This window comes from Schistocerca piceifrons, chromosome 5, assembly GCF_021461385.2.
Source record: "Schistocerca piceifrons isolate TAMUIC-IGC-003096 chromosome 5, iqSchPice1.1, whole genome shotgun sequence".
NCBI classification, from domain to species: Eukaryota; Metazoa; Arthropoda; class Insecta; order Orthoptera; family Acrididae; genus Schistocerca; species Schistocerca piceifrons.
This window is the reverse complement of record NC_060142.1, coordinates 36,512,497-36,656,675: the sequence shown is the minus strand read 5'-3', so window position 1 is coordinate 36,656,675 and position 144,179 is coordinate 36,512,497.

Sequence of the window (144,179 nt, the reverse complement as noted above, 5' to 3'; positions counted from 1 at the left end):
AGATGACATTGTAATTCTGTCAGAGACAGCAAAGGACTTGGAAGAGCAGTTGAACGGAATGGATTCTGTCTCGAAAGGAGGATATAAGATGAACGTCAACAAAAGCAAAAAGAGGATAATGGAACGTAGTCGAGTTAAGTCAGGTGATGCTGAGGCAATCAGATTAGGAAATGAGACAATTAAAGTAGTAAAGGAGTTTTGCTATTTGGGGAGCAAAATAACTGATGATGGACGAAGTAGAGAGGATATAAAATGTAGACTAGCAATGGCAAGGAAAGTGTTTCTGAAGAAGAGAAATTTGTTAACGTCGAGTATTGATTTAAGTGTCAGGAAGACGTTTGTGAAGGTATTTGTATGGAGTGTAGCCATGTATGGAAGTGAAACGTGGACGATAACTAGTTTGGACAAGAAGAGAATAGAAGCTTTCGAAATGTGGTGCTACAGAAGAATGCTGAAGATTAGATGAGTAGATCATATAATTAATGAGGAGGTATTGAATAGGATTGGGGAGAAGAGACGTTTGTGGCACAACTTGACTAGAAGAAGGGATCGCTTGGTAGGACATGTTCTGAGGCATCAAGGGATCACAAATTTAGCATTGGAGGGCAGCATGGAGGGTAAAAATCGTAGAGGGAGACCAAGAGGAGGAGGAGGAGGAGGATATTAGTGTTTAACGTCCCGTCGACAACGAGGTCATTAGAGACGGAGCGGAAGCTAGCGTTAGGGAAGGATCGGGAAGGAAATCGGCCGTGCCCTTTCAAAGTAACCATCTCGGCATTTGCCTGAAGCGATTTTAGGGAAATCACGGAAAATCTTAATCAGGATAGCCGGAGACGGGATTGAACCGTCGTCCTCCCGAATGCGAGTCCAGTGTGCTAAGCACTGCGCCACCTCGCTCGGTGGAGACCAAGAGATGAATACACTAAACAGATTCAGAAGGATGTAGGTTGCAGTAGGTACTGGGAGATGAAGAAGCTTGCACAGGATAGAGTAGCATGGAGAGCTGCATCAAACCAGTCTCAGGACTGAAGACCACAACAACAACAGCATCAACGACAGCGGCGTGCTGGTTAACAGTCGGCCCCTGGCTGTGGTGAGGCGCACACGCCTTGTTTGCGTCTCGCCTGTTGTGCTGCTTGCGAACGAGCGCGCTTTTGTTTACTTCCGGGTAGCTCCTTTTCTCAGAATCAAACTGCATTGACCATCAAAGCGTTTTCTTACCGCCGCGCCACAGTTAAATGAACATTTCCATGAGATCACGAACGACCGAAGGCGTAAGAAGTTGAACGTTTTATACAGGATGAAACGCGCCTCGCTCCACATGACTTTCTCGGAATACATTTTCCAATCCTTAGTACTACTGTCTACATAAAGCTCGCGAATGACGAGCTGTGCGCCGACGTTGTGTAGCGCCACGTTAACGATCTCAAGTTTCGATACTCTGACGGACATATTGGGCCAACGGCCTTACCGCAGTGGTAACACCAGTTCCCGTCAGGTCACCGAAATTAAGAGCTGTCGGGCTGGTCTAGTACTTGTATGGGTGACCATCCGGTCTGCCGAGCGCTATTGGCAAGTGGCGTGCACTCAGCCCTTGTGAGGCAAACTGAGGAGCTACTTGATTGAGAAGTAGCGGCTCCGGTCTCGGAAACTGACACACGGCTGGGAGAGCAGTGTGCCGACCACATGCCCCTCCATATCCGCCTGTGGGATGAGGATGACACGACGGCGGGTCAGTATCGTTGGGCCTTCATGACCTGTTCGGGTGGAGCTCCGTTTTAGTTTTAATTTAAACGGACATATAGGGACCGCAGTGGTTGACCACGCTGGTTTTGGACTCCGAACGCTGCGGGTTTTACGAACTCCCGTTTGAAGTACCGTTGGACGCTGTGGCGGCCGCTTGTAAACCTGACGGCAACATCGCAAGTCACGTGGCTTAAACGTGGAAGACGTTCGAAACGTACCGTGTCCTCAATGGTGTCCGTCAGATAAGAACTGAACTACGGAAACACGTCCCATTCTACTTGGTTGCGGCCGCTGTGGCCGAGCGGTTCTAGGCGCTTCATTCCGGAACCGCGCGACTGCTACGGTCGCAGGTTCGAATCATGCCTCGGGCACGGATGTGTGTGATGTGCTTAGGTTAGTTAGGTTTAAGTAGTTCTAAGTTCTAGGGGACTGATGACCTCAGATGTTAAATCCCAAAGTAGTCAGAGTCATTTGAACCATTTGAACCAACTTGGCTATTGCTGCAGGGCTGTCGTCATGTAGGATGGCGAGCTGCGCAACTGTTCAGGTTATGGCCAGAAAGGCCATGGCCGTTCTGAATGCCAGCGGCGTAGACTGGTTGAGACGACGAGCAGAGTCACCGCTCTTAGTGCGGCGCCCGCTGTGTTGTTACCTCTGTCTTACCCGTCTGCGGCGGTGCTTCCCGCCACGCCCCCTCTGAATCAGTCGGTATACCCGTGTCGGCTCCTCTCGACGACGCGCTGGACGTTCCGCCTGTCTCTCCTACACACCTGCCGGAGACAACGCAAATGAATGACGACCGTCAGCAGGCACAAGCTGTCTGTTCCGACCCCACGCTCGTTGATGATGGAGCTGTCCCTACCTCCACCTTTCTGCCATCTGGGCACATGTCGGACGATAATCGCCCGCCATCCGACACGGAACAGAATGTTTGGAAGCAATGGTCGCTGAGGAAACGGAAGAGAGAACGCCGTACCCCTTCTGATGACTGCGTCCATCGGAAGTGTGCACAGGATAACGACCCTGCTACAGCTGGTGCGCTGTCCTCTGACGCCTGACGACGCGACGTCTTTCCCTGCCTCCAACTCCATTCAGCCTCTGCCTCCGGACACCGACCTCCCCCGCCTGCGTGTGATGCGGTTGCCTCCCTTTCTGTGCCTGACGCTTGCTGTGGGGGCACTGATAATGTTCCACTCAACCGCCTTGGTGACACGTCTGTATCTGAGCGATGATTTCCGCGCATTTGAGCTCCCCACAAACAAAACATCATCAACATCACTGTCGCCTGGGCGGGCGACGTCGATGCTGAGGATTGACATTCTTGAGCTGTACTGAACAATGGACCCCACTTTCTGGGGTCGACTCCCTCCCTATGACTGTGACGTGCCCTTCCATGGGGGCCTAACAGTGAGTTCCCTGTGCTTCCCCCGTGTTTGAATCGCCTGTCTTCCTGGCGATGGCAGCTTTCCAGACTTATCGCTTAGTCACGTCAATGTCATACCATTCGCGTACGCCACAAACTGGCTTTACACCATGACACGCTGTATGCCACGGACATTGATGTAGCTCTCCTTCAGGAGATGCATGATGTAATTTTCTGTGCTCCCCACGGTTTTACAGCACATGTCTCTCGTGCTTCCCCTCCTGGTAGTGGAGTGGCGATCCTCTTACGTGACGGTATCCTCGCTGATGCAGTTGCCTATCACCCTGATGCCAGAGCTATCGCTCTCACGTTTAGTGGCGTCAACATCGTCAATGTCTATGAGCCATTTGGTTTGGATCGCTGCCGTGAATGTTCCACCTTCGTCTAAAAGACAGTCACGCCTCTCATTCTGGGTCGGCAGGATGCATTGATCATGAGAGGCGATTTCAACTGCACCCAGGCACCCATAGACCAACTATCACTTCACTGTCCGTGCGAGGCGAGGCGCTACCGACAATTCTCCAGCACCTCAGCGTAGTGGATTCTTGGGAGCATGTTCATGGCGATCGGCTGGGGTTTACACATTTCACTAGCAATTCTCCCAGTCGACTCGATCATATTTACCTCTCCTTCGATATTGTCAGTGCGGTGCAGGCTGCTGAAGTCTGCCCCACTGCGTTCTCTGACCATGACGCATATATCTGCCGCCAAAGAGTGTGGCGCGGCGTGGACCATAGAAGATGATTACGATCCACCTTACTTCACCCGACTGCCGGCAGACCATTGAGACCATGTGGGCAGCTTGTCGTCGACGCCGTGATGCCTATCAGTCTGCCCAGTCATGGAGGGTGCTCTGTGCAAAGCCTGCTCTCTGCAAGGCCTTGATTGGTTACGGAAGAGAGGTTGCGGCATGGCGGCGGTGGACTCAGAAATACTATTTCACCATTCTCCGGGAACGTACTACGATGCCGTATTCACCAGAGCTGCAGGCGATGGGGAATCGTGCCAAGCACAGCCCACATCCCTCTCTCGCCACCACCTTGAAGGAGCTATGGTTGGGGCACACAGACACGATGGCTTAGTGCAGGAGCGTGCATCTATGTATCATGTCATAGCGGAACGACGCCACCGTCGGAGGAATCTGATTAATGTTCTTACGTCTGATGATGGGCAACGTTTTGATACCCAGTGGGATATCGGGTCTGCGCTCCATGCACATTATATTACGCTGTACTCTGAACAACGTCACCGCCCTGCCGACATTACGGCCGTCCCCAGATTCTCCTTCGGCTCGGTTCCCATGGATGCGACGATGGATCTGATTGCTAACGTCACGGAGGACGAAGTCCATGACGCTATCCAGGCGGGTTCTACGAACAGGTCGCCTGGCCCAGACGGCCTCCCACTGGAGTTTTATCGGACATTTCGTCCGCTTCTGGAGCCAGTGTGGACAGAAATTTATCAGGACATTATGTCACCTTTCGTGCCGATACGAGACGGTTTCCTCGAAGGTTTCCTCATTCCCATCCACAAGCCTCGGGGTACCTCACGGAAATGTGATTACCGCCCCTTGACATTACTCAACAGCGCTACAAAATCTTTACCCGACTGTTGGCTGCGCGGCTTAAACGGACAGCTCGGTACGTGGTTTCTCACGATCAAACTTCTTTGGTCGGTACCAGTAACACCTGCCCTCTGCCGCTATCAGGACATAATCGCTCTTGCTCACGCACGTCATATTCCTGGACTTTTGGCAGCTCTTGACTTCAGGCAGGCGTTCGATCGCGTCGATCACGGCTTCCTGGAAAGAGTGCTCCGCAATGTGGGCTATCTTGATGTTACCGTCGACCTCGTAATGCGTCTCCTTCGTGGAGCTACGTCTCGTTACCTCTACAATGGCCGTCTTACTCCTCCTATCTCGATCCGTCGATTAGTGCGTCAAGGCTGTCCGCTCTCTGCACTGTTGCTATGCCGCCGCCGTCAACGCCTCTCTGGAATGTCTCCCGGTGACCATATACTCAGCTACACTGCATATGCAGACGATCTCGTCATCGTACTTCGTAGCGGTGCTGAGGTCAGGAAGTCACTGGCATGGGTTACCACCTACGACGAAGCTTCTGGTAGCTGTCTTAACGTCTGAAATCGATCACCATGGCTATAGGTGCGGGACTCCCTGCGGACAGTGCTGCTCCTTTGCATGTAGCTGTTACTCTCCGATGCTTAGGACTCGATTTCGAAAGTGATATGAGACGGACAGTTGCCCACAACTGCCGATGTCTATTTTGCCAACTACAAGTTAGCTTTTAGATCACCGTTTACGAGCACTCGATCTTCTGCAACGCACAGAATACGTAAGTGCATATTTGGCGTGACGTATGGCCCACGTGGTAAAGACACTTCCTATTCCTCCACCCATGGGGCGCCGCATGCTAGCGGCATTGGGTTCGTTTGTTTACCACGGCTCTGTTCAAGATAAGGTACGAAAACCTCACACTCCCACGGTGCAGAGGCGATTTAGGTCCGTATCATGTGCCCTACAGAGCGGTAGCCCTTTTCATTGGCTCTCACTGGACGTTGTGTTGCGGTAGTCCTACATGCCTTGCCAGCCCATTGGTGGAGGTCCATGCACCACATTCTCTCGCAGCATCTATCCAACTTTCGAAAGTCCTGCCACCCATCTCTTACTTCCGCCACTTTTTTCTTGAACTGAGCTACGTCCGTACTGTGATCCCACCGGCGCAATTGACATGCACGAAAACGATCTACGGTTTCCTTCAGCACCACAGGTCACCGAAAGTGGTTGAGGGGAAGCTTCCGCACGTCGACTGGCGTGACGCCTGGCGATCGGTGTGCGCTCCTTATCTTGACACTGACGTCCAATCTGTGTGGCATGGTACCTTATTGGCAATGGGAAGCAAGTATGTCGGTCACGTCTTCACAGGATTCATCTTGCAGACATCCCGTTGTCTGTTGACTGTGCCGTTACGTACACAAACGAGCACTGCCGGTATGCTGATCGGCGAGAGGAGTCTGGTTCTTGGTGCGACACATGTTGTCCCTAACTAACCGTACGACTCCTCATCAGGTACCTACTCAACTGCTCCTCTTTCCGAACGGGGCATACTTCCCACGACCGAAGACCAACTCTGTGAAGTGGATTTGTAGACACGCAGCTCACTTGTTTGCTGATGGCGAGAAAAGCATCCTTGACTTTCGGCAGTTCCTTTACTGAACGCCATTGTGCAATTGTCCGCAATCCAAAATACAGTCAATTTTTCTCCAATTTCCTTTGCAGTGTCTTCCTTAACCCACCCAAGAGCTATGGGTTCCTGTCATGAAGATCTGATCCCCCCTCTTCCACACTTAGACCCGATATATTCACTGGTCATCAGAATGTTCTTCTCAGAAAAACTATACGTTGATAGTCTCAATTAGTCTGACGTCTTGCTGCGCCCTCCTTCTCGCGTGACGCTGGTATCTTGATATTCTCGGTGGTATTAATGACAAATAAGTAAATAAAGGTAAAACAGAATGAAAAGGAAAGTAAATAAATAAAGGATGTTGGTTGTGACTCTACTCCGCGTTCCCTCCGCTTTTCTTGGTTCCTGGAGGGTGGGAACGGGACATGGTGGCGAGGCCTCGGGTTGCGACACATGCCCACTTTGCCCCCACCCCTCCATTTGGGTGTCGGGAAAGTTCCCTAGGCAAAAAAAAAAAAAAAGGAGTGGTCATGGTGGGCTGTAAGCCGAACGAGCCGTGTTCGTAACTCCTCCGTGCCATCTATTTTTATTTATTCTTTTTTTCGCAACATCATGAACTGTCCGCCTGATCATCGAAATGTTTGTGGTCTTTCTGTAGCCTTGGCAGTTGTCATACTATACATTGGTTACAGAATACGAGTCATGTGGTAAGAATACTTTACCATCGTCAGTAAATGTGACGAATAGTGAGAGTAGGCGTGAAGCCACGTAGACGTCTCACAGAAATGAAAACAACAAATAAAATGGTGTGAACAAACGAATTCAAGAGTCAAAACTTTGAAAACAGAACGCACTTGCAAAAGCGTTAAAAGCCTATGTTTTGACAGGGCACATAGAAACTGTGTGATTGTGAAACCGTTGCGTTCATTTGTTACAGTTTATGTGACAAACTACTATGATTTCATCATTTCCTTGGGAGTGATTACGTTCACATTCGTATGAACATCTAAATCGGGCAAGGAGGCTGAAACGTCCCCTTAGAAAAATTAATAAATTACTGTGCTGATAAAATTCTTACATTACTTGATTTTCAAACAGCTGAGCAGAACTGAACGTACTCAGACATTTCGCTAGGTTCTGCAGTCTGGAACCGCGAGACCGCTACGGTCGCAGGTTCGAATCCTGCCTCGGGCATGGATGTGTGTGATGTCCTTAGGTTGGTTAGGTTTAACTAGTTCTAAGTTCTAGGGGACTAATGACCTCAGCAGTTGAGTCCCATAGTGCTCAGAGCCATTTGAACCATTTGAACCTATTCTGATCAACACTAAACTGACACACAATATTTTTAGCGCAACGCAATCTGACTTTCAATAATCCCTACAAAAGAATGGCCCTGACTAACATTAACCTATACCTTTCAGAAATCACTTATCTCACAAAAATCTTCGTTACTCGAACTACTGCAATACAGCGAGCGCCACTACTGCCAGCTAAATAAAAGATTCAAACCACGGAAAGCACTAACTACTGATAGGCATAGTTAGCAAATGAAAGATTTTGATAGAGAACAAACAATGTATTTACCTTAATAGTGTTCAAAAGTCATAATATATATAGCAGTTCATGGCATCGAGTCTTACAAATTTACTGTCTCTGATGGACACACTTCCATATCATCTACTCTCAAAACTCCGCCATTTCTCTCCCCACATCCACCACTGCTGGCGGCTCACCTCCAACTGCACAACGCTACGCGCTGTTAACAGCCAACTGCTCAACACTACAATAGCCAATATTACAACAATGCCAACCATCCACAGACTGCACACAGTACATCCAGTGATTTTCATACAGAGCGCTAGGTTACGTTACCAACATAAAAACCTAAACAGCCTACTTACAAGGCATACTGTCTCACCCACTTACCAGACGTACAAATTACGTGTGTCGGTAAGAGATTCCTAGCATATGATACACGTACTGTCACTAATGCCGTGTATGACACAACAGACGTGTTTTTCGGTGGAGGATTCGGTTGACTTGTCGCCTTGTCATCAAACGTTTGCAGTTCCCATTCCAAAGCCACTTCCTTTCAGCTGCTAATGGAGTAGTTGCGCAGAATCAACTGTCATTATAGGTCCCTACCTTACACCTCGCTGTTCCAAACGGACGTTACACCACGACAGCGAACAGCGGGAAAAAAATAAAAAAAAAAACGGCACAACGAGATTAGATCAGGGCTCGCCCGCTTGGCAATCCAACACCGTGACCACTAACCACAACGCATTTGCTCTTTTAGGCTTCACAATATTGCAGTTTTTTTTTCCTAAGGCCGTTCACTGTTTCTCTTTTGCTTTTTCCCAGTTCTGTACACCTTCTTCCTGTTCTCATGCTTGATATGTGTTCCGTTTTTGTGTCTACTGGGCCCTCTTACCACTAAATCTCAGAGGGAGTTTCCCTGTAAGTTTCACCAAGAATAATTTTGTAGTGCTTTGGGTCGTAGCTCATGACTGACAGTCAACAATCTAGTTTTAATATGCGGACCCATTTGCAAAAGTTCTACAATTCCTCACATTTGAGCGAGTTTAATGACGTTGAAGGAGCAGTGAAAAGAGCGTCCGTTGTTGCATATACCACAGTTCTAAGTTACTGGAGCATACACGCATCAACTTTCGCAATGCTTCCACTATCAGCGTTCACAAAATTACTTTCTATTGTTACTTAAAATTGTAATTGCGTTTTCCATTACTAAATAGGTAAACCGTTTCCAGTGAAAGTACGTCAAAACCTCGAAATTTCGGCTAACGCTCCTGTAACACAAGTATACTTTCGTCTTACTCCTAGACAGGTACGTGCCGAGTAAAACTGTGAGGGACGGGAAAAACCCACCGTGGTTCAACAACAAAGTTAGGAAACTACTGCGAAAGCAAAGAGAGCTTCACTGCAAGTTTAAACGCAGCCAAACCTCTCAGACAAACAGAAGCTAAACGATGTCAAAGTTAGCTTAAGGTGGGCTATGCGTGAAGCGTTCAGTGAATTCGAAAGTAAAATTCTATGTTCCGACTTGACAGAAAATCCTAGGAAGTTCTGGTCTTACGTTAAATCAGTTATTGGATCGAAACAGCATATCCAGACACTCTGGGATGATGATGCATTGAAATAGAGGATGACACGCGTGAATCTGAAATACTAAACACCGTTTTCCAAAGCTGTTTTCACAGAGGAAGACCGCACTGTAGTTCCTTCTCTAAATCACCGCACGAACGAAAAAATGGCTGACATCGAAATAAGTGTCCAAGGAATCGAAAAGCAACTGGAATCACTCAACAGAGGAAAGTCCACTAGACCTGACGGGATACCAATTCGATTCTACACAGATTACGCGAAAGAACTTTCCCCCCTTCTAACAGCCGTGTAGCGCAAGTCTCTAGAGGAACGGAAGGTTCCAAATGATTGGAAAAGAGCACAGGTAGTCCCAGTTTTCAAGAAGGGTCGTCGAGCAGATGCGCAAAACTATGGGCCTATATCTCTGACATCGATCTGTTGTAGAATTTTAGAACATGTTTTTTGCTCGCGTATCATGTCATTTCTGGAAACCCAGAATCTACTCTGTAGGAGTCAACATGGATTCTGGAAACAGCGATCGTGTGAGACCCAACTCGCAATATTTGTTCATGAGACCCAGAAAATATTAGATACAGGCTCCCAGGTAGATGCCATTTTCCATGACTTCCTGAAGGCGTTCGATACAGTTCCGCACTGTCGCCTGATAAACAAAGTAAGAGCCTACGGAATATCAGACCAGCTATGTGGCTGGATTGAAGAGATTTTAGCAAACAGAACGCAGCATGTTGTTCTCAATGGAGAGACGTCTACAGACGTTAAAGTAACCTCTGGTGTGCCATAGGGGAGTGTTATGGGACCATTGCTTTTCACAATATATATAAATGACCTAGTAGATAGTGTCGGAAGTTCCATGCGGGTTTTCGCGGATGATGCTGTAGTATACAGAGAAGTTGCAGCATTAGAAAATTGCAGCGGAATGCAGGAAGATCTGCAGCGGGTAGGCACTTGTGCAGGGAGTGGCAACTGACCCTTAACATAGACAAATGTAATGTATTGCGAATACATAGAAAGAAGGATCCTTTATTGTATGATTATATGATAGCGGAACAAACACTGGTAGCAGTTACTTCTGTAAAATATCTGGGAGTACGCGTACGGAACGATTTGAAGTGGAATGATCATATAAAATTACTTGTTGGTAAGGCGGGTGCTAGGTTGAGATTCATTGGGAGAGTCATTAGAAAATGTAGTCCATCAACAAAGGAGGTGGCTTATAAAACACTCGTTTGACCTATACTTGAGTAATTCCCATCAGTGTGGGATCCGTACCAGGTCGGGTTGACAGAGGAAATCCAAAGAACAGCGGCGCGTTTCGTCACAGGGTTATTTGGTAAGCGCGATAGCGTAACGGAGATGTTTAGCAAACTCAAGTGGCAGACTCTGCAAGAGAGGCACTCTGCATCGTGGTGTAGCTTACTGTCCAGGTTTCGAGAGGGTGCGTTTCTGGATGAGGTATCGAGCATATTGCTTCCCTCTACTTATACCTCCCGAGGAGATCACAAATGTAAAATTAGAGAGATTCGAGCGCGCACGGAGGCTTTCCGGCAGTCGTTCTTCCCGCGAACCATACGCGACTGGAACAGGAAAGGGAGGTAATGACAGTGGCACGTAAAGCGCCCTCCGCCACATGCCGTTGGGTGGCTTGCGGAGTATAAATGTAGATGTAGATGTAAATGTAGCCTGTGACGCCACCAGAACACCAGCCAATAACAGAGCCTTTTCGATCACGTGACCAGACGCTGATATTTAAAGATTTTTAAGCTTTAATTATATTAAAAAAACAGCTATTTTGTGTGAATAGTGACCATAAATGCTATGTAAATGTTATAATCAATCAGAATAACAACAATCCGAACGCCGGCCGGTGAGGCAGAGCGGCTCTAGGCGCTTCAGTCTGGAACCGCTTGACCGCTACTGTCGCAAGTTCGAATCCTGCCTCGGGCATGGATGTGTGTGATGTCCTTAGGTTAGTTAGGTTTCAGTAGTTCTAAGTTCTAGGGGACTGATGACCTCAGCTGTTAAGTCCCATAGTGCTCAGAGCCATTTGAACAATCCGAACCATATTTTTAACATAGGAAAGTAGTCTATTCAGAGAGTGTACGTTCTTAGAAGCGTCAACTAATGTATTACTTTCTCCCATGAATATCTCGCGGAAAGAACATGAACGTAAAATTGGAGAGATTCGAGCGATCACACGGAAGCTTATCAATATTCTCTCCTCTCGCAGACTATTTGTGACCGGAACAAGAAAGGGAGAAATGGCAGTGGTACACAAAGTACCCTCCGCCACACACCTTAAGGCTGCTTTCGGAGTACAGATGTATGTGTAGACATAGAACCCAACACTTGTTGAATGTATGTGTCAGGTACCGTCATACGCAGCATAGTAGTGGGGTAGTGCTCACTGTACGAAACATTTGTAAGTGCCATGCCTGACAACGGTACCACAGACAACTATGTTGGGACTGTTTTCCTAGTTTTGAGCAGTTCTGCCTCCTAAGAGAATGTGGGACGTTTTGTTTCAAATGCCCGTATTTTCGGTTATTACAATAGTGACCTCTGTCCTCATTAAAATTCTTCTGGGTGTAGGTCTGTATTTTAGCATTTAAGTGCTTTATAAGATGACGCGGCAGTACACCCAGAATGACTTTAATGGGACTGACATATTCGTCATTTGAAAGTCTAAAAGTGAGATTAATTTTCAAGTGCAGTGATCGAAGTAAGTGCAAGGTAGCATTCAGTATATCTCTTGTTCAGGACTGTTCGTTTGAATTCGATTTTTAATTGAATACTATATTGTAACAATAATGAGTAACTCTACAGATGAAAAGAATCGGCCAAATGACAATAGTGTGTACGGCTTGGAGGTCTCGTGAATGAGTATATAGAAACAAAAACAGCTGCACCTGAACGAATTTTTTTCAGCCGAGTAACTCAGATGAAAATACTGTATAAATTTCGTTTTCCTGCTTTGCTTTTCTGATCGATTCAAGTCGCTCTTTCGTATTACATCGGAGGGTACGCCGCTACTAAATTCCGTGGCAGAATAAATGTATGTTGCGGACCGGAATTCGAGCCTGGAGACTTATCTTTCGCTGTGAATGGTGTTGCCAACAGAACTACATATGGAAGCTTTTGCCGAATTTTCTGAATGGTACGCACTGTGTGAGTTCTCTGATATAGAGGTACAGGTCACACTGCCATCGGTTACTCGGCGTGCCATTCTGTTATTTCCCATTAGGAATCTCACGCTGCTGTACCGATGTGACGTTTTTATTACCTCGCAGGTGGTCCGTTATGCACTTAGTTTTTCCTTGGCGCAGGCACTAACACTCAGAGAATTAATCTTATAGATTAACAAGCAATAAGTTGGGGGAAACGTGCAACCCACTTCAACATGCACGTTCTTAGTACAGCCTTAAGTGCATGGGTCGTTTATCCGGCGAAGCTATTGCAATTCACTGGCGTGAAAGGCTTCCACAAGAAGGAGGGAAGTTTACGAGCAAACAGACGCCTGAGTCGCCGTGACTTCAAAACCTCTGCTGCGCCATGTACAGGGAAAACAGGCCAAGAAACGGGAAAAACGACTCGCGAATACAACCTCACTTCATGCTACGAGTTCCACGTCACTACATTTTCCGCTAGACTAACGTCAGAAAGAATAGTCTAGCAGTAAATTTCATGGAACAAGACGCTAGTCGTTTCAGCTCAGGGCCGCAGAAAATTTTTTTCTTCCGGGGGAGGAGAGGGGGGGGGGCGGGTGGGTTCAGCTCCGTTGACGCACAAGATGTTCATTCAGATCGGTATCCCAAAATATCAGCAGCTGAACTTTCATAAACTCTTCCAACGTTCAGAACTGGAACAGAAGTTGCATATACTGAAAATTCTGCCAAAAATTAATGGAAAATTGTGACACGTATTAACGTAAATTGCTCTGAGCACTGTAGGACTTAACATCTGAGGTCATCAGTCCCCTAGAACTTACAACTACTTAAACCTAACTAACCTAAGGACATCACACACATCCATGCCGAGGCAGGATTCGAACCAGCGGTCGTAGCGGTCGCGCGGTTCCGGAGTGAAGGGCATAGGACCGCTCGGCCACCGTGGCCGGCGAACGCTCCACAGTAAACTGCATGTTTTGCGACGGTCCGTTTCAAATGCTTTCTTTCTCGGCGTAGTTGATTTGTAAAAGTAGTACTTTTCAAAACATGGATGGCACTCATCTGAATAAAGGGGCAATCATTAGTCAGCCTGAGAGTTAGTGCTTTTGAGGAGTGTTTATTCTAGAAGTTTATACGCTACTGGCCATTAAAATTGCTACACCACGAAGTGCTACAGAGCCGAAATTTAACCGACAGGAAGAAGATGATGTCATATGCAAATGATTAGCTTTTCAGAGCATACACACAAGGTTGGCGTCGGTGGCGACACCTACACCGTGCTGACAAGAGGAAAGTTTCCAACCGATTTCTCATACACAGACAGCAGTTGACCGGCGTTGCCTAGTGAAACGTTGTTGTGATGCCTCGTGTAAGGAGGAGAAATGCGTATCATCACGTTTCTGACTTTGATAATTGTCGGATTGTAGCCTATCGCGATTGCGGTTTATCGTATCGCGACATTGCTGCTCGCGTTGGTCGAGATCCAATGACTGTTGGCAGAATATGGAATCGGTGGGTTCAGGAGGGTAATACGGAACGCCGTGCTGGATCCCAACGGCCTCGTATCACTAGCAGTCGAGATGACAGGCATCTTATCCGCATGGCTGTAACGGATCGTGCAGCCACGTCTCGATCGCTGAGTCAACAGATAGGGACGTTTGTAAGACAACAACCATCTGCACGAACAGTTCGACGACGTTAGCAGCAGCATGGACTATCAGCTCGGAGACCATGGCTGCGGTTACCCTTGACGCTGCATCACAGACAGGAATGCCTGCGATGGTGTACTCAACGACGAAGCTGGGTGCACGAATGGCAAAACGTCATTTTTTCGGATAAACCCAGGTTCTGTTTACAGCATCATGGTGGTCGCATCCGTGTTTGGCGACATCGCGGTGAACGCACATTGGAAGCGTGTATTCGTCATCGCCATACTGGCGTATCACCCGGCGTGATTGTATGGGGTGCCATTGGTTACACGTCTCGGTCACCTCTTGTTCGCATTGATGGCACTTTGAACAATGGACGTTACATTTCAGATGTGATACGAACCGTGGCTCTACCCTTCATTCGATCCCTGCGAAACCCTACATTTCAGCAGTATAATGCACGACATCATGTTGCAGGTCCTGTACGGGCCTTTCTGGATACAGAAAATGTTCGACTGCTGCCCTGACCAGCACATTCTCCATATCTCTCACCAATTGAAAACGTCTGGTCAATGGTGGCCGAGCAACTGGCTCGTCACAATACGCCAGTCACTACTATTGATGTACTGTGGTGTCGTGTTGAGGTTGCATGGGCAGCTGTACCTGTTCACGCCATCCAAGCTCTGTTTGACTCAATGCCTAGGCGTATCAAGGCCGATATTACGGCCAGAGGTGGTTGTTCTGGGTACTGATTTCTCAGGATCTATGCACCCAAATTGAGTGAAAATGTAATAACATGTCAGTTCTAGTATAATATATTTGTCCAATGAATACCCGTTTATCATCTGCATTTCTTCTTGGTGTAGCAATTTTAATGGCCAGCAGTGTATGACTAAATATAAGAATCGTTGTACGAACTACTGACGACAGCCATACCAAGTATGTTGTGCCACAGATGAATATAGATACCAATCGCGTCTTAAAATGGTTAATAAACTGGTACCAGCAAGTAATAAGCATCTTCTCTATAATGACAAATCCAATTTCCTCTTCCTTTTTCTATTACCTCCACATACGAAACGATGAATGGACAACAGGGCTAATCCACTTAGTCTCCTATGAAGGGATAAAAGAAAGTTATCAGCTTAACTGAACTGTTACACCACCATACATTATTTATTTTTAGAACTGGTAAATATCAATAACTGATAAGCTGATAAATGTTATTGACTCGTTGTGTGACAATAAACTTCAAAACTTGCCTGACCTGTTGAATTTCGCAGATATTTCTTGATTCTCTTTAAAGTGGAGAATGACATCTCTGCTGTGGCTGTAGTTTGAGGAAGTGAGGCCAATATCTTCACAAGCTTGTTGATATTTGAGTACATGTCTTTGTTGGGCAATTACGGTGCTTCCACGGTAATTGAAGGTCTGTAATCTTCTTTCACAGATTTTCTTCTCCATAGATTTAATTCAGCACGAACGTCTTCAATTCCACATTCCATGTCTTCAATGTAGAGTTCAATTAATGCCTTTAAACATTCTCATTTTTCATTATTTAAGTATACCTCACTGGTTCAAAACGGGAACAGTGAAGAAAATCCAGATGGTGCTTTCTTACGTCTGTAAACTTCAACCCTATTGTAAAACAATCTAAAAATGGGATCAAGACCGCCCCTCGTTAGTACTCTTCATTATCACGCATCAAGTAGTTCGGTCTATTCTTTTGGTTCTCAACCACACGGGGAAACAAGATTGAAATGTCTAGCTGTTGGCAAATTTCAGTTACTCTGCCAAAAACGCCCTGAAAGGTTTTGTAGCATCAGACGAGAAATTTTCCAATTCTTCTCTAATGCTGTAAGGTTTTGATATGTTTTCTATCAGTGTAAATAATTCACCTTTACTGCACAGCGACAAAGGTGAATGAGCGCGCTGGCCGAGTAGTGGGTAAGATCCTTGACTCTGTGTTTAATGTAATCTGTGGTGCCCTTGCTTGCCAGTCAGTTTACGCTGCGGCAGTCTTATTACAAGTATAGTAGCGAGCAGTTGAGGTTTAGAGAAGGAGAATCTGGGAGAATGCTTTATTATGGAGATGAAAACTTGTTTGTAAAGCTATTTTATTGATTGTACTGATGGAGAAGATTTTTGGAGGAACATTTCAAGCCAACCCAGGCACGCGAGAGAATGAAATGTTCGTTTGTCAGAACTATCAATTGAAGGAAATCTTTGTCCCATAGATAACTAATAATATTCATGATTTGTGTCAATTTGATCTCTCTCTTTTCATTATGTCATAAATTACGCAATTGGTTGAAATGGTTACAATTTTTGTAATGAGAGAATTTCATAATTGTTAGAGTTTGTTTTGGTTGTACCGTCTTTTTGACAATAATCGGAGTTTAATTTTTCAAGCACGCTTTTCTTTGAAGTAAAACCCTCCTCCATCATTCTTCGTAAAGTTTAAGATACTTTGTCGTGTGTGCCACACACAGCCACAGATTATTTCCGACATGCAAAGGAAAAGTTAGAGTAGATTTTTCTCCCTTAGCTGCTGCATTTGCTGATTTCAATTTCCTTTCGAGAACATTGGTACAACAGGCACAAAATCAACGGAGTTCTCATTTTGCATTCTTGTGAGCAAGCATTACGTCATCAGAATTGTCATCTGTTGTACTAAGTGAGCAGAATAATTTACAGTCGACAGTGAATGTAATATTAAATTATTTTCTTCCGTGTTGAGCAGTATTTTATTCTACCGCTACGTAACTTTCGTAATTTACTTTCGTGTAGAGTGAAAGTTAAACAGTTTTCACTGAGGTCATTAGTTTCTTTTGGCATTTAATTAGATTTAGTTTCATTATTTAAAATACAGAATTTCATTAAGATTTAAGTTTTGTTGTACGATACTGTTCACATGCGCAACACCGGGCCGACCAACAGTAAGTTGCTCAGTAGCTGAATACGATATCTAAAGTACACGTTACACGTGGAGAAAATTTTCGAAAAAGAGTATTCACTATTTCACACACAGAAAAATTACATACGAAGCTTACAATATCTTCAGCTACTTTCAAGTTTTCCCCCAAACACATTGTTGGTTTCTGAAGAATTTTGCTTAATGTACGACCAAATGCGAACGTTTTAGTTGTCACTGAGAGAAGGATGACAAATTGACACTGAAGAATAGAACACATTGAAGAGTTTGCCTCTGCAGCTGTATCTGGGGAATCATTTCTCCATCCCGATATAACTGTCAACTCTTGAATCAACAACTTCAGCAGCTGCAAGAAATCAGTGACAGCATCTGATCTTTCAGTCCACCGGGTTGCACAAAGCTGTTTCAGAGTTTTTGCTCCAGGTGATCTATCACAATTGTTAATGCAATATGTTTGGGTACATAAAAAATTTATAAACTTTCCTAGTAGTCCGTAAGAAGTTCCCGATTGCCCCAACTTGAGCAGTTGCAGATACTTCTAAATTCAGACGGCGAGCCGAGCAGCGGATGTAGAGTGCTGGAGGATGTGTTGCTCTGACGACAGCTTGCTCTCCTAGGAGTTTCCCTGACAGTGATGGAGTGGGTGGGAATGGTTTTAGAGTAATTTTTTGTAGTCGCTTCTGGCTGAAAAAAGCGCACAGGGGCCCACTAGCACTGGTATTACTAAATGTACATCTACATCTACGTGCTTATTCAGCACTTCACACTTAGATGTTTAGCAGAGGGTTCATGGAAGCACTTTCAGCTGAATTCTTGACCGTTTCACTCTCAGCACGTGGGAAATACAAACACGGAAATATTTCCAGGAGAGGTATGATTTCTCTTTTTTTTTTATTAGGACGGCCATTTCTTCCCATGTAGATGGGAGTCAACAAAATATTTTGGTATTTGGAAAAGAAATATGGTGATTGAAATTTCATTAAAGAATCTGTTTTTGTATGGTGACTGTCTAATCCCACTTTCACATTTTCACATAAATATGGCCTGGCAAACTCGTTTATGTGCTGCACAGTTGGTTTTTCTGTGATTTGTAGACCGTTGGGAAGAGAATTTGCGCGACAACATTTTTTTTTTACTGTCACCAGCATATTATTCTCATCCACTCATTATCCAAGAATACACTGAGGTGACAAAAGTCGTGGGATAGCAACATGCACAAATACAAATGGCAGTAGAATCGGTTACACAACGTGTAAAAGGGCAGTGGATTGGCGAAGCTGTCAATTGTACTCAGGTGATTCACATGAAAAGGTTTCCAATGTGATAATGGCCGCAAGACGGCAATTAACACACTTTTAACGTAGAATGATAGTTGGAGCTAGACGCATGGGTCATTCCATTTCGGAAATCGTTTGTGAATTCAATATTCCGTGATCCATAATGTCAAGAGTGTGCCGAGAACACCAAATTTCATTACCTCTTACCACAGACAATGCAGTGGCCGAGGGCCTTCACTTACGACTGAGAATAGCGGCGTTAGCGTAGAGTTGTCAAGCAACATTGGGTGAAATAACTGCAGAAATCAATGTGGGACGCACGACAAACGTATCCGTGCGGCGAAATGTGACTTTAATGGGCTATGGCACTGGGAGACAGACGCGAGTGCTTTTGCTAACAGCACGACATCGCGCCCTTCCTGGGCATGTGACAATATCGGTTGGACCTGAGATGACTGGGAAACATTGGTCTGATCAGATGTCCCAATTCCATTTGGTAAGAGGTGATGATAGCGTTCGTGTGGGCCAAGTTGTCAACAAGGCATTGCGCAAGCTGGTGATGGCTCCATAATGGTGTGGACTGTATTTACATGGAACAGACTAGGTCCTCCTTTCCAAGTAAACCGATCATTGACTGAAAATGTTTGTGTTCGGCTATTTGAAGACAATTTTCAGCCATTCGTGAACTTTATGTTCCCAAGGGACGATGTCATGTCACCCAGCCGCAATTATTCGCAACTGCTTTTAAGAATATTCTTGACAATTGGAGCGAATGGTCTGGCCCCCAGATCACTCGACATGAACCCCGCCGAATATTTGTGGGACATTATCGAGAGAGCAGTTCGTGTACAACACCCTGCACCGGCAATCCTTGCGGAATTATGGACGTCTTTAGAGGCAGCATAGTTCTAGATTTCCGCAGGGGACTTTAAGCGACATGCTACGACGGGCTGCCTCACTATGCCGGCAAAAAGGAGGTCATACACGATATTAGGAGGTATCCCATGACTTTTGTCACCCAGTAAGTCCTAACAAAGAGCTTATACTCGAGTCAAAGGATTGCCATTGTTTCTGTCCTACCCATTGGCAATGAGATCCACCCCCACTCTCTTAAGTAAAGACATATTTTCAGCAACCACAATTGGCTGGCCTTTTTGAATGGTTGACAATGTTGCTCCCCGAACCATTGGCTATCCATCCATCCTCCCTTAAAACACCGGGTCCTCGCAGCAACAACCCCTGGCTGACGTTTTGGGAACCTCAATCTTAGTCCTATCGCCGATGTGGTACACATGATTGTTCTTCGGAACATGTTTTATTAAATTGCGGGTTTCGGTTAGTGAGGGCAGATACTTTCCTTTTTTTAGGAAGTCGCTTCATTAATTTCACTATAAGCCTGACAGTATTTCTCATTTTCAATTGTGGAGACTTTCGAATTATTCTCGAGAGTGGTGTCTGATTCTTAGTTCTAGCTTGGTTCAAACCAACATGGACGACGTGCCGTCAGCACTGCTTCTTCTTTACTTGAGAACCATTTCGCATTTATCTAGAAGCAATACTCTCCTCAATTTTCGAGCATAATGGAATACAGATATAAACTGGTTTCTTGGAATAAGCGGATTATTGATTTCGAATGATGAGCCTCAAGCAAGTTTAAGCTTGCAGCAATTAACTCGTAGTCTTCAAGGGTGTTACATGGTTCTGATTGCGAGATTTGAAATTGTTCTCTGTTACTGGCAAAGGAATCATTGTGCACAAAGTAAAGATATTGTTTGTACAGGCTTTCCTAATTAGTGGGATAAACGATTCTACACAGAATGAACCGCAATTTGCATGATGATTTTTGGAAATAGTGGTAATTATGGATTTCTGTAATTTTGGAGGGAAGGCTTTGACTTCTACTATAGTCAGTCTGTATCATAGCCTCTTGCTCCAGTGTCATTCATTAGTGGTGGAGAATGGGCTATTCCTTTTTGTGACTATTTTGCGTGTATGTATTCGGACATTAATGCACGATTATTCTCTCCTTTTACATACACTTCCAACTTTCATATCGTTGCCTTCATTCACACTAGTGTTCCCATTTGATTTTCTTTGAGCCTGGCCATCAAGCAAATAAGGTTCAAATGGCTCTGAGCACTATGGGACTTAACATCTGAGGTCATCAGTCCCTTAAACCTAACTAACGTAAGGACATCACACACACCCATTCCCGAGGCAGGATTCGAACCTGCGACCATAGCAGCAGCGCAGTTCCGGACTGAAGCGCCTAGAATCGCTCGTCCACAGCGGACGGCAAGCAAATAAGGGACTGTATGAATATAGTATTAGTTTCGCGTTACATCATATGTGTCATGTAGGTTGTTGACCGCTGTGATAAATCACCAGTTTTAATCAGTGTTCATTTCAAATGTATCCCCTCGGCATTCACTCTCGTGTCCACTTCTTTGTTTCCCAAAAGATGGAGATATAGAGTCAATACCTTCTGAGAATTACATATGCTTAGATTTTTACGCATAATGAGTGTTTATGTGACGTGCTATTCGTCACCGTTTTGTCGACCGTATTATAGGGACCAAACCCTTGCGAAATTTAATACAACTACCTTGATAAAGTTTGAAAATAGTCTCAAACGGTCGACTTGCTTCCTACCTTCACTACTCTAGGACATCAACTTGTCCATGGTGATATGGCAGCTTTCGTTAATATTCATGCATAATAATCTCCAGTCCTGTGGAATTAATTACCTTATGTAGAGCGAGGCTATAGTTAAACAGAAGTAATAATAAACCTGCGTTTCATTTTCCTGCCGCAATACGAACAGAGCAGCAACCTTGCAATTGGAGGTCCTTACCAAGAATTAAATAGAAGTTTATTATAGGAGTAGTGACATTAAAATTTAAATGATTGTCATCCGAACTTGTTTATCATAAGCAGGTGCTTTACTTTTCTCGATGTCCTCGGTCAATTGTATCTGGTAACGATCACATACCGCGCAGCAATACTCCAGAAGAGGGCAGACAAGAGTAGTGCAAACAGCCTCTTAAGTAGATTTGTTGCTGCTTCCAAGTGTTCTGCCAATGTAACGCAGTCTACGGTACACCTCCCCACAGCATTTCGTTTCTGATGGTTCCAATTTAAGATGTTTTTAATTATAATTCCTAGGTATTGCGTTGAATCAACAAATTTTAAACATGTAGTTTATCATGTAACCGAATTTTAACAGAAATTTTAAGTACTTACATGGCGAACATCACAGTTATTATTGTTTAGAGCCAATTGTGACTTTTCGCACCAAGAGGGGAGCTTCTGATGACTTAACTAGCCGGTAAACGACAGCATCATCTAAGTTGTGGGATTGGATTCGTAATTTCCTGTGAGAAATTGGCAGGAAGCCGTATAATGAAACCGTAGTGATATCTAGGGTAGACCAGAAAAGTGTTACAGACGTTCTCCTGTTCTTCTTAGCTAAAACACGGAGTAGCCCTCTACACGTCATCTCCAATGGCTGGCACATAGCTGGCCAAGGTCGAATCCCTGTTATTGCCAATAACTTTTCAGAGGTGCAGCGGACGAGACCCATTCAGGCCAACTCTCATACTACTGATGGGGAAGTTGTGACATGGTTTGCGGACCACAAAACGGTCGGTGGACACTTATTCTTACCACATACAGCAGTCCAATCATGTCTTAGATAGCACTGCATAGTCAACAAGTCGGTGGCCTATATGGACGTTTAATCGAGCACATTGCAAATTCATTGTTGTAATGACTGACCGCCGTACTATACGAGTGACGGATCTTACCACCTCACAAATGTGAACTACTATAGTTTGCAAAATCTCGGTAACTACGTCCGTATTATACATTAGGACGCACGATAACAGCCTGCGAATTTTGTTCAGGTGGTTCTTTGTTTCACATGGTTGGCGAGTCAACGCTAAGCTTCCCTTTTTTTTATTCACATTTTCAGTTTCGCAGAAGTGGTGTTACACTAACATGTTCTCACAGCCATTGAACGATGTGGTTCAAGTTGAAGACTCAAATAGAAAATGCGACGATGTAGGTTGTCCAAAACACTTTGTGTCCAGATGTTATCAGGAAAATCTGGTGCTCAGGGAAATACAGCGTGTCTAAAAAAAACGATTCGTCTGCTTTCACAAGATTGTAGCGTTAATTGGATGAAGATGGGAACTTGGAGTGGATTTTTAACTATGCATAAGGCTACGAATGTTCATTTTCCTAATAAACATTCGATTTTCCGAGGGTATATCTTTTGCACTCATGCAGAATTGCACAGACAACATTTTGGTACTTCTTTGAATTGCGTTTAGGATCAAAGACTTTTTTTTACAAATGCGCAGTGTGTTCTCCAAAGGACACGCGTCAAACATCCAGACGATAGCAAAATCCGTCCCATACTATTGTGAGCACATCTGTAGTTACTGCAGTGGCGAATCGATGTTTTTGATCAGAGGGAAACTGCAGTTGCAGCCGATACCTTGAGATCAAGGTCACGAGACCTTAGAAACCAGAGGTGCCAATCAAAGAACCGGTTGCTCCTTGCGGTGGATTTATTGTTGAGAGATTTCATTGTTAAATCATGCCACGCAGATGTAGGGCCCACACAGGATAGGTGGCCGATGCGCACTAACTAATGTTCGTCTGAAGCGCCTGGCGAATTCATTCGTTTGTTTGAAAAGGGAGGCCGACGTTGCCTGTTTTCGGCCACAGCGATGGCATAATCAGGGTGCACTCCTGCAGTCCTTTTCAAATGATTTTACAGAACTATTCGCTAAAAAAAATCATTTTTGTTTTAATTATAGCTTTATATGTCAGCTTCATAATCAAGTGCCTGTTATTTCGTTAATGGTCACAATTATTGCTATATCTGCCTTTAAGTAAGACACTGCACGAAATTCGAAAAACCTTACAATGAAAAACAAGGATCGCTATGATTTTGCGTTTGGAGCATATTACATATTACGTTGCTGTGTATGAAATTTAGCTAACATATTGAATTTTTGCGTAGGCTTGGGTGGAGATGTCTATCTGCTATCAATCTCAAGAAAACTGATTTGATGCAGCACACTCAATTGCGATCGCGATTAAGGCAGAATGAAATGTCCATGACATTCCTCGTAACTCATAAATGGTTTGCAGTATGAAATGAGATTTTGGAAAATAATAGCACGCAAAGGGGAGAGTATTTTTCCATGTCGTTATTATGTGAGACTTCATTGTCTACCGTGTTATTCCTCTAATTAAAAACTTTTTGGATGAAAAAAAGTAATTTTTAATGGTCATCGATAGCTAGGCAAATGAGAAATGCTGTGGGCTTTGGAAGAACTAAGTAAAGACTTCACACGATTATTTTTGTACCAAGTACGCACTTTCTCATAAGCTATTGATCTTACTTATCCTCAGTACTTCACTTAACAAACCACTGTTTCAGAATTCTTTTGCAACTGTTGTGAATGCACAACATGTTACTGAGGTAACATTGTGTAAACTCCACTGTGTTTGAAAACGAAGTAAATTTTAACATGGCAACAAGTGAAACGTAGGCTTAGTTAAAATTCGCCACTCATGACGCTTCTACTTACTAATGGTTACCAAGTCAGACGAAAATAAATTGATGCTATTGTTGCGTTTTCAGCGGAATTCTTTTTGAAATACAACCAAAGCAGAGGTGACAGTAGATCTTTTTGGATACAGGTGTAGGCATGGAGATGATCCACTTAATATTTACATAAAATATGAGCGTTGGCTTCAGTATAGAACGGCTCTTCCCCTCCAGCACTCGACGTTTCCATGACAGATTGTGCCCGCAACCTGTACCACTACAGCTTAACATGTCTATCGGCTACTTTCTTCTGCTCTCAGTCTAACTACATTTAACCTGTTGATAGGAGGAACACAAAACGACTTGTTGTGTTATCCCCTTCTCGACTCAATGGAGTAGTAGTGAACGTGCGAACGAGCGAACTGTCCGTGCCAACTCATCCTACCAGCGACCACAGGAACCGGCAACCTGCAACTGGCGCCAAGGAAAACTTTCAGTTTCGACGCGTAAGTTACAGTTCAACCCAAAATCTATCTTCATTTATGAACAAGATATAGTCATTTCAAAACGACCTATACTTTAAAATCCTGGCTGTTCACATTCATTATTTCGATCCCTTTGCAAAATCTTGTGATAAGGCGTATTACCTTGCTAGAAGGGGATCTCGCATTGTCCTGCTGGAACTGCTGAAGTCTGTCGGAATGCACAATGGGCCTGAATGGATGCAGGTGATCAGACAGGATGCTTACATACGTGTCACTTCTCAGAGTCGTATCTAGACGTATCAGGGATCCCATATCACTCCAGATGCACACGCCCCACTCCATAACAGAGCCTCCACCACCTTGAACAGTCCCCTGCTGACATGCAGAGTCCATGGATTCATGATATTGTCTCCTTACCCGTACACGTGCACCCGATCGACACAATTTGAAACGAGACTCGTCCGACCAGGCAGCATGTTTCCAGTCTTCAACAGTCCAATGTCGGAGCTGAGCCGGCCGCGGTGGTCTCGCGGTTCTAGGCGCGCAGTCGGGAACCGTGCGACTGCTACGGTCGCAGGTTCGAATCCTGCCTCGGGCATGGATGTGTGTGATGTCCTTAGGTTAGTTAGGTTTAAGTAGTTCTAAGTTCTAGGGGACTGATGACCACAGCAGTTGAGTCCCATAGTGCTCAGAGCCATTTGAACCATTCGGAGCTGACGGCCCAGGCGAGGCGTAAAGCTTTGTGTCGTGCAGTCATCAAGGGTACACGAGTGGGCCTTCGGAAGCCCATATCGATTATGTTTTGTTGAATGGTTCGCATGCTGACACTTGTTGATGGCCCAGCATTCAAACCTGCAGCAATTCCCGGAAGGGTTGCGCTTCTGTCACGTTGAACGATTCTCTTCAGTCGTCGTTGGTCCCGTTCTTGTAATACCTTTTTCCGACCGCAGAGATTTCGGAGATTCGGTGTTTTACCGGATTCCTGATATTCACGGTACACTCGTGAAATGGTCGTAAGGGGAAAATTCCATCATCGCTACCTCGGAGGTGCTGTGTTCGATCGCTCTTGCGCCGGCTATATCACCCCGTTCAAACTCACATTAATCTTGATAAGCTGCCATTGTAGCAACAGTAACCGACCTAACAAGTGCGCCAGACACTTGTCTTATATGGGCATTGCCGACAGCAGCGCCGTATTCTGCCTGTTGACGTATCTCTGTATTTGAATACGCATGTCTGTACCAGTTTGTTTGGCGCTTCAGTTTATAATCAACATCTACAAATGTCCGTAAACGTCCAGAATGAATCCATAACAAAATCAGTGAAGAATGACTTCCACGGGGACTAAAACTCCCTTTCATAAGTTCGCCTTTGGTTGTTCCCTGTTTATCCTCAGACATTTACGCCAGACAAGCTTCAGGTTATCGGCCTACTGGAGCAGACAAGTTCAGTCTACGGAGAATACTGCCGGACGCCACTGAGCAGCAGCGCGGTTCCTGCACTGTCAACAAAGTTCAGAGCTCCGCCTCTGACGCGCTGTCATACGCACAGTTGCGGTTTACCCGTCCGACTGCTTCGGGGCTCGCACGCACAGCAGTGTTCGCCAGACTGATACACTGGACGGCTAAGGCACACTTCCGGTTGACCCTGGTCTATCTGGATAGTCAGGTGTACGAGCCGACTGCAGTCCCTGTGTCTGCAAGTTTTCTTTAGCTTTCTCTCACGTGCTTCTGTTAAGAAGTAGCTATGTGTGTATCTGTGCTGACTAGTGTCTCTTAATTTTTTCTATAAATACACAACCATTCATAGAGTCGTGATAAGCAGTGTAGCAGCAGTACATGTGTTGCGAGTGCTAGGTTTAGCGTTACTTTTGTTTCACACATAATGGATAGGGACTGTGCCTGTTGTGACCGTATTTACGAGAAGCTAACGCACCATCGAACGTAACGCGTACCCGAATTTTAAGAATTAAAATCGTGAAAAAGGTGCTGTTGGCACACCACTGGTAGGCTAAATTTATTATTAAACATGGTGAACAGTGTGAAGAAGATCAGAACGCAAAGTTGTGCTTATATGGCAGTAATAAAAGTGGTAGTGCGACCTCCAGACTAGTTGTGAGCAAACGCATATCAGCATATCGTAAGTAACTCCTTTTTTACAAAAAAATCGCTACGTGTACTGTTTGATAATCTAAATCTAACAAAACTGTATCTTTACAGATCCCACTGATGACGCCTTAGAACAAGATAGGGCGAAACGCGTATGGGGTAAATAAATTAAGTAGCAGCAGGTCTAGGCAGTTTTATTTACGAAACAGGTATTTCTGGCGTGTGTTGGGAGAAAGTCGCGAATATTCTACTGTTTTCTTGTACAGAGAACCTTCGATACGTAACGTTATAAATACGGACTATTCGGAGAATAGGTTCAAATGGCTCTGAGCAGTATGGGACTTAACTTCTGAGGTCATCAGTCCCCTAGAACTTAGAACTACTTAAACCTAACTAACCTAAGGACATCACACACATGCATGCCCGAGGCAGGATTCGAACCTGCGACGGTTAACGGTCGCGCGGTTTCAGACTGGAGCGCCTATAACCGCTCGTCCACTCCGGCCGGCGCAAATGGCGATGCTTTGGGGTCAGTGGAATGCACGCAACAGGGCGTCTGGCTTGTAGCTGTCCGCTGCCAGCAGTCGTATACAGTGGCTATATTCCTGCCACGTCCTCCTGAAGTGTTACAGGAGTAACATCCAGTTTCTCGTAATACTATTAGACAACGTAGTTCAAACTCAGTGAAGTGTCGATATGACGTCTTTGTCGCCTAAAAGGCATTGTTGACTAACATCAACTCGGCAGTCTAATTTCGAAGATAACTAACGCTCACGAGCGTTACAGCACGTATTTAAAGCGAACCAGATCTGCATCCTGAAAGTGGCGCTACTTATATGACTGACGCGAATTTTGAATAGATATCTTTGAGATGTAGAAACACCACCTACCAATTTTCGGTTATGTTGCACTATTCTTTTTTGATGTTTCGATTTTTTTCCGCCAGTGTAATTTTCTGCAATTTTCTACAATCTTATATATATATATATATATATATATATATATATATATATATATATATATACTGTCGTAGAAATTTCCGAAAATATTTAGTTTTAGTTGCTGTATCCTATTAAGGATCTCTCATCTTTTCAGAACTGCTTCCTTCTTCACTTCAATATGTTGCCGGCCGCTGTGGCCGAGAGGTTCTAGGCGCTTCAGTCCGGAACCGCGCGACCGCTACGGTCGCAAGTTCGAACCCTGCCTGTGGCATTGTTGTGTGTGATGTCCTTAGGTTAGTTACGTTTAAGTAGTTCTAAGTTCTACGGGACTGATGACCTCAGATGTTAAGTCCCATAGCGCTCAGAAACATCTGAATCATTTTAAATGTTTCTTCTTTAACCTGAGATTTTCTTTTCGTTTGCCTTCATCTTCATTCAGAAAACATCTTATACATTTGCTAAACAATTTCCCCTTTTGTCCACGAATCGTCATTTTCTAAGATGCTGTACTGTGTGGATTAATTAATCCACGAATTGCGATACGGTGCTCACTTATCGACTAGTAGCACGCATGAGCGGTGGTGTAGCCCAGCGGTGAGCTTGCAAGCAGTGTGCAAACGATGAGTTGTATGTATTGTATATCTAAGTGGAAAAGCGACACACGACAGTTGCGCTAAAAATAAGAGGTGCTGGGACTCGTGGTCCGTGTGACGCAACGACACTCAGAATTAAACAGTTCGGCTGTCAACGCTTGCGGCAGGGAACACTTAGGATTCGTTATCACCTCGCACGGCGGCTGATTCACGGCCATTAGCGTCGAGTTAAAGGCGGCTACCTCGACGGAGACTCCCACCTTAACCGTAATGGCAGCAACTGGGCCGGTTTATTCGGAGGGGTGGGTGAAGGTGTAGCGAACGCGTAAGGGAGGCAGCATACCTAACACTTTGTGCGTGCCATTCTTGTTAACTGCTCGAGGGTTTTGGGTAACGAGAAAGTCAGCTTAAAGTAACACATCGAAGCATTTCGGAGGCGTGCTGCAAGTTTCGTTAGCGGTCGGTTGGACTAGTTCGAGAGTGCTGCGTAATTGATCTGCGAGCTTAGGGAGGAACCCTTGAAGGATATAAGACGGTCTTTTCGCGAAACGCTGTTGAGGAAGTTTGCGACACACTGCAGAATTACTGCTTTAGCGCCACCGCCGTTCATCTCACACAACGACAAAATGGCGGAGACTGGCGCTCGTACCGGAATATGCAAATAACAATATGTTTGCTTGGAGGGCCATTTTAAGCAGCAGCTGTTCCATAATTACGATTTGTTTTTTACGTCGTAAGCATACTGCAGTTTAAGAGAGTACTCCAACAGCCGGGTTTGATTTCACGGGGGTCATTCACCAGTTAAGCACGCAAACATACACTGCCTGACAAAGAAAGTATGTAACACACGCCAGACATGTCGTCTGACTCCCGTGGAGTAGACCGTTCGCCAGACACGGTGCGATGCCAATGTAAATTGGCAGGTATATAAACGAACGGCGGAAATATGCTTCTATCAGAGCACAGAAAAGGCGAATATGCTCCTGTTTAAAAGACACTGACTCAAAAGTGGGGTAACAGTTGCCTCATTCTACCTTTCTCAGAATCTTCAAAAATTTTGTCATGGGAACATATTCGCGCCCTTTTTAAGACGCAGCTCACCTCAAACTGCCACCAGCTCCCCTAACTGTCACTCGCTCACACCCACTAGCGCATCGCTGTAAATCGTTCATACCTTTCCACTCTCATTTGCCCATTCTCATTCACTCATTCACCCTAGTCATTTTCTTTTTGCGTCTCTCTGTCACTGTCTCCTGTGTCACAGCCACTGTCTTCTCTGTTCTGTCCTACTACTACTGAATCCTCTCGCTGTCACTGTCTTCCTCTTGCTTTCTCTTAATGCTAATGTCATTCCTTCCTTCCCACTGCTGCTGTCTCTGCTCACTCTCAATATCTCTCTCTTCCTTACTACCACCTTACTATCATTTTCATAGACTCTGTCGCTCATTATCACTTCCACTTTCTCCTTCTCTTTATTCCTCTTCCACTGGCGCTATCTCCCTCACTTTTCTCCTGGCACTTTTTAGTCACTGTCAACTACGTTCCACTGTCACTATGTCCCTCTCCTTCAATCAAACTGCCATTGTCTCTTTCACCCTCTCTATACCATAATCACTGTCTACTATCTTCCAGTATTTATTACTTTTCCGTCTCTTCCCCCACTGCCGCTCTCTCTTCCTCTTTCAAAAAAAATGGTTCAAATGGCTCTGAGCACTATGGGACTTAACATCTATGGTCATCAGTCCCCTAGAACTTAGAACTACTTAAACCTAACTAACCTAAGGACATCACACAACAACCAGCCATCATGAGGCAGAGAAAATCCCTGACCCCGCCGGGAATCGAACCCGGGAACCCGGGCGTGGGAAGCGAGAACGCTACCGCACGACCACGAGATGCGGGCTCTTCCTCTTTCACCATGAAAAAGCGTGCCTATGCTGGGATGGCAAAAATTTTTTCTGGAACATTTTTAAAGGTACTGTTGCAGGGAGAACGGAGACAGCTGGTACCCCAGTTTTCAGTCAGGGTCTTTTAAACAGGACCATATCCGCCTTTTTTGTGCTCCAGCAGCAGCATTTTTCAGCTACTTTCATTCTTTTCACTGCTACAGCAGGGCATATTATTCATACGAAAAGAAATTTATATGAGCCAGTATAATTTTGGTAGTTTGCTTACGTGAAACTGAAACAATGCGAAACTAATTTTGCACCAACTTCCAGCATGATGGAGTAGCTTGGGTCTGTTAATCAGTTGAACGAAAAGCCAGTACAAGTTATAAATTTTTACTTTTTATTCGTTCGATAACTCTTATCGTGCAGAGACCCATTTTCAGATCATTGTAACAAAGTCTAAAATGGAATTTCCGAAGACGTCAAAAATGTGCGGTGGACATTTACAGTGCATACAGATAGCAGTTATCCGTATGCCCTGTAAATGTCCATCGCACAGCTGTCTAGTCGCGCTCAATCAAAATGTAACGCGGCTCCTGAACTGTACTCGGAGTATGGCTGTCGACAAAACAAACCTAAATTCTCCATTGTGCTAACACATTCTTCTGTCAAAAGACAACAGAAACGAATACAAGAAAAATAACTTTTCTTTTCTGCCTAAAAATTCAGCAGAGCGTGTAGGAGACAACGGATTTTTCTTATATATTCACTTTTAAATATGTTCTTTTACATGAAACCGTTGATAATGAAAATAAAAAAGTTGTGTTACGATCTAAAAATTGAAGCGAACGTGTCATACATTAGAAATTAAGAAGTACTTTCACAGACATGCGTTCAAAATTAAAATTTAACTGTCGTTTTACGATCTAATAACTTGAATGTGCAGCAGATAAAAAAATGTTCGGTATTAATACGTGAATCTATCAGAAAGCGTATGAAATGAAAATGAAATAGAGATTTCAGTACACGAACTAATAATTAAATACAGACGAAGAAACACGGAACTGGATTTGCTATTACATAATTTTAAAGACTACTGTGGAAAAATCAAATTTATTTTGTAATCTAATAGTTAAAGTGTAAAGAATTAGGGTCTTTGTAGCTAGATGCTGCATAATAAGTGTACACAATACCTTTAATCCATGTAAGGGCTGAACAGTTTTGTACTGCAGCTATTGCTCTCACCATAGCTCTTTCTAACGGTATTAGCAAAGCTTTTACTTATTTATGGACAGAACTGAACTACGTTATTTATTAACACTTTTTCATCTGAACGTACTCTCCGATAACGTATATTTTCGCGATAACTAGACATTCCAGCAGACGCCAATAATATGCATCAGTTATAATATACTACAGTATCATATACGGACTGTAACGTCTCTTTTCATAAAAATTTACTCATTTCGACTGGTGTATCACTAAATTCAGAAGATTTCAAAAGTTCCGCGAAATGTACACATTCACTAGCGGAGGAAGGCTCTGAATCTGTGCCATATGACGCTTGGCGTTTTGCTACACGTTCAACAATATCGTCAGGTGAACTATTCTTAAGGTTACTGAAAACTGTGAAGGAGTCCAACAGTATTCTATAGCTTTCCCTCGCTAATTCGGCGTACAAGTTTTCGAGAGCTGGGAGAAATGTCTCGTCTCTGAATTTTTCCCGTCCAGTCAGAAAAACTTCTTCAGAGTCCTCCTTTTTCGTCATCGTGAAGTTTGCGTTTTTGTTATCTTTTATAGGTGCAATCATAATCTATATCAGTCACAATCTCCATGGATTTGTTTTCATAATAGTCGAGCAAGCCACGAATAGGTGCAATAAATCCTACAAGTGATTCATATAATTCAGGTACTATTTTAGTATTAATATTTACACTTTCCAATTTCAGAATTACACTATTAAACCTCTGGAGTATGTCCTTCCAAACTCTCATCATGAATACTGTTTCTAGTCTGCTGAGTTGACTCAATAAAGCTGAAGCCTCATTTCGCACAAGCGGTTTTTCAAACGTATTATTGGCAATATGTGTGAGGGCATTGATAGCGCCCTCCCAGTTTTCATATAGACTTTCACACGCTTCCTCTCTTGCTTACCAACATGTTTTTGATAAACTTTTTACCGTTTTGCTTCATGGTTTCATGAAACAAAGAAGTTTATCCCAGCGCTGTGTAGAAGCAGAGAACAAATTATAAAAGTTTTGCACTACACTGGAAAATGAACATGCTTCCCGACAACAGCTTGCAGCACTAGTGCCGACTAAATTCAAAGAATGTGCTGCACAAGGCACATAATGTGCTTTTGGATTTCGTTCTTTAATGCGTGCCCGTAAACCAGTGTAGGTTCCTGACATATTGCTTGCGTTGTCATGTGACTGGCCTCTACACTCAGTAATATCACTGGAATTTGTAGACAGGACTATCGGTACGGCCTCCGGTAAGTTTTCGGACTTGTGTCCCGGGTTTGGTAAAAACAGAAGGAAACGTTCAACAGGTTCACCATTCTCGTTCACGTATCTTAATACGAAAGATAATTGATCAATATGTGTAATGTCCGCAGCAGAATCTACTATTATAGAGAAATATTTGGCCTGTTTTATTTCACTTATGATAATTCTTTTTATTCGTTCAGAAAGAAGCTCTATTATTTCATCACAGAATGTTGAAGAAAGATAACTTGTATGTCCCTGCCCTAGATTTCCACATCGTTCAATGAGCTATAAGTACAAGAGACACCATAAATTGACCATTATGTAATGAATGGAATCTTTCAACGTGTGTGCGTAGGAGAAGTCTACGACTTAGCTTCTTCACTACTGCAAACACCCTTTTCAACACACTGCGCCAGTACATTTTTTCTGTCTCAGCTTATGACTCGAAATGGTTATCTATTGTTCCAAGTGACTGTTTTCTTGTTAAGAGTGATAACTCAGAATTTTTGTGTTCAAGTAAATTCTCATGACGAGATAAAATATTAGAAATATTTTTCCAATATCCCATACCATTAGTAGCAATAGCGGCCTTACCTCTGATCAATTTACATGGTGCACAAAAAACAGCTCTGGTGCTACGGGAAGGAGTATACTAGAAAATCACGCAAAGTTGATTCACCATTTATAAGTTTACGGTAAAATACAATTTTGTTCAAATATCTGGTTGTATCGGCTATTGATCTTTAATTAGAAAAATCACCGTTACAATTTTGGTTAATGCCACGTTGTAAGAGAATGTCGATTGTTGATTCATTGACACACCGTTGTGCAGCATCATTACTAACGAGGTTATTTCTTTTTGTAATGTCTGACTCAACACTTAGTTTATCGTGAAACTCGAAATCAGGAACAACTTGCTTTTCTTCATTTTTAACTTTTGTTTCGTCTGTATTTACTTCCTTTACAATAGCTGCAGTGCCAGAAATATCATCCGTTCTAATTGAACTCGAAGTTGAACCAGCAACTTCTTTTTGCGAAAAATTCATCTACTCTGCCAAGTGTTTTTAAAACATTGGCTTCTCGTTCTCGCCTTTCCTTCGATAATTTCCGAAATGCCGCCCCACTTAAATTTGCACGTTTGCTTTTTTCACTGTTATTCCAGTTAAGGCACTTACAAAATTCTCAAACAGCATTCAAAACAAAACAAAAAAATGTGAAAGGAAAAAAAGAAAGACTGTATCCAGTTTCAATCATACTACACCGCACATGAGCACAAATCTTTTTACTTTAAAACGACACACGAGCACAAAGATTTTTCCTTTAAACACGGAGCGATGAACTGATCAACTCAGATTACTCGACGTAAGTGTGCTATGAAAGAACAACAATACAGAATAAATTTAATTTCATTATCGCCTGTTTCTCTGTCAGCGAAAAGTAGAAGCACACCTGCCGTCTGGAATCCGTCTCGTTAAAAAAAAAAAATCTCATTTGTGTGAACACTGCTGTTAAATGAGACAAACGAAAGTTGGTTTCTTCTTCTTTTTTTACCAAAAAAAGTGTCTAAGTAAATAAATAAATAAAATTTTTAAACTTTTGTGAAGTGTATTTCACACATTATTAGATATTCTGTTTATTTTCTTTTCGTATAAACATGTGTTTAAAAATGTAAAACATTCCCAATATCAACATGTTTTGTTAAACGGGTGTCATTAAATGAAAGCTCAGGTACTGAAGACCACAGAGCTTTCGCATTAATTACAGTTGACTTCACACTTCCCGTAATTTCTACACGAAATTTAAGTAGAGTCGGGTTTTACATACTGAGGCCCACAAATGTTACAGTATTTAAGAAACTGCTGATTAGCTTATCATAGCTTTTCAGGCGTCCCGGTATTTTCATGGGGGAAGTATGGTACGGTTAAGTAGAAGCCAACAACATTCTCGGAATAATTACATTTCAAACATTGTATTGTAGTTTGCCGTCCTGACAGACTACTTCAAAATATTTTGAACAATCATGAAGATGATACCAGACAAGCCGGCCGAAGTGGCCGTGCGGTTAAAGGCGCTGCAGTCTGGAACCGCAAGACCGCTACGGTCGCAGGTTCGAATCCTGCCTCGGGCATGGATGTTTGTGATGTCCTTAGGTTAGTTAGGTTTAACTAGTTCTAAGTTCTAGGGGACTAATGACCTCAGCAGTTGAGTCCCATAGTGCTCAGAGCCATTTGAACCATTTTTGATACCAGACAGAAACCCAAAGTTAAATTTCCATTCAGTCACTAAGTAAACTACGTACATTTCCAAGCTTGTATTGTCGAATTTCGTTCTTAAAGCTTATTTAAAGTAGCAAGTTGTTTAATAATATTAAAAATTTTGTCGTTTGTAAGCGCAGTTATGTTAAAATGTAGCTATTTTAGCACGTAGCCATTCAGATTTTAATGGCCTTGAGGCATTTGTTGATGTATTATACTCGTAGTACACTTTTCGCAACGTTTTTGAGCATTGCATCGGATTGCTGAATCACAAAAAGTGCTTAGGTAGTGCTACTTCATTCTTCCGGCAGGACGAATAGATCATTGACTGACAATAATAAGTTATAATTAAAGAAAGGCTTTGAAATTTTGGATATTTGTGGTAAGTTCCTATGGGACCAAACTGCTGAGGTCGTCGGTCCCTATACTTACACACTACTTGAACTAACTTATGCTAAGAACAAAACACACACCAATACCCGAGGGAGGACTCGAACCTCCGGCGGGAGAGGTTAAAATAATTGATATGAGGGGTGTAATCCAATTATAAAAACATGGTGTATAGAGTTTTTGTCCCCGTTTGGTTCCCATTTGGTCATTTAAATTGCGGACAATCCCTTTTCCGTCTCTAGTTGACATTTCCCTCAGTATTACGGTTCTGTTCCTCAACCGATAAAAACGGAACTTCCCACGCCCGGGTTCCCGGGTTCGATTCCCGGCGGGGTCAGGGATTTTCTTTGCCTCGTGATGGCTGGGTGTTGTGTGCTGTCCTTAGGTTCGTTAGGTTTAAGTAGTTCTAAGTTCTAGGGGACTGATGACCATAGATGTTAAGTCCCATAGTGCTCAGAGCCATTTGAACCATTTTTTGAAAAAAGGAACCGTTATAGGTTCATTTTTTGTCCGCCTGTCTGTCTTTCTGCTCGTCCGTCTGTTAAGATCCTTTTTACTTACAAGGGAACGTCCCCATCGCACCCCCCTCAGATTTAGTTATAAGTTGGCACAGTGGATAGGCCTTGAAACACTGAACACAGATCACTCGAGAAATCAGGAAGAAGTTGTGTGGAACTATGGAAAAAATAAGCAAAATATACAAACTGCGTAGTCCATGGCAACATAAGCAACATCAAGGAAAGTCTGAGCACAGGAGCGCCGTGGTCCCGTGGTTAGCGTGAGCAGCTGCGGAACGAGAGACCCTTGGTTCAAGTCCTCCCTCGACTGAAAAGTTTACTTTCTTTATTTTCGCGAAGTTATGATCTGTCCGTTTGTTCATAGATGTCTCTGTTCACTGTAACAAGTTTAGTGTCTGTGTTTTGCGACCGCACCGCAAAACCGTGCGATTAGTAAACGAAAGGACGTGCCTCTCCAATGGGAACCGAAAACATTTGATCGCAAGGTCATAGGTCAACAGATTTGTCCACAGGAAAACACGTCTGATATATTCTAAAAGACGCTGGTGACGGCATGTGCGACACATGACACGAATATGTTGTCGACCCACCTAACTTGTACACTTGGCGAATGGGTAAAAAGATTCTTCTACCTTGCCCGGTTTAGGTTTTCTTGTGGATGTGATAATCACTCCCATAAAAGTGATGAAAACATACGAGTTTGTCACATAAACTGCAACAAATGAATGCAACAGTTTCACAGTCGCACAGTTTTCCCTGTGCTCTGTCAAAACATATTGTTTTAACGTTTTCAAAATTTTCCGAGTGTGGACCGTCAAATCCTGCATATGTCCGAGCAAATCTGAACATGTCCTGGAATTTTGGAGAGCAAAGTTGATTATGTGTGTGTGTGTGCCTGAACTTTGATAATTGTCTGACAATAAAAGATTAAACGTTTCACTCGATGGAAGACTTGAACCAAGGACCTCTCATTCCGGAGCTGCTCACGCTAACCACGGGACCACGGCGCTCCTGAGCTTACATTATCCTTGATGTTGCCTATCTTGCGCATTGACTACTCAATTTGTATATTTTGCTTATTTTTTTCATAGTTCCACACAACTTCTTCCTGTTTTCTCGATTGATCTGTGTTCAGTTTTCCAAGGCCTATCCACTGCGCCAACTTATAACTAAATCTGAGGGGGGTGCGATGGGGAGGTTCTCTTGTTAGGACAGGATGGACGCATCAAGTTGAAATTTATGCCACATACACTATGTGATGAAAAGTATCCGGACACAACCAAAAACGTTCGTCTCTCATATCAGGTGAACTGTGCTGCCACCTACTGCCAGGTACTCCATATCAGCGGCCTCAGTACTCATTAGACATCGTGAGAAAACACAATGGGGCGCTCCGCGGAACTCACGGACCTCGAACGTGGTGGGGTGATTAAGTATCACTTGTGTCATACGTCTGTACGCGTGATTTCCACACTCCTCAACATCTCTAGGTCCACTCCGGTGGGATAGTGAAGTGGAAACGTGAAGGGACAGGTACAGTACAAAAGCGTACAGGCCGACCTCGTCTACTGACTGACAGAGACCGCTGACAGTTGAAGAGGGTCGTAATGGGTAATAGGCAGACATCTATCCAGACCATCCCCCAAGAATTCCAAACTGCATCAGGATCCACTGCAAGTACTATGACAGTTAGGGAGGAGGTGATACAACTTGGCCGGCCGGAGTGGCAGAGCGGTTCAAGGCGCTACAGTCTGGAACCGTGCGACCGCTTCGGTCGCAGGTTCGAATCCTGCCTCAGACATGGATGTGTGTGATGTCCTTGGGTTAGTTAGGTTTAAGTAGTTCTAAGTTCTAGGGGACTGATGACCTCAGAAGTTAAGTCCCACAGTGCTCAGAGCCATTTGAACCATTTTTGATAAAACTTGGAATTCATGATGGAGGGGCTGCTCATAAGCCACACATCAAGCCGGTAAATGCCAAAAGACGCCTCGCTTGGTGTAAGGAGTGTAAACATTGGACGATTGAACAGCGGAAAAACGTTGCGTGGATCGACGAGTCACGGTACACAATGTGGCGATCCGATGGCAGGTTGTGGGCATGGCGAATGTCCGGTGAACGTCATCTGCCAGACTTTATAGTGCCAACAGTAAAATTCGGAAGCTGTGGTGTTATGGTGTGGTCGTGTTTTTCATGAAGGGGGCTTGCACCCCTTGTTTTGCGTGGTACTATCACAGCACTGGCTTACAGTGATATTTTAAGCACTTTCTTGCTTCCCACTGTTGAAGAACAATTCGGGGATGGTGATCGCATCTTTCAACACGATCGAGGACCTGTTTATAACGCACGGCCTATGACGGAGTGGTTACAAGACAGTAACATCTCTGTAATGGACTGGCCTGCACAGTCGTGACCTGAATCCTACAGAACATATTTGGGATGTTTTGGAACCCCGACTTCGTACCAGACCTCACCGACCGACATCGATACCTCTCCTCAGTGCAGCACTCCATGAAGAATGGGCTGCAATTCCCCAAGAAAACTTCGCGCACCTGATTGAACGTATGCCTGCGACAGTTGAAGCTATCATCAAGGCTGAGGGTGGGCCAGCACTATACTGAATTCCAGCATTACCGATGGAGGGCGGCACGAACTTGTAAGTCATTTTCAGCCAGGTGTCTGGATACTTTCGATCACATAATTTACTAAGGCCTAAGGTCCCTCGGCGGATCAAAAAATTGAAGCTTGTAAGTCAATGCAGTAAAAGATACGGCTGTTTATGTCACATATTTGATACACGGATACTCACTCATCATAAACTGCAGGGTCTTCATGTTGGCCTAAAATTATGAAATTTAGCAACAAGTAAGATTTCGGAGCACAACCAAACGGAAAAATGCGGAAACAGGAAATTTGTAGTTACATCACACGAAAAAATATTTCTTTTGTCATTTGTCGTTTGCTTTCAAATATGATATCCCGACGGATGTTCGAGTCCTCCGTCGGGCTTTTGCGTGTGTGTGTTGTCCTTAGCGTAAGTTAGATTGAGTAGTGTGTAAACCTAGGGACCGATGACATGAGCGTTTTGGTCCCATAGGAATTTACCACAAATATCCAAAATTTACTTGATATTAAAGTAGTCAGTAGTTCTGCATTCAGGCTGACTGGGTCGCAGTGGCAGAATTCAAACTTCAGGCAAGGAATGACTTTATTGCTCATATAACGCTTTTCGAAATCTATCGATTATCAGATATCAAGAAGTGGTTACAGTAGTCAACGTGAAAATGCGTACCGGACCAGGATTCGAACCCGAGACCTCTTGGTTACTAGGCAGGTACGTTAACCCCTGCGCCATCCGGGACACAGTGTTGTCACATCTGCACGGATATCTCAGGTCACCTCACGGCCGATCCACACTCCCATCGAGCGCCACATACCCACAGGGTCCTGTCCATTTCCTCCATATTCGCTCTTCCAAGATTCCCACAGGAAGTCGGACGTATTTGTGCATCCGCACTGAAGAAGGTGGTTTCATTGCCCAGCTAGGCCAATCAAATTATGTGAATGCACGGAGCCTGTCTTTGGGGCCGGCCGCGGTGGCCGAACGGTTCTAGGCGCTACAGTCTGGAATCGTGCGACCGCTACGGTCGCAGGTTCGAATCATGCCTCGGGCATAGATGTGTGTGATGTCCTTAGGTTGATGTGTGCTACGTCCTTAGGTTAGTTAGGTTTAAGTAGTTCTAAGTTCTAGCGGACTGATGACCTCCGCTGTTAAGTCCCATAGTGCTCAGAGCCATTTGAGCCATTTCTTCTTTGGGACATGTCCGAAGGAACAGACACCACACATTCATTAATTACACTACTGGCCATTAAAATTGCTACACCACGAAGATGACGTGCTACAGACGCGAAATTTAACCGACAGGAAGAAGATGCTGTGATATGCAAATGATTGGCTTTCCAGAGCATTCACACAAGGTGTGTTACTACCCGTGGCTCTACCCTTCATTCGATACCTGCGAAACCCTACATTTCAGCAGGACAATACACGACCGCATGTTGCAGATCCTGTGCGGGCCTTTCTGGCGCTGGCCAGCACATTCTCCATCTCTCTCACCAATTGAAAACGTCTGGTCAATGGTGGCCGAGCAACTGGCTCGTCACAATACGCCAGTCACTACTCTTGATGAACTGTGGCATCGTGTTGAAGCTGCATGGGCAGCTGTATCTGTACACATTCAAACTCTGTTTGACTCAATGCCCAGGCGTATGAAGGCCATTATTACGGCCAGAGGTGGTACTGATTTCTCAGGATCTATGCACCCAAATTGCGTGAAAATGTAATTACATGTCAGTTCTAGTATAATATATTTGTCCAATGAATACCGGTTTATCATCTGCATTTCTTCTTGGTGTAGCAATTTTAATGGCCAGTAGTGTATAATAATCGCGACCTTCCTCCTGTATGTCTTTATTTCACATTTATCTTATTAAAATTAAAACGTTCCCGAAAGTCATGGGATCATTGGGGCAATATTTTGCCAGTGCCAATGCAGATACAGGCAAAAATGGTCGACATTCTCGATTCGTAGATTGGGTAGACTGTCTGTATGGATAAATAAGTCTGTAAGGCAGGATGAACGTGTCAGTCCTACTCGCACCTGGCCAGTTTATTTGAGGGGCCCAGCTACCGCGCTACGCCGTGGCCCGCGGCGGTCGCTACCGATGTCCGCCAGGGCATCGAACGGCGACCGCCCGCCCCGCTATTTAAGAGGCGGCGGGGCGCCCCGCTGCTATATCGGTCTGTGGCACGGCGCCTGCCGCGTTAACGCGCACGCGAGCCGCCGCCTCGCCCTGCACGGTCCGGAATCGATTCCCGCCCCCCACCGACCGTCGCACGAATCGCAGCGGCTCCTGTTACGTGGCCGGTCTGCGGTGCGCCCTTCTTACAGTTCAGGAGCTTATACGAGTAAACGAGTTGTCTGTAGTTTGAAAGAAGGAAGGTAGATTAGATTGTCATGTCGGCAACGCCGACGTTAGAGACGGAGCACGAGTTCGGATTGCGAAAGGATAGGGAAGGAAATAGACCGCAACATTTCAAGGGAAACATCCCCTAATTTGTCTGGAGCGGTTAGGGGAAATCACGGCAAACCTAGGGCGGGTATTTTAACCTTAGTCCTACTGAAACCGAGGCCAGTATGTTGATCACTGCGTCACCTCCTTCCGTCCCTTATAACGATATGTTTACGTAATGTGCATACATAAACAAATAGTTATAAATGTCCCCGTTCGTAGTCGTTAATTATAACAATAGGTTTACTTTTGGGCTGTAACATATAGCTATAATCAGCTGTGGAAATATACACTCCTGGAAATTGAAATAAGAACACCGTGAATTCATTGTCCCAGGAAGGGGACACATTCCTGGGGTCAGATACATCACATGATCACACTGACAGAACCACAGGCACATAGACACAGGCAACAGAGCATGCACAATGTCGGCACTAGTACAGTGTATATCCACCTTTCGCAGCAATGCAGGCTGCTATTCTCCCATGGAGACGATCGTAGAGATGCTGGATGTAGTCCTGTGGAACGGCTTGCCACGCCATTTCCACCTGGCGCCTCAGTTGGACCAGCGTTCGTGCTGGACGTGCAGACCGCGTGAGACGACGCTTCATCCACTCCCAAACATGCTCAATGGGGCACAGATCCGGAGATCTTGCTGGCCAGGGTAGTTGACTTACACCTTCTAGAGCACGTTGGGTGGCACGGGATACATGCGGACGTGCATTGTCCTGTTGGAACAGCAAGTTCCCTTGCCGGTCTAGGAATGGTAGAACGATGGGTTCGATGACGGTTTGGATGTACCGTGCACTATTCAGTGTCCCCTCGACGATCACCAGTGGTGTACGGCCAGTGTAGGAGATCGCTCCCCACACCATGATGCCGGGTGTTGGCCCTGTGTGCCTCGGTCGTATGCAGTCCTGATTGTGGCGCTCACCTGCACGGCGCCAAACACGCATACGACCATCATTGGCACCAAGGCAGAAGCGACTCTCATCGCTGAAGACGACACGTCTCCATTCGTCCCTCCATTCACGCCTGTCGCGACACCACTGGAGGCGGGCTGCACGATGTTGGGGCGTGAGCGGAAGACGGCCTAACGGTGTGCGGGACCGTAGCCCAGCTTCATGGAGACGGTTGCGAATGGTCCTCGCCGATACCCCAGGAGCAACAGTGTCCCTAATTTGCTGGAAAGTGGCGGTGCGGTCCCCTACGGCACTGCGTAGAATCCTACGGTCTTGGCGTGCATCCGAGCGTCGCTGCGGTCCGGTCCCAGGTCGACGGGCACGTGCACCTTCCGCCGACCACTGGCGACAACATCGATGTACTGTGGAGACCTCACGCCCCACGTGTTGAGCAATTCGGCGGTACGTCCACCCGGCCTCCCGCATGCCCACTATACGCCCTCGCTCAAAGTCCGTCAACTGCACACACGGTTCACGTCCACGCTGTCGCGGCATGCTACCAGTGTTAAAGACTGCGATGGAGCTCCGTGTGCCACGGCAAACTGGCTGACACTGACGGCGGCGGTGCACAAATGCTGCGCAGCTAGCGCCATTCGACGGCCAACACCGCGGTTCCTGGTGTGTCCGCTGTGCCGTGCGTGTGATCATTGCTTGTACAGCCCTCTCGCAGTGTCCGGAGCAAGTATGGTGGGTCTGACACACCGTTGTCAATGTGTTCTTTTTTCCATTTCCAGGAGTGTATTTGCGAACGCCGACCGTATGCGGCTGTTTCTTGTTGGATCGTCGGATCAGTCGGAAATTGCATTGCAGAGGAGAGTAAATGCCTATTCAAAATATAATTATTTTTGGATAGCTCAACATGCATTTCCTAAGGGACCGTAGTTTATCATGCATTTAGCAGTAGATTAAGGCGCGGAGAAAATATTTCGCCGTATGCAACTTCCGTCTTATTTCGACGAAAGAATTCGTGACTGTGAACTCTATTTGGCAGAAACATAAAGGAAATTAAATAACTTCATGAAGGAGTGAGACATAGATTCTATACTAAATAAATAGTCCACGCACCAGTTCCATTTAACTCTGAATTTATAACAATTAATAGATGAACTTACACAGCAATGAAGGATTTAACATGGATACCGTTTTGACTGGCACTTCTCTTCTCGTAATGAAAATAATTCCTTTGACGTTTTCACATACACGTCGCACAATAAATCTACTGCTATGCACTATTGCACTTTTAGTATTGCACTTTTACTTTACACTAAAATAATATTATTTTTAACGATAATAATACGGCGGCAAGACATGCGCTTCCGACACAAGTTACAAGAGACAAGAGAAGAAGAAAATCAGTAACTGAGTAACTGTTAATCGAGAATATCTCGTACGTCAAAAGAATGTGTAAAAGTGTTCTTCTTCTGTCCGTTTTTCGCGCCGTGGTATCCAAAGTCAGTAACTCACTGCATCTCTGACGGCGCCTCGACAATAACCAAGTTACGTCACATGTCGTTCGCCTTTTGCATTCTCGCAACGTTATTTGCTAACTGTAACTGTTGCCGAGCTACTGATCGATTAGTGAAAGATTTAAAATGATAAGGCAATTACATAATGTTACACCCTTTAGTTCGGAAACATTTTGTGTCTTGCGTTATAGTATGTAGAACACATATTTAGTGGAAAACATTTGACACATTTTCCTCAGCACAGCGAACACAAAACTAGAAGCCAATTCAGTCTCTAAACTTTGTAGTTCATAAGTAGTGAAAGGTTTTCCCATCCCTCGCCCCTCCTCCCTATTGCAATATGCGTAAAAAACACTCGTGTGCAGAACATATGGCCGAAAGTAACTTTCGCTTGATGTGCCACTGCCAAGTAACACAGCTCGATTAAACTTGGACCGTACATAGGAGGAACTGCTACATTATAGACAGATGATAACTCAAAGAAATAGACAATGAGACGAACAGAAATGACACTATTGTTCAAAGACAATAATTACACTGAAGTCACCGCCATTTATGATGGTTCTCTGGACATCACAAAAGGCGGGACATGGTACTCAACGTGATATGTGATTACCACGGACGGTAATGGATGTTCTTCATCATCGTACCATGCTGGCCACAAGGTTGACAACGATTTCTTGTGGTAGGGACCTCCATTTCTCCACCAGCGCGATTCACAACTACTCGGAGGTCCATCCCGCACGTGCTCGATGGGATATGGCTGGACATACCCTCACATAGCGGGAGGTGGGAAGACATAATGCAACCAGGAACATAGTCGAATATGATCGATTGTTGGTCCAGATGTTTTATGGGAGGTATAATGGTGCATGGGCGTCCAGATCTCCACATTTTTGATCACGGTACACTCACCAGTCAAAGTTATGGTGACAATGTACGCCGTCTTGGGCGTCTTTTCAGTGCGGCATTCGCATCTGATTTCGTTTTAATTGAGGAAAACCCTTGCCCGCATCGAATAGCGCATAGTAGGAACTCCTCGAACGAGAAGATACTCGGCCAATGGACTGGCCTGCCACTTTCCCCGGCTTACATCCCATCGCGCACGTACGTGATGCATTGGAGAGACACACTTCAACACGCCCGCATACACCTGCGACCATTCAGCAGTTGTCAGCCTCACTGGTAGAGGAACGGAAAGCCCTACCGTAAGAACCCGTTACCAACTTGTGTGACCATCATGGGAGAACGTTGCAGAGTACGCATTGTCGTCCATGCTGATCACACACTCTATTAAGAACAATGTCCCGTCACAGGGACTTCAGTGTAATTATTGTCTTTGAACGAGAGTGTCATTTCTGTTCCTCTCATTGCATATTTCTTTCCGCTACTTTCTGTACTACACGGAAACAGTTTTTTTCTATAAAACTTCCTCGCAGATTAAAACTGTGTGCCGGACCGAGAATCGATCTCGGGACCTTTGCCTTTCGCGGGCAAGTGCTCTACCAACTGAGCTACCCAAGCACGACTCACGCCTCGTCCTCACAGCTTTACTTCCACCGGTAAGTCTCGGTCCGGCACACAGTTTTAATCTGCAAGGAAGTTTCATATCAGCGCACACACCGCTGCAGAGTGAAAATCTCATTTTAGTTTTTTCTGTGTTTGCTGACAAGTTTCATCGAGCTATGTTACTTGACAGTGATACAATGATGCGAAAGTTTATTTCCTCCTTAAGTTTTGCGCAACAGTGCAGGTACAACGCACGGCTCTTACAGAAACCCTTTGCTATGTTTTCATCAGTACTGCGAATAAGCAAAACTGGGAGCCAGTTGTTTTTCACCCTAAATACAAGCGTAGCCACATCTCACAGACAAACAAAAGCTGAACTAAGCCTGAGTTAACTCAAGGAGAGCTATTCACGAAGCGTTCAACGAATTCGAAAGTAAAATTCGAATCTACCGAAAATGTTTGTGTCTTACGTGAAATCAATGACCAGATCGAAGCGATCTGTCCGGACACACTACGACCACAACGGCATCGAAACGGAGGATGGCAAATGTAAGGCTTAAACACTAAACATCTTTTTCCGAAACTGTTTCACTGAGGAACATGGCATTTTAGTTCCTCTTTTAAGTCCTCCACACGACATCGTAATAAGCGACCGGGGGACAGAAAAGCATCTGATATCGCTCAACAGAAGAAAGGCTATTGGCCTTTGTGGGATACCAATACGATTCTACGTCCGATAAGCCTAAATGCTCTCAGGTAAGGAAGGAAGAGTTGCAAACAAATACCTTTACTGGTCTTCAAAGTAATCACCATTACCTACAGCACATTTCTGGCTTCGGTTGTGCACCTTTTCGAAACTGTAAGCAAACCCTTTTTGTCAAATAGCTCGAAACACCTTGGTCACACGCTGTTGGATATTCTCATCATTAAGAGAGATGCTACCAATATGACGGAGACCAAATGACATGGCATGGTGTTCAACGTCTTCCCTACTCCCTAAAAAAAAAAGCCGACTGACAAAATTCAAGATTGAGACGATGTCGATCGCCTTTTTCGACAGCAAGGGCTTGATCCACCACGAATTTCTATCGACGGAGGCGAGAAAGGCGACGAACACCACGCAACCTGTCGCTCGGCATCTAGATCGTACTGGTAGCACCATGTCACATCTCCTGTAATCATGTGGCTATCCAGCAACGCCTCACAGCTTGCAACCATTCCGAAGGACGTGAGCATTTCCAGCAGGACAATGCGACACCCCAAACCTCCAGAATTGCTACAGAGTGGCACCAGGAACAATCTTCTGAGTTTAAACACTTCCGCTGGCCACCAAAGTCCCCAGACAAGAACATTATTGAGCATATCTGGGATGCCTTGCCATGTGCTGTTCAGGAGAGATCTTCACCCCCTCATTTATGGACAGCCTTGCAGGATTCATCGTGTCAATTACCTCCAGCACTACTTCAGACATTAGTCGAGTCCATGCCATGTGCTGCGGCACTTCTGCGAGCTCGCAGGGGCCCTACACAACAGTAGGCAGGTGTACCAGTTTCTTTGGCTCTTCAGTGTACGTAAAAATACGTAGTATAAAATCAAACCTAAGACAAAAAACAAACACGCAAAAGTTTATAATTGAATGTATAGCTCTCTTAACTAGTCCACAGATCTTGGTGTCGTGAAATGCTTTCGATTGGGTTCGCTATGAAATTGTCATAATTAACACTCTTCAACTAGATGCTGAGTAGTTTGCACAGCGACCCCATAGACGCACGTCGGGGCATCATTGAACCCCCAGTCATATAAACAGGCCCTGTACGGAATCGATTCAGAGCTATTTCAGTAACATCAAGTAATGCGAGTGTTACGTAAAACCTGTCTTCTGTTCATCTTCAGTGCTGTAATATAATCAATGTAATAAGGTGTTGCAAACTGATATTCTCTTTGATGTTCCGTGACTATAACAGCCTAACAATCATAGTATACACTACAGTGTATTTTACATATTTTGCGAGAAGTTTGTTAGTGCTTTGTTAGTGCCTTTTACATGAAAAGATGCTTAAGATTTCTTGACTTATTTCACATCCTTGAAAGCCGTTTCAATTGGGATCTGTGGAAGATACGTTAGCATACTTGTATCTTTTTGTAAATGTGTTGCGTATTCTTGTTTTCTGACATGTTCTGCTTCCTTGAAGATTTACTCACTATCGAACTATGGAACGAAAAGTACGTCTAATCTAATCTAATCTAAAATTCGGCATTGTTATAATTTGTCAATTTCAGTTAGTTTCCAGACGTTTTGCTGGACGAATTCCCAAGCTAGTGACAGGAAAAAAAAATGCTGATCTTAGGACGTCGCAGAAGTGAGCGTTGTTGATTGCAGCCTGCTGAAAATAATCAAAAATGGTTCAAATGGCTCTGAGCACTATGGGACTTAACATTTGTGGTCATCAGTCCCCTAGAACTTAGAACTACTTAAACCTAACTAACCTAAGGACATCACACACATCCATGTCCGAGGCAGGATTCGAACCTGCGACCGTAGCGGTCACGCGGTTCCAGACTGAAGCGCCTAGAACCGAACGGCCACACCGACCGGCTGAAAAGAATCACAGCTATACGTCCGTGATGTGCTGTTGACAGAATGGAGGAGAGAAAATAAGACAGCTGCTTGTGTTCTTGTAATACACTAAAACAATTTGTTGCTACTGACATGTTGGATGTATGATGCTGAGCATTGGCTTATTTACAGTCACATTCGTTCCAAATAACGCAACACCTTCTTAAACTTCACACATACACGTATGTAGTAAGCTGTTTCCGCGACCGCCTGTTTAAAATATTGATACGTATCATCATCGTATCGCGTCCGTCGCTTTGTCCTGGTCGCAATTGTTGACGCTACAGACCGTTTCCAGTATCCTGGGGAAGGGAGTTTTTGTTCATTTTGGAGTTATGTGCCAGTCTTTCCCTGATCTCACTAAATTTGCTGTGATTTGAATCACCAGAATTTTGTCGAAGGCGAGTAATTTTCACGGGACAGCATGTGATAGAAATAAACTCCAGAAGGTCCTGGCAGGAAGCGGCGGATGGAATTCGCTGCATTCCTGCTCCTGAATTTGGTTGGCTGAAAGTTATAGATGTTATATAATTTAGTAGAGAGCTTTGAAGTTTGGGAAATGGATAAAGGATATCACTGATAAGATTCACTGATGGCTTTGCTGTATTCAGTAAACGTGAAGAAGACTTACCGGACAAGTTGAATGGAATGAACAGTCTAATGAGTATGTTTTGAGATTAAAGTGAAAAAACACCAAAGTAATGAGGACTAACAGAAATGAGATTAGCGAAAAACATAACATCAAAGTTGACGACCACAAAGTTGATGAGGAGCTACTTTTCAAAACGCATTATGTCCCAAAAAGTAAATTTTTCAGGGGAAGCGGAAAACATGTTCTGCAAAAAATATTCGATTAATTTTTACGAATTTAACACCACATACTCAGGTAGGGCTGTTGATAAAAATGTGTTTAATAGTAGGAAATTGCTTTTTATAGTCTCAAGCTATGAGCACTTGGTGTACAAAATGCGTTTTGTTGGGTTCTGCTGGACAATCTGCCTTTTGATGTAAGCTATTTTGAACATAATGCGTTTTGATAAATTTTCAGTGAAATAGAACTGGTAAAAATACTTTTTATTGTCTGAAAACACGTTTTTTAGCATTCAGTAATACATTCTGACGCCAGAAGTACGAATAAAAACAAAAATGCTCTTGATTTACAATAACAAAGTTCATAATATTTTTCCCAAAATAGGCTCCTCTTCTAAACAATCACAAATAGTATCTTGGGCAATAAGTTCGTTACATGGAAGGCTGATAGTCTGAGAAATTCAAGTATCTCATTTTCTCTCTAGTTGTTTCCATATCTGAGGCTTAGTAGTTCTTCCACATCGTCTTTCTTTTCTTGTTTCAACCTCATCAGTGATGAAACTTTGGAGATATTTGATACTTTGTTGAAGCTATATCCACGTTTACCTAATGGCAAAAATCGCTTTGAAGGATCATCAGAATAGTAGGTGATGTGTGTTTTGATTTTCACATCAGTTACCCTTTTACCTATCATACATTTCTTCAAATTGATCCTTTTCAGATCAATGACCCCATCTACAGGCCTCAAAATAATACTTAGTTCCTTCAAATCAAATATTTCCCAGTCATTCCCTAAAATCCTTGTTTCGCTCACTTCTGCATAAACATCCTGGTACGTGTTTGGAGTCAAATTTCTGAAATGTTACGAAGTTTCTTTCCTACTCGTCCAAATACGCTGTCAGGAGGTAAAAAGGGATGTCCTCGAACTGGAAAGCAGAGACGTACATCAGTCACCTGCACTGGAGATTCTTTGAATAACCAGAAAGCAACTGCATGAATAATATACTGATTTTTGTTTCGGCCATCACATCCATATGCGACCAATCTGAGAAATGTGACAGATATGTCAATGGTCAGTTTCCTTAAGATATCGGTGATGGCCAAGGAAATTTGTTGTGACCTTCTGCCTGCCTCCGTTTCTTTCCAAATGTAAAATGTAGGTTCTGTACATAATAGCCAACATAGGTTAATAAAACCAAATAAGGCAACTGTTGGACTTAATGCAGTTTGATTCAATCATACTAGAGGACAAAATGCTATGTGTTGCGTCTGCTACTTTTTAGCGCTCTTTTTGAAGGTGTTAAAATGTGTTTTGACACAGTCTGATAGCAGGAGTGTGTAAAGCGGGAAATAAAATACCGGATTTCATATCAAACTCAATTTTGTCCACTAAAGGACATAATGCGTTTTGAAAAGTTTCTCCTCAGACGTAGTTAAGGAGTTCTGCTACCTTGGCAGCAAAATAACACATGACGAACGAAGAAAGGGGGACGTAAAAAGCATATAAGCAAAGTCACAGAGAGCATCCGTGGCCAGGAAATATCTGCTATCACACATCGAACTTCAACCGAGGAAGGAATTTCTGAGAATTTACGTTTGGGGCACATCATTGTGTGCTAGTTGAATCATTGACTGTGGGAAATGCGAAAAGAAAAAAATCGTATCCTTTAAAGATGTGCGGTTGTAGAAGGATGTCGAAAATTATGTGGACAGGTAAGGTAAGGAATGAAGAGGTCCTCTATAGAATCAGCAAAGAAATAAACGTACGGAGAACACTGGAGCAGAATGATAGGACATGTATTAAGACACAGGGAGTAATCTCCACGGTACTAGAGGGAGCTGTAGAGCATAAAAACTGTAGGGGAAGGCAGAAATTGGAATACATTCAACTAATAATTGAATTCGTCAGGTGCGAATGCCGCTCTGAGTTAAAAACAGGATGTCAAATCGAACATCTTTCAGCGTTCTAGTTTGAAAACTTATTTTATTTGGTCACCAGTTTCGGCGATTTACTACGCCATCTTCAGTCCCCTGACCGACGTGTAGAGGGATTTCACCTCGGTTCTGGTCAAAACTGGAGCCAGCATTTGAATACTGGTATCTGCGGATTTCTGCTTGCTATACCGATCATTTCAACCATCATCTGTCTCCTGACAGTCAGTAGATGATGGTTGAAGTGATCGGTATAGCAAGAAGAAAGGTACAGATACCAGTATTCGAATGCTGTCCCCCGTTTTGACCAGAACCGAGGTGAAATCTTCCTACACGTCGGCCAGGGACCTGAAGACGGCGTAGTAAATCGCCGAAACTGGTAGCCAAATAAAATAAGTTTGGAAACTAGGCGACTGAAAGGTGTTTGATTTGACATGCTGTATCGAACAGCCGAGTCCCACAACCACCTCTGAAAAGATGGGCATACAGAGACTTGAAGTAAAAAGGTTGGCACGAAAGAGGAATCTGTTGCGGGCCGTATCGAATCGGTCAGCACGCCGATGACTCCAAGGAAAGAAAGCAACATTATAACTGACAGAGTTCGTTCAATGAATGTAAATCCACTGGTAGAACCACAGAGAGAGAAGCCGGCCAGCAGAGTGGCTTCCGCCCTCGCGCAGAGCACCGGCCCAGCAGCTGCGGTGCGCAGCAGCCACTACGGAGATGGTTGTCTGGAGGCTCCAGCCAGCGGCCGCTCCCAGCCGCCAGCCGCCAGCTGCTCGTGGCATTTCGCCGCGCCCGCAGCCTTCACCTGGCCCCGCATCCGCGCGCACTGTTCTCCAGGAAAGTGGAACGACGCCGTTTCGCCGCCGCGACCTGTCTACTCTGTTAAGCGTCCTCACAGCTGAAGAAGACTTCGTCTGCACCGGAAACCTGAAATCCGCCGACATTTCAGAGGCTGTTCAAGATCATCTTCTGATGAGAGGAACCGGCCATAGGTCGCTCTCTGATACAGTCGAAGCTGCGCAGGGTGAAAGAAGTGTGAAAATAAAGGAACACGTACATAGGCTTAGTTGCCAACACTTGACGTTTCCGAGACAAATGACGCTCAGACTTCCGACGCGATTTCCTCAGTCCACTCGCTGATCGCAGAACTAAGTGAGCGGGGAGTGGACTGCTTAAGGACACAGTTTCAAAATTACACGCACCGTGTTCAGATCCAGTCTTGTGTTTTGCTTTTGTTCTGTTGCATGTGACATCAAAGTTTTTGTGATTACGTAAAATACAATGGAATTGTTGACGAAACAAATAAGCATTTCAACCTCATTAAAATAGATTTACGACACTGCAGTGCCTGCATTGTTCAGAAGTGCGACACAATATTCCTTGGAATATGCATGCATGTTCGAAGGAAAATTCCGTCGTACTTATGAACGACACAGGCACTGCAGCATCGTATTTATGCACCGACACCGGGGAAGCGACTTTGAAAAATGTCGCCCCTGTACGGGACTACATAATGGATGTACGAGCGCAGGGTGTAGATATGTGGTTGACGAAATGCGGAAGTTTGGGTATGCCAGTGAAGCGTGTTCGGATAGCCAAACGGTGAGGCGACCGCTGCCGACGAGCAGGAAATTCGGGTTCGAGTCCCGGTTCGGCACAAAATTCATTGTTGTCATTCCGTCATACAGCTGATGATTGTCGGTATTTGCTACTGCGAATATAATTCATGAAAAAATAGATTTCTCGTCACATATCTTACATAATTTTATATAATTAACAGTAATTGAAAATTAAAAACATAAAAATTCTAGTATTTCAATTTTTGTTTTGTATTTTACTTTTTTGCTTCGAGAGAACCAGTGCACTCACAAAAACAATCAGAGCCTAAAGATTTGGAGCACTACGAGCAACTTGCGCCGGCCGCAGTGGCCGAGGGGTTAAAGGCGCTACAGTCTGGAACCGCACGACCGCTACGATCGCAGGTTCGAATCCTGCCTCGGGCATGGATGTGTGTGATGTCCCTAGGTTAGTTAGGTTTAAGTAGTTCTGAGTTCTAGGGGACTTATGACCACAGCAGTTGAGTCCCATAGTGCTCAGAGCCATTTGAACCATTTTTTGTGCAACTTGTGAAGGCACATACACCACAGTCACATTTTTTTGTGTGAATGTCCGTAGGAAAAAACAACGCTGCGATTTGATAGTAATTTCGCGGTAAACCACGCATATCGAAGCATTTTCTCGAAACCTAGAGCCTGCAATTGATTATGGATCGGGTGTTTTTTTTTAACAATATCGTTTCTGCTTGTGATTTCCCTCTGATATGCGATGAGACTAGGGCACTTCTATATTCGGTGAATGTAATCCTTTAACTGTCAGTAAAAGTATACGTCGCGATGTCTACATAATGGCATAAACTCTGGTCGAAGAACTTTTAATGGACATGTCGTTATACTGATTACATCGACTAAACAGCCCATCGTACAAGGAAGCATCATTTAGCCGATCCCACATTTCAATAATGTACAGAAACGGCTCCATTTTTACCTAAGGTTCCAAACTTCGTCAAAAAACTGATAACAGGTTTGTTTTGTGAGCTTTTCAGATTTTGTGCTTGTTGCTTGCCCATTATGATGTCGTTCCATTAATTGATTTACATCTTGATGAACTTGAAGACCAAATGTGTCACTAACTTCTTGGAGACAAATGAAAACTGTTCGCAGCCTTTTCTGGGCAGGTGTTAATCCGTGACAGTTGTGATGATAACATCTATTTCTAATACACAGTACGGTTAGAAATCTTTATTTCTTTTGCCATTCTTTCGATTGTATTTTACGATGTCCAAAAAAATATTGGTGTCACATACATCCGAGAGAACAAAAGAAAGAAACCATAAGTTTGGATTTGAACACGGGGGGCAAAATTTGAATTCCACGCTCTTAGCTAATGCGGTACTAACAAACTTGTTTTTCACTTGCGCGAGCAGCCGGATGAAGTCGCGTCGAAACGTTTACCATCAGTTTCTCGGAAGCTCTTCTGTGTTGACATCTAGGCCAAAATGGTTTCCCTTTATTTTCATCTTTTTATCACCCTGCTAAGTATCGACTGTATCAGACAGCGACGTATGGTTGGTTCGCCTTTGATGTGTTCTCCGGTAGCTCCTTTCACAGTAGTTGCATTTCGTTTGCATTCTTGATCCCGTTTATTTAGTATCTGTGTAGCACTGAAAATATTTTACAACATAGCAATGACGAAGGTTAGCGCTACACTATGTGATCAGAAGTATCCCGGCACCAGGCTGAAAATGACATATAAGTTTGTGGCGCCCTCCATCGGCAACGCTGGAATTCAATATGGAGTTGGGCCACCCTTAGCCTTGATGACAGCTTCCGCTCTCGCAGACATACGTTCAGTCAGGTGCTGGAAGGTTTTTGGGGAACGGCGGCCCATTCTTCACGGAGTGCTGCACTGAGGAGAGGTATCGATGTCGGTCGGTGAGGCCTGGCACGAAGTCGGCGTTCCAAAACATCCCAGAGATGTTCTATAGGATTCAGGTCAGGACTCTGTGCAGGCTAGTCCATTACAGGAATGTAATCGCCATGTAACTACTCCGCTACAGACCGTGAAATATGAACAGGTGCTCGATCGTGTTTGAAAGAAGAGACCGTCATCGCCGAATGATGACGTTCACCGGGCATTCGCCATATCCAAACCCTGCCATCGGATCGCCACATTGTGTACCGTGATTCGTCACTCCACACAACGTTTTCCCACTGTTCAGTCGTACAATGTTTACGCTCGTTACACCCAGCGAGGCGTCGTATGGCATTTGCCGGCGTGATGTGTGGATTATGAGCAACCGCTCGATATGTAATCCAAGTTTTCTCACCTCCCGCCTAACTGTCACAGTACTTGCACTGGATCCTGATGCCGTTTGGAATTCCTGTGTGATGGTCTGGGTAGATGTCTGCCTATTACGCACTACAACCCTCTTCAACTATCGGCGGTCTCTTGTCAGTCAATAGACGAGATCGGCCTGCAGACCTTTGTGCTGTACGTGTCCCTTCACATTTCCGCTTGACTATCACATCGGAAACAGTGGACCTAGGGATGTTTAGGAGCGTGGAAATCTCGCATACGGACGTATGACACAAGTGACACCCAATCACTTGACCACGTTCGAAGTCCGTGAGTTCCACGGAGCGTCCCATTCTGCTCGCTCACGATGTCTAATGACTACTGAGGTCGCTGATATGGAGTACCTGGCAGTAGGTGGCAGCAAAATGCACGTAATATGAAAAACGTATGTTTTTGGGGGTGTTCGGGTACTTTTGATCACATAGTGCATGTATCGCATTCACTCGCAGAACTTGCTGTGGACAACAGTAACGCCCTCTCTATGAGGGCGACGTTGTCCCTGCATAAAACGCTATCAGGTGTTTTTGCAGCGTTGAATTTGGGTACAATCTCGACTTCTAGGATTTTGACGAAATTCTCCGTCGTCCTTTTGAGGATCACCTGACTGTCATGGCTGCTGTTGTGATGAACGTTTAAAGTCCATACATGGCTTGTGATTGTTCAGAGTAAGTCATCATTACGTTATGTTGCCAGAGATTGCGTTTACGTCTACGTTGGTGCTGCCAGCGCTATCGTTGGATCTTAAATAATTCATCGCTATAAGTAGAAGCGTTGGACAAGATTTTAGATTCAGCAAACATTATTCTGTGTTGCTTGTGAGACTGTGCTTAGCAACGTCTCAAGTTTTCTATTTTTAATGTGCCTCTGCATAACGATCGGTAACGCTACTGATGCTTCCACACTAAAAAGGAATCTGATAAATTTCAGGAGCAGTCACTTGTTCCTATGAAGAAGGATGAAGGAATTCGTCGAAAGCTCTAGATTTTACACGGATTTAACACGAAAAGGAAACAAAGAGTGTTTGTGCAACGTCAATTCTACTCTTCGCCCCCAAGCTTGCATTCATTATTGTTCGTTTCCATCTGGGATTTGTTTTCTGCCAGTGCAGTAACAGACCTCTATATGGATATGATGAAGAGGTGGTCGACATGCACCTAGTGTTAGGGTTCAATGAGTGCAATTAAGTTTCGTCAATCCTTAGCATACTAAACTCCGTCCGAACAGGTCATGACCGACCGCCGTGTCGTCCTCAGTTCACAGGCGTTACTGGCTTCGGATATGGAGGGGTAAGTGATCCGCACAGCGCTCTCCCGGCCGTTGTCGGTTTTGCTGACCGTAGCCGCTACTTCCCATTCAAGTAGCTTCTCAGATCACCTCACAAGGGCTGAATACATCCCGCTTGGCGCTTGCCAACAGCACTCGGCAAAGCGAACGGTCACCCATCCAAGTGCTGGCCAAGCCCGACAATGCTTAACTTTAGTGATCTGACAGAAATCGGTGTTACCACTGCGGCAAGGCCGTTGGTCCTCAGCTTTTACGCTGCATCCAAAGTTGATTTTTTCCTAGCTCACGGAATAATCTAAACTCGCTCCGCAATTATAGCATGTCCTAGGACAATTCGAAAAATTTGCTGAATCAGCAGCAGACGTCAGCGCTTGCGCAACGAGATTCCCGCGTAATAACCGGTTGTCCTTTATGGGTAAACATGTGACGCGTCAGTGCTCTGGGTAGAAATCTGCAGTGCGTACTTCTCTCTGTTAAAGTTTCGATGTAGTGATTTGCGAAGTTGTAAAAAATAGGGAGCCGAGCAGTGATAAAGAAAGGTATGAAACCAAAGGAAATTCATTTCAGTTGTCAAAACACGCCCTAATCCTTCATATTCAACTGTTGCCAAGTGCACAAAAGAGTTTCAGTTTGATCGTGACAGCTTAGATGATGATCCACTCAGTGATCGGCCAAGATGTGCCACTACTTCTGAATGGGCATATCAGATTTCAACAGTTGCATGGGAGCTTAATTACAAAGAAAAGACTAATATTAATGAATAAATGCAATCATTTTACTAGCTTTCACAGTGGATTTGGATATGGCAAAATTATCTGTTACAGGAGGGCCCGTTGCTCTTAACGCAGGATCAGAAACGCATCAGAATCGAAATGTCCGAATAATGTTTGACCCGTTTTCAGAACAGCCAACGTGATTTTTTGCGCCGGTTCGTGGTCACAGATTAAATGTGGATCCACTACTATTCCCTAAAGGCTAAAAATAGTCAAAGCAGTGGAAACATGTTGGTTCACCACCACCAGTGAAAGCAAAGACGAAACACTCGCCCGGAAAATTCACAGAGACAGTTTTCTGATGTGTGGAAGAGATTCTGCCGATAGATTGTCTTCCCACTGGTCAAACAATTACGGAACAATACTACACTAACCTCTTGGACCAATTACAGGAAAATATACTCGAAGAAAGGCCAGATTAGGCAAGGAAGAAAGTCATCTTTCATCAAGACAATACGCGCCCTCACACAAGTGTCGTCATGGCAAAAATACATGAACTAAGATACGAATTGTAGTCACACCTGTCTTAATCACCTCATTTGGCTCCTTCAGACGTCCACTTCTTCCCCAATCTAGAAATTTTCCTCGGTGGAAAACGAAGAACTGACAGATAAAAGTTAATGGGTGTTTTTCAGGCCTAGAGGAATCTAATTTTCGACGTGGGATAAGGTACTGGACCAAGTGCATTTGTGAACAGAGTGAGCACCATGAAAAATAAAAAGATTTCACTGAGGTAAGTCGTTTCTTTCTATTCCATTCCGAGAACTTTACAAACCACCCTCGCACTTTACACCATGTGCTACTAGTGTATCACTTGTTTCCGTTTCTACATGTTCCCAGCAGGTTCCAGCATCTGTTTAAGGAAAATGTGTGTGTGTGTGTGTGTGTGTGTGTGTGTGTGTGAATTTCTAAGGGACCAAAGTGCTGAGGTCATCGGTCCCTAGACTTAGACACTACTTAAACTAGCTTATGCTAAGAACAACACTCTCACATCCATACCCGAGGGAGGACTCGAACCTCCGACGGGAGGAGCCGGCGTTTAAAGCAAGCCGGTTATCACAGTCTCAGTACGTCCTCGAGAAATAACAGTAATTTATGTTGATTTTAGTATTTTTGGAGTGGAATGTGTTTAGAAGATGCTGTAATATGCTAATATACCCACAGTATCGAATAACTGAGTGTTTATTTCCTCCCAGTTTTTTTTCTTTATTGTTATTTTCAAACCTGTTCACAGGCAGGCCAGCTGCAGCATGCTACGCCGCTCTCTGGCGTCAGAGAACACACAAGATACAAATGAAGACATCGAGAGAAAAAAACATGGTGGACATAGAAACGGAGACAAACCATTTTTAAAATACATGGAGCCGTTCACGGGTGTAGAGTCTAAGATAAAATTTGTTCAGACACTTGGACAGAGACGAACAGTGTCACACGTGAACGTAGGTGCACAAAAACGAATAACACTGAACCACTTAATCACAAAACGACGACACACACAGAACACGAGGCGTTGATCCCTGGCGCGCGAATGTTCACTAACCGAGTACGAGTCTGGGGATCTGCCAAGAGAGGAGAAGGAGGGGTGGGAGAGGGAGAAGGGAGAGCAGATGTCAAGGGCAGGGGAGATAGGGGGAAGGGAGGAAGGGGGAGGGGAAGCCCAGGGGAAGAGGGGAGGAGGGAGGGGACGGGGGAAAAGGAAAGAGAAGGGAAGGGAAGAGAAGGGAGGGAGGGTGCCTAAAGGAAATGACACTGGAAGTTGGGAGGGGAGGATGATCAAAGTTGATAGGAGGGGTAGATGGAGGGGAGGAGGACATCATCAGGGAGGGGGAGCTGGCGGAAGCCACCTTGGGAGAGGGTAAGGAGGGTGGAGAGATGGAGACCAGGTGGGACGTGGGAATACAGGTGCGGCAGCAGGCGGGGGTGGGAGAGGATGGGTGAGACAAGTGGATGAGGAGGATCGAGTTTGTGGGAGGTGTACAGGATCCGTAGCCTTTCAAGGAAGAGGAGGAGGTGGGGGAAGGGGATGAGATCATACAGGATCCGCGTGGGGGAGTGGAGACGGATGCGATAGGCGAGGCGGAGAGCATGGCGTTCAAGGATTTGGAGGGATTTATAAAAGGTAGGGGGGGCCGAGATCCAGGCCGGATGGGCATAAGAAAGGATAGGGCAGATGAGGGATTTATAGATGTGGAGGATGGTGGAGGGGTCCAGACCCCACGTACGGCCGGAATGGAGCTTGAAGAGACACTGTCGGGAGTGTGCCTTGGCTTGGATTGTCCAGAGATGGGGAGTCCGGGAGAGGTGACGGTCGAGGGTGACGCCAAGGTACTTAAGGGTGGGGGTGAGGGCGATAGGACGGCCATAGATGGTGAGATAGAAATCAAGGAGACGGAAGGAAGGGATGGTTTTGCTTACAATGATCGCCTGGGTTTTGGAGGGATTGACCTTGAGCAGCCACTGGTTGCACCAAGCGGTGAACTGGTCAAGATGGGATTGGAGAAGGTGTTGGGAGCGCTGCAGGGTGGGGGAAAGGGCAAGGAAGGCGGTGTCATCGGCAAACTGGAGGAGGTGGACGGGGGGTGACGGCGGCGGCATGTCCGCCGTATACATAAGATACAGAAAGGGGGAGAGGACGGAGCCTTAGGGCACACCAGCGGAGGGGAAAAAGGTGTAGGAGTCGGTGTTATGGATGGTGACGTAGGAAGGACGGTGGGAGAGAAAGGAGGCGATCAGACGGATGTAGTTAATGGGAAGGGCGAAGGTTTGGAGCTTGAAGAGGAGACCGAAATGCCATACGCGGTCATAAGCTCGTTCGAGGTCCAGGGAGAGGAAGATTGCGGAGCGATGGGAATTAAGCTGGTCATAAAGGAGATGAGTGAGGTGAAGGAGAAGATCGTCAGAAGAGAAGGACGGCCGAAAGCCACACTGGGTAACGAGAAGGAGGCGATGCTGGCAGAGATGCTGGTGGATGCGGCAGGTGAGGATAGATTCCAGGACCTTGCTGAAGACCGAGGTAATGCTGATGGGACGGTAGGAGGAGATGGCGGACTGCGGTTTGCCAGGTTTAAGGAACATCAAGATATGGGAGGTTTACCACAGGTCGGGGTAGTAACCGGTGGACAGGACGACATTGTAGAGCCTGGCCAGGGTGGAGAGAAAAGAGACAGGAGCTTCACGAAGGTGATGGTAGGTGACACAATCGTGACCAGGAGCGGTGTTGCGTTTCGTGCGGAGTGTAGCAATGAGATCCTGTGTAGTGATAGGGGCATTGAGTTCCGTGTGTGCAATGTTGTCCAAGTACTGGAAACCAGGAGCGAGGGGAGGGACAGAGGTGTCAGTTCGATCGCGGACATCCGGGAAGAGGAAGTAATCGAACTGGGGATCATTGGGGATGGAAAAGACATCAGAGAGGTAAGAGGCAAAGTAATTGGCCTTACTAAGGGAGTCAGGGAAGGGGTGATCATCATTGAGAAGAGGATAGTATGGGGAGGGTTTAGTTCCGGTAAGGTGATGGAAGGCTGACCAGAACTTGGACGAGTTGATAGGTAGGGTAGCATGTACACGGGTGCATGTCTGTCGCCAGTCCCGGCGTTTCTTAGCCGCGAACAAATTACGATTGTGTCGCTGGAGTTGCCGGTGGCATCGTAGTGTGTCCGGGTCACGCGTGCGGAGGAAGGCCCGGTAGAGATGGCGTGATTCACGGAGGAGGAGGACAGCCTGTGGGGGTAAGGTAGGACGGTGGGGGTGGATGGCGACAGTAGGGACGTGGGCCTCCATGGCCTCAGACAAGGTCTGCTTGAGAAAGGAGGCGACATGGGTTTCATCGTCAGGGTGGTGGTAGGTGAAGGGGTGGCTATCGACCTGGGTGGAAAGGGTATCCCAGTAGGCATTCCAGTTGGCACAGGAATAGTCATGGATGTACTTAGGGGAAGGGTCATTACGAGGGTCAGGGCGGGGGCGACGACCGTCTGAAACGGTGAGGAGGGCAGGAAGATGGTCGCTACCAATAGGCTCGAGGACATCCACCGTTATGCGGCCAAGGAGGTTGGGGGAGGAAAGGATAACATCGGGAGTGGAGTTTGATTTGGGGCGGGTGTGCTGGGGGATGGGGATGAGGTCACCCTGAAGGGAGGAGAGGAACCGATGCCACCGCCGTATCTGGGCGGCGGAACGACTATGGATGTTGAGGTCGGCGGCGATCACATAGGAGGAGAAGGTACGGTCAATGAGAGGACGTCGAAGGGAATAGGGGCGTTAGGGCGGACATAGATGGTGGGGCAGGTAACGGTAAGGCTGGGGAAGAAGAGACTAAGGATCAGGTGTTCGGTGGGGTCAGGAAGGAGAGGTTGGAGCCGAACGGGGATCTGGCAGTGGTGACCAATGGCAACTCCGCCACGTGCAATCGAGAGGGGATTATCGGAGCAGTGGAAGAGGTAGGGGGAAGTGTGGACGGTGTGGTGGGGTTGGAGGAAGGTTTCATTGAGGAGGAAGACATCCACGCGGTGGGTGGCAAGGGTGTGCAGGAAGAGGTTCTTGTTGGTGGGAAGGGAATGGATGTTGTTGAAAAGGATACGGTGCTGTTGCGCCATGACAGGGATTTAAACGAGGGTGTCAAGATGGGAGAAGGTGAAATGGGCCTGGCTGTTGGAGTAGGTGGCGTACATATTGAGTTGGAAAACGGAACGGGTGGTGATGGAGATCTGTTGGAGGGTGTGTGGGCGCTGAAAAGGATGAACATTCTGAAGGACGATGGTGAGGAATCTGATGATGTCCTCAGCGGTAGGGGAGGGGTGAAGGGAATTGCCGGGAGGGGTGGGGGCGTCCAGAGGGTGGGCAGGAACGGTGAGTTCAGGAGTGGTAGGAGGGGGTCGGACTTTACATTTCTGGGAATAGGTAGGATGAGGGAGGTTACAGGTATTACAGGAGGGGGGGACTGGAGATTGGGGCACTGCCGTAAAAAGTGGGCTTGCCTACAGAGCGGGCAGGTGGGGGCCTCGCGGCACTCAGATGTCGGGTGTGCATTATACCACAAGCACCTTTGGCAGCGGAGGGATTGAGGAGGGGAACGGGAGGGGTCAACTTTATAACGTTAGTTAAAAAGATGGGCACCCTCCTTCAGGAGACGGTCTATGGAGGGGGCGTGCTCAGAAAAGACCCGCATAAGGCGGGTGGGGCCGGCAGCATTGTGTATGTGACGAACCGCATGCACCTCCAGATGGGGATGTGCCTGAAGCTCCGCCAACACCTCCTCCTCCGTGATCGTCGGACTAAGCCGAGTGATCACAGCGATCAGGGTCGGCGGCCGACGCAGGGTTTGGGGTTGGTCAGAGAGAGGCGGGGACGGAGCAGGGGTGAGGGAGGCATTAGGGCCAAAGCGGGTGACAGGGATGTGGGAAAGGAGGTCTGTGTGGAGGGTAGGGCTGGGGAAGGAGATGAGCACCAAATCACGGCGAGGAGTGAGGAGGGAGATGGGGGCACCAGGAAAATTCTGACGAAGGAAGAGGGTGAGGTTGCGGGCTTCAGGAAGGGAGGAATCAGGACAGGAGAGGAGGTAGCGGTATCCTCCCAGTAACACACTGCTCTATTTATTTCAATGTAGCACGCAGACTACCTTCGGCAACGACTTACACTTTCACATGCTGGCGGTATCGTTTTCATAATTTTGGGTCTTTAATACTGAGCTTTCTGAATATTGCACCTAGTAGGTTATTTTATAATATAATTATAGTATGATTAAAATTACTTGGTAGTTGACACTTCACACGTTGGAACTGTCTTCCTCCAATCAGAGCGCTCAACATCACGCCCGAATTATTGCCGTTGCCAAACTGCTAAACCATTGGTCAGTTCACTTCCAGTTCCTTGTCTAGCTTTAATTCTTGATGTGTTTGGATCCTGAATCCTGCGTCCACAAACACACACAAAAGATTGTATAGAAATATGCATGGTTGTACACAGCACTAGACAAACATTACTGCATCCATTCACACATGATGCAATTCGGCGTCATACATCCAATTATCATCATCATCATCATCATCATAGAGATCAGCCAACATTAGATGAACTTCGTACGATTTTACATGAGGATGAATTTTTTTAAGGCAACAAATTATCATTGCAAAGGTTTGTATTGTGAAATAAATATTCAAAATGGCTCTGAGCACTATGGGACTTAACATCTGAGGTCATCAGTCCCCTAGAACTTAGAACTACTTAAACCTAACTAACCTAAGGACATCACACACATCAATGCCCGTGGCAGGATTCGAACCTGCGACTGTAGTGGTCGCGCGGTTCCAGACTGAAGCGCCTAGAACCGCTCGGCCACACGGGCCGGCCAAATAAATATTAGAAGATAATACGAAGTGGTGCTGTAGCGCAATGGTTCTGTTACCTTTCTGACGTGCAGTAGGTCGTGAGTTCGGAACCTATTGGTCAATATAAAATTTTTATTTGTAAATCTTTATTAAAATGACTGATTTTTATAAATTTTCTTATTAATCAACTAGGCTCACGTAATAACGTAGTTCCGCTTCGAACGCCGAGCAGGAAGGTTCTTGTTCATTCCACTTGCCGCAGCGTCGCTCGTGTGGAATTTTCCTGGTTAGTGTTGTTCTGTCTGCCGAGTGAGTCGTAACGCCTCCGCTCCGCCTTTACTGTCTGTCTGTGTTCGTCTACCCGCAGCGGCGTCGGCCGTTCCCCTATGGCTTCCATGGTTTCCACGTGTATTCCACGAAAAGGTACTGTGAGCTTTACTTTCGATAAAACAACGCGACACGTGCGCCCCGGGTCTCTTGAAATCCACGATTGGCTTGTCTATACAAGTCATGTGGACTCTAATCAGATCCACACCGCTTATTTTGATGCAGACGAGTACATGTTTTACATGAAATTTATGGATCCCCTTCACGTTGGATGACCACTATCGCGACATGGTTCTGAAGTCCCGTTCAAGCACCGCGATAATTCCGTTAGTATGGTCTCACTCGCAGATGCCGAAATCGAATATACTGATGTTCGAGTGTTCAACCTCCCGCCGGTAGTTGATGACAACTTTCTAAAGGACATATTCACTCCTTATAGCAACGTGAAAAACATCCGTCGTGAACGCTGGTCTACTCAATACAGATTACAGTGTTACAGTGGAATTCGTTCCGTGGAAATGCATGTCAAACGCAATATTCCATCACATTTACAAGTGTGTGGTTACCGCGTTCGTGTCTTGTATACTGGCGAAGAGGGAACCTGCCTCCTATGTAATGCAAGTGGAAACGTTCCGTCTAATTGTTTGCGGAGGGTTTTTGTATTAAAGCCGTCATTAGTGCAACGTCGCAAATTGACGGTTGCTGATCTTGTTCTTTCCACTCCCGCAATCGAACCTACTTCTGCTCCGGATCATAATGAACAAACAATCAACGCTGATAGTCGTATCAATGAATTTCCGCCTTTACCTTCGCGGCAGGTTCAGACTCCTACTGCCCCAGGATGTAACCTGTAACGGTAACAAACAAGAGACGTCGCACTCAGGATGGTGATGGCAAAGGGTCCGGCTGTGCCTTCTGCTCCAACCACCTCCTCATCGATTGTGTTCCCTGCTCCTCTCGATGCTACGATACTTCCGTGTGTGGTTCGGTGAGTGGCGAAGAAGTTATCTCTAGCATCCCTGCTGCTCGCGAAGTGGCCCCTTCTGATCTGCCTGTGTGTGGGGAGGGAGCTGAGTCCCCCCCCCGCCCCCTTCGTGTTTGTGTCATTCGTTCCAGTCTGAAACGACGCAATGTCTTCCTGCTCCTTCGTCTTCATCCTCCGACAGTTTCCGGAATTTGCCAACTCCCGAGGAGAATAAAATTAGCGACCTAGTATCACCTGTTGCATTGGCAGTTCCACAGAATACTTCTGCATGACATGACGCTAGTTCTGAGGGGCAGGAAGCTGTGCCTATGACCCCTCCCACACCTCCGTCTGCAGAAGCCGCCATGCCACGTAGCCGACAGAAACAGCGTATACAACCTGACCGTGCGCTGGCTCGTAAGAAATCTAAGAAAGAAGGTTGCAAAAACGGGGGTTCTGGTTCCCCGATGTCTGATTCCTCTGTGGACTCGGTGATGGACCTTGACCTCAGCTGTCTACCTAATTCTGCTCGGACTTTCCGTACATCCCTGTATAGGTGTTATCAATGACCCAAGCCTACACGTTCCTTTCCTTGAACTTTTATCGTGTGGAATCAGCAGTGCGATTGGCTTCGCTGCTTCAGTTCACTTATGATTTATGTGCGGACATAGTCTTCTTACAGCAAGTGTTATTTAGGCATTTCTCCTTACTTGGTTTTCGTGTGATCTTTAATGTAGCATCTGAATGTTCTACAGGGACCGCCTTACTCTTTCGCAAAGGGATTCCTATTGCTGAGGTGAAAATGTTGGATCTGGCAAAGGCATAGGTTGTCAATTTTTAAATCTTACCTTGGTTCTTTTATATGCTCCTTCTGGCACTGATCGCGCATTGGATCGTTCGCATTTTTATAAAGAGGATATCTGTTGCGTAAGAGTCCCCCGGGTATTCTATGGTGGTGATTTTAACTGTGCGTTGCGTCCTGCAGATCAATCTACAAATTTTAATTTCTGTCGCTAATTACATGAATTGGTCCGCTCCTTACGCCTGCAAGACGTCTGGGTATGTAAACAGCCGACATTAGTTAAATTTACTCACTTTACTGCGACTTCTAGTAGCCGGTTAGATAGGTTGTACTTATCAGATTGCCTGCGCGACTGCATTCTTAATGAGGAAGTCATCCCAGCTTCCTTTACGGATCACTTTGCTGTGACTACAACCCTCAATCTAGAACGGTAACCAGTCATATTGTTTCGCACTCCGTGGACGTTAAACGTCGCTAACCTGGCTGACCCCTCTCTCGAGGACGCGACTCGAGCCGTCTGGGAGCGTACTCTTCGGTCCACTGGGAAGTACTCGTTCATCCTTGGCTGGTGGACACAGCTGGCAAAACCGAGGCTCAGGCAAACTTTGATACTTTTCTGTGCTGCCAAAGCGCGAGACTTTCGGAGAACTTTCGAATATTACTATTCCATCCTGCGTGACCTTATGATGCTGCGGATCACGCCCCTCTGCGATTAGCGGATGTTAGGCGTGTAAATGCAAAATTATTGACCTTGAAAAGAATACAAATGCAAGGGTTGAAAATGCGATCCAAGCCACGATCATTGGTGACGAAAGAACTGACTTCCTTCTATCATTTACTTCGGCATCAGACCCGTCGCCGACGCGCTTGTATTCATTCTCTCACGACAAATAAAGGACTATCCGACCGGAGCAAGATGGTATAGTGCGTCTCTTACACCAATACTGTGTAGACATCTACGACATCAGTGAGTCCAGTGCAACCCCTTACGACCCACTGGTCAGCATTTTGGATACGACAATTACACCTGAACATAATGAAACGCTCATAGCTGCATTTCAGCCTGAGGAAGCTTACAAACTTATTGTGGGTTCGCCTTCTCAAAAATTTCCGAGTCTGGATGGACTTCCCAAGGAATTTTACGTTCGCTTTTGGCCGTTGTTGGGTGCTACCTTTACGTCCCTTTTGAATGAAGTGTTACAGAGCAGAGTAGTGCCGACCTCGTTCGAAGTGGGGAAAAATTGTTTTAATCTCAAAACACCCTGGATCGAGTTTCCCTGATAGCTTTCGCCCAATTACTTTGTTCAACTTTTATTGTAGGACTGTGATGTGGGCTCAGATGGAGATATTGTTGCCAAACATCAAAGCTGCGTACCTGGCCACACCATTCTGACTTCTATAGTAGAGTCTCGTGACGTGCTTTCAGTTGCTGCTGTAACGTCCGTTTCTTGTGCCCTTGCTTTCCTACACTTTGGTAAGCCATTTGATCGGGTTAATCACGACTTTTTGCTTCGGATTCTGGAGACAGTTGGTTTTACACACAGCGAGTGCTCTCAGATCTGTCTGCGAGTATTTCAGCTTCGGTCGTTGTTAATGGCCAACTGACGCCCCTGCTAAATATCCGTCGGGGAGTGCCTCAAGGAAGCTCGCTGTCAATGACTGTTTTGTCTCTGGAGTCATTACTTCGGAAACTGTCAGGTCTACAACTTTGCTTCCGCCGTCTTGCAATAGACGGCAGTAGCGGCAAGTGGGTTTGAGGTGGTTGGTTATAGGTGAAATACAATAAGCTTAGGCATCTGTAAACAAATGCCATAAAATTATTAGTCGATTTGTGATTGCATCATAAGGTTATTCTCGATTAAGTACGTCAACTTACGTACCCATTTCTCACTATTTGCGGGAAGTTTTAATTTTCTGCTTTAACATAAAGAAATCTGCGGTTGTGGCTCTTAAAATGCTGGGTAAGACCAATGGTGAAGGAACTATTAGTGGAAGAACTTGCAGAGGATGTTTTCAACGCCTTAAGAACGGTGATTTTGATGTCGAAGACCGGCATGGTGGGGGAAGACATAAACTTTCCGTAGCTACTGAAACAGACGAAGACAGTCACAGGACATCATTATCGATAGCTATTGATGCGTTCGAGCCCAGCACTGAAACACAAACGGCCGCAATACAGCTATAGACACGTAAAGGTAATTTTGTAGCAGGTCAGTGCTCTACCCCATGTCACAAAACCCGTCAAAATATACATGGAAACGTTGAAATGATAAGACCTATCCCTCCCGCCGTATTCTCTATACGTTGCTCTCTCTGACTACCACCTTTTGCGATCAGTGGCATACAGTCTGGCTGACCAGCACTTCCGATCATATGAGCAAGTGCAAAATTGAATCTATTCATGGATCCCCACAAAAGACGCCCAGTTCTTCCGCCACGGGATTCGTAGCTATCCGAAAGATGGGAAAATGTAGTAGCCAGCGATGGGCAATACTATGAATCATAAATTTTTTGTAAGTTTTTCACAATAAAGCCCCGAACTTCGAGAAAAAACGGCGGAAGCAAAGTTGTAGACCTAGTAGCGTCCCAGCTGAAAGGTTGGACGCTTTCCGGTGGGACTATAGCTGTTCGTACATAGGTGAATGACGTGACGGTTCTACCCCGCAATTCTGCGGAGATACGTCGACTGAAGGCTGTAATGATTATAGTCGGAGTTCAGTTGCACTACTTAATGAAGATAAATGCAGGCTTCTTACTTTGCGGGGTTTTGATGACGCCGTTGTTCCTTGGGCTACTGTGGTGGATCGGCATACTCGTATGTCTCTGGGTATCATCATTGATGGTTGTCGACTCAAAATGTCGACGCTCAACTGGAAATCTGTTACGGGAAAAATTCAGGGAGTGACACTAGAACATGAAAGGCTTTCTCTTACTCTGCTCCAGGAAGTCCCAGTACTGGATACATATATTTCATGCAAAGATTAGTATGTGGCCCCAGTTTATCCGCTTCCCTCGATGATGGTGAAGAAACTACACCAACTGTCTGGTCGCTTCTTATGGAAAAGACATATCTTTCCCTTATAGTATGGTCACGAAGCCTCGATCCTCTGGTGTTTGGGCCTGGCTGACATACAAAGGAAGACGTAGACGCTACATGTGCGACACACTGTTTTGATGACAACTCAAGAAACTCACACTCGTCACGTTTATTTCTCTGTGTCCGTCGTCTTAGTCTTGAACCCTCTACTGATGTTGGTCGCATAATTCATAAGTTGAAACACATTCGTGACTTCTATCTTGCGGTGAGCTATTTAGGGGCTGACATTTTATGGAGACCCGACCTCACCACGAAATTCCTACAGACTCGTTGGATAGCAGTTCCTTTCCCGAGCCTCGTTGAAAGAGAATCGCCGCAAACAACCTGGACGATATCAGTCCTCCGATTGTGCCGATGCGCGTAGGTATAAGGTAGTAAATAACTTGATTCCAACGAACGAGCGACTTTTCCGTATTGGGCTTAGCGACACGGATTTATGTAGTCGTTGTACGTCTACAGATACGACACGACATCGCTTTACTTGTGGAGGTCATATGGCAAATTGGTTTTGGATTAGGACGCAATTGGCCTTCCTTGCTCGATCTTCTGAGACTTCATGCACTACGGCGGCCAGATTCTTCCTTCTCTCCACGATCTAAAACCCATACCGTTATGTGGTTCCTGGGAAACTTTGTTCATTACGTTGTAGAAGACGAGGGGTAAGATCATATGAACTTCATGCAGTACATGACCACGGCCTACTGGACATGCTTGCGAATTCCTCGATATCGAGACTGCCAACATGTTGAACCTTGCTTTACGTCGCTACATTGAGCTGCACTCACAATAATAACAACCAACTGACAGTGTTTTTACATCTGTACGCAGAGAAACCTGATCCTTCGGTATTAGAACACGTGATAGGCTACTGGCCGTGAGAGATATGCCAGAACTCCTGGTCTGGAAGAGAATGTGTTACACGCGGTTGATGACAATCACGCCACCAGCAACTGCACGTTGACCCAGCTCTGAACACAAGCCAAACAACCGCTTTGAGCAGCTTACAAACAACTGAAGTGAAATGAAACGATCGTATGGCATTGTTGGCCGGAAGGACCCACACGGGGAGTTCGGTTGCCGTAGTGCCTCTTTAGTTGACGCCACATCGACGAAAATGATGATGGACACAAAACACCCAGTCCCCCTGCGTGGTAGACAGTAACGCTACCGCTACGCTACGGAGGCGGACTACAAACAACTCTATCCCTCTTGCCCGCAGACGGCGCAGTCACTGCAGGCAGCTATGCACGGATAAAAACAATTTTTCTGCTAGCATGTTGTTTGTATACGAGAGCATGAAGGGTAACAAAACGGAATGTGGAACATCATCGACGTACCACTGTGATAAGTGGGTACCGCGGATGGTAACCAAAGGCATCCTGCTATGGAATGAGATGGCACTCCAGAGCATCAATCCTGGTTGTCGGGCCGTATGGCGGGTCGCAGTCAGGTTGTTACCGACCGTTGTCTGGGACATCTCCAGACAAATCATCACGTGTCATCGGGCCCCAGCTGAAGACAGTTCTACTCCAGTCAATGAGGTTCCAGGCCGAAGACGTGTCTGGAGTTGCTTCGGACAACGGTGGGACTAATCCGACTGTCATCTGCCATACGGCCCGAGAACCATGAGTGTCGTTTCGTTTCTTGGCAGGACCCCTCTGGTTTTCATCCGTGGCAGCCTTACACCACAGCGGTACGTGGACGATATTCTACGCCGCGTTCTCTTGCCCTTCGCGGCGCGCCATCCTGGGCTAACACTTCAGCGAGGTAATGCCCGGCCGGACACGGCGAGAGTTTCTACTGTTTGTCTTCGTGCTTGCCAAATTCTACCTTGGCCAGCAAGCTCTCCGTATCTGCCCCTAGCTGAGAACGGTTGGAGCATTATGGGCAGGGTTCTCTAACCAGCCCGGGATTTTGACGATCTAACCAGTTGGACTAAATTTGGCACGATATCCTTCAGGAGTACATCCAACAATTCTATCAGTCGGTGCCAAGCCGAATAACTGCTTGTCTAAGGGTCAGAGGCAGATCAACGCCTTGTTGACTGGTACAATTTGTGAAGTTCTTTCTCTTCAATGAATCATCAATTTTTTCTGAAATTGTAACCATTTGTTTGTCATGTACATTGAAAGGGTACAGTACAGCCCGACATTGAAAATAGGTACAACATACTTCAATATTTTTGGCGGAACAACACATTTTTTTTAAATAACTCAATTTCAATTAATACAACGAAGCCGGATACCAGTGTGGGAAAGAATGACAATTTATTTATTTAATTGATCACATGTGCACTCCCACAAAGTAAATCCCTACATCCAGTTTGGTGAGATCTTTGAAATGAATGAATGTATGGTCGTCTGCTAACAGCAGATAGTGAATGTGAATATATGATCATCTTTGAGACGATCCTTTGGCCACCTTTGGTGGAACCAAAGATATGAAATTTACCTGAGCTTTGAGCGCCTGAAATGTGGCTGACCAATACGGTAGCAAGGTGCTCCCCCACTTCAGCAGAGGTGCGAGAGGACCCGAAGAACGGCCATGTTTCAGCACTCTGCCGCTGGATCTTGTGCTGTTAAGACCTGTCTTAGTTGTGCTCCGTAAAGACAAAAGAGTGGAGACATGGTATGCATGTGGAATATTTAAGAGTAGTTTGAAATAATAATTTCTCTGTTTCAGGAACTTTTGTGGGGAGAATTAAATGTCAGGCAGGTAATATTAATCGGATCGTAGTAATCTTCGGAAGTGTCCAATGGTCACAATGAAACCACGTGTAGCAATAAGTTGAAATACTTCCGTGTGCTTAAGTTAAGCTGCATTACTGGCGTGTGTACTATAAGTTGAAATATTTAAGAAATAGCGTGTGTACCATAAGTTGAAATATTTAAGAAATGGCGTGTGCAGGACTTGAAAATAGAGACGAGTACTTCCACGTTGTGAGTACTGTGTGAGTCTCAATCTGTGTGTGGGACAAAGGATAAAGAGAAGTACTCGTCCATGGTATCAGTTGAGGACTCGCGTGTGCGATGAATATGTTCTTAATATTACTTTGCGTGATATGATTCCGTGTGACGCTAGATTCAAACTCTGAGAGAGAAGCAAGGTGAGTCAGCCGTCTATCCAGCAACGTCACTTGGCTTGCATTGCACAGGAAGACGTGCATATATCTCCAGAGTTCATAGTAGGAAAGTAGAATTACAAAGTGGGGCAGTGTCGTGTGAAACTGGGATAAATATTAATTGTGGCTGAAAGTGATAATGTTGTGACTATTGCCTGTGTTGTATTTCATGTTGTAATGTGGTGTATGTCATGTAATTTAAGTATGTGTGGTTTGCATGGGAGAGTAGCAAGGTAGTTTCAGAGGTAGTGGGTTATGCGTGTTCCTTTTGTAACGCTCGGTCTGGAGGAAAGTTTCGTGATGATGGTTATGAGAGTCGAAGTGTGAGATATAAAAAAAAGTTCCACCATCCTATCCAGAAAGTGCACTGTAGCGTTAAATAATTACGAGACCATAAGGTAGAGAATCACCAATGTAAAGCCATGCCCACTGGGCGGAATTTCTCATGTGTTATTGTTGTAGGTTATAGAATTTGTGTGTTTAGGTTATAGAATTTATCGGAATAAATAAGATAGTGAAAAGAAAAAGATTGGTGGCCTTTCCCTTCGAATTGTATGTTGTCATGATATCCAGAATTTATAATGTGTGCGCCACTCATATTCAGTGCGATGGCCACGTGTTGATAAAAGCCGTTAAATAAAAAAAGAAAATGTGGTATTGCCAGTGCGTAATGAACAGTCAGAGTTCTGTAAATTACTGATAGTCAGGTTTGCGTTTCCGTTGCGTATTATTCATATAGGAGGATAATTGGTAACTTAATTGTGAGTACGAGAGTTCATGTTACTCGATAAATAAGAATGAATCCACTGGCTTGGCAGACCACTCATCTTGCAGGCCTGACTGCTTGATGCCACAGTATGAGCAAGGCATGTGGGTGCCTCTCAACATGTACACCACATCTAACGATTTCCGTGCCATTCGTACAATTCCTTCACGGTACGTCGTTTTCTTTTTATCTTAGATTGCATTATGTGACTGGATCTTGCGTGCCTTTCGATGAACTGAACGGAGTCCCGTTGTACAAAAGGTTCTTTCAACGTCTCCTCCAACAGTTGGTAGAAGGTGTGACGCTCAGAATTAGTCAGCTTATGTGGTTTCTGTATGATGAGTCGTTTTCACAATTCCACTCGATGTTAGAACCAACAATGATGCACAGTTTGGTCAGTAAAGAATTTGTCGCGGTAGCTGTGTTTCACGTCCAGCACTGCCAGCAAACATGACACCAATACAGACCTTCTAATTCTGGGAGGAACGTAAAGATTCTGGTTTACGAGGCTCCGATCGATACCCAGATGCAACTGGGCGGTAGAATGTTCGCAGCCGCGGAAGTAGTACACCAAACCCCTGCGGTTCTTAAGTGTGTTGACGGGAGCCGCGGTAAACTGCCCCGCTAGTCGACATTTTAAACAATACTTGTAAGGGAATAGTTCTGCATTTGTTACATACTGTACTGTACTCCGAAAGAAAGTGCTGAACACATTGTGGTAACATTGGTCGTTGTTGCATTACTCTGTGTTTTATGTTGCATGTTTTGATCACTGGCCATTACAGAATTTTTGAATGTTTACTCAGAAACAAACGTAACTGGGATGAAAACCGAATACATCTTAATTAATTTCACCATTACCATATCCTCCGTAACTTCAGATGGCACCTCATTTTTATTAAGACACAGATGATTCAAATTCTATATATGTAAATGAATATATAAGGTGTATCAAAAATAACCTCGGGGAAGATCAGTTTGGATTCCGTAGAAATGTTGGAACACGTGAGGCAATTCTAACCTTACGACTTATCTTAGAAGAAAGATTAAGAAAAGGCAAACCTACGTTTCTAGCATTTGTAGACTTAGAGAAAGTTTTTGACAATGTTGAGTGGAATACTCTCTTTCAAATTCTGAAGGTGGCATGGGTAAAATACAGGGAGCGAAAGGCTATTTACAATTTGTACAGAAACCAGATGGCAGTTGTAAGAGTCGAGGGGCATGAAAGGAAAGCAGTGGTTGGGAAAAAAGTGAGACAGGGTTGTAGCCTCTCCCCGATGTTATTCAATCTATATATTGAGCAAGCAGTAAAGGAAACAAAAGAAAAATTCGGAGTAGGTATTAAAATTCATGGAGAAGAAGTAAAAACTTTGAGGTTCGCCGATGACATTGTAACTCTGTAAGAGACAGCAAAGGACTTGGAAGAGCAGTTGAACGGAATGGATGGTGTCTTGAAGGGAGGATATAAGATGAACATCAACAAAAGCAAAACGAGGATAATGGAATGTAGTCAAATTAAATCGGGTGATGCTGAGGGAATTAGATTAGGAAATGAGACAGTTAAAGCATTCAAAGAGTTTTGCTATTTGGGGAGCAATATAACTGATGCTGGTCGAAGTATAGAGGATGTAAAATGTAGACTGGCAATGGCAAGGAAAGCGTTTCTGAAGAAGAGAAATTTGTTGAAATCGAGTGTAGATTTAAGTGTCAGGAAGTCGTTTCTGAAAGTATTTGTATGGAGTGTAGCCATGTATGGAAGTGAAACGTGGACGATAAATAGTTTGGACAAGAAGAGAATAGAAGCTTTCGAAATGTGGTGCTACAGAAGAATGCTGAAGATTAGATGGGTAGATCACATAACTAATCAGGAGGTATTGAATAGAATTGGAGAGAAGAGAAATTTGTGGCACAACTTGACTAGAAGAAGGGATCGGTTGGTAGGACATATTCTGAGGCATCAAGGGATCACAAATTTAGCATTGGAGGGCAGCGTGGAGGGTAAAAATGGTAGAGGGAGACCAAGAGATGAATACACTAAGCAGATTCAGAAGGATGTAGGTTGCAGTAGGTACTGGGAGATGAAGGAGCTTGCACAGGATAGAGTAGCATGGAGAGCTGCATCAAACCAGTCCCAGGACTGAAGACAGCAACAACAACATCAAAAATAACTTTACTACTTTGAAAACTCATATTGACTTCTTCATTTCATCTACATATATGATTTTGATGCCATTTCATATCAAAATACATTGTTTTTTTACCATATACCTAAACAGCCTTAATGTTAGTTCCATTGGTTATGTGACACACATCCCATCTGAAGTCGATTTCTTGCCAAACTCGCTGCAGCATGTCAGGCGCGACTTGTTCAGTTGCAGTGTAGATTCTGGCTCTGAGCTCTGATATGCTGGTGGCGGTGGAACAAACAAGGTGACTTTCATGATTCCCCAAAAGGAAAAGTGAAGAGGTGTCAGGTCCAGTGAACGTGGTGGCTACGCAACTGGCGCACCTCTCGTCCCATTCACTTCTGTGGAACGTGGACATTTAGGAAACCCCATAACTCTTACCAACAGGTCAAAAGTTGATCTATTTTCCTTCAATATGACACCAAGACTACGTCTGTAAGTCGTATGAGTAAGTTCGTACGAATTTTCAAAGCTGTAAAATCCGTTTGGTACACCATATATAAAGTACCACAATCGTGGCATACCTCCTACTGTGGTATCGGACCTCCTTTTGCCCGGAGCAACTCGACGTGGCATGCACTCAACAAGTCTGCCTCTATAGCCGTCCTTAATGATCCTGGTGCATGATTTTATGCATGAACTGACCTCTGACCTCTCGATCATGTCCCATAAATGTTCAATAGGATCATGTTGGGTAATCTGGGTGACCAAATCGTTCTCTCGAATTGTCCACAAAGTTTTTCAAAAACCACTCACGAACAGTTGAGGCCTCTTGTCATGGTGCATTGTCATACACAAATATTCCATCGTTGTTTGGGAACTTGAAGTCCATGAATGGCTGTAAATGGTCTCCAAATAGCCGAACACAACCATACCCCGTCAATGATCGGTTCAGTCGGACAGAGTACACAGTCCATTCCATGTAAACACAGCCCATACCGTTATGGAGCCACCACCAGCTTGCACAGTGCCTTGTTGACAACTTGAGTCCATGGCTTCGTGGGGTCTGCGCCACACTCGAACCCTACCATCAGCGCTTGCCAATGGAAATCGGGACTCAGCTGAGCAGGCCACGATTTTCCAGTTTACCAGCGTCCAAGTGATGTGGTGGTGAGCCCAGAATAGGCGCTGCAGGCGATATAGTGCTGTTAGCAAAGCCACTAAACCAAGTCGCCTGTTGCCATAGCCCATTAAGGCCAAATTTCGCCACGCTCTCCTAACGTATATGTTCGTCGTACGTTTCACATTGATTTCTGCGGTTATTTCATACAGTGTTCCTTATCTGTTAGCACTGACAGCTCTACGCAGACGCCGCTGCTCTCGGTCGTTAAGTGAAGGCCGTCGGCCACTGCCTTGTCGATCGTGAAAGGTAATGCCCGAGATTTGGTATTCTTGGCATACTCTTGACACTGTAGATCTCGGAACACTGAATTCCATAACGATTCCCGAAATCGAATATCCCATGCGACTAGCTCCAACTAACTTTCCGTGTTCAAAGTATTTTAATTGCCGTTGTGCGGCCATGATCAAGTCGGAAATCCTTCAGATGAATCACCTGAGTGGAAATGACAGCTCCGCCGATGCTCTGCCCTTATATACCCTGTGTACGGGATACTACCGCCGTCTGTATACGTGATTACCGCTATCCCATGACTTTTGTTACCTCAGTGTAACTTCGCCCCTGTGGTCAATGCCACTTTAAAGCACCTGTTTGATTATGAATGTGCCATAAAGAAAAGGAGTCGTCCTGAAGAATATACAACTTTATTCTGGTGAAATGAAATGAAACGAAATGAAATGATCGTATGGCATTGTTGGCCGGGAGGCCCAATGCGGGGGAGTTCGGCCGCCGTATTGTAAGTCCTTTTTAGTTGACTTCGCTTCGGCGACTTGCGAGTCAATGACGATGAAATGATGATGAAGAACACACAACACTTTTGATCACGTGAGACTCAGATGTTTTCTTGCTGTCAACTCCTGCGTGCCGTTCACGTGATCACAGCGTGCCAGCCAGACGGAAGCAGTGAAGGGAACAACAACAGAGCTCGTGAGAATCCGTGCAAAATATTCAAACAATTAACAGTTAAGATAAAATGACGGGGGTGCGCGAAGGACCTGAGTGTTACATGTATAACAATGAAACAGTTACTGAAGTTATGTCAATGTGCGATAAAATGCCTAACTTGATTAATCAAAATTGTGTAGTCGGTACAAGTTCTGTATATTAACAAAAAAATGGTTCAAATGGCTCTGAACACCATGGGCCTTAACATCTGAGGTCATCAGTCCCATAGAACTTAGAACTACTTAAACCTAACTAACCTAAGGACATCACACACATCCATGCCCGAGGCAGGATTCGAACCTGCGATCGTAGTGGTAGCGCGGTTTCAGACTGTAGCGCCTAGAACCGCTCGGCCACATCGGTCGGCGCCATGCTTCAATAACAATTGCTTCAAGCACGGAAGACAGATCAAGACTCACTTTTTAACACAAATATTGTGGAATTCGGTACTCAAGAACAAACACCGCATGCCACCGATTCTGTCACTGTTGCTTCCTTTTGCAGTTAGATTAGATCATACAAAAATAAAATCGTTGGCAAGCAAAAAGTAAAAAAAAATATATACATTTACAGGGCATAAAAGGACAGTTTTGTAAAGCACAGTAACATTCAAAAGTGGTACACTTAATTAACTATACACTAGTTGCAATAACAAGTTCACATCGCAGAATCGGAGTGTTAGGATACCTATAATGATATATACCTCTAATAAGATACAAGATAACACCAAAGTAGTCAGAAAATATCTTTGAACAACGTCAAAAATATTTTCAGTGGAATTGGGGTTCACCCTGCTGCTCTACGACTTCCGTGAATACAGCTTGATGGACATCAATACGGTTGTTGTTGTTGTGGTCTTCAGTCCTGAGACTGGTTTGATGCAGCTCTCCATGCTACTCTATCCTGTACAAGCTTCTTCATCTCCCAGTACCTACTGCAACCTACATCCTTCTGAATCTGCTTAGTGTATTCATCTCTTGGTCTCCCTCTACGATTTTTACCCTCCACGCTGCCCTCCAATGCTAAATTTGTGATCCCTTGATGCCTCAAAACATGTCCTACCAACCGATCCCTCCTTCTAGTCAAGTTGTGCCACAAACTTCTCTTCTCCCCAATCCTATTCAATACCTCCTCATTAGTTACGTGATCTACCTACCTTATCTTCAGCATTCTTCTGTAGCACCACATTTCGAAAGCTTCTATTCTCTCATGTCCAAACTATTTATCGTCCATGTTTCACTTCCATACATGGCTATACTCCATACAAATACTTTCAGAAACGACTTCCTGACACTTAAATCTATACTCGATGTTAACAGATTTCTCTTCTTCAGAAACGATTTCCTCGCCATTGCCAGTCTACATTTTATATACTCTCTACTTCGACCGTCATCAGTTATTTTACTCCCTAAATAGCAAAACTCCTTTACTACTTTAAGTGTCTCATTTCCTAATATAATCCCCTCAGCATCACCCGATTTAATTTGACTACATTCCATTATCCTCGTTTTGCTTTTGTTGATGTTCATCTTATATCCTCCTTTCAAGACACTGTCCATTCCGTTCAACTGCTCTTCCAAGTCCTTTGCTGTCTCTGACAGAATTACAATGTCATCGGCAAACCTCAAAGTTTTTACTTCTTCTCCATGAATTTTAATACCTACTCCCAATTTTTCTTTTGTTTCCTTTACTGCTTGCTCAATATACAGATTGAATAACATCGGGGAGAGGCTACAACCCTGTCTTACTCCTTTCCCAACCACTGCTTCCCTTTCATGCCCCTCGATTCTTATAACTGCCATCTGGTTTCTGTACAAATTGTAAATAGCCTTTCGCTCCTTGTATTTTACCCCTGCCACCTTCAGAATTTGAAAGAGAGTATTCCAGTTAACGTTGTCAAAAGCCTTCTCTAAGTCTACAAACGCTAGAAACGTAGGTTTGCCTTTTCTTAATCTTTCTTCTAAGATAAGTCGTAAGGTTAGTATTGCCTCACGTGTTCCAACATTTCTACGGAATCCAAACTGATCTTCCCCGAGGTCCGCTTCTACCAGTTTTTCCATTCGTCTGTAAAGAATTCGTGTTAGTATTTTGCAGCTGTGACTTATTAAACTGATAGTTCGGTAATTTTCACATCTGTCAACACCTGCTTTCTTTGGGATTGGAATTATTATATTCTTCTTAAAGTCTGTGGGTATTTCGCCTGTCTCATACATCTTGCTCACCAGATGGTAGAGTTTTGTCAGGACTGGCTCTCCCAAGGCCATCAGTAGTTCTAATGGAATGTTGTCTACTCCCGGGGCCTTGTTTCGACTCAGGTCTTTCAGTGCTCTGTCAGACTCTTCACGCAGTATCTTATCTCCCATTTCATCTTCATCTACATCCTCTTCCATTTCCATAGTATTGTCCTCAAGTACATCGCCCTTGTATAAACCCTCTATATACTCATTCCACCTTTCTGCCTTCCCTTCTTTGCTTAGAACTGGGTTGCCATCTGAGCTCCTGATATTCATACAAGTGGTTCTCTTCTCTCCAAAGGTCTCTTTAATTTCCCTGTAGGCAGTATCTATCTTATCCCTAGTGAGACAAGCCTCTACATCCTTACATTTGTCCTCTAGCCAACCCTGCTTAGCCATTTTGCACTTCCTGTCGATCTCATTTTTGAGACGTTTGTATTCCTTTTTGCCTGCTTCATTCACTGCATTTTTATATTTTCTCCTTTCATCAATTAAATTCAATATTTCTTCTGTTACCCAAGGATTTCTATTAGCCCTCGTCTTTTTATTTACTTGATCCTCTGCTGCCTTCACTACTTCATCCCTCAGAGCTACCCATTCTTCTTCTACTGTATTTCTTTCCCCCATACCTGTCAATTGTTCCCTTATGCTCTCCTTGAAACTCTCTACAACCTCTGTTTCTTTCAGTTTATACAGGTCCCATCTCCTTAAATTCCCGCCATTTTGCAGTTTCTTCAGTTTCAATCTGCAGTTCAAAACCAATAGATTGTGGTCAGAATCCACATCTGCCCCAGGAAATGTCTTACAATTTAAAACCTGGTTCCTAAATCTCTGTCTTACTATTATATAATCTATCTGATACCTTTTAGTATCTCCAGGATTCTTCCAGGTATACAACCTTCTTTTATGATTCTTGAACCAAGTGTTAGCTATGATTAAGTTATGCTCTGTGCAAAATTCTACAAGGCGGCTTCCTCTTTCATTTCTTCCGCCCAATCCATATTCACCTACTATGTTTCCTTCTCTCTCTTTTCCTACTGACGAATTTGTCACCCATGACTATTAAATTTTCGTCTCCCTTCACTACCTGAATAATTTCTTTTATCTCGTCATACATTTCATCAATTCCTTCATCACCTGCAGAGCTAGTTGGCATATAAACTTGTACTACTGTAGTAGGCATGGGCTTTGTGTCTATCTTGGCCACAATAATGCGTTCACTATGCTGTTTGTAGTAGCTAACCCGCACTCCAATTTTTTATTCATTATTAAACCTACTCCTGCATTACCCCTATTTGATTTTGTATTTATAACCCTGTAATCACCTGACCAAAAGTCTTGTTCCTCCTGCCACCGAACTTCACTAATTCCCACTATATCTAACTTTAACCTATCCATTTCCCTTTTTAAATTTTCTAACCTACCTGCCCGATTAAGGGATCTGACATCCCACGCTCCGATCCGTAGAATGCCAGTTTTCTTTCTCCTGATAACGACGTCCTCTCGAGTGGTCCCCGCCCGGAGATCCGAATGGGGGACTATTTTACCTCAGGAATATTTTACACAAGAGGACGCCATCATCATTTAATCATACAGTAAAGCTGCCGGGGCCGTATCGAATCCTATGCCCGTATTAAAGGTCATATTGACCATTCAGACTACAGTTCTTTGACGTTTTGCTATACACATCTAAACAAATTTCTGGGTGTTTCTTCTCCTCCGCTTCAGTAACTCAACACGCAAAACAATGTCGTATAGCAGATTAGCAGACAGATAGCTTTCCAAACAATGTTAGGTAATAAGACTACGTCCCAGCAGGTAGCCAAAGCCAAGCTCAGTGATTACTTCTCTCGAGAGCACAGCTGAAAAGCCGGAAGAGCTCCCCGTAAAATAACAATGCCTGGACAGGGCTGCCTGTTACCAGCTGCCCGACATTGTTCCTTAGTCTTCAGATTGGAAAAGATGGAGTGTCAGACAGTTCCGTTACTCCTGCAATGTCCCGACCTAGCCATCTACCGCTTCATCTATACTCCGGAACCCACGTCACGGAGTGTAGCGAAAGGTGCGAGTGGTACCACTGTCTTATCCCCCTTCTTTGTTCCAGATGCAGATGGCGCGGGGGATGAACGATCCTCGGTATGAGCTCCACTTTCTTTGATTTTCTCGTCGCGAACGTATCGCCAGACGTATGTGAGTGGTAGTAATATGTTAGCCGATTCTTTATGGAACTTACTTACACCCTGGGAATGTAAGTAGTAAATCTTACCGCTACGCAAGTGATATGCAATGCCCCTCTTGTAGCGTCTGCGACCGGAGTCTGTTGAGCACTTCCATAACGCTTTCGCATCGACTTAACGATACCATGATGTATCTTCTGTTGACGTATCTTCCCACGATTTATCTTCCCATGATGAATCCTCTCTGTCTCTTCTGTTAAACCAACCTATTATGGATCCCAGGCTGATGAGAAATACTCAATACTCCGTCGTACAAGTGTCTTGCAAGCCACTTATTTTATGGCTGAGTGACGTTTGTTAAGAATCTCCTGATGAAAGCCTGGCATCTACTATTCTCACAATTAATTTTATGTGGTTAGTTGCCTCATGTCATGTCAAGGGGACCCGTACCTCGCTTGCAGTTACAGTAGCGCAAAAGTAATGTCACTTTCCACTGAACGAGATAACAATAGTTAAAATTCAAAATAGATGTATGTTACCCATAATGAATGTAGTAGAATCTGTGACTGTTCCTTTATATGCTGCAGAACAAAACAGCCACCAGTCACTATTGAAGGTGATTTTGTTTAACGCGCGATAGGTCTCGGCCTTGAGCTCATCTTCAGGTGGTTTACATTGAGGTACATGTTTCCATACTCAGTACTGCTCATCAATATGGCTGTTGTGTCCATTTAGAGTACCCGTTAAACTAACTTTTGCATCAAATTGTCACCACTTCATAAAAGAATTAGCAGAATTTGGACACTCATCTATCACGTGTCAGCGCCATCCAGCGATAACAACTGGTTCAATGACCTGTGCCCATGGCAGATGTCTAGTCATCAGACCTGTTCACAAACCAGTGGCTGACTGACCAAGCAGCTTGTTCGGCGGCAGATACACAGCAACAAGATTGTAACATAGACAATAGCCAACTGTACTCACCTCATGGCAGACAGCCAGTGATAAGACCCTGCCACAGACAACGCACTGAATGACCTTGCCCCAAACAAATATTCAGTTACATGACAGCAAGTATAGAACAATACGATTCTGACATCGCCACGTGGCAAATTTCCAATGATAAGAGCCATATTAAGGTAACTGGCTGGGTAACTTAGTAGTTGTTCTCGACCCACAGCAGATGTTCAATAACTCCCTAACCACCAAATCTGCTACCTGATCACACCACTGGCAAATGTCCAGTACTAGGATCCCAGTCTGCACAACAGACAACATGGCAGGCGTCTAGTTATAAAATCCTTATGAAAGATAAATGGATGCTTGACCTCGTCTCACAACACATGTCCAGTGATAAGCCACACACAACTGGTAAGCTGCCCTCGCTACACATCCAATCACAATCGATAAAACCTGCACAGACAATCGGGTGTCTGGCCGCTTCACACAGTATGGGTAGTTTTATATACGCTGCCACTTTGTAGTACAAACTACCAACGAGGCACTACTGACCACAAACCCTTAGTTACAACTACTACAACTTTGATTCTGTGGTATTTCAGCACCTTCCCTGTCATCTCGCGCTAGAGCACAAATCCTGTATTACAGTAGTCAGAAGCCATGAGTGGCACAGTATACAAATTGTTCAAATTCCTACTACGCCGTTATTTTAGTAGTGCACTAGAAAAACGTATGTATGTTTACAATACAGCTGTATTATAAATAATTGTATGGCCTGATGTAGGAAACGCATGGTGATGTGAGGCGCTATGTAGAGCACGGCAGTGTGTCAAGTTGTAAGCTGACCGCCAAATTTTGTGTTTCAGCTACTTTTGGGATATGAAAAGTGAGAACTGTAGGATTCAGCGAGATAAACCCGGAAAACATCTTAGCATATCAGGTAAAGACGGTGTGGTGACCATGAAATGTCGCAGGTCGATGGCTGGTATGAGAATAATAATGGCGTCCAGTGCTGAGGACTGATACTGGCGGTAAATCAAGAACAACAGAACTTGTAAGAACCAACACTGTCAGTACCACACGATACATTTTAAAACCCAGTTTTTCCCCACTGGACTTTCGAGTATAAAAGACAAAACGATATGAAGAAATTTTAGGAGTCACTCTTATTTTAAGATGCATTATATACACTGTCCACCAATATTAATATCACCCAAAGAAAAATTCGTACTGTGATTACTAATGTGTCAATGAATGGCACTTATCAAGCATTACACAGTGTTGTAGAGAAATCTGCGGTTCCTTAACTTATTAGCCATCCGAAGAGGTGCATCGCTAATGAGTTTTGATCTTTAACTAAGAAGAAATGAAAAAGAGAGATTGGTAGTAAGCCTACCGGAAAAATGGTAATAACGTCCTTAAAAGACCACACTGGTCGCTTTGGAGATTGTAGACAGTGCAGAACTTGTACCAGACGTCGTGTGACCGTACAGCGCTGATTTTAAGTCATGGCAGTGGTGTGGACTGCCCGTTAAAATCAGTCGTATGAGATCAGTAAGATAGGTGGACATGTTTGGACGTGCCCATGACCACACCATGAATGAAGATGCCTGATTTATAGATGACTGTCCAGTATTAGCTCCAAGGTATGGTGTACCACTCGCAAACCTGTAACACGGATAAAGAACAGCATTCGTAAGAAGATCTTAGCCCACAGGTAACAGAGATGATTGTCACGCCTTTCCAATTACAGTTGGTTTCAAATCCGACATCAATTACTGCTGTAAGTGAGCAGGTATCCAGGCAGTGGGCATTTGAAGTAGGGAAACTGGGAAAAGGTCTTAAAGCTGCATTTCCTCAGTGGGCAAAATATCACAGAAAGTGAACAGTATCTGACTGGAGGAGTGTGGTGTGGTCGAGCTGCGATTTTGCCTCTTTTCAAATGATGCATGGGGTCGAGGAGCACTGACGAACTAGCCGGCCGCGGTGGTCTAGCGGTTCTAGGAGCTCAGTCCGGAACCGCGGGACTGCTACGGTCGCAGGTTCGAATCCTGCCTCGGGCATGGATGTGTGTGATGTCCTTAGGTTAGTTAGGTTTAAGTAGTTCTAAGTTCTAGGGGACTGATGACCACAGATGTTAAGTCCCATAGTGCTCAGAGCCATTTCAACTGACGAAGCAGTGAGGCAGTTAACACACAGTGTTAACATACGGCGTGTGAAGGTGTAGTTCTGTGATGTTTCAGGGATTTTTCCTGTGCCACGGCATGGGCCCACTCGTTCACGGTACCTTGGGCCAGGGTGACTATCTTAACGTTCGCAGTGACCGAGCATTGCCCTCTTTGTTCTACATACTCGAGCATACTGTCGACACTCCAGTCTTCCAAGAAGATACCAGTCGTGTTCACAGAGTTGCCTGCATACGTTTCTGGTTTGACGAACACTCAGGCATCCTATCACTTCATGACTGGCCCGCTAAATCACCCAGTTTTAATCCCATAGAAAATGACTGGGACTATTTAGAGCAGTAACTGAAACGTACAAGTCAGCGTGCCCACAGTTTGATATCTCTGTGGGATCTAATCACCTATGAGTGGCTTCAGCGAAATAGGGTGTACCTGAAGAGACTTGTGGGCTCTTTTGTTCGATACTGAAGCGATTATCAAGGGCAGAGCACGTAAAAATACCATATTTATTTGAGTGTCAAGCCCATTACAGACGTGTCTTAGCATTATACTGACTGCAAAGTATCTTCGTTATTATTTCACATACGAATTCTGCAATTTTGTGCTTCCTTTATGATGATGTAATGTGTTTGTGTGTGTGAGCGCAGTTCCGTAGAACTACTATATTATTTTTTACGCAACATATTATTGGAATGAATAATGCTGTTAGGTTTTCTAATTTGAACGATTTCTTTTGGAAACGAATCACAATAGACTGAGGCAACAAAAGTCATGAGATACCTCCCAATATCGGGTTGGACATCCTTCTGCCCGGTGTATTGCAACCACTCGACGAGGCATGGACTCAACAAGTCGTTACAAGTACCCTGCAGAAAGACTGAGCCATGCTGCCTCTATAAGACACCATAATTGCCAAACTGTTGCCGGCGCAGGATTTTGTGCACGAACCGACCTCTCAATTACGTCCCACAAATGTTCGGTAGGATACTTGCCGGGCGATCTGGGTGGCCAAATCATTCGCTCGTATTGTCCAGAACGTTCTTCAAACCAGTAGCAAACAACTGTGGCCCGGTGACATCGCGCATTGTCATCCATAAAAATTCCATCATTTTTTGGGGACATAGAGTCCATGAATGGCTGCAAATGGTGTCAAAGTAGCCGAACGTAACCATTTCTTGCCAATGATCGGTTCAATTGGACCAGAGGAGCCAGTCCATTCCACTCAAACACAGTCCACCACCAACTTGTACAGTGCCTTGTTGACAACTTGGATCCATGACTTCGTGGGGTCTGCGCCACACTCCAACCCTACCATCAGCTCTTACCAATTAAAATCGGGACTCATCTAATCACTCACGATTTTCCAGTCATGTAGGATCCAAGAGATATGGTCGCGAAACCAAGAGAGGCTCTGCTGGCGGTGTCGTGCTGTTTGTTAGCAAAGGCAATCGCGTCGGTCGTCCGCTGCCATGGCCCATTAATGCTAAATGTTGCCACTCTGTCCTAAGCGATATGTTCGTCTTACGCTCCACATCGATTTCTGCTGTTATATCACGCAGTGTTGCTTGTCTGTTAACATTGACAACTGTACGCAAACGCCCTGCTCTCTGTCGTTATCTGAAGGCCGTCGGCTACTGACTTGCGCGTGGTGAGAGACAATGTCTGAAGTGTACCTTTTATACCTAGTGTGTACGTTACTACCGCCATGCGTATATGTGCGTTTCACTGTCCTATGATATTTGTCTGCGTGGTAAAGTGCTCGCCTCCCATGCAAGCGGGCCCCGCGTTCGATACCCGGCCGGGTTGGAGATTTTTCTCCGTTCGGGGACCTATTGTTGTGTTGCCCTCATCATCATTTCATCTTCATCACCGGCGCGCAAGTCGCCCAATGTGGCGTCGACTGAAATAAGACTTGCATTTGGCGGCCTTATTTCCCCGAATGGGACTCCAGGCCAACGATATCATACGTTCATTTTTTTTTTGTCAACTCTGTGCTCAGTACTGTACTAGTACAACGGGTGGTTCAGTTCTGTTCGTTGTAACACGACGCTGATTATCTGATGTGCCTTTGGTCAACATTCCTTGCTAGGGAAAATGTTTAAATGGTACAATATGATGATCACGTTACAGACTGACAAAGTGCATGTTACGCCACGTCATGCAATGAACGTGCGGTTTCCCCCTTCGGTTTGCATGGGTGTGTGTGTTGTCCATAGCGTAAGTTAGCTTAAGTTAGGTTAAGTAGAGTGTAGGCTTAGGGGAGCGATGACCTAAGTAGTTTGCCCCCATAACACCCTACCACAAATTTCCAAATTTTCCATGCAATGAAAAGCCATCAACAAAGTATACCTAATGAGCCCTTAACGTGAAAATCATATCACACAGCCACTTTTGGTTAGACCTCCAGACTGCTATCGGGCTGAAAACAGTGCAACTTGGCCTTGCTCCCGCACACAAAATATTGTGGCCACTACGCACGAGCTAATTTTAGCGATAGACCACGAATATTTCAGACGGATTCCGGAAACCCCGCAGTCTTCGACTGTGCTTTATTGGAAACACGACATTCAGGCCGTCACCTGCAGTTCACGGAACAGACAATCCTACCTTCCCAGTTGGGCACACATGAGACGATTTCTGCGAAGAGCTATGTCCGCGAAGTCCGTGAGTTGTTCTGTAGTTTTCACGATCGGCAAGTTTTTGGTTGCATTAAGTATGATCAAGAAGTTGACCAATAACCATACGAAAAGCTTATAAGATTGTACCGCGAAAGAATCGCCTACCCCAACATCAGTGCTGCAAACCTTGTTATGAATTTTAAATCCTCATAGCTCCGCCCGGTAGGTAAATACCTACGTGTGGCGGCCAGTCTTTGTTCTGACGAGGCTCTTTCTTCTCTTTGTAACATGCGACCCACCATTTCCAAAAATAAAAACGGAACATTGCTGTGTCAGATGCTCTACACCAGCTTTCGAGTGTTAACAATTAAATGCTCACAGTCTTCGAAATTATACTGACTCAGCCTGAAATAGTTGTCATCCGGTTCAGTATTTCTGAGACACTGAATCAGACCTACGTGGTTGGAAAGTTGCCCTTCGGCAATCCGTTTTTTCACACATTGTGTGTCATTTATCTTTCGAGAAATATGTGAGTTCATAGTGTAGAAACTGCCGGAAACTGCCACAACTGTCTCGCTCCCTATCGTCCGTACTAACTTTCTCCTGCCAATATAAACGATTTCCAAAATCCAGATATGTACTACAATTGCTTGCGTAAAAACGCCGCACAGTAGAATGTGACACACACTCGCAACTATTGTAGTCCAATGGCTCGTAGTCTGTGGCCTGTAGTGCACCCGCTGCCATCCTTGTACCACAGGTAATTCGCGAAAATCCACAGACTTACCCCACACACGAAGGGACGGGTTCCGACGGCAGGGACTGAGACCATTGGGCGGAATCCGGCAGCAATATCCACAGGACTCTACCGCGGTTTCGACCCGTCGCAGAAATCCACTCGTGTTTGACCACATATTTGATAGAGCCACCGGGAGTCGAACTCAGACCAGTGGATTTCTGAGCCAGCCGCTGCGGCCGAGCGGTTCTAGGCGCTTCAGTCTGGAACCGCGCTGCTGCCAGGTCGCAGGTTCGAATCCTGCCTTGGGCTGGATGTGTGTGATGTCTTTAGGTTAGTTAGGTTTAAGTAGTTCTAAGTCTAGGGGACTGATTAAGTCAGACTTAAGTCCCATCGTGCTTAGAGACATTTGAACCATTTTTTGGATTTCTGATCAACATTAAGTCAAGTGAGCTACCGCACTGGTATATAATTGGCGCTAGCGTCACTTACACATTGATAGTTTAAATACCTGACACTATGGATAACGCTTCTTAAATGAGCGATGACCACCGCATAAGACCTTACCTTCCAACTTCTTAAAACTGGCGATGTATCGGTGATCTGTCGATTGCTATGGCAGGTGTTTCAAAAGAAAAATAAGTTAATGATAATGTTTTACTGCTTAAAACAGTAAATTCCAGGACAAGATATACAATTTTGCTTTATAGAAAGTAATGTATGTAAATTCTTGTGCTTTAGTCTCTTGCATTTCTCATTAATTATTTCTCCTGACTTGAAGCAAATCGTCTCTGCACGGACTAGAGTTGCTGGACAGAGCAAATATTTATTGACCATTACATGCTATTATGTTTTGCCCAATATCTACTACACAAAGACGACTTTCAAAATATTGACGTTGATCGTTTATAAAATCACCAACCGGTAACAGCGTTGACGCTGCGCTGTTGCTGATTCGCCAGAAAAAGTATATCATCCGATTTCAGACTGGTAGACGTATTAGCACTGCTCATAGCTGCTTCTGTTTCAGGTATTATTCTTGGTGTCGATACGATGATAGAAGCATACACTCGCAGAATCAACTGCGCAGCGTTGTCCGCCTTTTGAAAAGTCCTGAAACCAAGTTTTTTAAACCTAGGATATAATAATTTTTCAGATATATTAGCAGACCGTGCATTAAATGGTTTCAGCCTTTCATTCACTGATTTAATCAAGCAATCCTGAGCACTTCGTGCTTCATTAGTTGTTAAGGTGCTTTAGAAGTCTGACAACTTTATAGAAATATCTCTTGAGCCATACCGGCTTTGCGGCTATCGATATTTGATCAGAGATGCAAACCTCCTTTCGGAACTTGTGTGGGCCCGTCGTGAGGTGGTGCGGTAGGGGACGGATCGGAGGAGAGCGCAGGTGAGTTGAGTTGTGAGGTGGGGAGAAGACGGTGAGATTGCCCAAGGAGGGTTGGTACCCCGGTCGGTGAAAAGGTGTTATGAAAAGGCGTTGTACAGGCGACAGTTGTAACGGCTGTCTTGAGATGATCTGTACAGTCAAACACTTGGTGGCCGTTAACTGATGACATTTTATTGGGACATTGCAGAGGCGATCTACTTCTCTGATAGTGTTGGACGACTATTTCGCTGAACTGATAAGGTGACATTGTATTTCTTTCACTGCCCATGCACTTTTGCTTTCCGTATTGCAAGTGTAGCTCACCCGAGACAAACTATTAGTGAGTGCTCGGTTACGAAAATATGTTAGTAGTCCATGTTGGGGTCCGACGCTACGCAGTTTTTTTGCACCATTCTGATCGAATTGTTGTTGCTTGGTATCTAGTAACGTCGACGTTCTGCCCTACCATCCAAGTTGTGGGGTTTGTTGTGTACAACTAAAGCTGAGTGTTCAGTTTGTTACAGACAATATTGTGGATCTTGAACTGTATGTTGTACCAAAGTACGCCAACTCCATGAGATACGGGTGCGGAGGTTTGAGTATCGGCATCCGGGAAGTGAAGTCGGACGCACCTACTGTACTATGCACCCTCGGTAGGGCCGATAAATCGGGTCCGAGCGGCACAACCAGGTGTGGCCCGTGTTGGCCGCTCCTCAGGACTTTCATGCCTCCACTTGGCCGATGCCGTGAGCTGGGAACTATTTGTATGAGAAGTGTCTGATGTATGTTACTGCGTGCCTTTTAAATCAATATATTTGGGCAAGGTTTTAAAATTATCTGTAAGTGAGCTTATGATACCTCTTTGGGCGTGCAGTGTTTCCAGTTTTCTATAAAAAGGTATTACCTGTCTCATTTGAAAAGTTGTTACACATTTGTTAGTAAGTAAAGCCAACTGATAGGCTTCATGTATAAATGTTGTCTGACTGGGAGTGTATTATAAACGTTATTTCTTCACTATTTGATAATACAAAATAGTTATTCACAATTCATATGTAAGGTTAAATTTTCTTTTAAGTGAGTATATTTGGCCGGCCGCTGTGACCGAGCGGTTCTAGGCGCTTCAGTCTGGAACCGTGCAACCTTACGTTAGTTAGATTTAAGTAGTTCTACGTTTTAGGGGACTGATGACCTCAGATATTAAGTCCCATAGTGCTCAGAGCCATTGGAACCATTTGAGTATATTTGGGCAAGATTTTGAAACACTAAGTGAACTTACTGTAACCCTTCCGGCATTTTTTTTTTTTTTTAGATATTGAAAGGTATTTCTTTCTCATCTGAAAAGTTGTTATACTTGCTTTGCTATCGAAAGCTAACTGATGGGTTTCATGTATAATGCAGACATTATCGATTAATCGATTTTAAGTAACTCTTCCTGGTGCGATGTTGTTAATAACGCGGTTTGTCGCCTCCCACAATACAAACACGGAGTTTCTTTTTCATATGTGCTCCGTGGCAAACATTGCGTGTGACTCACTTCTAGGAAATTCATTCGGTTACGTGCTCGCTGTCAGCACTTGCTAAACACGTGTGCGCGCTGCGCAACACGTCACCACAAAGGCCATGTCAGTACCTGGGCAGCAGAGAGGCTGGCTGTGTCGTGCTCGAGGAAGATCTACGAAATGAATTCTCAAAATGAATTTCTCTCACAGCAGAAGCAAATATGAGTATCTGTTGCACTACATAAGATGCAAGTTTCCAAATAAAAATTCCTCGTAATGTAGAATGAGTTGTGCATACGAACTTTTTTTCCCTTTGCTTTCAAACTTAGCTTTGCTTTTTGTCAGGAGTTTATTGAGTAAATGACCAATGACTTTGGTATCGATATATCTTTTAATAACCTAAAGCGAATTTAAATGAATAATAGTCATTTTTTCTACATGTTCTGTAACAATGAACACCTTCATTCCTTTAGAATTGTATGGCGTAACTTACAACAAACTTTATGGGGAAATATACGCACTTTGACGCAATTCTTATAATATCTAATTGTTTAGGGACAATTTATAAAATTGATGTGGGTGAAAATAGCGACTGGTTTCTCTGATCTACAATTAAAACTATCCTGTTTAATGCAATTTTGTCATATGATGACATGGTTGGAGACGGTGGCCGTTATTTGAAGACAAATGTTGACGGTGTTGAGACAGCAACCAGCCGCAGATTTTTTTTCAGTTCCTTTATTCAAAAGGTACTGGAGAGCTTCTGTAAAGTTTGGAAGGTAGGAGACGAGGTACTGGCAGAAGTAAAGCTGTGAGGACGGGGCGTGAGTCGTGCTTGGGTAGCTCAGATGGCACAGTCTGCCTTCGGCAGGGCAACAGAGCGGACGCGTACGTGTTGACTTCGTGCGGCGCGCGAGCTCGCCTTGTTTACTTTCTGACGGCCGTTGCTTAAGTGCCGGCTTACCTTGTACGATCCATGGCGAACCGTTACCGTAAATCTACACTCCGATTTACTTTCTGCAACGATTATGCCCGACCCAAAGCACTCGAGGTGGAGCGTTTTCTGCGAGAGGAAGTGAAGATCCCGGCGACCGATATTATCGGCATACATTTGTCCATCGTGAGCAGCACGGTCTATGTGAAAATCATTAACGACGCGGCGTGCGAACGCATACTACGTGAGACCAAACAGGGGCTCCGCTTCTGTCACGCTGATGGCAATGTGGGGGAGGTAACCGTCGACCACGCAGGCTTAGGTATGCGAACGATACGCATTTTCGAATTGCCATTCGAACTTCCTGCTGAGGAAGTCGTCGCGGCACTACGCCCATACGGCACAGTCCACGGCCACACTGCGGAGAAGTGGACACAGTTTCGGACGTATCCTGTCCTAAACGGGGTCCGACAGGTCACCATAGATCTCCGAAGCCACGTCCCGTCCTACTTACAGATAGGCGGATGCCGTGCAATAATTATATACGACGGCCAGCCTTGGACCTGTTCCGGGTGCGGCAAAGAACGCCACCTTAGATCCGAATGCCTACAACGGCGTATTACGCAACTTCCAGCTGCCGAAGAACCATCCACGTCGCAACCTACGGTGCTACCGGTGACCTATGCCGCTGCTCTAGCTTCTCCTACCGCTTTGCAACGTCGCCCGGTCACCACAAACGACGCCACCAACGAGCCCGACCAGACACCGACGGAGAGCGCCTCGGACGACCCGCCGCCTCGGCCGGCCATCGACGCCGCTCCGAAGATGCCGACGCAACCCGACGCTGACCCTGGCCTCGGAAACACGATGGAGATCGACTCGCTCATCGTTCCTACAGCGGCCTTTCTGCCAGAACGACGCGACTCCCCTGCGTCGTCGGACACGGAGGGTCGCACAAGGAAACAACGTTCCCCGAAACGTCGCAAGCTAAGACGTCGCACCGTTTCCGGCCAAGAGGAGACGTTACAAGTCGAGGAGGACGTAACCGTCGACCAGCAGGAGGCCTCCGAACCCGCTACTGCTGACGAAGACGTAATGAGCGCGGAAACATCTATCGGTGTTCCTGCACCCCGTGCTGACGCTGAACTGAATCATGAACGTAACACAGGCGACACTACACCACGCACCATTACAACATCTTCTGCAGACAAAATGGACGATACACCAGTTTCCGCTTCCACGGCGTGGCACGAGGAGGAGGTCACGGAGCAGGAGCCGTTACGGGACCCTGCGCCGTCACGGCCGCACCACTAATCATACTCTCCCCAGACTCCCGTGCGGCCCAGCGGGATAACGTTCCGCTGCGACGCCCACACCCTTGCGCGGACAGTGGAGTGGACCAGCCTCCAGCAATCCGACACCAGGCCTACCGGATAGCAACCATCAACACCAACAACATCCGTTCCAGGGTGAAAATCCGCCTTATGCAGGAGATGTTCTGGGATTCGGGTATTGATTTCGCCCTTCTGCAGGAAGTTCACTTGGCTAGTCTCCCGGATATCAATGGTTATACCGCCCACGCCTCCGCGAGTGATCCTATGGGCCGCGGGGTGGCCATCTACGTCCGCCACGGGATTTCTGTGACCGATGTCGCCTTCCTTCCATCAGCTCGGGGCATGGCACTCACTGCCATGGGGACACGCATCATTAATGTCTACGCTCCCTCAGGCACCGACCGACGGCATGAAAGAGCCCAGTTTTATTCCGAGGAAATCGCTCCCCTGTTTTTAGGGCGTTATGACCATTGCCTTCTAGGTGGTGATTTTAACTGCGTTCTGCATCCTAAAGATCAGATTCCCCACTATACTACATGCCAGGAGCTACGTAAAGTGGTGCGAGACCTCCTGCTTCACGATACCTGGGAAGTTCAACACGGCGACCTTTCTGGCCATACCTTTCTTACAAGTCATTCCGCAAGCCGACTAGACAGGATATATGTCTCACAAACTCTTAGATCTGCGATAAGGGGCGCCGAACGCTGGCCGCTGGCCTTTTCCGACCATTGCGCATACATCTGTACGGTCCTCCTTCCGCCGCAATCAGTGTGGCGCAGCCGTGCGCCATGGAAACTCAATACCTCACACTTGCATGACCTGGCGTGTCGCCAGCAAGTCACTGAAACGTGGACAGCCTGCGAACGACGCCTTCCCCGCTACCACTCCACATTGACATGATGGTTGGACTGCGCCAAGCCGGCGATCCGGAGGACACTGATGAGATACGGGAAGGACATGGCCGACTGGCATCGCACCACTGTTGACTTCTATTACGCGATTCTCCGAGATCTGGATGCTCAACAGCCAACCCCGGACAACCAGTTGGAACGGCAAAGAACTAAGGCGAAGATAATTGCGCTGGCACGCCGGAAACTGCAAGGGGTCGTGATACGGATGCGGCGCCACGATGACGCGGATTTAGAAATTCCATCCATGCATGATATAGTGTCCGACAATCGAAGGCGTCGTCGGCAGATCATCAGCACTCTGACCACGCCTCATGGAACGCAGGTGACCACTCAGAATGACGTCGTCCACGCATTTGTCGAGCACTACCGTCGTACTTACAGTGATGAAGACGCTGAAACTGCAGCAGACGACTCCATTTTGCATTACGTCACGCGCACCCTCCCCCACACGGAGGCGGATGCTTTGACAGTGCCGGTCACGCTAGATGAAGTCAACCACGCCATCGCCAAGGGTGCAGTCAACAGATCGCCCGGCTTTGACGGCTTACCGATTGAGTTTTACCGTACCTTTCGGGACCTCATGGCACCACGGTGGACGACTGTGTATCAAGAACTGATGACATCTGACCAAGCAATCCCACCCGCCTTTGCTGAGGGCATCATTATACCGGTCCACAAACCAGCCCGAGGTTCGATGGTCACGAGTTACAGACCGCTCACCCTACTCAATGCCGATTACAAGATTTTCGCGCGCTTACTGGCAATGCGGCTCCGAACTACACTCCCTCATATCCTCTCGCCAGAGCAAACGACGCCTGGCGGACAGGTTAACATACAGACTGCCACAGGGGAATGCCGTGACTTAATTGCGATAGCGGCGGCCTGCAGACTCCGGGCAGCGGTCGTCGCTATAGACTTCGACAGCGCCTTCGATAAAGTGCGTCATCACTTCCTGTTTTCGGTGGCAGCCCGAATGGGCATCCCCCCTCCGTTTCTCGACGTCATCCGGCGTCTTTACGACAGTGCCAGTTCACGTGTCCAAGTCAATGGACGTTTAGCAGGGCCGGTCCCTATCTGCTGTTCGATACGGCAAGGGTGCCCCCTCTCTACCCTCCTGTATGCCATTGCCCTTGAGCCCCTTATTGGTGGCTCGACGACCAAGCTCTCTGGCCTCACCCTACGCCAACACACTTTTCGCTGTCGGGCATATGCTGATGACCTCCTCCTCCTCATTCGCTCCGGCTCTGAGATTCGGGATGTCCTCGAATTGATTACACGTTATGGGGCTGTCGCTGGCAGTGCCATGAATGTCGCCAAATCTTCTGCAATGCACATTGGACGAGGCCTCCAGGAGGGTGAAGTGGCGCCCCTGCCGCTTGTGCGGACTTTCCGGTACCTGGGCATTACCTGTACCCCCACGGTCACACGCACCGCGGCAACGAATTTCCGTCGCCTGTTACACGTCATACGCAACGACGTCCGCCAGAACCTCTTGCGCCGCCAGGACACACTTCAACGGGTTGCGTTTATTAATCTTTATGTGGCATCAAAATTGGTTCACATCGCGCAAGTTCTCCCTCTGCCAACTGCAATTGGGCGCAACCTTCAGGCAGCTTTTGGCTATTATCGCATGACTGGTTCAATGTTTAAAGTCCGTTATGAGACACTTACCCTGCCCTCACGGTATGGTGGCGTCGGGCTCGTCAATGTCCGTATGCGAGCTGCAGCCTTGTACATGAGTACCATGAGAAAGCAGTGTATGGGCCAGGGTACATACATCTCTAACACGCAGCTTGCTTGAGGTCCTCCTACCTGCTTCCACCTCACCACCGGTGTCTGTCGGCCATATCGTGCCTTATTTGTCCCATATTTCGACCTTTTTCGTCGACTACAGTTACATACATACCAGTCTCCCAGATACACGCCCACCTAGGACTAAGGATTTTTACAGCGTGTTGCTGCGCTGTGTTCCCCGGAATGTGATGGAGACCAAACACCCCTCCATCCAGTGGCCCATAGTGTGGACTACCGTCCACCAGCCCTTCCTCCCTACGAACGTCCGGGCACTGTGGTATCACATAGTCAACAGGAAATTTGCCACGAAGCAGCGCCTGCACAACATTGGCTTGTCAGAATCCCCTCTTTGTCTCCTTTGCCAGCAACTGGACACTGATGAACACCGTCTGACATGCGCCTCATCGCAAGATGTATGGCGCTTCGTGCAGCAAATCATTGCCTGCTATCTCCGGGTGCCACCAGACACAATCGAACCTCGAATGTTTCTATACCCGGAGGACCGACATTTTCCCGCCGCTAAATGTCATGCTATTACGTGGGTCAAAGGATGGGCGGGCGCTTATCTCTTTCATGAGGGACCTAAATCCCGCCTCGACTTCTGGACCTATTTACGAACAGCCCATGCAGCTCTCGAAAACACGCCACGTTACCGAACATTATTTGCTAACTATCTTCGAGCGGTCTTTGTTAGACCTCCACTGAGTTGGGGGGGGTGCCTGGTTCAGAGGGCACCCACCCCTCCTTCCACGGCGGTGTCTGAGTTTCAACCGCCTACGATCTATTCTACTTCTGACCTCCGCGGATGGGAGAGCGCGTCGCAGATTGCACGGATTTTATTTCTTTTTGCTTTTCCTTTTTCCTTTCTTTTTCTTTAACCAGAATTTATATTTCTTTTCTTTTTCGCCGATGTGTTCCCATAATTTCACGATATTAGTGAATCTTACACAAACACATGCAAATAAATAAATAACAACGCCTTCCACTACTGTTGATTCCTGTGTCTCCTATTTCCCTAAGCACCACAGGCTTGGTGGTGGTGAGGGGGACACTGTGGCCAGACCTCAGGGTTTGACCCCTGCCCACTTTGCCCCCGGAGCCCCCACCGTCGCCACAAAAAAAGGGGGTAGCGTCTAAAAAAAAAAAAAAAAAAGTGGTAGAGCATTGCCCGCGAAAGGCAAAGGTCCCGAGTTCGGGTCTCGGTCCGGCACACAGTTTTAATCCGCCAGGAAGTTTCATATCAGTGAACACTCCGCTGCAGAGTGACTATCTCATTACGAATAACTTGAATAATAACTTGCAATAGTTAAACTTGTAGGGCACCTGCGCTGTCATTGTCCTCAGATATTATACCCAAGCAGGGTCCCTTTCCTTTCCATGCAGTCACACGAGAATATGAAAAGTGATTAACTATTTACTGCCAGTTAGTGTGTTTGCGAAAATCTAGGTTGTCTAAATTTTCTGCCACAGTAAATGTTCATTCTTGTTTTGTATAACAGAAGCTACTTAAAGTAAAATTTCACTGGCAAAAGTAATAACTAAAGATACAGCACAAAATGGAGAGTGCACAATTTCATTTATTCTCTTTTTAGTTTAGCGAGTGACTTCTGCTGGCTTGGTATGTTTTTTATTGTTATTTTAAAAGTAAAACCAATTGCTCACTTGCGTCAAGTAAATTCAGTTCAATATTTCAATAGTCAAAAGTAAATTGCTTACCTTTTTCTAAATTTTGCATTACGTTGCACTGAGATTACGGAAAGTTATTTATTTTTTTTACATAACAAAGTTAAAGTTAAGCCAATCATTTATTTAACCAGTAATTTCAATTAACGTAACTTTCAAAATTTAGTATTTCAGAATGAGTGACTGCAAACTGAGTGCTTTCTGATTCATTTATTTTCTCCTGAACTGTTGTGCAGTGAAAAAGTGTGACAACCTTCTGTTGCCACGCCAGTGATTATTTGCCTAAAATTCTTTGCCATGACCTTTCTCAAGATTCTGGAGATTCATTGCCCAAGCGGGCTGGCGACCGTTTTTTTTACATCTCAGTGTTCAGTGTTTTCTTTCTGTTATCAGTGACTTTTGTAGTAAATATTACGTGGTACCCTTTTGCACCCTGTATGGCTCGTGAGCGATTGCACTATATTCCACCCATTTCAAAATTATCTTCTAAATTTAGCTTACATATAGAATAGATTCTTCCTTCAGAAGAGTCTGATGTGCACTTTCCTCCAACTAACCGTTGTTATTTTCCTTCGGTAACGACAGCCTTATTCACTGTAAAATTTCATTAGGAATATGCGATCACGGTCCGTTATATCGCAATCCAGTAGGGCAATTAGGAAGGGGGAGGTCACAGACTCACTACGTCCAATCTGAAAGGCAACTAACGCTCACGACCGAAGCAGTGCGTGTTTAAAGCAAAGCTGAGTCGTATCCTCGTATTGGCGTTACTAACACCACTCCTACGCGACTGGCGCAAAATCTGAATAGACGTCATCTTTTATATGTAGATACACGTGCATCAACTTTCCTTCATCTCGTACGACTTCTTCTTAGTTTGGGAGTTTTCTTCCATCAGTTTAAATAAACGTAGATGCCCTTCTCGTTTCTGGAGACAACGTGTTGCTGTGTCGCCGTCAAATACAGAATCCACCAGAAAAATGTATACACTCTTTGTAAAGCTCTATCGAGATATCGATATTCTTGTTCGATATCAGTTACGAGTGTGTTGTAGTATGGTATTTGGCACATCAGATGCTAGTACTTTCATCTCGGTATTGAGAAAACAAGATGGCTCGGCACGCTTGACATTCGAGCAACGAAAATGTATTGTGAAGTGGTTTTTCATGTTTGATAATGCCGTTTAAGTGCAACGTCAGTGGAGCCGGGAGTCTGAAACACAACCACCAACCCGCCTAGCAATTAAACGCACCATCGACAAGTTTGAATTGCATGGAACGATTTGTGATATTCACCAAGTAAGATCAGGAAGACAGCGTACAGCTGTTAAGTCCTGCTTCATCGGCTCTCGTGTTGGAAACGTTAGTTAATTCTCCACAGACGTCTGCTACGCTATGTGCACGTGAAGTAGGGGTTAGCAGTACAAGTGCACGAAGAATTCTGAAAGCTTCAAAGTGGGAAGTTTACATTCCACGATTACTGCAAGTGACTGATGATGACGATCCTGATCGCCGATTGCAATTTTGCGAATGGTATCAGCAAACGGTAACTGATGACAGAACAATTTGTGACGAAGGTCGTGTGGAGTGACGAGACTCGATTTAAATTTAATGAAATCGTGAATCGGCATAACAGTGTGTTCTTGGCACCGGAAAATCCGCTTGCGTTTTTTGATAAAGCGGTCAGTCCACCACGAGTTCATGTGTGGTGTTGACTATCATCTAGATGCTTTGTAGGACCATTTTTCTTTGATGCTACTGTCACTGGAGAAGCGTAGTTGTAAATAGTACGCATATAAATTTTGCCAGTTATATACGTGCCATTTATGAAGGTGATGAATAGGTCTTCCTCCATTAGGACGGGGCGCCAGCACCCTGCCACCTGGCCGTACGAGCTTTCCTGGATGACAATTTTCCGGGGCATTGGATTGAACGAGGAGGGCCCATTGAGTTCCCTCCACGGTCGCCAGTCTAACACCTGTGCACTTTTACTTGTGGGGAACTGTGAAAGATAGCGTCTGTCGAAGGAAGCCACGCACGCTGGAGGAACTTCGCCAGATCACAGCGACACGTGCTGCGCTCTCCACTATAACATAGACTGCCGTAGTTGCGGCGACCGCTCGCCGTCCTGTTATGTGAATAGCGGCCAACGGTGAACATTCTGAACATTTAAAGCAACCGTCCGCTACCCCCGTCGGAAGTTCGAGTCCTTCCTCGCACGTGGGTGTGTGGGTGTCGTCCTTAGCATGAGTTAGCTTAAGTTAGATTAAATAGTGTGTAAGCTCAGGGACCGATGACCTCAGCAGTTTGGTCCCATAAGACCTTACCACAAATTTCCAATCTTCCAAAGCAACCATGTGGTAAACTAAAGGTTGTACTACATATGTGACCAATTGTTGTTGTTGTTGCGGTCTTCAGTCCTGAGATTGATTTCATGCAGCTCTCCATGCTACTCTATCCTGTGCAAGCTTCTTCATCTCCCAGTACCTACTGCAACCTACATCCTTCTGAATCTGCTTAGTGTATTCATCTCTTGGTCTCCCTCTACGATTTTTACCCTCTACACCAATACTAAATTGGTAATCCTTTGATGCCTCAGAACATGTCCTACCAACCGATCCCTTCTTCTGGTCAAGTTGTGCCACGAACTTCTCTTCTCCCCAATCCTATTCAATACCTCCTCATTAGTTATGTGATCTACCCATCTAATCTTCAGCATTCTTCTGTAGCACCACATTTCAAAAGCTTCTATTCTCCTCTTGTCCAAACTATTTATCGTCCATGTTTCACTTCCATACATGGCTACACTCCATACAAATACTTTCAGAAACGACTTCCTGACACTTAAATCTATACTCGATGTTAACAAATTTCTCTTCTTCAGAAACGCTTTCCTTGCCATTGCCAGTCTACATTTTATATCCTCTCTACTTCGACCATCATAAGTTATTTTACTCCCTAAATAGCAAAACTCCTTTACTACTTTAAGTGCCTCATTTCCTAATCTAATTCTCTCAGCATCACCCGATTTAATTCGACTACATTCCATTATCCTCGTTTTGCTTTTGTTGATGATCATCTTATATCCTCCCTTCAAGACACCATCCATTCCGTTCAACTGCTCTTCCAAGTCCTTTGCTGTCTCTTACAGAGTTACAATGTCATCGGCGAACCTCAAAGTTTTTACTTCTTCTCCATGCATTTTAATAGCTACTCCGAATTTTTCCTTTGTTTCCTTTACTGCTTGCTCAATTTACAGATTTGTGACCAATTATAAAATGTAAAATAAGCACATAAGTAACACTTTTCGTTCCTTAAAGTGTGTACACATTTTTCTGGCGGACTCTGTAGCACAAAGACTAGACGCTGCCAGCGGGCTAAGGCGTCAGGCGCACTTACTACTCATGAAACGAGTTCTGTAGGTAGCTCCGTCACAAGGTGATCGCGTAGAGACAAATTATTTCCGAGGTATCAGGGTAGTGTAATATCTTTTGTTTTCAGACTAGTGACACGTTACGCAGATGTAAGTGTGTGTGTGTGTGTGTGTGTGTGTGTGTGTGTGTGTGTGTGTCACTTCCAGCCAGGGCAAGAGTAGGTGGGTGGCGAGTAGCGGTTGCTGGTCCAGTTTGCCTGGCCCCAGTCCACAGTGGAGGTTAGCTTCAGTATCAGCGGCAGCACGGATCGCTATCTTGATGCTCAGTTGGCCAGCTTGTGACGTCAAGGCTGGGCCCCTCCCAGTTGATCACTGTGCAGTAGAGCCAGCTGCTATAATGGAAACAAGGACTGCAACTGCAGGTGTGCCTCCTGCTCCCAGCGTGCTAGAGTAGAGAGCGTTTGCACACACACACACACACACACACACACACACACACAAAATGAATCTGTAAAAGAAATTCAATTTTTTTCCAAATTGTTCTTTCACCACCACAAACTGAACAAAAAAGCCTTGAAGAAAATTAAGTAAATGCAGTTCCAGTAATATGACGACCATTATTCTTCCGGCCGAGCGTAGAAGCTATTCACCACATTCCATAGCATTGCCAGTGGGAGCTGAACTACTTCCCTTAGGTACCGGTCTTTCAGCGCTTCAAGCGTTCATTGTTCACTTTTCCGTGTGGGTGGTTGCTCCGTGTTGTTGATAAAAAAAATCGTTTTCCAAAATGTGTGCGTTTCTCTGTGAAATCACGATCACAGATCGCCTAGATCGTCTTTAAAAAAAGTAGTGCCCTATGCCGCCTGATGAAGACACTGCACACGACACAATAACTTTTGTGGGGTAAAGAAATTGCCAAGACTGTTATCTAGGAGTCACGCCACGTCAAAACTTAAAAGCTCCTCTTGTTGACGCAACCAATGAAATGGAAATGAGTCTCCTCACTCATCCATAATTTGTTTGCAATGACTTCGTCTTCATTAGTTAAATTGATCAAAACTCCATAGAACAATCTTCGAACTGTTTCTTTGCATAAGCGGTTTGGATGAAGTAAGGAGGATAGTGTAGATCGTTGTGTAAAATCCGTCAAACCGTTCTGTGGGAAATGACAAGTGCAGGGCCATGCGAGCGAGCTCAGCGATGACGGCTTCTTTCGATGGCATCTCTTTGACACGCCCGATTTTTCAGGAGTACGCACTGTTTCCCAGGCTTCTTTACCCTCGTTGACGAAGCCTCTTCAAAGTCCTTAACTCACTTTTTAATTGCACAGGAAGACAGCATCGGTGGATTCCGATTAATTTTGAAATGGTTACGAAAAGCACGACATATATGCACGTAAGAAATACCTTTGCGATAAAGCGCTTTGGGAACGTCTGCGCGATGCTGAGGCGTCCATCGCCCCACAGCTTCTGAAAGATAACGTGACAGCGACTTGGCCGACTGCATCCCCATCACCTTCTATCAGCTGAGCACGATTCTCGAGCTTTTCAGAATCATCTGTTACTCTGGACCATCCTGCATTGATGCAGTCTAGTTCTTTGCAAGCCACTACCGGCGACTAATATTGCTACCCACTTCTAACACATAACTGCCTGGCCGCGATTTAGCGCTCGTCATGTGGCTGCTGTGTTCGCCAGACCTGGCTTTCGGTATCCAAGCGATTACATGGAATAAGGGGTCAGTCTCCCTTTAATACTTTCTGCCCATTTCAAGATCGAGTCGTTCCCGCAGGATGGGCAGTGCTTACCTGTTGGAAATCGAGATTGAGAAATCAGGAACCAGCTTTTGCCCGGAGAGCACTTCTAACAAGAGCAGGAAACGGATAGGCCTTCAGTCTGCCTCTGAATCTGATAGGAAAGCAGTTCTAACTGCTAAAAGACAATTTCGTGGAGCGTTTTTGGGGCTCGCGAAATCGAGAAGCCGACCGGCAGCGCTCGTAGGGTGCAGGAGGCAAATTTTGTGAGCTTCGGGATGGAAGTGGTGTTGTGGCGTGTATTTCGGAAGTCGATAGTCAATCAAGCTCAGTGATCAGTAATGTTGTCCTGCCCGTGTCAAAAGATTCGAAAGAATTTCCAGGTGCGTTCCCGTGCGCGAGCGTGCGAACTGGCTTACTCATTTGTCAATTTCAAGGCCAGTGTAGCACAGTACACAAGTGCTCCATCCTGGGGTTGGAAAGGTTGCGTGAAGTGACGCTTCTGCAGAGAGGCATCGCTGCGGAGTCTGCGTCTCTTGCTGGGATGAGTGGCTTGTCACGGGTAGTCTGTGAATTGGTGAAGCCAACGAATGAAATGGCGAAAAACTTGGTTACTGTGACTGATTGATCTGTAGTTTAGCCCGAAGTTTAAGTTAGGTTCCAAGGTGACAGTTTGGTTGTGAGTTGGCGAAACCAATGAGTGTGAAAGCTAGGCTTGGGTTCCACAGAAACGTCACACATTCTATAAAAGAAATATTCTTATATACGCCCGCACAATTTTATAAACAATCTGTACTCATGTGAGCCCGCTGCGTCGTACATGTCATCTAAGGACGTTACAATATTATGTTTCGAGACCAAGACGCTGCTCTGCTCGATTATATTTTTTATTACAATAGGCCTATTTAGGCGCGGTTGCCATCGTCAGGTTATATCAGGTGGTCTTGATGTCTGTATCGTATCGCTGTCTTAGTTGATGTCACCTTACTGTATAAGTTTGATGCATTGGTGTTGGTGGAGCTACCGTAAGTGTTAAAACGTCGCTGGAGCAGTTATTTCTGAAGTTTTCCAAATAAGAAAGTTTGTTTCGTAATGACGTTCCTTGACATTGCTGACTCAACTGTCAATACAGCAGTCAAGTAATGTCATTATGAAACAAATTGTCATGTTTGGAAAACTGCAGAAATATCTGCTCCAGCTACAGTTTAACACCTACAGTAGCTCCACCAACATCAAAGGAGGAAACTTATACACCAGTGTGACAGCAGTTAAGACAACGATATCGTATGGATATCAAGAGTGTTGTGACTTGGCAAGACAGCCAAGCCACTATGAGGTGAAGCCGAAAGGTACGCTTTTAAGCTCACGCAGGATGGCGTGAGGTCTGGAACAGGACAAGTAATGAAGACTAGCAAATAAAGTACGTAGCTTCTGGAATACTTAACTTTAATCCATAATTGGTGAACATCGGTCTGACGGTACATGCATCACAAGATAAATAGCAAAGGATAATGGCGCCTTGCTAGGTCGTAGCAAATGACGTAGCTGAAGGCTATGCTAACTATCGTCTCGGCAAATGAGAGCGTAATTTGTCAGTGATCCATTTCTGGCAAAGTCTGCTGTACAACTGGGGAGAGTGCTAGGAAGTCTCTCTAGACCTGCCGTGTGGCGGCGCTCGGTCTGCAATCACTGACAGTGGCGATACGCGGGTACGACGTATACTAACGGACGCGGCCGATTTAAAGGCTACCACCTAGCAAGTGTGGTGTCTGGCGGTGACACCACAAAGAGCACCTCATAACCTGACGACGGCAATCTCGCCGAAACAGGCCTGCTGTAAAGAAAAATATAGTCGAACATAGCAGCGTCTTGGTCTCAAACCATAATATTATAAACATCTGTGAAGTAATTAAACTGTGGATAACCTTTGGGATTTTGTTTAAAGAAACAACTTATCTTCCTGTATCACTCTTTTTTTCGCGTGCCTCCAGTCACTAAGGCCATTATAAGGTGGGTGACATTTCAGTTTTCGTACTTCTTAGATTAGTTATACAATATTCAAGCAGATGACTTTTTATTTGATTTTAATATGATTCCTTTCCTAATGCTGATTTTGAAATGCTGTTGCGTTTTTTGTGACGGTTGAGCAAAGATTTAAATGGACGACGCTGATACGGTGATGGCACCGACCGGCCGCCATTACAGCAGTTTCCAATGCATATCGCATGGCAAGTAATAGAACCCGCATTTATGTTAAATTTATTACACAACGTCTGATGCCTTATAAAGAATCACAGCACTGCAAAGCCAGCAGAGGCACTGAAACACAGAGCCATGGTCACGCGTCGCCCTGTTGCCAACGAATCAACGATCATTGATTACGCCGATTTCTTTTTGTGCTCACGTCATTAAGATAATTGCTCTTTCTCTTCTCGCTAGTAATCAAATAACTAACCTTTAATCTATTATTTGAAGTGAAAGAGGAATTATAACTCATTGGTTGCGTAGCAGAGTGTGCAACGACTAGGTAGCTGGAGATGTTTAACGAAGAAGGGGGACCCAGTGAGATCTAATAGAAAACAACAAATGCCATCTGTTCTAGTGGAATCCTCAACTGTGGTGTTTTTGAATGCATCCTTTTCCTTTCTGACGTTAGACTGTCATACTATTTTGTGGAAATGATTATCGGTGGGAGTTGCTAGATACCAGTGCAGTAACTTTTGAGGTACTCGTTTTCCATTCCACTGGTCGGATCTGAAGAGTTATCGCAAGGTAGTTGGACTGCCACAGGATGCTTACGAGTGATATAGAAATGGCAATTCTTTTAACCGTATCTCGGTTAAAGCGAGCTGGCAAACTATACTTAGACTAATTATATGTTTTTAGCACTAGAGAGAGCGAATCTGGGTGCATCGACAAACGCTTCCGGATAAGACTGGAAAACGATTACGTAACATTTCTGGGCCATGCACGTCGGCTAGTGGTAGTCACCATTGAGGAATACACCAGAACCTTGCAGCAGTACTGTGAGCGTTAACAGGAAATGGCCAGTCACACTCTAACATTCTGCGAGGTGTCTGTCTGTTCTAAGTCGTGTCTCCCTACCACTTTCGCCCAACGACGCTCTGAGCGTGTTTTTTAGGGAATTGACTAGTTTGAACCTGGGACCTGTTGCTGGTAAGGAGACGCCAGACCACACATGACATGTAGAGTTCAGAAGAGTTCAGTGAGACTAGCGATGATATAATCAAGTACTTAATGATTTCAGCGTCAGCTCCACTGCACTCCCTGTAAAAGAATCTTAATACTAACTAAATTTAGTGGGAGGGGTTCAAGGCTTTCCTATTTTTAGTTAGCTGGTAAAATAACGTCGAAGAAGCAGTTAAGTTTACCATTGGAAATTTTATTCTACCCACAAAACATTGTTTATAAAGTGCACTATTGATAAAAGGAAGTATTTTAATACAGGATGATAAAAACCAACTGCGTCCAACAAAAATGTGAACGAATATTCCCTGAATAGGTTTCCAAGTTCTACAATGGATCGAAGGATGACCTATGCCATATCACATCTATAATCTAGATTTAAGTTAAGTTTCATAAAAGAGAAAACTATCAAACTGGTCTACAGTGACCCTCAATTATCTTTAATTACTTATCTAACTTGTCGTAAATTAGTGGTTGATGTCGCTTCTCAATAATTATATAACAAAAAAATCATCTCGTTTCAGATTTTTACTTCTAATAGCAAATGTGAATACCGTGAGGTTTAATTGACAATCGACACTAGTATTACGTAAAAAGGGGGTGTAACAGATGAGACTTCTGAGTGACGGTTTATGCGCTCTCATGCGGCATCGCGTTCGTTCATTACCTTGTCGTTGGTTGGGCAGCGTCAGGGGGCGGCGGGCTGCGCAGCTCCACACCTCGCCGCCGTCTCGGAAGCAACTCTCCTTAACCTCTCCTTACTACAATTTACCGAAGTTGGATTTAGAAAACCTATCTGGCTGTGTTTTCAACTGACCAATCAGGGTCTCAATGCTAATATTAAGCTCCACCTACAAAATTCTGTCTATCCAATGAGAAACGTTATATTTTTCGTGGTGGGGCAATGTTTTTAACGTTTGCAACGTAACAGAGAGGCGAAAAAGTCTCACGCTAAAACTTACAGCTGGTGTGGCCCTTTTAGTGTTATCGTAAGATCTATACTGTTCTTCTGGAGGGCTCTATCTTTTAACATGGGCTGGGGGGTGGTTTTGGCGGTCAGCTGGCGACGTGGGTGTCCGTCCCTTATCGTAGGGCCTCCTAGCCTACACGATTCTGCTCTCGGCTTCTGTTCTCGCTTCTCCCCTCGGAACTGCGTCTGTTTCACGGTGGGATGGTATGACATGCATTTAGGCGTTCTTGTGTTAGTCTGTGGTATTCCATTTGCTCACTCATTGATCGTATCATTTTGGTTAATTTAATGTCAGGATTTATTTGGAGCTATGTGACATACTGCCGGATTTGCTATCATGTCAGGGTTTTCATGGAAGGTGTTGGATTTGCCTGACACCTTACAGCACTATCAACATTGTGTTCCGGAGGCCGAGTGGCCCAAAGACCTGCATATTAAAACAATATCGTGGGCCGGTTTGGAGCCAGTATAATAGGGAAATCATCCGCAGAGCTCGTAGGACGCTAGAGACGAGTTTAGAGCTCCGTGGAATGGAGGCGGTGCGGCGGTGCGCATTTCGGAAATCGGCAGTGAGGGATCAGTAAAGTTTGTTTCGTCTGTGCGGAAAACTTAGAAAGTGTTCGGGAGTGTGCTTCCGAGCATGTTCGGGGCAACCAGTTTTGTCAACTGCACCTTTTCAAAGTGGGTGTTTCTGCCTTAGTGAATCTGCTGACACTCTGTAGGAAGAGCCCTCCTAGCAGAGGGTGAAGTAACCAGGTAGCTGCGGGAACAACGATGCGGACCTGGCGAGGATTGTTACAAGATAACAAAATTCCTTTTGCTCCAGTCGAAATTTCAAGTGTGGTGTTCTCCTGTGTGGCGTTGTCCCTTTTGAATTCAGTCTGTGATCCTGTGGTGGTTACAGAGGAGACGGGAGAAACTGTTCGGTAACGGTGTGCTGACTGTTATGGGCGATCGTTCTCTAATCCAGTGGTCGGGCCTGAGGATCTTACGAAAGCACTTCGATTGCTATTGGTAACTGATTAGCGATACAGAAGAAGTGACCGTTTTAATCCTGTTCGGTGGGTCAAAGTGAGGCTGGCGGCCTTTTTTTTAGCATGATAGCATACGTATATAGCAGTGCATAGAACTAAAGTGTAGCCATCAACAAACTTTTCCGATGTGCAGGGGTCGTCTGGGTAGAACAGCTCACATACATCGTATTAAAGTTTACATGTTCCAAGGTGCACAGCGGAACTGTTGCAAACATACTACTTTCTTTTCTAATCTGGACTTTAGTAAAAATCGCAAGGTACTGTTAATCAGAACACAGGGATAAGTTGTGATCTAAATGACAATAGATTTATTCATTCTTAACATCACAAGACAATAAAAAATGAGTAAAGAACCCTCACACAAACATTTTCATTTGACAAACTGTTTCACTAACATGGGGTCTATGGTGGACAAGGTGATCAGCTGGGGACAGACACGACACTAACCAGAACACTAATCGCTTTATCTGACTTCATACACTACGCCACCATCAAGCATCTATACTGTACTATTAAAAAAAAAGAAAAATATGGTCCGAAAGAACAGGGTGGTGAGAAACATGTATTGGAGCCCTACGCCGCGGCAGTGATTACTTTACCCTCCTGCTGCTCAAACCGGCACACCACGATGCGTTCGGGGACTGAAGTCATGGACGGCCGCAATCTGTTATTAATGGCGCGCGCCCGAAAAATGGAAGTACACTTCTCGTGTTTAGTTAATTCAGAACGCAGGTACTTTCCTGTGAGCCTCTGAAATCCCAGTCTGGTCTGCCAAACCAATTCGACTACATGCCATGACTATGCGTGACGGAATATGTCAAATGTTTAGACGGCCGACTCAAATGGGTACACCCACTCATCACTCGTCGTGTGCGTGATGCTAGAAGCAATACCTCTGATGGTTCAGAAGGTGACTGTCACAGCCTCTAAATGGCACACTAGCGAAGGACACAAGTCGCACTGTTTAGGTAGAGACCTGCATTTCTTTACTAGCGAAGCGACAGTACAAGAGTGATCTTCTCTTTCTGTCCGCTTTCCTCCTCAGCTCAGTAGCAAAAGCCCATCTGCACCTTAGTCTTCCCCCAATCACGAGCTGGAGCGAGCATTGGGAGCTCGGCGAGTGCCTCTTGCTCTGCGTACACCAGTTTGACCAATCAAAAACTTTAAAGTTAATTGGGAGAAAAGGAAAAAAGATTCAGCTTCGAGGCCTCTTTCCCACGCATTTACGCTGTGTCTTTTGCTAACAACATGACCAGGATGTAACCACACCCCTCCATAAAAAGCTTGTTATCTCTCCTGTTTCGACCAATTCAAAGTTTGCGAAAACAGCCATAAACTCGCTGAAAGCCTCGTGCTTTTACAAATATGTTTTGTAACAATGTCTGGACGTCTGGGCGCCAGTGATCTGCCCCCGGAAATTCGCAGAACGCTCACAGTTGTCTTGTCGGCATCCTGCCTAACAAGGGCCCATCCTCTGCTTTATTGCCGGTCTACAACGCCCTGGTCATTGCAGCGGCGACTTCTCGGCTCTAGTCAGTCTACCTGGACGCGGGTGCTGACTGACTGGCGCCAACCAATGTGTCTGCACAATGAGACCGCGGAACTCGGTCGTCCCGAAATGTTTCCACCTGGGTTCCGCAGAAAAAAGGCGCTTCCCTCAGCCCACCTGTGGGGCGGCGGGCGGAATAATAGAATAAATGTTTTGTATTTATGCTGTTTTCCGTTCTCAACACTGGCTCTCTAACTACAATATTGGCAACCAGAAAGTGATTAGCAAAACGTGAAGCCTGTAATTAGAATTCCTAGTGCCCACTTCATCTGAGAAATACATTTATAGCTACAGCTTATAGCTCTGAGGAATTAGGAGATTGTCTGGGATTCATAATCCAAAACCATTCTCTCTAAACTGTTCACTATATTTTGAAAGTCAGACCAAAAAGAATCCACACAGTCCAACTACCAGAGCAGTTCAGAGTCTAATGCACTGATGCAACTATAACTGTTCAAACTAAATGTTTAAGTGGATTCTCGCCATAATTTGATGATAATGTTCATCAAACGCCACGCTAATAGTGGTAGAATTCTGCCATGCGGCGGCACGTGAAAATACGACATACGCAAACTAAAGATAGATCATTAACGTCATTCCAAAATTAAGACTTCACTCGAAAACGATTTCATGGTTACGCGTATCCCGAGTAACTTATTACTGCATCCGAGGCTGTTTTTATCAACGATACCGACGCGACACGACTCCCGGCACAGGTGGTGCGCTAATCAGCGTCTGGAGAGAACTGGGGCCTTCTTCCCTCTTCACGCAGCTTTCTTACATATAAAGCCGCGGTGCGGACGACTAAGGGAACGCCTGATCAAATTTGCTCTCCCGACTAGCCGCTGGGCTAATAATGCACCACTTTAAGTTATCGAATAAATCATTGCTTCCTTTGCTGATGGCCGATGAAGCTCTCAATTTAATTGTGCAATCAGCACACGGGTAAGTAATCATAATAAGTCTGACGTGGCTACGTCAAATATTTTGGGCGAGACAATTAATTTAATTACACTACACGCAATAGACGAGCTCTGAACTTGCCCTTTGGAGATACGCTATCGCTATAGTTTTATAGTTATTCAGTTGAAACTTCTCACAGCTCTATGATTATAGCGGATCTCCCGTCTACTTAAATTTAAACATCCTAGATTTATTTATTCACCTACTTAATCTATCTTGTTTCTTTAATTTTTAAGATAAAAACCAGAAAATCATGAATTTCAACTAAAATTTTAATTTGTGAGACCCAGAATACTGTTTATACTAAATTATTATGCAAAAGGAATCTAAATATAAATTTTTAAGTTTCTAGCTCTTTTCTGTTGCGCCAGTTTTTACAGAAAAACGTCCAAATTTCGAAAATGGTTAAAGTTATTGAACTGATATTAAACACATATTGATTTAGTATTACTTCTGACATGCTAGAAACGTTTTAGGTTATTTACTTGATTTTTAAAGTATTGCGCAACATTTATGACGTCAGGGCTAGTTACAGCGGACTGGCTGGCACACAAAGGAAAGACTGATGTGAATTTTATAAGGCGTGAGAAGGCTGCTTCCCTACACACCGTCGCAGTACTTTTACTGCAGTCGTTTAAATCAGCACCCTATTCTTTTGAACACAGGTAAAGCTTAACGTTATTCCTGCCCCAGAGCACACAAGCAAGAACAGTAACTACTGCCCACTATTTCATAATGATGTATGAAGTCAAATCGTAATAAAGATCATCTTCTCTAAGAACATGAAGTGGCAAACACCGAATGTGAAGTGAGAGTGCCCTGCAATCTCTCACTTTGACAGTGCAAACAAATTAGTGACACACAAATATACACTGTATTGCACTGTGATACGTAACTATACTTATACAGCAACTCGTTGGGTGTGCTTGCGAACAGATACAAGCAGTGGCCTGTCAAGGAGTGCTTTACTGACTACATTGTCAGCAAGACTATGTCTGTCCTGGGCACCTCACTGTCAATCACAGAAATAAACACCTGTCCTTAAGGCTGGTATTATACTGTCTTATTTATTTGTCAAAGTAGATAAGTCAAAGACTTATGTCAAAGAAATTTTATAGTGTAATAGGGTACTATGTCAAATGTTGCCTTTCGTCAAATAAATTTGATCAATTCTAGGGTCTCACTGTAGATTTGATCATAAGTCGTTCGTCTTCTGTTCATTACAATGCGAAATGTAACCGCTTGGAGCGCTGGCATCGTTACATCTATTTGACGTCTGTAGGGTGTACTATGTTTGCAAACATGGCGGAAAAGTTTAGTTAGTGTGTTCCTTCGACTCTTTTTAATAACATTGATTCAATTGGGATGGGGAGTTAGCAAGGATCACAGGGCATGCTATTAATCGTGTGCTGATAGGAAGGTGGAATACGCTGCAGGTGACTTCAAATCCTCAATCAGAGCCGCAGCCATCCACCTCTACATCTAGAAACATCCAGGCTGCTTTTCAGAATAGAGGAGGAGAACACACACTGTAAACTAAAAAAAAAAAAAAAAAAAAAAACAACTTAGCTCTCCATTGTACTTCGCCTAATTTTGCGTTCTGGGTGCCACAAGTTAAAAAGTGCTTCATCTATTTCGTACTTTTTATCCGTTTTGCAGTTGTTGTAACAATAATTCTATTAATTAAATTATTTAAAAAGTTCTGAATGCCCATATAGTGTACTAAACATTTGTTTATCTTCAAATATTTATCCCTGAATTCTTCATAATTCGCTTCACACTTTCACGGAATTATTTTGGTTAATGTGCTTTGTGATATTCGGCAGCTGTATTGTTAGAGTAGCTCTCTCCTGTAGTACGAAATCCTAGTGTTATGGTGAGCCTGTCTTCTGCACATGCAGCTTTTTTCAAATGAGTGTTCTACTTCGTAATATGAGGAGCCACATTACTAAGCAAACACAGAAACGCAGCCTCATCCATTCGTAAGTAATTTATATAAGACTTGACGTCCTCGACTTGCAGCTCTCGTAACAAATTTTACTGAATGCTTTTATTATCTCCATGTAAAACCCAAGCATGTTCCCGTTTTTTTCCGCCGCATCTCTTCCAAATGCTCACACAGTGCGACTCTGGTACAAGCAACTGCATCACATAATAACAAGTTGTTGTCCGCCATCTTGAACTTTGAAGCAAAATATAGTGACAGTGAAATACACCTTTATAGGACCGCGTCAAAGAAATTTGATGAATATTTGAACATATTTCTTTATCAAAGAAATAGTGGTCTAAGCGAAGGCTGTAAGAGACTCCACTCGTAGAATAAGTCTCGCAGGATGATCTACACTACGATCTCTTGTTACAAGCTGCAACACTGGAACTCCGTACTAGAAATGTCGCACCCAACGCCGAACGTGAACCGTCCGTAGCTGCCTCTTGCCACAACGCGGAAGTCAGTCTCATTGGCAGCGGGGTGGAGGTTGCTGACTGGGCCGCGCGTGTGGTTGGCGGCGAACTTCAAAGCGCCGCACGCTGCGCAACACGGAAACTGTCTGAGCCAGCCAGCTCGGGCTGCTTCCATTGGCGAGGTCTCAACATTTTCACTTTTCTGCTAATTTTCGCTGTCACCTGCAAAACAAAACACACCGTAAGGAAACAACGCAGGTGACCAAAACGAATCACAAGTCATGATGGCAGCAGTGATTGTCATCCACCAAGCGATAAGAAAACGGTGAATTTTTTTTTTTAATTTGTGGTAACGTCTTATGGGATCAAACTGCTGACGTCATCGGTCCCTTAGCCTACAAACTAGTTAATCTAACATAAACTAACGTACGCTACGGACAACACACACACACACACACACACACACACACACACACAGATGCCCGAGGAAGACTCGAACCTCTAACATTCTGCGTGGCGTCTGTTTGTTCTAAGTCGTCTCTCCCTACCACTTTCGCGCAACGACGCTCTGAGCGTGTTTTTTAGGGAATTGACTAGTTTGAACCTGGGACCTGTTGCTGGTAAGGAGACGCCAGACCACACATGACATGTAGAGTTCAGAAGAGTTCAGTGAGACTAGCGATGATATAATCAAGTACTTAATGATGTCAGCGTCAGCTCCACTGCACTCCCTGTAAAAGAATCTTAATACTAACTAAATTTAGTGGGAGGGGTTCAAGGCTTTCCTATTTTTAGTTAGCTGGTAAAATAACGTCGAAGAAGCAGTTAAGTTTACCATTGGAAATTTTATTCTACCCACAAAACATTGTTTATAAAGTGCACTATTGATAAAAGGAAGTATTTTAATACAGGATGGTAAAAACCAACTGCGTTCAACAAAAATGTGAACGAATATTCCCTGAATAGGTTTCAAAGTTCTACAATGGATCGAAGGATGACCTATGCCATATCACATCTGTAATCTAGGTTTAAATTAAGTTTCATAAAAAAGAAAACTATCAAAAATGGTCTACAGAGACTCTCAATTATCTTTAATTACTTATTTAACTTGTAAATTACAGTGGCTGATGTGGCTTCTCAATAATTATATAACAGAAAAATCATCGCGTTTCAGGTTTTAACTTCTAATAGCAAATGTGAATACCATGAGCTTTAATTGGCCATCGACATTAGTGTTATGCAAAAAGAGGGGATGTAACAGATGAGACTTCTGCAGTTCTGAGTGAAGTCTTGTGGCGACACCGCGTGCGTTCATTACCTTGTTGGTGGTGGGGCAGCGTCAGGGGGCGGCGGGCTGCGCAGCTCCACGCACCTCGCCGTCTCGGAAGCAACTCCTCCTAACTTCTTCTTACTACAATTTACCGAAGTTGGTTTTAGAAAAGCTATCTGGCTGTGTTTTCAGCTGACTAATCAGGGTCTCAATGTTAACCTTAAGCTCCACCTACAAAACTTCTATCTATCCCATGAGAAACGTTATACCTTTCGTGGTGGGGCAATGCTTTTAATGTTTGCTACGTCACAGAGACGTGGAAAAGTCGCACGGTAAAACTTGCAGCTGGTGTGGCCCTTTTAGTGTTATCGTAAGATCTATACTGTTGTTCTGGAGGGCTCTATCTTTTAACATGGGCTGGGGGGTGGTTTTGGCGGTCAGCTGGCGACGTGGGTGTCCGTCCCTTATCGTAGGGCCTCCTAGCCTACACGGCTCTGCTCTCGGCTTCTGTTCTCGTTTCTCCCCTCAGAACTGCGTCTGTTTCACGGTGGGAAGGTATGACATGCATTTAGGCGTTCTTGTGTTAGTCTGTGGTATTCCATTTGCTCACTCATTGATCGTATTACTTTGGTTAATTTAATGTCAGGATTTATTCGGAACTACGTGACATACTGTCGGATTTGCTGTCATGTCAGGGTTTTCATGGAAGGTGTTGGCTTTGCCTGACACCTTACAAACCCCTGACGGGGGGAGCCACACGGCCCGTGACAAGGCGCTCGAGACCGCGCTGCCATCCCGCGCGGCACAGCGGTGAATAAAACAGAAAGTGCAACCAAGCTCGTTCTCTGGTTGATTTTTTTTCTTTGGTAGCTCTTTTGTAAGCAACTAGCTACCAACCACTTCCTTATTCTTTACCGGTACTATCACAGCACTCACTGAGAACCAGTACATAAGTGACCGAAGCATTATCTAACCTCCACTGAGCTTCTCACCTGGAGAAGAGGATAAAGTCTTATCGTACGAGTCCTTAGCTGTCGCCCCTACTTGCTGCACACCAGTCCAGGAATCCTCGATCTTTTCTTAAACCACCTCCGGCTATTCACAGGAATTTATAATTCCATACAACAGATGTGGGCAAACAGCGGACCGCTTACTGTTTTTGTACGACCCGCCAAGATAGAAAAATCCGCCCTGAATCGAAATTTCTTTTTCGTACGCGACAGAAGATTTCCACCAGGACGGTCACGACAACAGGTATGGGCAGTGTAGACACTATTCACACAAAGTCGAAGATCGGTGAGGTGGTTGATTAGAGTGCTCTCATCACCCACCGCGCCGAGCGTTGATTTCCATTTTATGTAAATAAATAAATTTCAGTCTTTACTGGAACCATAAATGCCGCCCCCCCCCCAATCCCCCAAAAAGAACGTATAACTAGTCATGAATGTCGTGTGTTTAATGAGGCATGTACAAACACAATTTTTTGTGTTGATACAGGGAAGTGCGTCTCTTGTCGTTAGCCGTGATTATGGAGTACAACCCGAAATATTACAAAACAAAACATAGCGAATTTGGCTACAAACTTTCCAAGGAAAACGCAAAGTAAGAGCCCCAGAGGGTGAGAAAACACTGAAGAAGCAACAAATATTATTTACAAAGCAATCAACACTTCAAAGTAACGCTACAGGAGCAAGTTTCACGGTAGCCTTGCTGAATGCAATACGGCTTTTTCAGATGGCGTGTTTATTAAGCAGTGTTTGCAAGCATATTGTGACGTTACGAGCAAATCTGAAAGCATTTCATTGTCAAGCACTGCAGTGCATCGCATTGACTTAATTAGTGATAACTCAGAGAACATCTGAAGAATGCGAGCGAACATTATGTTTGGTTTTCTTGGCAACAGGTGAGACCGCACATAACAAAGACACTGCACAATTACTCGTCTTTATCCGTGGAATTGACGAAAATTTAGTCATCACAGCGGAACTACTCAGCATAGAATCAAGTGAAAATAAAACCAATGGTTGGGGCTTACTGGGTTGTGCTGTGTCCTGCTTGGAGAAAAGTAGCTTGTCCTGGGAAAAAAGGGTAGGCGTTATAGTAGGTGGGACCACAACTTTCAGTAGGAAAAGTATAGGTATGATAAAGCTTTTAAAAAATATGCTACATTGCATTTTGCATCAAGACGGTCTTTGTAAAGCTGCACTGGACTTAAATCATCTGGTAGATCCTATTGTTGGTGTTGTGAACACAGGAAGAGCAAGGGCGCTCCACCATCGACAGCTCGAGTCTCTTCTTGAGAATGTGGGAGAAAAATATGAAGACGTAATTTACCGCAGCAGTGTGAGGTGTTTCAGCCTGGGCAAAGTGTTAATAAGAGTCTCGGCATTGCACAACTAAATCTTATTATTTATGGGCACGGAGGAGATATCTCATGATTTTGTCACAAAAACTGGATGTTGAGGAGAGGAGTTCCGAGATGATTATTCCGGCTTGTATTTTTGGACATTGCAGGGAAAGGGGTCGTTTGCATGTGAAATGTGGATGTATGTAAAAGGATTCAAAGCTAAACTATCTCTATTTGGAAGATAAGCAGGTGAAGTCAGCACTTGTCATGTCCCTTTCTTAGGAAAACAGCAAGTGCCTGAAAATATTTCTAGTAATATTTTGGATTATCTGCAGAGCTTGGAGGACGAGTTCACAATAAGATTTCATGTATTTGAGAAAGCTGACCCTCAATCGTATCCCATGGCTGCTGACTTCGACATGGCACCTGAGGAGCTGCAGCTTGAACTTACTGGCATGCAGTCTAAGGACTGGCATGCAGGCTAAAGGATTCCCAGGTCCCATCTTGACGAACAGTACTCGAGGATAGCTCGAATAAGCACCTTGTTAGCCACTTCCTACGTAGACGAGTTACATTTCCTTAAATTGTTCCTGTGAACCTCTGCCTAACATTTTCATTTCCTGCTATTCGTTTTAAATTGTCATTCCATTTAAGGTCGTTCTGGATAGTTACTTCTAGATATTTTACCGTGAATACTGTTTCCTGCAATTAGTCATCAATAGCGTAGTTGTGCAGCAGTGGATTTCTTTTCCTACATATGCCCAATATGTTGCATTTATTATGTTTAGGGCCAACTGCCAGGGTGCGCATCATTCATCAATTCTCTGCAAGTCATTCTGCAAGATATTGTCTTCCGGCGTTGTAATTGCTTATAGACTGGAAGCTACGATTTATAATTACAGAATGGCTAGTGTGTCTGACCCTGCCAAAGACTAACTGCATTAAACACAAACAAACAGCATTTACAACGTACTCCACCCCAGTTGCTTCTCTCTGGTGTAAACTATTAGGTAGCTTATAGAGCAGTTGCATTGTTGTGCTTAACGGCGTTCCGCAATTCGTCTGCTACATGTTACGCATACAAAAAAAAGTGGGAATGGTATAGATGAAAGTTAGAAAAAAGTCTGGAGTTTTTGACAAAAACAATTGCTACGAAGGAAGACAATATACAGTTAGTGGAAAAAGAACAAGCTATTGCATATGTGCAAGCAAGGCTTGGAAGTTGGAAAATGGAAAAATGTGGGTAAGACTAAGGAATACAAGATTTCAGCATTTACTGTAAATAATTGTGGAAAGTGGCCAGACGTTGGAGTACTCGCGGAAAATAATGCATTTGAAGATGTTTGATATCTTAGAGGATAAATGAAAAATTTGATTACGAATTTATGTTCATGTGTGAACATGTTTAAAAAGAACGTTTACATTCTCTAAATATCATGGTGTAGACAGTGGCCAACTTACAACAGAAAAGCCGATTGTAGAGTTTTAAACCGATAGAAGAAATACATTTAATAGCCATTCACGTACAAAAGCTGTAAACGTACAGCTCCTGTGAGCTGTAACCGCTGTCTTGCCTACATAAGAAGGTGGGAGGAAGATAAAGGCGGCTGATACAGGCGGAGGTTCGAGTCCTCCCTCGGGCATGGGTGTGTGTGTGTGTGTGTGTGTGTGTGTGTGTGTTTGTCCTTAGGATAATTTAGGTTAAGTAGTGTGTAAGCTTAGGAACTGATGACCTTAGCAGTTAAGTCCCATAAGATTTCACACACATTTGAACATTTTTGAAGATAAAAAATGTAAACAATACAGTCGTAATCACTTACCACTTCCCAGCAGAAAGTCAACTCAGTTATGTTACAAAATTGTTAAGGCTTTCGTGGCCACTTGTTGATAAACTGCTCATTGGCTTCTGTCTCGGGTTCTTCAGCCGACGTTCATCTAATGATTTTTCTGACGTTCCGGCAGCACGAGTGGCTGGCATTGTCAAAGCTTCATTCTCCATTGCCGGGGGTGAACGTTGGCCGAAAAACCCGAGACAGAAGCCAATAGGCAGTTTGTCAGTAATGTTAACTGAAAGTAGCCGAGCACTGTTTGTTGATTCCTGTTGTAATTTTCTATTGGTGTTGGAGAAAAACGCAAAGCTACAGACGTGACCTAATATAACTTAGAACAGTCGAGTGCGTAACACGATCGGTCAATCAAGCTATGCTGTATGGTCGATTGTGTGCCGGACTTGGTATCTGAGAGACTGCAAGTCAAATGATGCACGATAAATGGTCTGATAGTTTACTGCTCAGTATTTGGATCACGCCGATGGCGCAGTCAATTCTCATCAGCACTTCTGCATTTTTCCTTCACGAATAGGTGGCTACAAAGCTGATGATTACAACAAAAGGACATGTTTGGATTGTTATGTAAATAAACCTGAAAGATATTAATTTAAATATAAGTAAATATATTCACGGTTCTTAAGAGATAAGTAGACATATACTTAAATGGAAAAAGTTGGAGGATAAAAGGCGATGCAAACCAGCGTGGCATCTCCTCGCTCGCCGCAGAGAAAATGTGAAGGCTGCGCCTTGCTTTATTATCACTGAAAGTCTTACCAGTCCTTATTAACATTTGTGAACTCTCTGATCTGTACGTTTCATTTTTCATAAACATAAAAAAAGAAAAATTTCTTAAAGATATGGTTACGTTGAAAGGGTACAGTACCGCCCGACATTGAAAACAGGTACAACATACTTCATTATTTTTGTCAGAACAACACATTTTTTTGTAAAATAACTCAATTTCAATTAATACAGCGAAGCCGGATACCAGTGTGGGAAAGAATGACAATTTATTTATTTAATTGATCACATGTGCACTCCCTCAAAATAAATCCCTACATCCATTTTGGTGAGATCTGTGAAATGAATGAATGTATGGTCGTCTGCTAACCGCAGATAGTGAATGTGAATATATGATCATCTTTGAGACGATCCTTTGGCCACCTTTGGTGGGACCAAAGAGATGAAATTTACCAGAGCTTTGAGCGCCTGAAATGTGGCTGACCAATATGGTAGCAAGGTGCTCCCCCACTTCAGCAGAGGTGCGAGAGGACCTGAAGAACGGCCATGTTTCGGCACTCTGCCGTTGGATCTTGTGGTGTTAAGACCTGTCTTAGTTGTGCTCCGTAAAGACAAAAGAGTGGAGACATGGTATGCATGTGGAATATTTAAGAGTAGTTTGAAATAATAATTTCTCTATTTCAGGAACTTTTGTGGGGAGAATTAAATGTCAGGCAGGTAATATTAATGGGATTGTAGTAATCTTCGGAAGTGACCAACGGTCACAATGAAACCACGTGTAACAATAAGTTGAAATACTTCCGTGTGCTTAAGTTAAGCTGAATTACTAGCGTGTGTACAATAAGTTGAAATATTTAAGAAATAGCGTGTGTACCATAAGTTGAAATATTTAAGAAATGGCGTGTGCAGGACTTGAAATTAGAGACGAGTACTTCCACGTGGTGAGTACTGTGTGAGTCTCAAACTGTGTATGAGACAAAAGATAAAGAGAAGTACTCGTCCATGGTATCAGTTGAGGACTCGCGTGTGTGATGAATACGTTCTTAATATTACTTTTCGTGATGTGATTCCGTGTGACGCTAGATTCAAACTCTGAGAGAGAAGCAAGGTGAGTCGGTCATCTATCCAGCAACGCCACTTGGCTTGCATTGCACAGGAAGACGTGCATATATCTCCAGAGTTCATGGTAGGAAAGTAGAATTACGAAGTGGGGCTGTGTCGTGTGAAACTGGGATAAATATTTATTGAAGTGGGAAAGCTGAAAGTGATAATGTTGTGACTATTCCCTGTGTAGTATTTCATATTGTAGTGTGGTGTATGTCATGTAATTTGGGTATGTGTGGTTTGCATGGGAGAGTAGCGAGGTAGTTTCAAAAGATTAGTGCGTTATGCGTGTTCCTTTTGTACTGCTCGGTCTGGAGGAAAGTTTCGTGATGATGATTGTGAGAGTCGAAGTGTGAGAAATAATAAAAGATCCACCATCCTATCCGGAAAGTGCACTGTAGCGTTAAATAATTGCGAGACCATAAGGTAGAGAATCACCTATGTAAAGCCATGCCCACTGGGCGGAATTTCTCATGTGTTATTGTTGTAGGTTATAGAATTTGTGTGTTTAGGTTATAGAATTTATCGGAATAAATAGGATAGTGAAAAGAAAAAGATTGGTGAACTTTTCCTTCGAATTGTATGTTGTCATGATATCCAGAATTTATAATGTGTGCGCCACTCATATTCAGTGCGATGGCCACGTTTTGATAAAAGCCGTTAAATAAAAAGGAAAGAAAATGTGGTATTGCCAGTGCATAGTGAACAGTCAGAGTTCTGTAAATTACTGATAGTCAGATGCGTGTTTCCGTTGCGTGTTATTCATACAGGAGGTTAATTTGTAACTAAATTGTGAGTACGAGAGTTCATGTTACTCGATAAATAAGAATGAATCCACTCGCTTGGCAGACCACTCATCTTGCAGGCCTGACTGCTTGATGCCACAGTATGAGCAAGGCATGTGGGTGCCTCTCAACGTGTCCCGTGGCTGTCTGTGAGGACGATCTGAAACACAACTCTGACGTACCAATTGCTGCAGTGTTACTCTTTTTGCAGGGAATATTATCTGTTAGGTCCACACCATGGCAGTCCCAAGAAACATTCAGCTTTTGCTTGCCTGATGATGGCTGAGTCTTCGCCTTTTCCGGCGTTAGTGAATCGACATGGTTATACTGCCTGTTCCGTACCTTTCTCTCGGAGTCAGAGTGACAACCCAAAGCACCCGTTCATCACCATTAGGCGGCTAGGAGCCATCTGGATTGGCCTGACACAGCTGCCTCGATTCGACAGGCTTTTTGAATGGGTGTGAGCACGCCTAGAATCCAGTGGGAGGTGATCTTTCAAATGTTGTGCATGATGTTGAAACCTGATCCGTGTCTCATTTTCACTTTTTTCCACTATCGCTTCGATTCTGACACGTTGGTATTCGATCGCTGGGGTCTACACTTCTGTTGCGATTGTCGGTTCTTTACAGAGAGATGGTCTGCGACATGGTTCTTCGTCATTAAGACTTGTGTGGCCATAATGGAAGTCTCTGGGGCCCCTAACCACTGTGTTACGTCATGGTGCACTGATGCCATACACCTGCACCTGGTCAACGTGGACTCTTGCATAGTTGACCTCCTTGAATCGCAGAAGACGAATCACAGCACTTAACTCCATTCCATCAATGAGCTGCAAGATTCTTGTTTTGGGTCCTATAGTGACGTGACAAGTACTGTGGCACGGGCATTCCCGTGAATACCAGGACTACAGACATGCACCCGAAAAACGAACAAAAAATAATTACGTAACTTTATTTTTATTTTTTTATTTTTTTGATATGATAATTAAAACTTTATTAGTAGTCCTCGTACAATTTAAAGGCTTTAAGAGTTGTTATTATGCGGACGACGCCAGTGACGATGACGATGTGGTAATGGAATCGTTGCGTGATGAAAGACCACCGTGTTCCACTAGACTGTCATTAATTGGGCCGGTCTGGGTCATCCCAAAGGCACTGTAATTGTGAGTGGGATCCCTTTTCACTGGCGGCCATGGCCGCTGCTACCACAGAGTGCTAGATATGTGAGAATTACCAGAGCACGTATTTAATATGCGCGCCTCGCATGCACTCACGAGAGCTATTTCATCGACTGCACTCCACGTGCGTCCAGAGACGAGTCGGCCTTTAGAGCAGGTTCACCGCTCCATAAAGACTGTTAGAGAACGAAGTATTAAAAATTTGGGAGACTGTAGAGAGTGAAATTCGGAGCATTTTGCAGTCAGGAACCTATAGTGTGAAATGTGAATTGAAGTTTCTACAGCACTGTGACTTGCTACGCATTTGATGGGTCCAAATGAATCACCAGACTAATGTAGTTTGGAAAACTTTTATTGATAGAACAGGAGAGTACAACCAGTGCTGTAAAACGAATCTGTGACTCACTACTTTAGAGTAAATGTTCAGCGTGACGACCATCAACTTCGGTACATAATATGTGATAGGACCTGATTTACTATAGACAAGTTAAACAACTGAAATAAATCTAAACCAAACAAGTTCACTGCAGAAGAAGAACGAAGGACGTAAAATGACACAAGTTTTGTTTGTCCCTTGTATGTTGCAAGAAGGCTGCACTGTCCTAACACAGGGATATTCTGACCTGAATAACTATTTAACGTAACATTTGCGGCACGCAACGGAGGTGTGCCCAGTTGTTTGTACGTGTCTTTATTGATCAATGAAACTGCAGCTCCGGTATCGAGCTGGAATGGGATCACGTTGCCATGAATGTCCAAGTCTACAAAAAGTTTATTGTCCTGCTGACGACAAGAGCGACTGTCTCGTGCAATTTGAACAGACACTGGTACAGAATCCCATCCTCGTCGCCAATTTGTAGTGTTGGCAGAAGAGCCAACACTGTGTTTCTAGAGGAGGCCGAAATTCACGCGTTTAACTACACGCTGACTGGCGTGAGGTCTGGAACAGGACAATATCTTCAGAATTGCAATAAAGTACGAAAATCTTGTAATACTTAACTTTAATCCACAATTGTAGAACATCTCTCTTGATGATACATGCTTCACATAATAAATATCAATTGAATACGGCGCCTTGCTAGGTCGTAGCAAATGTAGCTGAAGGCTATGCTAACTATCGTCTCGGCAAATGAGAGCGTATTTTGTCAGTGAACCATGACTAGCAAAGTCGGCTGTACAACTGGGGCGAGTGCTAGGAAGTCTCTCTAGACTTGCCGTGTAGCGGCGCTCGGTCTGCAATCACTGATAGTGGTGACACGGGGGTCCGACGTATACTAATGGACCGCGGCCGATTTAAACGCTACCACCTAGCAAGTGTGGTGTCTGGCTGTGACACCACAATATGTAAGGACATGCATGCATGCATGCATGTCGGAGGGAACAATGCATCGCTCTTCTCAACAACACGGGCACTGCAATATCGTATCGAACTATGTTTTGTCTTACTGGAAGATTCTACGCTCCACGCCTAATGGTGTGAAACGGTGTAAAGATGCGCTCAACAAGCACAGGTACTGTTGCTGCTGATGCTGAGTACACAAGGGACTTTACACAGCCCTGCAGGAGAAAAGCCGAGAGTAGTGAGCTCAGGGGAGCGCTCACGCCAATGGGCTAAGCATCAATTTCTATCACTCTCTGCGTGAATTTGTCTGTGAGACATGTCCTAGCCAAATGACTGAAGTGTGCTGGAGCCTCTCGTGCTGAAATGACAAACTAGCGAACAAATTACAAGGGAAAGTCCTCCAGAAGTTCAGATAAGGCGTTCTCTACGAAGTTAAAATATTACGCACCGTTCTAACGATCTGGTTGGATGTTGGTCTAAGACGCTCTCCGATAACTCCGCCCTAAATACACACATCAAAAAAGTTTTGCATTACCCCGTTTCCCAGAAGTCCTGAAGATAAACGTTTACTGTGGATATTGTATCACAGGCACAGTCCCTTTGATTGTTCAGAGATGCAACTAAACCAGCCCAAAGATGTAAACAACTATGCATGAGCAGCGCCTATTAGACGGAGGGGGTCCGACAGCCTATCAGTTCCAGTCATTCCACTTGGAAGGAGACACACGGCTGGTGTTGTCTGTAGTTCACCCGTGCCTAGACGGTCAATACCGCGCTTCGGTCGCGTCCGCTTTGTTACTTTGTCCCAGAAAGGGCTCTCAACAAGCGAAGTGTCCAGGCGTCTCGGAGTGAACCAAAGTGATGTTGTTCGGACAAGGAGGAGATACAGAGAGACAGAAATTGTCAATGAATGCCTCGCACAGGCCGCCCAAGGGCTAATATTGCAGTGGATGACCGCTACCTAAGGATTATGGCTAGGAGAAACCCTGACAGCAACGCCACCATGTTGAATAACGCTATTCGTGCAGCCACAGGACGTCGTGTTACGACACAAACTGTGCACAATAAGCTGCATGATGCGCAGCTTCACTCCCGACATCCATGGCGAGGTCAACCTTTGCAACCACGATACCATACAACGCAGTACAGACGGGCCCAGCAACATGCCGAATGGACCGCTCAGGATTGCCATCACGTTCTCTTCACCGATGAGTGTTGCAAATGCCTTCAATCAGACGTGTTTGGAGGCAACCCGGTCAGACTGAACGCCTTAGACACACTGTCCAGCGAGTGCAGCAAGGTGGAGGTACCTTGCTGTTTTAGGGTGGCATTATGTGGGGCCGACGTACGACGCTGGTGGTCATGGAAGGCGCCCTAACTACTGTACGGTACGTGAATGCCATCCTCCGACCGATAGTGCAACCATATCGGCAGGATATTGGCGATGCATTCGACTTCACAGACGACAATTCGCACCCCTATCCTACACATCTTGTGAATGACTTCCTTCAGGATAACAACATCGCTCGACTAGAGTGGCCAACATGTTCTCCAGACATGAACCCTATCGAAAATGCCTGGGCTAGATTGAAAAGGGCTGTTTATAGACGGCGTGACCCACCAACCGCTCTGAGGGATCTACGCCGAATCGCCGTTGAGGAGTGGGACAATGTGGACCAACAGTGCCTTGATGAACTTGTGGATAGTATGCCACGACGAATACAGGCATACATCAACGCAAGAGCACGTGCTACTGGGTATTAGATGTACCGGTGTGTACGGCAATCTGGACCAACACCTCTGAAGGTCTCACTGTATGGTGGTACAACATGCAATGTGTGGTTTTCATGGGCAATAAAAAGGACGGAAATGATGTTGATCTGGATTCCAATTTTCAGTACAGTTTCCCGAAATCTTGGAACCGAGATGATTCAAAACTTTTCTTGATGTGTGTATTTTCTAAAAATCTCACCTGATAGCTACGCAAGTGATTGCCAGTTAAACATCTCCTACTGCTTTAGAAACTTAATTTTACGTTTCAGCTTTAGCTTTCTTACTGAAAAAATTTCCGAATCTCACCTTCTACAATCTACAAAATTTCTAAAATGTCATTCGGTAACACTGTACACACAATTTTTTGTGTTTTATTACAAATACAATTCCAAAAAAATTACATTCATTGCTATTATCTTTACACAGGCAACTGTTCACTTAAAACTACACTCCTGGAAATTGAAATAAGAACACCGTGAATTCATTGTCCCAGGAAGGGGAAACTTTATTGACACATTCCTGGGGTCAGATACATCACATGATCACACTGACAGAACCACAGGCACAAAGACACAGGCAACAGAGCATGCACAATGTCGGCACTAGTACAGTGTATATCCACCTTTCGCAGCAATGCAGGCTGCTATTCTCCCATGGAGACGATCGTAGAGATGCTGGATGTAGTCCTGTGGAACGGCTTGCCATGCCATTTCCACCTGGCGCCTCAGTTGGACCAGTGTTCGTGCTGGACGTGCAGACCGCGTGAGACGACGCTTCATCCAGTCCCAAACATGCTCCATGGGGGACAGATCCGGAGATCTTGCTGGCCAGGGTAGTTGACTTACACCTTCTAGAGCACGTTGGGTGGCACGGTATACATGCGGGCGTGCATTGTCCTGTTGGAACAGCAAGTTCCCTTGCCGGTCTAGGAATGGTAGAACGATGGGTTCGATGACGGTTTGGATGTACCGTGCACTATTCAGTGTCCCCTCGACGATCACCAGTGGTGTACGGCCAGTGTAGGAGATCGCTCCCCACACCATGATGCCGGGTGTTGGCCCTGTGTGCCTCGGTCGTATGCAGTCCTGATTGTGGCGCTCACCTGCACGGCGCCAAACACGCATATGACCATCATTGGCACCAAGGCAGAAGCGACTCTCATCGCTGAAGACGACACGTCTCCATTCGTCCCTCCATTCACGCCTGTCGCGACACCACTGGAGGCGGGCTGCACGATGTTGGGGCGTGAGCGGAAGACGGCCTAACGGTGTGCGGGACCGTAGCCCAGCTTCATGGAGACGGTTGCGAATGGTCCTCGCCGATACCCCAGGAGCAACAGTGTCCCTAATTTGCTGGGAAGTGGCGGTGCGGTCCCCTACGGCACTGCGTAGGATCCTACGGTCTTGGCGTGCATCCGTGCGTCGCTGCGGTCCGGTCCCAGGTCGACGGGCACGTGCACCTTCCGCCGACCACTGGCGACAACATCGATGTACTGTGGAGACCTCACGCCCCACGTGTTGAGCAATTCGGCGGTACGTCCACCCGGCCTCCCGCATGCCCACTATACGCCCTCGCTCAAAGTCCGTCAACTGCACATACGGTTCACGTCCACGCTGTCGTGGCATGCTACCAGTGTTAAAGACTGCGATGGAGCTCCGTATGCCACGGCAAACTGGCTGACACTGACGGCGGCGGTGCACAAATACTGCGCAGCTAGCGCCATTCGACGGCCAACACCGCGGTTCCTGGTGTGTCCGCTGTGCCGTGCGTGTGATCATTGCTTGTACAGCCCTCTCGCAGTGTCCGGAGCAAGTATGGTGGGTCTGACACACCGGTGTCAATGTGTTCTTTTTTCCATTTCCAGGAGTGTATATGACACACTGGGACACCTCAGATACCATGTGAAAAATATTCTGCATGTTCTATCGATATTGCCTGTTGTGATCTTCCATTCAGTCACTTGTCTTTTCCTTAACATTTTTCTCGATGATATGAAACCTTCAAAGGCCGGAGACGGCGTGGTCATAATACAGTGGTCAAATTAACAGTTACATATTGATTTATTGTCAATATTAGACATAATGGGAAAAAGATTTTGTTCTCTCACGTAGAGTCATAAGAAAACAAAAGTCAAGACATTTCCACTTGATAAACACAAAAAAGGTGGAAAAGATTCGACTACAGTTTCCTCTCACTTTCATGCTGCATAACACATTGTTTACGTCCCTCCTCGTAATTTGAGACCCATTTGAATGCGATTAAGGGTATTCCTTAACAAACTGTCCAGGTAAGCCTGTGGAATATTGTCCCATTTGTCCACAGCGGCGTCTGTGTTGTCCTGTAAGGCCTCTGGTGGGACAGGACGAAGGCAAACCGCTCGTTTTAGCGTAGCCCATGCATTCTCAATGCAACTGAGATCTGGGGAGTATGGGGGTCATTCCATCCTACTGATTCTGTGCTCCACTAGGGAGGTGTTCACAAGATTGTGACCATGGGGACGTGTATTGTCGTCCATCAACGTGAATCCCGTTTGAGTGTGTTCACCGAATGGACCCACAATGTGTACAAGGATGTCGTTCCGATACTTCACACCAGTGATTCTCCCATCTAAAGGCACAAGGAGCTCCTGCGGCTATAAATGATTCTACCCCATAACATGACTAAGCCACCTTGATAATGGTGGCAGCCTACGATGCAGTTAGGGTGTAATTGTTGTCCTTGTTGCCTCCACACTCGAATATCTGTTTGTCACGGTGAAGACTGATGCAGGTCTCATCAGAAATGAGCGTTGCGTTCCACTACTGCCAAGTCCACAAAGAATGCACTACTGGCCATTAAAATTGCTACACCAGGAGGAAATGCAGATGATAAACAGGTATTCATTGGACACATATATTATACTAGAACTGACACGTAATTGCAGTTTCACGCAATTTGGGTGCATAGATCCTGAGAAATCAGTACCCCGTAATAACGGCCTCGATGCGCCTGGGCATTGAGTCAAACAGAGCTTGGATGGCGTGTACAGGTACAGCTGCCCATGCAGCTTCAACACGATACCACAGTTCATCAAGAGTAGTGACTGGCGTATTGTGACGAGCCAGTTGCTCGGCCATCATGGACCAGACGTTTTCAATTGATGAGAGATCCGGAGAATGTGCTGGCCAGAGCAGCAGTCGAACATTTTCTGTATCCAGAAAGGCCCGACAAGGTCTGCAACATGCGGTCGTGCATTATCCTGCTGAAATGTAGGGTTTCGCAGGGATCGAATGAAGGGTAGAGCCACGGGTCGTGACACATCTGAAATGTAACGTCCACTGTTCAAAGTGCTGTCAATGCGAACAAGAGGTGACCGAGACGTGTAACCAATGGCACCCCATACCATCACGCCGGGTGATACGCCAGTATGGCGATGACGAATACACGCTTCCAATGTGCGTTCACCGCGATGTTGCCAAACACGGATGCGACCATCACGATGCTGTAAACAGAACCTAGATTCATCCGAAAAAATGACGTTTTACCATTCGTGCATCCAGGTTCGTCGTTGAGTACACCATCGCAGGCCCTCCTGTTTGTGATGCAGCGTATAGGGGACTGATGACCATTGTGCTCAGATCCATTTGAACCATTTGATGCAGCGTCAAGGGTAACCGCAGCCATGGTCTCCGAGCTGATAGTCCATGCTACTGCAAACGTCGTCGAACTGTTCGTGCAGATGGTTGTTGTCTTGCAAACGTCCCCATCTGTTGAGTCAGGGATCTAGACGTGGCTGCACAATCCGTTACAGCCATGCGGATAAGATGCCTGTCATCTCAAGTACTAGTGATACGAGGCCGCTGGGATCCAGCACGGCGTTCCGTATTACCCTCCTGAACCCACCGATTGCACATTCTGCTAACAGTCATTGGATCTCGACCAACGCGAGCAGCAGTGTCGCGATACGATAAACCGCATGCGACAGGCTACAATCCGACCTTTATCAAAGTCGGAAACGTGATGGTACGCATTTCTCCTCCTTGCACGAGGCATCACAACACCGTTTCACCTGTCAACGCCAGTCTACTGCTGTTTGTGTATGAGAAATCGTTTGGAAACTTTCCTCATGTCAGCACGTTGTAGGTGTCGGCACCGGCGCCAACCTTGTGTGAATGCTCTGAAAAGCTAATCATTTGCTTATCACAGCATCTTCTTCCTGTCGGTTAACTTTCGCGTCTGTAGCACGTCATCTTCATGGTGCAGCAATTTTAATGGCCAGTAGTGTAGTTTCGTGCCCATACGATACAAGCCCCTCTCCGAACCGATTCAGAGGAGAATCCTTGACAGATCTTTCGGCACGTAGTCCCTGCTCGTGAAGCGTATTTCGTATAGTTTGTGTTGACACCTGCAGTACTGTAAGTGTATCGAACTGCCGCCGTAGACATGCAGCATTGCGTCGAGGGTTTTGCTTGCTATTATACGCAGATATCGGTGCTACACACATCTCGCTTTTCTTGTGTAGCCACTTCTGTGCCGATTCTCAGCTGATGCTGTCGCCAGAAACTTGTTCCATATTCTAGAGACAATGCCTTGGCGCACTATGACATTCGCTGCGACGTCCACGTGTCTCATTCCCTGCTCCATTAGAGTGACCTTACGGAGCGCCTGACCGTACTTTATTGTTATCTGAACATTCCTGAAGCAACACAGCACTCCTAATGCAGAGAGCACTGCAGTGCAGTGTTCACGGGCGACACGGTTGTCATATACTGCACATACTGTCTCCTCACGGTAGAAACACGCCTCTAGAATTACATTACAAGCAGACCGATCTATTTCTGGGTCACAACGTTTAATATTAAAATTTCAGGCAATATGCAACATTTATTTTGACCACTGTGTTTACATCTGCTTACATTAAAGTGTCATATCTGACGGCGGCGTAAAATAAGGTGCCTCTGCTCTCACAACGGGTGTTTTTCTCAACAGGCGACGGCGTACCGGGGAATTTACTGGGCGCTTAGGCAGCGCGCTGAAGCGGCCATTCGTGCCTTAGTGCGCCCTCGTTACACCTGGCTGGCGGGCGGTTTATCTGAGGAGCGGCCGTGCGGGGGCGGCCGTCTGCCTTCGAGGCCGCGCCGAGTCGTGGCCGCTGGAGCGGAACGCGGCGAAAACAAACGCTCGCGGCCCCTTCTGCTGCAGCTGCGCTGTGGAATCTCAGCGCGCATCGGCCCCGCCTTAACTGCTGGTGACAGGCAGCAGAAGCAGACACGACCGCTGCTGAGACGAGCTGACGTGCGACCGGCGTCTGGAGGCCGGAGCAACGACGCAAATATGGGAGGCAGGCCCGACGTTATGTGGGCTGAGCCTGATTCCCACAGGGGACCAGTGGACCGCCGCGCCTCATGCACTGGTATACCTGCCTAATATCGTGCAAGGTCCCCGCGAGCACGAATAAGTCCCGCAACACGACGTAACATGGGCTCGACTAATGTCTGAAGTAGTGCTGGACACCACGAATCCTGCAGAGGTGTCCATAAATCCGTAAGAGGACGAGGGGTTGGAGATCTCTTCTGAATAGCACGTTGCAAGACATCCCAGATATGCTCAATAATGTTCATGTCTGGGGAGTTCTGTGGCCAGCGGAAGTGTTTAAACTCGGAAGTGTGTTCCTGGAGTCACTCTGTAGCAATTCTGGACGTGTGGGGCGTCGCATTGTCTTTCTGGATTTGCCTAAGTTTATCGGAATGCACAATGGGCATGAATGGATGCAGGTGATGAGACAGAATGTTTACGTACGTGTAACCTGTCAAGAGTCGTAAAGTCCCGAGAGACTGCAAAAAAGCGCAGGTGAAGGGTAGAAGGACGGATCCTCAAAATTACAGACCAATATCCTTAACATCGATTTGTTGCAGGATTCTCGAAAATATTCTCAGTTCGAATATAATGAATTTCCTTGAGACAGAAGTTGCTGTCCATGCATCAACACGCTTTTAGAAAGCATCGCTCCTGCGAAACGCAACTCGCCCTTTTTTCACATGATATCTTGCGAACCATGGATGAAGGGTATCAGACGGATGCCATATTCCTAGACTTCCGGAGAGCGTTTGATTCGGTGCCCCACTGCAGACTGCTAACAAAGGTACGAGCATATGGGATTGGTTCCCAAACATGTGAGTGGCTCGAAGACTTCATAAGTAATAGAACCCAGTACGTTGTCATCGATGGTGAGTGTTCATCGGAGGTGAGGGTATCATCTGGAGTGCCCCAGGGAAGTGTGTTAGGTCCGCTGTTGTTTTCTATCTACATAAATGATATTTTGGATAGGGTGGATAGCAATGTGCGGCTGTTTGCTGATGATGCTGTGGTGTACGGGAAGGTGTCCTCGTTGAGTGACTGTAGGAGGATACAAGATGACTTGGACAGGATTTGTAGTTGGTGTAAAGAATGGCAGCTAGCTGTAAATATAGATAAATGTAAATTAATGCAGATGAATAGGAAAAAGAATCCCGTAATGTTTGAATACTCCATTAGTAGTGTAGCGCTTGACACAGTCACGTCGATTAAATATTAGGGCGTAACATTGCAGAGCGATATGAAGTAGGACAAGCATGTAATGGCAGTTGTGGGGAAGGCGGATAGTCGTCTTCGGTTCATTGGTAGAATTTTGGGAAGATGTGGTTCATCTGTAAAGGAGACCGCTTATAAAACACTAATACGACCTATTCTCGAGTACTGCTCGAGCGTTTGGGATCCCTATCAGGTCGGATTGAGGGAGGACATAGAAGCAATTCAGAGGTGGGCTGTTAGATTTGTTACTGGTAGGTTTGATCATCACGCGAGTGTTACGGAAATGCTTCAGGAACTCGGGTGGGAGTCTTTAGAGGAAAGGAGGCGTTCTTTTCGTGAATCGCTACTGAGGAAATTTAGAGAACCAGCATTCGAGGCTGACTGCAGTACAATTTTACTGCCGCCAACTTACATTTCGCGGAAAGACCACAACGATAAGATAAGAGAGATTAGGGCTCGTACAGAGGCATATAGGCAGTCATTTTTCCCTCGCTCTGTTTGGGAGTGGAACAGGGAGAGAACATGCTAATTGTGGTACGAGGTAACCTCCGCCACGCGTCGTATGGTGGATCGCGGAGTATGTATGTAGATGTAGATGTACCAGAGGTCCCATACCACTCCAACTGCACACGCCCCACACCATTACAGAGCCTCCATCAGCTTGAACAGTCCCCTGCTGACATGCAGGGTGCATAGGTTCATGAGGTTGTCTCCATCCCCGTACACGTCCATCCGCTCGGTACAATTGGAAACGAGAGTCGCCCGACCAGGTGACATATTTCCAGTCATCAACAGTCCATTGTCTGTGTTGACGGGCCCAGGCGAGGCGTAAGGCTTTGTGTCATGCAGTCATCAAGGGCACATTCGTGGGCTTTCGTCTCCGAAAGCCCAAATCGATTATGTTTCGTCGAATGGTTCGAACGCTGACCCTCGTCGACGGCTCAGCATTGAAATATGCATCATTTTGCGGAAGGGTTGCACTTATTTCACGTTGAACGATTCTCTTCAGACGTCGTTGGTCTCGTTCTCGCAGGGTGTTTTTCCGGCCGCAGCGATGTCTGAGATCTGATGTTTTAGTGGATTCCTGATACAGTACACTCTTGAAATGGTCATTGCTACATCGGAGATGCTGTGTCCCATGGCTCCTGCGCCGACTATAACACCACGCTCAAACTCACCTAAATCATGATAACCTGCAGCGGCAGTTACCGATCTAACAAGTGCACCAGACACTTGCTGTATTAAATAGACGTTGCAGACCGCACCGTCGTATTCTGCGTGTTTTCATATCTCTGTATTTGAATATGCATGCCAATATCAGTTTCCTTGGCGCTTCAGTGTATATATGTTGTTAAAAAAAAGTGTCCAATATTTTGAGAGGTGGTAGAACTGACCAGAACTAGAAATAAATTCCAATAAACATCGGGTCTAAAATGCATACCTTCAGACCTATGGGCACTTGTTCATCTTCGATACTACGAAAGAGATCTCTTCTACTACGAGCTCTTTGCTACCTTTGAGGTGGGCTAGTGTGGACCATAACAAGCGAAAAACGTCCCGTAGACATGGGCTCTAAAATGCATACGTTAAGAATTATCAACACTTATTCAATAGAATAAATATGTTTCACAGTACCGAACAGGAACATACGTTCATAGCTCTTATCGTGGACCATAACAAGCGAAAAACGTCCCGTAGACATGGGCTCTAAAATGCATACGTTAAGAATTATCAACACTTATTCAATAGAATAAATATGTTTCACAGTACCGAACAGGAACATACGTTAATAGCTCTTATCGTATCCGTTTTAGAGCACATGTTTACTGGTCTTTCTTCACTTGCTTTGGTCCACGCTACCTCCTCTCAAAATGTTGAAGGCAAAGAACTTGCAGCAGAAGTTATCTCTTTCGTAGTATCGAAAAAGAACAAGTGCCCATAGGTCATAGGGTCTGCATCTTAGAGCCCATGTTTACTTGATGTTCTTTTTTGTTTCGGCGAGTACTACCACGCCTCAAAATATTGGACACTCTTTTTAACTTCCTGTATACAGTCATGGAAAAATTATTCATACGCCGTAGTTCATGTAGAAAAATTTATATATTACAACTAAAGATCGCAACCAGATATGTTATTTGGTTAGCTAGCAGTATGGGGTTTCCTTTCTAATCTGCGCATGTAAAAGGGTTATCTAAATTAACCTTCTGCAAGAAATAAATAAAATATCGATACCATGCACTACTAGAAATGTACATAGAAAGTAGTAACCAATCGCTTTCATCAAGAAACGCTTTTGGTGACCAGTACGTTGGTTCTGATACGCGGTGAATGTCGTGCAACGGCAAAACGGCCTGCAAGGGGAAGGGAACAACAGTATACCTCACAATAGGAAAAGGGAAAATCATTTCCAGAAATAGCCGATATTATTGAAAGAAACTGGAAAACTGTGTTTTCCGTAATATCGCCATTTAGCAAAAAAAAAATACTCTAAGAGCGAAAGAAGTAGTCTAATTTTGACTAGTGCAGCTTACAAAGCTACGATACCTGGGAAAGACCAGACTTCAGTAGAAAGAACAAGAAATTGAGACTTCAACTTGCTCGAGAGCACACAGAAAAGAACACAACTTTCTGGGACAAGGTACTGTTCAGAGATGAAAGTAAATTTATCAAATTTGTAAATGATGGCGGGATTGTCGTGTGGAGACGACCAGATACTGAGCTGGATCTCAAACACGTTCAACCCACAGTAAAGCACAGTGATGGAAGAATTATAGTATGGGGATATATGGCTACATCTGGCGTCAGGCATCTTGCTTTTGTTGAAAGTAGCGTGATTATATTTCAGTATTTAAATACCCTAAAGCGAAGTCAGCAAAAAAGCGTTGATAGCTTGGGTTTAGGCACAGATTACTACTTTCAACAAGACAATGACTATAAGCATACAGTGGAAATTGTTCGTCTGTGGTTGTTGTGCCGTACTGCCCATATCCTCGAGTTTCGAGCACAGAGTGCTGACCTTAATCAAACAGAACATTTTTGGAGTACTCTCGAAACAATGGTCAGAAAACACGAAAAATGAAGTAACGCTATGAAACAATACCTACAACAAGAATGACAATATTTTGTCTCGGAGACTACCAAAAACTGGTCCACTCCATGCCAAAGAGGTTAACAGAAGTGATGTATAGAAGAGGAATGCCTACAAAGTACTAACATTGTCATTATATTTATGTACATTCCAATTTTGTATGTTCGTGAATACTTTTTCCCTCTCTGTCTGAAGCCAACTAGTAGAGAATTTTTATTTACTTTTTCGAGAAGGCTAATTTAGTTAATCCTTTTATAGGTACGAGTTAGGAAGTGAACCTCATACTCTTAGTTTACTGAATAACATCTGTGGTTGTAATCTATAGCTCTAATAAATACAGTTATTCTACGTGAACAAAGGTTTATGCGTACCTTTTTTCATGACTGTATGCGGTGTTTTACATTGTGTGTATTTTCCTGTAACTTACAAAATAATAAGAAAAAGCTTGGTAAACGTAAGAAAAACTACTCTTCCTGAAGAACTATTAACGTATTTTGTTTTGTTGTCTTCCAGAGGTTTACGGCAACGACTTATGATTTTCTAAGCTAAATATTATTTTCCCATCGTGTAGCTAATGTGAGTAAACCAGTAAGATACAAATCAATTTAAACCAAAATACTGTCGATTTTAGTTGGAGAACTGGAAATTTTCGGGGTGGATGAACATGCTGTGCGTAATTGACTGAGTTAGTGACGTTTAAAAAAAAAGTAGAAGAATGATGACAGTGGAATATTGTTATAATGTTCGCCTGCCTGTCAGTTACACGGTACAGCCGGCCGGTGTGGCCGTGCGGTTAAAGGCGCTTCAGTCTGGAACCGCATGACCGCTACGGTCGCAGGTTCGAATCCTGCCTCGGGCATGGATGTGTGTGATGTCCTTAGGTTAGTTAGGTTTAAGTAGTTCTAAGTTCTAGGGGACTGATGACCACAGCAGTTAAGTCCCATAGTGCTCAGAGCCATTTGAACCAAGTTACACGGTAGGTTTCATTAAATGTCCTATCCACTTTGCAGAAATGTCATGCTTTGTCAGAACTACAGCTTATGGGAGCATGTCTTTTCACTTTCCTACTGACTTTGGTTTGCTTGTCTCGCGTCTTCTAAAATTATCTCGTACATCTCGTCCCGACTGACTTCTTCACCATATAGGTGCAGGGTTCGACGTGCAATCAACAGTGCTACATTGAAGTGGCAGTGTGGGAGAGTAAATCAGTAACTATGAAATAAAGTAATCAAAACATAGGATGTCACTTCATTTTTATTCATTAACGTATAACGGTAATCAAGAAACGCAAGTAAGAGCGTATTATATTCATTCATTATATTACATTCCGCGAAAGCTAACTACGTTCAGAGCACTGCAAAAGGACACAATCAAATGATTCACAGCAAGATGTTCAAAACTTCACACAACCGTCCACACAGACATGTTCAACACGAGAAATGGTTTTCATAACTCGTTGCACCATAATGTACACAGCGCGCGTTGCATTTGTTCATACCTGATATAAAACGTCAGTTGTTACGCACAAATGTTTTCCATGTCACTGTTAACTGGGACGAATAATTATCGGCATCATAATCCACCTGACCATTCTAACGCGTGTTGCCTCGTTCGTACCCAGTGTAAGACACCTAGTGAATTACAATAAGAGCTTGGCGCCTGATTATTCAGTGCGCGCTTCTGATTGGTCCATCGTACTCCCAAATAACGACGAAGTTAACATGTTTTACTCATTTACGTTTTCACTTCAGTTAATCACTTTATGGAATTATCATTAATCTTCTATCAGTGCGACTAATGTTGACGGTATGGCTGGAGGAACATAGCAGTGTACAAATAATAAATATTAACTAACAACATTGTTCTGCTTCGTGACACTCTCAGTACCTGATTCTTGGTCATCTATACAGTACTCCAACGTGATACAGTCACCGCTACCAGGGGCATTTTCACGCTCTGAAGCATCTGCGGCACAATTCTCCCTACCTTGCTGCTACTGAATGTTCTCGTCCGATTGATAGCAAGCACAAGTGAAATAAAAATGTAATGTGGGCAAAAAATGTGGCAGAAACGCCACGAGTTCACATGGACATTTTGGTGTTTAAATATCTATTGAAGTTAAATGTTCATACGAATGCCCATTTTCCCGAATCTACAACTCCGAGCGCCTTCTAAAGGAGACGTGGACGAGATGTAAAGCTGCTGGTGTCAAGGAACGACAAGGATTCCTCAGTGTGCTGTTTCAAGTCATTTAGAGTTGTGAGTTCGTTGACATAGACACGATTCCTTAGATACTTCCATCACAATAGATCAACTGGATATAAATTGAACAGCAATCTGGGCCGTTCCCGGAGACCACAGTGCCTTCCGGAAAATGTCACGCAGTTCTTGCACGACATCACGCACAGGCTTGGATGCGGCTTCTAATGTCTATACTGACAGTTTCATGGAGAGCACCTAAAATTTCGACAGTAAAAATCTCGATGCATCTTACCTGTCAGAGTTTTTACAGCTGGTAAACAGTGAAACAGTGACAGAGACAACTCAATATATAGTGTTTGGCAGTGATGACGATGAGGAAAAAGAAAATGTAAGTGAAACATTATGTAAATAGACACACACACACACACCGAATTAATTAATTTCAGGCATAGAAATAACCATTTTCAAATCGTAATTTTGGCTTAAACATTTTATCTACTTTAAGGTGTAAGGTTCGGAACAAAACAGTCACTGTAGAAACCAGAAAAACCACACCATGTGGTAAACAGGTATGAATTCATAATTTATGTTGTTTTTTTTTTCAAATATCTGTAATTGAGATTTAAAAACTAATAGTTACATGTATACAAACAGTAAAGAACATTCTTTATCTTTAACAGATGAAAAATAAAAGCCCACTGAAGATACTGCAACTGCAGTGAAACATGTTTGGGCTAAAAAACAAAATTGTGTTTTGCTAAAGGCGGAACCTATCCAAAAACATACGTATTGTTAAAGCAAACAAGGAGAGAGAAAAAAAAAAGGCTTCAACCTCAAGATGATTATGTCAGAGTACCTGCGAAGCAGTGTGGTCTGGTGATTTCATCCACAAGGATTGCGCACTACACGTTAATGGCTCATCTATTTTGACGATCGACATGATGTACCCCCCGTGGACTTTCTGTAGACTAGTAACATAATACAGTACATCATTCTTCATCTGCAGAAATGGCTTATTTCCATATTGGAAATAACTTTGCGTAACGATGAAACTTTAATCAATCTATTCCGCAGGCTTGGTAATATTGGAGTACCCGTGTGGTTGCGTTAGGTGAAGCTGTTCATATATTAATAGTTTCCACTTCCGTCAGTGTATGTTGGGAGAAGAAGCTATCTCGAATGACGCCCCAACTTAAAAGTGCCCATCAGATGCATACTTTATATACAAAGATGTTATCTGTTCTTTCTGACATGTCCGAGAGAACAGATACCATCTTTATATATACAGTTAAGGCTCACCGGCCATTTGGCCACCTTCTGTGAGGATGCACACACATTGCCCGAACTCTTACGGGAATCGGTAAAGCCGCGAGTAATGAGTGTAATGGGCAGGGGCACTACGAATATAGTGCGGGACAACAAGTTGGGAGTGTGGGTCTCAAGGGAGGCGTGCCAGAGATAAGTCCCTGCTGTCACACTATCGTCTCTGTCCTCGGTGACTCCGATGGATAGAGCGTCTGTCATGCAAGCAGGAGATCCCGGGTTCGTGTCCTGGTCGGGGCACACATTTTCAACTGTCCCCATTGACGTATATCAACATTTGCATGCAGCTAAGGGTATTCATTTCATTGTACTGATTTAATTGTAGATGCATACTTGTTTCCTGTTGTGCTTCGATGTGAAGCATCTTTCTACTTACTATTACGTAATGTGAGTGAAAGTCACTGTACGGTTTTCTCCCGACTTTACAAAGCAGCGATCTCATTCTTTTTAAGTCGCAAACGTTGTCATATCTTCTGTTGTTTTATACAAGATGGAGTACATTATCTGGTCAGTCGGGAGACAATTCTTAAAGCCATAATGTTCACTATTAATAATGTATATTTATTAAAATTCGAAGCAACTACTAAGGGAGTTCAATAAGTAAAGCAAATCTTTTTCTCTGCAAGCAGGTTGGTTTTATTCAGGATTTCAGTGTACCACATTATTCCCCACTCTTTTGCCTACAAAACCCTATTCTTCAACATTATCTCCGTTGAGTGCGACGACCTTACGACATCATACTAGGACGGCCAGGAGAGCGTGTATGCCCACGTGGTACCACCCTACTGGTCGACATCGGAGCCAGCATCTTGCTGCATCAATAGCCTCCTCACCAACCACGTACTACTTACCATGGAATGCATCCTTCACTGGGCCAGACAGGCGCAAGTCGGAAGGTGCGATACCCAGACTTCGGTGTGGATGAGGAAGAACAGTCCAGTGAAGTTTAGTGAGTTCCTCGTGGCTGCGCAGACATGTGTTGTCACGGAGAAGGAGAAGTTCGTCTGCATTTCTGTGATGACCAACACGCAGCAGTCGTTTCTACGATTTCCTGAGGATAGCACAACGCTTCAGAGTTCACCCATGCACCATGAGGGAGGACATTAAACAGAATAACCCCTTCAGAGTCCTAGAAGACGGTAGCCATGATTCTGCCGCCTGAAGGTGCGCCCATGAACTACTACTTCGGAGGAGAGGTTGTGTGGCGCCACTCCATGGATTGCCGTTTTGTTTACGGTTCGAAGCGATGAACCCATGTTTCTTCGCCTGTGACAACAAATTGTCAGTATCAGCCTTGTAACGCGCAAGCAGTTCCGTACAGACAGTCCTTTGTTGTTGCTCTTTCTGGTCTTCTGTAAGGCGGCAAGGAGCCCAGCTTTGAGTACCCGCAATTGGTGGACAAGTGTGTCAGCACCACCAGCGGAAGACGTCCAGTTGTGCAGCAAGGTGTTTCATTCTGGTCTGTCGATCACCTCGAATGAGAGTGTCTGTACGTTCCAACACTGCAGGAGTCAAAACTGTATGCGGCCGGCCGGCAAGCGGAAGATGGGACGGGTTTGCACGACCTTGTTGCAATGACGACAGACGCGTCGCGAGACGACTCGTCGTGCTTTTGTTCACTGCCATGTCTCCTTACACATTCTGCAAGCGTCTATGAATATCTGTCGTCGTTTGGTTGTCCGCCAAAAGAAACTCAGTGACAACATCTACATCGATACTCTGTAAGTCACACTTGAGTGCTCTCTGCTTCGAACGCACCTCTTTTGTTGCTGTGGTCTTAAGTCCAGAGACTGGATTGATGCAGCTCTCCATGCTACTCTATCCTGTGCAAGATTCTTCATCTCCCAGTACTTACTGCAACCTACATCCTTCTGAATCTGTTTAGTGTATTCATCTCTTGGTCTCCCTCTACGATTTTTACCCTCCACGCTGCCGTCCAGTACTAAATTGGTGATTCTTTGATGCCTCAGAATCTTGTAATCCAGTTGTGCCACAAATTTCTCTTCTCTCCAATTCTATTCAAGACCTCCTCATTAGTTATGAGGTCTACCCATCTAATCTTCAGCATCTTCTGTAGCACCACATTTCGAACGCTTCTATTCTCAACTTGTCTAAACTATTTATCGTCCACGTTTCACTTCCATACATGGCCACACTCCATCAAATTCTTTCAGAAACGACTTCCTGACACTTAAATCTATACTCGATGTTAACAAATTTCTCTTCTTCAGAAACGATTTCCTTGCCATTGCCAGTCTACAGTTTATATCCTCTCTACTTCGATCATCATCAGTTATCTTGCTCCCCAAAAAGCAAACTCCTTTACTACTCTAAGCGTCTCATTTCCTAATCTAATACCCCCAGCATCACCCGATTTAATTCGACTACATTCCATTATCCTCGTCTTGCTTTTGTTGATGTTCATCTTATATCCTCCTTTCAAGACACTTTCCATTGCGTTCAACTGCTCTTCCAAGTCCTCTGCTGTCTCTGACAGAATTACAATGTCATCGGCGAAGCTCAAAGTTTTTATTTCTTCTCCGTGGATTTTAATTCCCACTGTTGTTTCCTTTACTGCTTGCTCAATATACAGATTGAATAACATCGGGAATAGGCTAAAACACTGTCTCACTCCCTTCCCAACCACTGCTTCCCTTTCATGCCCCTCGACTCTTACAACTGCCATCTGGTTTCTGCACAAATTGTAAATAGCCTTTCGTTCCCTGTATTTGACCCCTGCCACCTTCAGAATTTGAGAGTATTTCAGTCAACATTGTCAAATGCTTTCTCTTAGTCTACAAATGCTAGAAACGTGGGTTTGCATTTTCTTAATCTATTTTCTAATGACCTCTGTTAGAGAGGTCATTTTGAAGGATACGTATAGCGCCACCATCTGTCGGAACTTCATGAAACTAAAGGGGTGAAGCACAAATATTCCATGATGTTACACAACAAATTCCACATTTTTCAATATATATTGGTCGAGAAAAAAAAGTATTGCTCTAATTATTGAATTCGTATATTGTACGTGCTCATACTTCTGTTAATACTCTGTTTAGTTTAGCAACTATTGTCTCGCTAGTATAGATTTCTTAAAATCTGCCCGATTCTCTTTGTATTTCAGCTTTGATTATTATACGAACTGTAATTGTGTAACCTCACACTTTTTCACTACTTCAGCCTGCAAGGTTTCTCCTTGAAAACGTACTCGTTCTTTACAAGGAACCGCTGCATGCGCTCAGTAAACACAAGATAGAGAAACGATCTTCATGTCAGGAGCACTTACTTCTTTGGCCACCCCTGAGGCGTGTGTGGGGTACTGTGCAGCATACAGTACAGCATGCTTCCAAAAGAAGTAGACGTACTCAGGGAGCTTTTATCATACGGAACGCATTGTGTTCTCAACGGGAGTACCCATGGACTATTCAACTACTTTTTATTTACAGTTAAGTGAAAACGGTTTAGAAAATATTGTCTGTGTTATGACCGCTTAGGATTCTCGCCTGGACGGACCCCTCTGATTCCCATGTTTTCTTCTTTTAAAAAGGAAAGAGCAATAGGCTGTCCTTGCTCTGAGTTAGCTCATCTGTGTGCAGTTAACCTTTTTATCCCACCACATTATTATTACCATTCATTGTTTCTAGTTATTATTCATTCAGTGCATGAAACAAATTCCATGATGACGTAGTAACGATACACTTGTCCTAGGAATAAAAGTGAAATAAAAAGAACTCGTGCATGCGTAAATAAACTCGGAAAAGAAATATGCACACATTTTTTTCACTTCTTTCGTAAATCTATTGATCCAGTAAGCGATCAGTCAAAACAGAATCTTTGACCAATATTTGAAAAAAATATCGAGAGTTATAAACACTGTTTAAGACTTTTTGTTTTCCCTTAACCAAGCAGGATCACGATTCAGTTTACCTTCCACGTCTTTCTTCATCATTTCCAGTTTGTTTCGGTAGTCCCTCATCCTCCCACCAGGTTACCGTGTTATTCCTTCCGCCCATTGTGTTCTTCATTCCTTAACTTCGTGCTGTCAAATTATTCTAAATTTAATGCTTTGTCAAAAACGTTTGTTAGAGGCAATCAAATGAAAACGAAAAAGATAGGAAAAAGTAAGTAATCTGTTTCTTATTTCAAAAGTTATCGACATAGCTGTTAATACATTTATCCCACTTTGAGACAAGACGGTGAATGCCTTCATGGAAAAATGTTTGCGGTTGCCTACGGACCGATGATTGTACCAAGGAGAGCACCTCTTCGTCCGAAGAAAATCAACGGCCACAGTATCTTTCTTCAGGGCTCTAAGAATATGTAAATCACATGGGAACAGATAGAGAGACTGTATGGACGTTGTGTAACGGCTTCTCGGTGAACTTATGCAGTGTAAAGAAAACAACATTGCCAACATGTGAACGCGCTTGATATTGTTTCATTTCCGAATTTATGTTGAGTCCTGTTAACAAAACTGTTGCTCATTTCATCTCGTGATATAGCGACAGTTTAAAAAAATATATATGCCTTAACTCCTGTAGTGATGTCGATCGACTAGTCTATTTTCTGGAGACATGTTTCTAAAACATTTAAACATCTAGAGGATGGCCACGCAACCACATTGTTATCTATATATACATTTACACTACGCAACTCACTATAAAATGGGGCAATTTTATTTGCATCTTATATAGAGGTATCTTTGCCTTTCATTTATGAAACGTGTTAGAAGAATGATCGTCTTCATACACTATGTCATAAAAAGTACCTGGACACCCCCAAAAACATGCGTTTTTCATATTAGGTGCATTGTGCTGACACCTACTGCCAGGTACTCCATATCAGCGACTTCAGTAGTCATTTAGACGGCGAGAGAGCAGAATGGGGAGCTGTGCGGAACTCAAGGACTTCGAACGTGGTCAGGTGACTGGGTGTCACTTGTGTCATACGTCTGTACGCGAGATTTCCACACTTCTAAACATCCTTAGGTCCACTGTTTCCTATATGATAATGAAATGGTAACGTGAAGGGACATGTACAGCACAGAATCGTACAGGCCGACCTCGTCTGTTGACAGACAGAGACCGCCGACAGTTGAAGAGGGTCGTAATGTGTAATAGGCAGACATCTATCCAGACCATCACACAGGAATACCACACGGCATCAGGATCCACAGCAGGAGAGAAACTTGGATTTCATGGTCGAGCGGCTCCTCGTAAGCAACACATCACGCCGGTAAATGCCAAACGGCGCCTCGCTTGTTGTAAGGAGCGTAAACATTGGACGATTGAACAGTGGAAAAACGTTGTGTGGAGTGACGAATCACGGTACACAATGTGGCTATCCGATGGCAGGTTGTGGGTATAGCGAATGCCCGGTGAACGTCATCTACCAGCGTGCCAACAGTAAAATTCGGAGGCTGTGTTGTTGTGGTGTGGTCTTGTTTTTCATGGAGGGGGTTTGCATCCCTTGTTGTTTTGCGTGGCACTGTCGTAGTACAGGTCTACATTAATGTTTTAAGCACCTTCTTGCTTCCCACTGTTGAGGAGCAGTTCGGGGATGGCGATTGCATCTTTCAACACGATCGAGCACCTGTTCATAATGCACGGTCTGTGGCGGAGTTGTCACGTGACAATAACATTCCTGTAATGGACTGGCCTGCACAGAGTCCTGACCTGAATCCTATAGAACACGTCTGGGATGTTTTGGAACGCCGACTTCGTGTCAGGCCTCACCGACCGACATCGATACGTCTCCTCAGAGCAGCACTCCGTGAAGAATGGGCTGCCATTCCCCAAGAAACCTTCCAGCACCTGATTGAACGTATGCCTGCGAGAGTGGAAGCTGTCATCAAGGCTAAGGGTGGACCAGCACCATACTGAATTCCAGTATTATCGATAGAGGGCACCACAAACTTTTAAGTCAGTTTCAGCCAGGTGTCCGGATACTTTTGATCACATAGTGTACGTCTATGCGTACCGTTATAGTCTAAATTCACTTTGGTGGTATTCTGGAGAAGGAATACGTCGGAGGCTGAGGAATACTACAGATTGTGTCCTGATAAGTGGTTCTTGGTATTCTCCAAGTAGTTATTTGCAAGATAATTTCGACGCCCTTAATTATTTGTTCCCTTTATTCTAATATATGTCTTCCTCCACGACTTGTTGCCTCTACGGTTTCCTCCAGCAGCATGGAAGTTATTCCCTGACATCTTGACACATATCCAAGCATCTTGTCACTTCTGATTAACTCTATATTCATTCCTTTCTACGTCGATTCTTTCTTCACTTAGTATCTTAAGAGCCCACTTCATGTTCAGCATCAGCATCTCAAACGCTTCGACATACTTCTTTTTCCGTTTTTCCACAACCAAAGATCCATTTCCATACAATGCTATACAGCAGACATAAGGTACATCCTCAGAAATTTCTTTCTCAAGTTAAGGCATGAGTTTGACACTAGCAGACTTTTTTCAGTAAAGAATGCTTCCTAACAAATGATGTCATGTTTCCTCCAAACTGACACCCACTTCACCTTCTATCGCATCAGCAGACAATCCCTCCCCTCATTAGAGGCCCTCAGTGTATTCGTTTCAGCCATCGGCAGTCTCGCCTATGATTAAGGGTGGAATAACTTTTACATTCTTAATATTGGCGCCTTTGTTTTTAAATTCTGTGAAATTTGTTTTGACTCTTCTACGTGCTGAACCTAGTTTTCCGTCGATCTTTTCTTTTCCGATTTCTTCACACTTTTCCTGCAGCCATTTCGCTTTGGCGTCCACGCTCTTTCTAGTTATGTCATTCCTAAATGTTTGCATTGCTGAAATTCTTTCATTTTCCTGCACACTATATCTTTTCTTCTTTCGACAATAAATTGAAGTATTCTTTCTGTTGTTCAAAGTTTCTTCGCAGTTACGCTTCTCGTCTGTGCATTTGTCTATTTGTGATTATACTTTTAAGAGATTTGCATTTCTCTCTATATGAACTATCTACTACGATAGTACGTATTTTAATTTGAAATTTGGTGTCCTGTTCCTAAACGTACTTTTCTCAAACACTTTGGACTATTACATGGTAGAATCTCTCCTTACTCCAATCTTGCCAAGGCAGACTTCTTCTTCCTAAAGCAGATAGATATATCACTTTGGTCGTTTCTTTTACATTTGCTCTGTACAGGTGTCTCACCAACTTACGCCTCATTCTA